Source organism: Haliotis cracherodii, unplaced genomic scaffold (genome assembly GCF_022045235.1).
Source record: "Haliotis cracherodii isolate W230 unplaced genomic scaffold, xgHalCrac1.p SCAF_18, whole genome shotgun sequence".
Taxonomy (NCBI): Eukaryota; Metazoa; Mollusca; class Gastropoda; order Lepetellida; family Haliotidae; genus Haliotis; species Haliotis cracherodii.
In genome coordinates this window covers 26,884,243-27,028,421 of record NW_027266273.1, presented here as the reverse complement: position 1 = coordinate 27,028,421, position 144,179 = coordinate 26,884,243, and the positions used below count along the sequence as shown (strand labels likewise).

Below are 144,179 nucleotides of genomic sequence, written 5' to 3'. Positions count from 1 at the left end.
GATTCAGGAAAAACATGGCAAATATGCGGACCTCGCATTCGAAATGTCACGCTTGCGCCCCAAGTACCAAATTGTCCGACTTCCCATTGTTCTCGGTACCATGGGTTTGGTACCTACCAATCTCATTAAAATGAGATCTTGGTACTCGCTGCCGCTAAACAAAGATCTGAGGACATCCCATTACGAGTCACGTCAGAACGACCTTTCGCGAACTTTGACCGACCACTGAAATGACTAACAAGAAGTCGACATCCGCCAATAAGAAAGCAGCTTTCTCGAGCTTCACGGCACTCGTTTCAACCTTGCGATTTCAATTTCAGACTACGCTTGAAATATATGTTGACACAGTCCTCGATTAAGATTTTAAAAACTGAACAAACGAACATTCCGGAATGTCTAATATTTATTGTTGAGGTTGTATGGCAGTATTTCCCACATACTGTGCAACGGCTCCTCCGTTCAAATGTTTATCCCATAGAAGCGAGAGAAAGACGATAATGTTGACGGAATTTTCGCACAGGCCGTAACTGTCGTTATTAGCATCGACAAAGATCAAAGCAATAATTCCCAAGCACGAGGCAGATGGGTTCCTTTTGTTATCTTATTAATTTTGTGGTCCTTACATGTACATGTATATGCTCTCTGCCTCATGGCATTCATTCACCTGATGAAGGAGTAAGCACGCTGTTTTCCTCATAATAAAGAAGTTGACATCCATAATTTATCTCTCTAACGTAATATAAGCTTGTACCCAAAATGGTATTTGCCTACACAATAATGCATTAACTGTTGAAGGCTCAGTGTGTATTGTCACTACACAGTTCAAAATTCTAACCAAGGTTGACCTTCTTGGAGATTTAGATTAGTAACCGATCTAGCGATTCCTGTCCATCGGTTGAAGCCCTGTAAGCTCTATATTGACATACTCCCATAATAAAATTCAAAGGATACAAACCCACCAATCCCGTTAATACAAACACAAATTGGTTTCATCTCGCCCCAAACTGTGTTAAATACACAACGTTATTACTGGGCATGGGGCAATGTTTCCTTACTGGAGGTGAGGTGTATGTCCGATGTGAGAAATCTGTGTGCTGAATTGTCCGGACCGAGATTGTGTTAATACTACAATACACCGAACGAAAAACATCAATCTGGAAGCATCACTATTCGGAAATAACTCAATTTATCTGCAAATAGTTTGTGTGGCGATACGTTTCAAAATGCGAAAACAAAACATAATCAAACAAAGCTTTAAACGGAGACATTTCGAACATGAAACACATGGTTACGTTTTTAACCCGGACACGTAATTAAACATGTCAGGTGTAGAGAAACATGAATATTTAGTAACATTGATACAGTTAAAATCCGGCAATTAAAATAACAGTCTAATGGTTTACTGTTGTATGATTAGAATGTCAATAGGTATTTAGAAATAAATTTACATCTCATTTGAATTCTGTTCGATAAAGACAAAATTTATATATGACAGAAAATAGCTACTTTGAACATTTCTCTAAGCCTTACCCGTTTCTATGCCCATACCCTCAGGAACAGTTGTGTCAATCATCAGACACAGGAGCAGCGGGACACAGATACGACTGAGTCCCAATGGAACCATCCTGCCAGGCATATTCTGAAATATAACATGTATATTTATTCTGAATGATGATTCACACAAAGTGACTTCTTTCTGAGAAACATTTTCAAAAGACAATGTTTTAAGCTGTTTCAAGTTGAGTGAATCCGTGCTGTAAGGCATTCCTACTGTCCAACACAAGCATCATGCATTCAACTACCCTTCGATTTACCCTTCTTTTATTCACATGTGTGTGGTTTGTCATTTGCATTCGACATGGGTAAACAGGCTAAATTTCAAACACAAAACATTCTAAGGCAACCGTGTTTTCGTTTGACCAGCATTCAGGGACAGTGAATTGGGTGTCTTGGCCAATCTTTCTGAGCGTACATGTGCTCTCCATGACAAGATCTATGCTCCATACGGAGGCCCACAAACCATAGTAGCGGTATTCATATTCGTCTCATCAACAAGAGACGGAGCTATGGGAGGGATAAATTTGCGTGCGTGAGAGCGTGCGTGAGTGCGTGCGTGCGTGCGTGCGTGCGTGCGTGCGTGCGTGCGTGAGAGCGTGAGCGCCCGACTTGACGCTGGTCGTAGATGTTTTTCCGCCTCGGGTAAACATGAACATGGTTCTGACAACCTTCGATGATAAATAATAAGGGCGAATTCGAAACCACAATCAAAACAATCGTGTATGCTTTTAGCTCTGCCCCCTCTTGCCCCGATATTTCTGTTGAAATGTGTGGGCACGGGTGGCCAAGTCGTCTAAGGCGCCGCGATTCGCTGTGCAGAGTTGCGTCCCTTGGACCCGCCAGAAACCTATGATTGTGGGTTCCAATCCCGGTTCGCCCCGATTATGTTTCTAGGTTTGTCAGCACCATACTCGTGCTCGTGGGTTTCACCGAAGTGTTAAAAGTCTGAGACCTGCATCACTTCGGGCTTTCCTCCCACATTAGGCTGACACGCCGTGATATGACTGGAATAATGTTAAAAGCGGCGTTAAACCCAACTCACTCACTCACTCTGTTGAAATGTCTCATCTCAGTATGTGTTCCAGTTTTTAAAAAAATGGATTGATTGTCTTAATTTTGTGAGAATTCAGCTGTAATATGAAATACACTCTTCAAAAGAAGTTAAAAAAAACCAATCGATTTGTTCATGTTACTACAACAGATTAACAATAGTCATCTGAAGACATCGCGTGTCTTTAACGTCTTTTGAACAGTATATATGAAATGTTGCACCCACGAGTAATTGTAAGACACTAAGCACAAATGTAACTGTGTGTATGTGTGTATGCATATGTGTATGTATGTATGTATGTATGTATGTATGTATGTATGTATGTATGTATGTATGTGTGTGTGTATGTATGTATGTATGTATGTGTGTATGCATATGTGTATGTATGTATGTATGTATGTGTGTATGCATATGTGTATGTATGTATGTATGTATGTGTGTATGTATGTATGTGTGTCAATGTATAGGTACATGTAGGTGTGTTTGTGCTTGTGTGTGCATATGGGTGAATGCATAGGGTGTATGTGTGTATGTGAATGTGTATGTATCCGTGTGAATGCATAGGAATATGTGTGTATGTGTATGAATGCATAGGTGTATGTATGAGTGTCTATGCACGTGTGTGTATGTGTGAATGCATAGGTGTATGTATGTATGTGCGTGCGTGCGTGCGTGCGTGCGTGCGTGTATGTATGTATGTATGTATGTTTTTATTTACGTGAGTGTATGTATGTGTGTATGTGTGTCAATGCATAGGTGTATGTATGTGTGTATGTGTATGTGTGTAAATGCATAGGTGTGTATGAGTGTGAATGCATAAGTGTATGTATATTGTATGTCCATGTGCATGTGTGTATGTGTGTGAATACATAAATGTACGAGTATGTATGTGCATGTGTGTGTATGTGTGCATGTGTGTATGTGTGCATAGGTGTATGTATGTGTGCATGTGCATGTGTGTGAATGCATATGTGCATGTCTGTGTGTATGTGTGTGAATGCATAAGTTTATGTATGTGTGTATGGTGTGAATGCATAGGTATATGTATGTGAGTAAATGCATAGGTGTATGTATGTGTGTATGTGCATGTGCGTGTATGTGTGTATGGCTGTGAATGCGTAGGTGTATGTATGTGTGTATGGGTTTGAATGCATAGATGTATGTATGTGTGTATGTGTGCATGTGTGTGTATGTGTGCATGTGTGTGTATGTGTGCATAGGTGTATGTATGTGAGCATGTGTGTGTATGTATGTGTGTGAATGCATAGGTGTATGTATATATGTACGTGCATGTGTGTGTATGAGTTTGTGTATTAAAGAAGCTAAAAACACACCCCATTTTAATTCTGGAAGCCCATTTGACCAGGAACTCCCCACGCGGTCGCCAGTCTCAGACAAGTGTTATATAAGCTTTATAAAGGATGATTGGTATGGCGATGTTTGGGCGATAGGTGGAGGATACATATAGACTCGTCACTTGTACGGCCCCTTGGGCACGTCAGAAACCTTTGTGTGTGGGTTCGAATCCCGGTTAGGTTCGAATGCGTTTGTAGGTTTGTTAGCGCCATACGCGTGCCCGTTGGTAAAAGTGGTAAACTTCTATGACTTGCAGTCATCCTACATTAAACTGACGCGCCGTGATATTTGATAACACAAAGTGATATAAGCTGCTATCATAATTTATCATATAATGGGTAGGTTTCTCGACAGGATAAAGCCAACGGATAAAAACGATATCCGTTGGGGTCATATGCGGATAGAGATGCAAATATCAAAGGTCAAGTAGGACTACTTTCGCTGTTTATAAACAAACATGGTGTCGCCCTCGTCATTCGGCGATCGAGTCAGAATTAACCATCGGGAATCTGGATAAACTACATGGATAATTGCTATCATTATGAAAAGAACAGTCCAATTTACTGAAAATCAGTGTCTAACTGTGACGTAGCTAAGGCATTTTATAAGTTTTGACAACTTTGGAGATATAAATTTCGAAACAATTTTGCGAGGGCACGAGGCCTAGCCAAGCGGGATGAGTAGCCATATCTGTGCTTGTAGACCTCTGCGGCTTAAAACCTTCTCCACAAATTAAAGTAGTTGGATATTGCCGAAATATGTTTGAATTGTTACCTTGTTTCGTTTAGTCGCTGTGTGTACATCTGACTACACTTCTTAAGGTTATAACAGGACAGACCGACTGTCAACGACGTCTGAGCGTGGCGTCTCATAGACTAGGGTTAGAGTAGCTTCCCTTTGACAAAGGGCAGTTATTCTACCGGACAGACCGATGAATTGCCGCTAAAGGCAATTAAAAACAACTGTTGTTTTACGTATATGTTGCTTCGCCACTGTATAAGAAACAGATTTCAGTTGGAACTATATTGGCTACTGTCACTGTCCGACTGACACATCACTTACCCTGTGACGTAATAAATATTAATGCGCCCATTCCAGGAAAACTCGCAATATTTCGGTAACGTTTGTGAGAGAGGGAAAGCGATTTTAAAGCACAGAATTAAAGAATGACATTATATGATAAAGAGGTTATCACGCTTGTGTGTTTGGGGATGGTAAATATCCTGTATTAGGAATAAACACTATGTATTTTGCTCGCCAAGGCTCGCTAAATACAATGTTTATTCCTAATGCAGGATATTTAGCATCCCCAAACACACTCGCGTGATAACCTCTATGTATTATAAACACGACAGTGTACTCTAGTACTACTAGGCTCTTGTACCACCGCTGTTAGTTTATGATGAAATAAATAAAACCATTCGGTCTCGATCACCGAGGAAACAGATTCAGAAGACAAAATATTGGTGAAAATTATTTGAATGGATCACTGAAGATCAGTGATGACTCCATGTGCTTCAGGAAAGGTAAGCATGTCCTGTCCTACCGGTAGGACCCGTCATTCACACAATTGTTTTAAAAACTTTCTTACTGCGTTTGTTTGTTGCCTGGCAACAACGGCCTGTAAACAATTACCAGTAAAGCGTTATCGTGCCCACGACTTCAGCGACTAAACGTTCCAAGCGCTAAAAACTGACCATATTTTTTGGAGACGAGAGAGTTTTTAACCGAACTTCTATAGAATGTAAACTTTGAAAACTTGCTAAAAGCAAAGTCTCTCAATGACATCAATGAAAACACAGTTGACTTCTGGATTTCCACGTTTATCCTATATTTGATAAAGATCCAAGCATCTGTACCAATCTTCGCATTGAAATAATATGCAATTGAAACCCATAAGTCCACTCTGTTTCAGAGAAGTAACCAGTATTAGAGCTCGTCATTTACGTCCAGTGCTCATTAATCATTAACTTCCAGAAGTTTCAAGCTACGGATGTAATAGTCAAATGCGCATAGCTGCTCAGTTGGGAGGCATTTGGTTGCGGGCGTCTACTTACCCCTACTGCTGTTTCTCCTCTGCAGATGACATGCGCCTCCCAGAAAAACTCTCATCCTGCGCATCTTTGGGTTATATAGATGCTGCATGGATGGCTAAACACTGGGTTTCAAAACTAGGACAATCTGAAGGAACAATAATGTATGTGTGTATTGGCTTCCCTCAGTGTACGACAAGATATGCATGGGTGCCTATAGATACACGTGTTTATTAATCACTATCAAATGGTGATGACACCAGGCGTGGCAAGTAGGTGAACATACCTGCACCCAGTGACACCCATCACAATCACATTCAAAGGGAAGTCAATTGTTTTTTGTTTCTCTGAATCTGTTTGCAAAGATCTAAAAAGGAAACAGACTTAAGGCAGTTTCACTGGTCTGTTTTATTTCTAGTTCAGGTTGCTAAATATGTGGAAAGGACGTAGCTATTTGAAAGATATTTAACGCTGTCAGATCATTGACATACCTGAAGCTTAAGTTATTAAACGTCCTGGCCAAATTATCTTGTTTTGGGTTAACCAGACCAACTTTGGTTTATAGATACGGCGACAGTTAATGTCTCAAATTGCAAATAAATCTAAGGAAACTAATTGTACCTTCGCCTGGTTAAAATATTTCAGCAGTGATAAAGCTATATATACAAATTCACATCAAATATATTACCTTCGACCCTGGCAAAAGGGTTCACTGAATGACCTAATTGAATAATTTAGGGATGGAAAGGGAGCATAAAGATTATTGCTCTCTGATTAACAATGTCAGTGTAATACATTTTGTCACAGCAACACATCTGGGACGTTCAGAAACATTTAAACATGTGTAGATGAGTAAACTACTGACTCGGGTTTGCTACAAATACGCACTCGTGAATAACTCGCAATTTGGGCACGGCAGAGGTTGTCGAGCTCATGGCAGTCACCCCGAAATATATCGCGCTCTCACGTTGAAGGGGGTCGTCGTCAGTATGTCAGTTCACCATCGGAATCAGTGCATAGCGAGTTCTATATGTAGACGTCACTAACTCATGCCAGGTCAGGGACATTGCCACTAATCCGGAAAAGTATGCGACCTTGTGTCCATGTGTGACATGATTTTGTCACATGTGTATATTCCAAACCCGTGCAAAATGTTTTCTTCAAAATATAACTGGATAAGGAGTTGCGTTTGAGGGATGGGTTGTGAAAGGACGTCGCTATATAAATACCTGGTCACTTGACTTGTCTTCTGAATAACTGACAATTGGCCATGGCAAAGGTTAGGAGTTTAGGGCAATCACCGCGAAATATGTCGCGCTCTCACGTTGAAAGGGGTCGTCGTCAGTATGTCAGTATACCGTCGAAAGCAGTGCATAGCGAGCTCTTTATGTGGCTGTCACCCACCAATAAAGCTATATAATTATACAAATTCACATCAAATGTATTACTTTCAACCCTGGCAAAAGGGTTCACTTAAGGATGGAAAGGGAGCATAACGATTATTGCTCTCTGATTAACAATGTCAGTGTAATACATTTTGTCACAGCAACACATCTGGGACGTTCAAAAACATTTAAACATGTGTAGATGAGTGAACTACTGACTCGGGTTTGCTACACATACGCAGTCGTGAATAACTCGCAATTTGGGCACGGCAGAGGTTGTCGAGCTCAGGGCAGTCACTCGGAAATATATCGCGCTCTCACGTTGAAGGGGGTCGTTGTCAGTATGTCAATGTACCATCGGCTGCAGTGCATAAAGAGCTCTTTATGAGGCTGTCACCCACCCATGGCCCTGGGAAGACCGGAGACATCCCCTAGGAATGTATTGAATGTGTTTGCGTTTTGTAAGCATAAGAGTAAGGGTTTGTTTATAAAGATGAAAAAACCAAGCGACAACAATAGACAACACATTACTTATGTTATATAGAAATAGTCCATCTCCCAGTCACAGAATGCCGACAACAGCGCCGTCAAAGTCTATTCATTCATTAAAGGATCATCTCTTTGAGTTGTATTCGACATTGATCTACAGATATGAACTTGTTGAATCCTAACAAAAACCTAATTCATAACGTTGACGCCCTTACTCAGCAATATTCCAGCTATATGACGGCGGTCTGTAAATAATCGAGTCTGGACCAGACAAATCAAGTGATTGACATCATGAGCATCGATCCACGCAATTGGGATATGATAACATGCATCAACCAAGTTAGCGTGCCTGACCACCCGATCCCGTTAGTCGCCTTTTACGACAAGGATAGTCGCCTTTTACGGAAAGCGTGGGTTGCTGAAGACCTATTCTACCCCGGATCTTCACGGGGGACAAGCGTGGGTTGCTGAAGACCTATTCTACCCCGGATCTTACCGGGGGACAAGCGTGGGTTGCTGAAGACCTATTCTACCCCGGATCTTACCGGGGGACAAGCGTGGGTTGCTGAAGACCTATTCTACCCCGGATATTCACGAGGGACAAGCGTGGGTTGCTGAAGACCTATTCTACCCCGGATCTTCACGAGGGACAAGCATGGGTTGCTGAAGACCTATTCTACCCCGGATCTTACCGGGGGACAAGCATGGGTTGCTGAAGACCTATTCTACCCCGGATCTTCACGAGGGACAAGCATGGGTTGCTGAAGACCTATTCTACCCCAGATCTTACCGGGGGACAAGCATGGGTTGCTGAAGGCCTATTCCATCCCGGATCTTCACGAGGGACAAGCATGGGTTGCTGAAGACTTATTCTATCCCGGATCTTCACGAGGGAAAAGCGTGGGTTGCTGAAGACTTATTCTATCCCGGATCTTACCGGGGGACAAGCGTGGGTTGCTGAAGACCTATTCTATCCCGGATCTTACCGGGTACCACACACATGTAGCTATATGACTGCAAAATATTTATCTGGACGTTAAGCCCGCTTTGTCTACCGTATTATCGTTCACGCACGCATGTACGCACACACACATACACGCACGCACGCATGCACGCACGCACGCACGCACACACAAATGATAGATAATAGTGAGTGGGTAAATGTTATTCCGGCCTCGTTGTGGCACCCTGTACATTGTCAAGCCTGGGTTCCATGCATGGTTGATATGATACCAACTTCCCACATCGTCGGGGCCAAGTCACCAAGCCTGACCACCCGATGTAGATAGGTCAGGTCTTGCAACAATGCCAGGACCTTTTGAAACATGAAATGATCTGAGAAGACAACAAACCTTTAGGAGCATATTTCCTCAAATGTACTCGCAGAAGTGAATGCTTTGTCACAAGGACGGGAAACTAAACCACCTCACTTAATGAATTATACTTCACATTGCAAACTTTCAAAAGTTTATCTAACCCATCAAATTATATGGTTAATGGCGAACTTGGACGATCTTTTGTACTAAATGTAGTTAAGGTCGGAATGTTGTTTTAATGTTGGTGTTTGTTGGTGTTGTTGGTGGTGGTGGTTGTGTTGGTGTTGGTGTTTATGTTGGTGTTGGTGTTTATGTTGGTAGTTGTGTTGATGTTGATGTTGGTGTTGGTGTTGATGTTGGTGGTTGTGTTGGTGTTGGTGTTGGTGTTTGGTGTTGGTGTTGGTGTTTGGTGTTGGTGTTGGTGTTGGTTTTGGTGTTTATGTTGGTGTTGATGTTGATGTTGGTGGTTGTGTTGATGTTGGTGTTGGTGTTGGTGTTGGTGTTTATGTTGGTGGTTGTGTTGATGTTGATGTTGGTGTTGCTGTTGCTGTTGGTGGTTGTGTTGGTGTTGATGTTGGTGTTGGTGTTGGTGTTGGTGATGGTGTTGATGTTGATGTTGGTGTTGGTGGTTGTGTTGATTTTGGTGATGGTGATGGTGATGGTGATGGTGTTGATGTTGATGTTGGTGTTGATGGTTGTGTTGATGTTGATGTTGGTGGTTGTGTTGATGTTGATTCTGGTTTTGATGTTGTAGTTGGTGTTTGTGTTGATGTTGATGTTGATGTTGGTGTTGGTGTTGGTTTTTGTTATTGGTGTTGGCGGTTGTTGTTTTGATGTTGATGTTGGTTCTGTTGTTGGTGTTGGTGTTGGTGATGGTGTTAATGTTGATGTTGATGTTGGTTTTGGTGTTGGTGGTTGTGTTTGCGTTTGTGTTTGCGTTTGTGTTTGTGTTGACTCTGAGGTTGGTTTTGATGTTTATGTTGTTGGTGGTGGCGGTGTTGATGTTGGTGTTTGTGTTGGTGCTAGGTGTTGAAATGTTTTAGGAGCTCTGTGGGGTCGATCTGGTGGGCTCAGGTGGTGAATGTGTCGTCTACTTTACAGTACAATTAGAGGGGTTGGAATGGTGCTGTGGAGAGGGCTGACTCTTCGAAGGATGTCATAATACCCCCGGCCTTCGGTTAGCCCATTGTCCATATTACCAATAAATGATAATGTAAGTCCTGTCGTCCAATTGTCCATCGCTATCAACTATGAGTGCGAATTTACTATTAATTGTTGGCTTCCTATTGTCCGGTAAGAGACGTGTTTCTCGTTTACGTATCTGATACTTTTTACCTCCCCTTGTGAAAATTCGTTCCATTTCTTTTTCGAATGCACTTTGTGTGATGACTTCAGAAGACCTGATTGTCAACTATTGATAATCTTGATTGATGATCCACACATTATTTCATTTGGTGACCCAAACCTAAATGTTTTACTGAACACAAATATATTTCTGTCTGTATGTACACATATATAGAAACGATTGACAGATTCAGTAGCTAGCATAATATCATTGTTTCCAAACTGTTACTCATTAATAGTGTTGTTAAATCTATATCTAAACACTAAACTGTATAATATACTGAACCAAATTAAAAACTTCACAATCCTAAAATTTTAACATTTTGACCAGTTATCATCGTTGGCCCTTATTGTGTATTTAAACAGTAATTGCCACGTATTGTCTTCAGCTAACACTCGTTTTTGTGCAGGTGAATCAATCAAAATCATGTGCACAGCACTATAGTAACAAAAGTGGTTTTTCACGTGCAACTGGCCACGTGGCCATAATACCGCACGTGTTTTCAGCCATACTTGTTAGCAGTCATTAACAAAAAAAGAAAAATACAAGAAAACAAAAGTCTTTACGGCCATTTGTCATGCCACGCCTTTCAAATGTGCAACGTGAACGTGCCATCGGCATGTTGCAGACGGGAACGTCCGTAGCTGAAGTCGCAAGGATGATGGGTTGTAGTCGACGGACTGTTTATGATTTACAGACGCGTCTACAGCAAACAGGTACCACCGCTGATCGCCCTCGGCCAGGTCGACCACGTGTGACGTCACATGCAGAGGATCGTCAGATTGTCTTACGTCACCTCCGTAACCGATTTTTGACGGCTACATCAACCAGAAATGAACTGTTTAGGGGTAGTCTGAGTGCGCAAACTGTTCGAAACCGTCTGAGAACTGCTCACCTTCAAGCACGACGGCCATACTGCGGGCCGATTCTGACTCAATTACACAGACGTCAACGTCAATTGTGGGCACAGCGACACTTACGATGGACTCAGAGGAATTGGAATCAAGTCGTCTTCAGTGATGAATCCCGATTTAATCTTCGATTTGCTGATGGTAGGGCGAGGGTGTGGAGACGCCGTCAGGAATGTTACGCCCTGTGTTGTGTACAGGAAGTTGACAGATTTCGAGGCGGAAGTGTCATGGTGTGGGGTGCTTTCTGTTGCAATGCACGTTCCAGGCTTCTTGTCATCCGTGGCAATCTCAACGCTGCTGCGTACCGCGACCAGGTAATGGCACCAGAACTTCTGCCTTTTATGGCAGCACATGGACCCGGTTTGATCTTCCAACAGGACAATGCCAGACCCCACACAGCAATTTTGACAAGGAATTTCCTTCAGAGTGCGGGAGTTAACGTCATGGACTGGCCGTCAAGGTCTCCCGACCTCAATCCCATCGAACACGTCTGGGATGCTCTTGGCAGAAGTCTGCGCACTCTCCAGAACCAACCACAGAATTTGCAAGATCTTGGCACCATTTTGCAGCAACAATGGCGTCGTCTTCCCAATCATGTGTTCACAAGCATCAAAAGGTCCATGCGGAGGCGTTGTGTGACAGTTGTCAACGCACATTGTGGCCATACACGCTACTGAACTTGTGTGCCATCTGATTCTCGTGCTTGGGACTTATGATTTAAACTGTTGATGTTATTACCGAATACCGTAGGTGCTTATGGTTACCACCGTTAATTAAAATCCTTCTTTACACATTAATGATTAAACATTACCTTCTCTGATACATTTGTCCGTTGTTTATCATATATGGGATTACTTTTAAAAATGTGAAGTTTTTAATTTGACTCAGTATATTTCAATGTGTATGAGATGTACATCTCTTTCACGTTTAAGCACATACCCCTTACATCCACACTGTATATATATTCTGCACTATATTTCCACAAGGTCAAGGTTCGAGTGTAAATTGTTCACTTCCAATACGAGATATAATGTATAATTTTACAACGGGAGAATGTGGCAATAAGTTTAAATATATTTAAAATAATCGGTGCTAATGATGTGTGCATCACCAAGTGTACCAAGTTATGTCCTTTGTTTGGCTTAGGTGATAAAATTATTGGTCTTTTATGAATTTGACTTTGGGAAAATCAATACCATAAGCGCACTGTGATTATCTAATTGCTGTATTGAGGTCATTGATAAACACAAGCAAAACAACGACAAGCATACATGACTCTGCCTTGACGAACACCTTGTTGAACAATACAATTGTCCGATTGTTCTCCTTTGTATGAAATTATGCATTGCATATATGTAACAATGAAATAATAGTTTCCTTGTATTACCCCTAATACCCTGTTTAGGTAGTTTATGTAAAAAGATCCATCATAACATATTCTATGGAATGCTTTCTCATTGTCTAATAAAGCAGCATAGGTTTCATACTCTCTTTTGTATTCAATACTGAAAACCTTCTATCAAAGTCGGTCCTGACATAATAGCTCGTTGGTCTTTCTCAACCCAAACTGTAGCGTATGATGACATACGATAGAGGCACGATAGAGGAGTATGTTTCCAAAGCCCTCGCCGAGACGTGATTTTACCTCTTATATAGACTGAACAACAAAAGTTCCCATGGCATTGAATAAGATTTAATGCAAAGTTGTTTTTCACCAAATCTGAAATAATTTCGGTTTGCAACAGATAAAAGATTTCTGTAAGTGTTCAAATGGTTTAATTTGCCATACTGACTTCAGAAAATGCGTGATTTCATTAAAAAAAAACCTGAACATGCCAAAATTTACAATTTACAATTTACAAATCAATAGCGTGTGTGTCCACCTCTGGTTGCGATGCAAGCAACATATCTTCGTCCCATGGAATGGACCAGGCGTTGCACAATGTCCTGTGGGATATCTGTCCATATCTGCTGAAGCATGTTTCGAAGTTCCTGGAGTGTCTGTGGAACACGTGTTTGATGTCGAAGGCGCCGATCCATCTCATCCCACATGTGCTCGATTGGTGAGAGATCAGGAGAGCGAGCCGGCCAGGGGATGACATTCACGTTGTTTTGTTGAAGAAATCCTGAACAAGTCGAGCAATATAATGCCTGGGCCATGACGACGCAAAAACAGTAGAACATGTACAACAGACAGGGCCGATGATCTCGTCGCGGTAGCGCTTTCCATTGAAATTTCCCTCTACCACTATCAAACGGGTCATCTGTCTTGCTGTAATCCCACCCTATAACATAACGCTTCCGCCCCCGAACCGACCTTCTTCCATGACACATTGATTGACGTAACGTTCACCTCGACGTCGGTACACTCGAATCCGTCCATCGCTATGGCTGAGGTAAAAATGAGACTCGTCAGTGAATAGAACTTGTCCCCACTGCATGGTCGTCCAGCGTAGACGCTGTCTGCACCACTGTAGACGTGCTTAAGGGTGGTTTCCTGTCAAAATGGGACTTCTGGCGGGTCTTCTGGCAATAATCCCTGCACATCTGAGGCGACGACGTACGGTTTGTGAAGATATTCGTCAAAGGCCAGTGATGCTTCTTGCCGGCTGGAATCGATTTTGTAGGTGTGTTGTTCGAATCCAGCTGTCTTGTCGATTATTGGTTACGCGTGGCCTGCCACTCCGAGGATGGCCTCTGACGGCATTCGTCTGTTGCCAACGTTGCCATAAACACCAAATGGTGTTTCTGTGGACGTTAAATTGTCTTGCAACATCACGTTGACTCGATCCTGCTTCAAGCATACCAATGGCTCGCAGACGCTCATTTTCGGACAGCCGTGGCATTTCGTAATGTTGAATAACTGCGTAATTTTGTTGTTTTTCTGAAATGCATGGGGCTTGCATAAAAGTCAACTTTTGCATGGAATGCATACTTTTCTGTAGCAGTTGATTCCATACATGTACTACAATATTGAAAACCAAACTTTACTTGTTTAAAAAATACACTAAAATATTGGTGTCACAGGAACTTTTGTTGTTGAGTATAATTTCGAGGATCAGATTTCTCTCTCTTCCCCTGTTATATCGGTATGACCTTGACACGTCTATAGTCAAAGGGTACATACTTCAGTTTTATCACATGATTCAAAAGTATACATAATGAAGAAATGAAATATTATCCTGCATAAATAATATGTTTTCAATCTTATCCGGAACACGGGATTTAATGCTGCTGCGGGATGTGACGGGATCAACTTCCCCGCCTCGACTATCTTGTCTCTGTTGAATATCAATACTTTACTAGTTGTGTCTCTTTAAACACATTATTTCTTTTCAGAATAGTAGGGTAAATTTGAAAACTAGTTACGCCATAGTCTCCAAATATGAAGGTGATCAGGAGATTTTTGTCTGGACATACTTAGTCTTGAAACACTTGAAAGACACGTGCCAACGCATTATGTGCAACACGTATTACATTTTGTTAAGAACTGCGATGTATGTGTGTCGCTCGCAGTTTTATGGTGTTCTTTCTTGCTTGTCAAACCTGTTTTGTGTTCAGGTTTTTGCCTTGTCATGGCTTTGTACAAAATAGTTCAGTTACACACATGGCTGACCTCATTGATACTCGGTTTTTTTTATCATAATCATCTAGATTTATTATAAATGGGTTATACCTCAATTATTACACACCACTGACTCGCTTATGTATAACACCCACATATGCTTGCAGGTGTTAGAACCTTCACCGAAACGTCGGTCTTCATTGTAATAAAGAAGTGTGAGAGAGAGAGAGAGAGAGAGAGAGAGAGAGAGAGAGAGAGAGAGAGAGAGAGAGAGAGAGAGATTCTTTATTTCCTCCAGAAGTTAATCCGAAGATGATACATAATTAATCAAACGTATTCACACAAACTCATATTACCTGTACATATATACAATACAAGACAGTAGCGCCAGTGTTATGCCATTCACACAGTACAAAAGGTTAGATCAGATGACATAATCAAGGTAAGGCTTCAGTGTAAGTACATAAGCAGAAAATATCAGTATAACAGATTCCCATGTAACTATATCAACACATTGTGAGAAGTGAGTATCAGCACCAAAGAAAAATTACAACATATCTTCTTCATCTTGTCATTCCAACTGGACATAGGTTTCAACATCAAGCAGATCAATAAAGGTTGAAAACAGTTAATTTTTTCCTGCAGTAGAGCTTCACAATGTAATATGATGTGATTATCATAATCAAAGGCATGCTTGTTACACAATAAACAGTCCCTGGAAGTTTTGTTTCGTGATGAAACTCTAACACAAAATTTTAAAGTTGACCTCTGTTCTGGGTACTGATATGCTAGTTGCCATAATATATGGTGAGTAAGCTTTGTGTGTATTAGCATGAAGCGTGAAAGACCTGTATTGATAAAAACTTTTCTGCGCCACATACTTTCTTCATACTCATGAATTGATTTATTAACCAGTTGCTTCCAGTTTCTCTTTGCAGGAAATACACCACAGCTTACATATGTACAAAGGTTGTTTCGTAGGTTATACTTGTTAAGAACTGATAATAAATCTCCACATACAGATTTAGGATTGGTTGGATTTGCAATGTATGCGCAAAAAAGATGTTTAGCAAAATTGTTACAGGTTAATTTACATAAGCGGCCAAGCAGCTGAAGTTTACACTTGTCGATATAGCCGATCATTGTTCAAAGGAAAGATGAGCAATAGTGGACTCTGATGGAGATCTTGTATCAAGTCCTTGTAAAGTTCGTGCGAAATAGCGTTGAGTATTTTAAATGACATTAATGTTTTGACCCTTAATATTGAAGCGCAGTTCGCAGCCGTAAAAACTTGTTTTTAATATCATTCTTAGCCAGATGTTTACACTGGTAGCTGGATGTAGCTCAGAACTGTTGAGTCCCACAGATTTTAGCGAATTAATACTTTGTCTTGCTTTTTGACAACATTTTTCATTGTAATAAAGAAGTTGTTCATCCATAAATTCGTATCCTCACTTAGTACTCCAACTTCTAAATGCCTATCAAAGAAGTTAAACGGATATACCTTTTAAATGTTGAATCAAATGAACCATGCCTGAGGTTAAACGAAAGTCTAGCAGTCTAGTGTGTTCCCCGGCTTCAAATCTATATAACCCAGCTTTAGCCTGAAGTTAAACGAAAGTCTAGCACTCCAGTATAGTCCCAGGCTTCAAATACATACAATCCAGCTTTAGCCTGAAGTTCAACGAAAATCTAGTACTCTAGTATATTTCCCGGCTTCAAATCCATATAACCCAGCTTTAGGCTGAAGTTAAACGAAAGTCTAGCACTCCAGTATATTCCCCGGCTTCAAATCTATATAACCCAGCTTTAGCCTGAAGTTAAACGAAAGTCTAGCACTCCAGTATAGTCCCCGGCTTCAAATCTATATAACCCAGCTTTAGCCTGAAGTTAAACGAAAGTCTAGCACTCCAGTATAGTCCCCGGCTTCAAATCTATATAACCCAGCTTTAGCCTGAAGTTAAACGAAAGTCTAGCACTCCAGTATAGTCCCCGGCTTCAAATCTATATAACCCAGCTTTAGCCTGAAGTTAAACGAAAGTCTAGCACTCCAGTATAGTCCCAGGCTTCAAATCTATATAACCCAGCTTTAGCCTGAAGTTAAACGAAAGTCTAGCACTCCAGTATAGTCCCCGGCTTCAAATCTATATAACCCAGCTTTAGCCTGAAGTTAAACGAAAGTCTAGCACTCCAGTATAGTCCCAGGCTTCAAATCTATATAACCCAGCTTTAGCCTGAAGTTAAACGAAAGTCTAGCACTCCAGTATAGTCCCCGGCTTCAAATCTATATAACCCAGCTTTAGCCTGAAGTTAAACGAAAGTCTAGCACTCCAGTATAGTCCCCGGCTTCAAATACATACAATCCAGCTTTAGCCTGAAGTTAAACGAAAATCTAGTACTCTAGTATATTCCCCGGCTTCAAATCTATATAACCCAGCTTTAGCCTGAAGTTAAACGAAAGTCTAGCACTCCAGTATAGTCCCCGGCTTCAAATACATACAATCCAGCTTTAGCCTGAAGTTAAACGAAAATCTAGTACTCTAGTATATTCCCCGGCTTCAAATCTATATAACCCAGCTTTAGCCTGAAGTTAAACGAAAGTCTAGCACTCCAGTATAGTCCCAGGCTTCAAATACATACAATCCAGCTTTAGCCTGAAGTTAAACGAAAATCTAGTACTCTAGTATATTCCCCGGCTTCAAATCTATATAACACAGCTTTAGCCTGAAGTTAAACGAAAGTCTAGCACTCCAGTATAGTCCCAGGCTTCAAATACATACAATCCAGCTTTAGCCTGAAGTTAAACGAAAATCTAGTACTCTAGTATATTCCCCGGCTTCAAATCTATATAACCCAGCTTTAGCCTGAAGTTAAACGAAAGTCTAGCACTCCAGTATAGTCCCAGGCTTCAAATACATACAATCCAGCTTTAGCCTGAAGTTAAACGAAAATCTAGTACTCTAGTATATTTCCCGGCTTCAAATCCATATAACCCAGCTTTAGGCTGAAGTTAAACGAAAGTCTAGCACTCCAGTATATTCCCCGGCTTCAAATCTATATAACCCAACTTTAGCCTGAAGTTAAACGAAAATCTAGCACTCTAGTATAATCACAGGCTTCAAATCTATATAACCCACCTTTAGCCTGAAGTTAAACGAAAATCTAGCACTCCAGTATATTCCCCGGCTTCAAATCCATTTAACCCAGCTTTAGGCTGAAGATAAACGAAAATCTAGCACTCCAGTATATTCCCGGCTTCAAATCCATATAACCCAACTTTAACTGTATTTTGAAACAAGTTTATCAGAGTTTATATGATAAAATAGAATGAACTCTATTCCACCTCTTGTCAGAAATATCACCGTGACAGTCCATACAACCTGATGTTTAATGTAGAATTGACAAAACTGAAGAAGGCTGTCAGAACTACATTTTTCCACATTATATCCACCCTTTCCATATTCATAAGAAATATCTGCATAAAACGGAGTCGATTGTACGACTGCGACTGTGACATAAGCATGTGTTTATGAATCACTATCAAATAGTGATGATACTCGGTGTTCGCGAAAAAGTGAGCATATCCTGCCCCACTGGTGGCACTCGTTACAAACACATGCAAAGACAAGTCAATTGTTAACCTGATAAAACACGGGAACATATGGTACAAGCCAAAATAGGGAAATGCATCGGACATCATTTTTGTCACTGATGCGTCAAATTTGGAAATGTCCTCAACATGTCTAACATAAAACCTTGATCAAAACAGCTGCTCCTCAGCAAGAGCCGTATGACGCTCTTTGAATTATAGGTAGAAAGATCATACTCGTTTGTACCTCAAAAGTTGTGAAATGTATGCATTTTTTTTATCTACAAATGTATTAATCTTTGCATATTTGTCCTATTGATTTTTGGTTAAACTTGCTAACTAGCGACAAAAGGGTTGAAGTAAATCCTGCTTCGGTAGTCGTAGTTCCATAATGGTCCCTTGTACGGAGACTTTTCGCAAACGATCTTTAGCCAATTTGCACCTTGTGTTGTTACATTCCTTCTTTCAAATGTTCCCAAAGAAGTTTTAGAAATGAAAATGCGATATATTGCTGATTATTGCTCTGTCCATCTGACATGTTTTAATATGATATTATTAATGAAGAACACTTTCACGATGTGGTTAACATTTTGCCAATGTGACTTTACATTTTAACCCACTCATTCACTCACTTAGAACAGATTTTAAACACATGCTTTTTGCATACTTGGAAGAAATCGATCTCTGTGATAAAATAGAACTCTTAATTTATACAGTGTACCTATGCATGGGATATTTCCCTGGGTTTTTAGCATCTGTTTGCATACGGCAGGACCAAAGACATTTCTCACCGCGAATACTTGCAAGATTTCTGATGCGGGAGGTAAGCCTATCACTTGATTGTCTGGTCGCACTCGCATCGCAGAAGAGTTGGTGTGGGGCGTTAGGCAACAAACAAACACTTACTTTTTTATGCAAATTGTGTGAGCGGCGGTGGGGCAGGGTGTGCTTAACCTTTTCGCGAACACCTGGTATCATCACCGATATTCAGTATCAGTGAATCCATTCGTGTAGTTTTCACCATTATTTTGCGTGTTACGCCCATTGGAACCTGTTTCTGTGGATAATCGAGACTGATTAATCTCTGACGTTGAGGTTTTGTAGTTTGTTATGTCAATGACTTTAGTAGTGTTAATTGTATATGGCTGCAAATTGATTGAGTCGCTCGTAAAATGTGCGATTTGGTAGTTTATTTATTGTCTTGTTCACAGTCGTAGATGGAGGAAATAATTGGAAGTCTCTGGAAGACATCAACAACTTACGTAACATTAAAGCATGATGAATGTATATATGTATTCTTATTTTGTTATATACAGGGCAAATTAACATGAAATGAAATTAGTATTCAACACCAAGGTTACAGACGGGGCAAATTCTTAGTACCCTTTCAATATTCAAATAATCTTCCTTTATTCACGTTTCAATAATTAAGACTAAAGTGTATTAATGTATTGAGGAGGTGTTTGAATCTTAAATATGAAAGATACGACTCTGGTTCAACGTCATCTCATGGTCAATTGTCAGTTCCCACGTCAGTGTCGGGTTTGGCCACTTATAGCAGTGACACAAGCTTGACAACGGCACCTGACTGACGAAACAAAATGGTTGAGGAAGGCCCGTGTATGCCATCCTGATCTGAACCAAGACCTGTCGTGGATAACCGACGTCATCTGTTGGTTTGGAAGTCGGTGTAAACTACACTTGCCACACATCTTCGATGGGCGACAGATTTGGCGAAACAGCAGAACAGTGGAGTGTGGGAATGTTTTGGTGCCATCGATGACCACAAGAAGGGTTTTGTGATGCCTCGCCACACCATCAGTCGTGTAACCTGTACCCCAAACCTGTGTAACCTGTACCCCTGACCTGTGTAACCTGTACCCCAGACCTGTGTAACCTGTACCCCAGATCTGTGTAACCTGTACCCCAAACCTGTGTAACCTGTACCCAAGACCTGTGTAACCTGTACCCCTGACCTGTGTAACCTGTACCCCAGACCTGTGTAACCTGTACCCCTGACCTGTGTAACCTGTACCCCAGACCTGTGTAACCTGTACCCCAGATCTGTGTAACCTGTACCCCAGACCTGTGTAACCTGTACCCCAGACCTGTGTAACCTGTACCCCTGACCTGTGTAACCTGTACCCCAGACCTGTGTAACCTGTACCCCTGACCTGTGTAACCTGTACCCCAGACCTGTGTAACCTGTACCCCAGACCTGTGTAACCTGTACCCCTGACCTGTGTAACCTGTACCCCAGACCTGTGTAACCTGTACCCCTGACCTGTGTAACCTGTACCCCAGACCTGTGTAACCTGTACCCCAGACCTGTGTAACCTGTACCCCTGACCTGTGTAACCTGTACCCCAGACCTGTGTAACCTGTACCCCTGACCTGTGTAACCTGTACCCCAGACCTGTGTAACCTGTACCCCTGACCTGTGTAACTTGTACCCCAGACCTGTGTAACCTGTACCCCAGACCTGTGTAACCTGTACCCCAGACCTGTGTATTCTGTACCCCTGACCTGTGTAACCTGTACCCCTGTCCTGTGTAACCTGTACCCCAGACCAGTGTAACCTGTACCCCAGACCTGTGTAACCTGTACCCCTGACCTTCGTAACCTGTACCCCAGACCTGTGTAACCTGTACCCCAGACCTGTGTAACCTGTATCCCAGACCTGTGTAACCTGTACCCCTGACCTGTGTAACCTGTACCCCTGACCTGTGTAACCTGTACCCCAGACCTGTGTAACCTGTACCCCTGACCTGTGTAACTTGTACCCCAGACCTGTGTAACCTGTACCCCAGACCTGTGTAACCTGTACCCCTGACCTGTGTAATAATTGAAATAACGAGATAATAGAAGTAACAAGAAAAAAGTAGAAATTTCGAGGGTTTGAAAGAAGTTTGAAACAACGAGAAAATACTCGAAGTAACGGGGAAAATACTCGAAATGACGAGAAAGAAATCGAAATTTCGAGAAAATAATTGAAATTACGAAAATTTAATCCAAGTAACGAAAAACTAACTCGAAAATTCGGAAGAATAAACAAAAATTTAAAATAAAGAAAACTTTCTAATTAAAAAATATGATACTGTCACCAAAGATCAATCATATCATTAGCGAAAACGGCAGCGTTTGTTGAAAAAGGAACTTCGCCTAAGGCGAAAACGGCAACTATTGAGAGACGAAAACGTCTACTATTGACCGACGAAAACGGCTACTATTGACCGACGAAAACGTCACCTTATTTTTTTACCTTGGCGTTTAAAAACAAGAAATACATGAAATAAACTCACGTGTTAACTTGCAAACACAAATAATTGTGAAATGTTAATCGTATTTGTGGCGCTCAACTTTCCATAGCTCGGTTAATTATGGGATATTTGCAAAACGAAGAATACTTCCCCTTTGTTTTCTGTCATTACAAGCAGAGACCATATTATATGGTCTCTGTTACAAGTTAGCACGTACAGAGGAATTAATAACAAAGTGGGAGAGCTGACGAGATCTTCGACGTGTGAGAAACCATGGGTAAGTGTAACGCTCGTTATAACCACTCCACCCTGGGTGCTCAAGAAACCATGTGTTCATCGCGGGATACTGTTACGACCATGAGGCCCTGTATGGGTGCATGGGTGCCCTGGGTGCTCTAGAAACGATGCGTTCAACGCGAGAGTACTGGCTGTTACGGCCATGAGGCCCTGTATGGGTGCATGGGTGCCATGGGTGCTCGAGAAACGATGCGTTCAACGCGAGAGTACTGTTACGACAATGAGGCCCTGTATGGGTGCATGGGTGCCATGGGTGCTCGAGAAACGATCCGTTCAACGCGAGAGTACTGTTACGACCATGAGGCCCTGTATGGGTGCATGGGTGCCCTGGGTGCTCGAGAAACGATCCGTTCAACGCGATAGTACTGTTACGACCATGAGGCCCTGTTTGGGTGCATTTACAGAATCACCTACTACCGACCACGAGGAAGTACGGTTTGTCCCACGTGACGGATTGGACCTAGACAATCTGTACCCACGGAAATCCGTACATATATTTTGGCGGATCCGTACACAAATCTTGAAAACAACTGGGAGTAATATTTCTTGTTACTAAGAAAATCTCCCTTTCTTATTAATTATTTATTAAATACAGGCGTAGCTCTTCATTGGATCTCATGGATATTATATGATGAGCTGTATAAGATAACATATTCAATGAAATAGCATTTTTATAGGCGAGTCGTGTCCTGAAAATTATTACAGATTTTCGATACTGGTTGGCCACACTAGTTTCTCGTAGAGTTATCGTTCTTCAATAACTAGGGATTTCCCCAGTAGATGGTAAGAACTTCAGGTGTAAACTGGTTCCACTGTTGGTACGTAAGCTTAACGCTTTTAGTTTTTTGTAGACAGAAGCCCAGTCAACTAGTGACGCAAGGAGTCGAAATTCCGGTGTTGTGCAAGCCGGAATCTGTTGTAATGTACTGCCTCCATCTGTGATCCCCATCTCATACAGGTGCCACACATAGGCTTCATATATCGGTACGTATTGCAAACATCGGTAAGATTTCTTTCATCCAGGGAAGCATTTATGACAATCGTTTTTTAAGTGAACATATCTTTCAGACATCATACTCTTTCGGACGGCCATGTTCATCTCGATTACTCGCGCTATACCGAGGGATAGGGTGGCTGTATGGCGAGGGAGCCAGGGAGGGGTGGCGTCACACAAACATTGTAATATTATTTGTACTCAGATGATCATGGCTTGTTTTTAAGATAAAGTTGTCTTTGGTTGTCTAAGTGAGTGAGGTGTTTTACAGTTCTTCATTTGATTAACAAGAAAAATAGAGCCATAGAGCGGGGGAGTCAGTACCCGGACAACGGTAATACTAATAGCCGGACACTCACCAATCATTGATTTAAAGCTAATTACTAATTAAATTAGGTAAACTGCTCATACCCAAACTTAACAGGCAAGCATAATCCGTTTTCCCAACTGGTCATTTATAATTTTTTCTGCTGGAGATAACTTTCTAAACAAACCATCCACGATCACCTTTCAAACATGACTGCCACGCCCATGGTACGTTTTCTTACATTATGGCTGAGCAATGCTGTTTTCGGTCTTAAAATAGAGTTTTGAAGCAATTGAAGCAGTCCCCACTCGCAGAATGTCCATAGGAAAAGCACCCGGATCTTATGTTATTCATCAAGCTAGACTCTGTGATAAAATAAAGCTAAAAGTGCCAATGGAATATCAAAAAGATGAAGAGGATCAACTCGTCCAATGGGTTATACAAATTTCAAAGATTGGGTGTGGTCGTGCCAAAATAGACTCATTATAGTGTTGGTCATACATGTATAATGTCAGGTTCTCAAGACACACATATATACACGTATCTATCATTTATAGATAACTGTAGTATTATAAATTTGCATCTTACATTGATATAAATTACCTAACATGATTATAGTGTAGCATATGTATGTTGAGTGCAAGGTATAGCTGAAACACTATTCGCTATTGTAAATTTAAATGCTTGTATATTTTCTTTCTTTTGATAGTTATTTTTTCACATTTTCCATGAGTTTCCACTAACATTCATTGCCTTGATGGTGGTTCTTGAACCCGACAACAGGTTTGATGGGAATGCCCGGAGATATGATGTAGGTGCAGAGGTGCTACCACCATCACATAGACCAGTAGTCTATATAGGCTGTGTAACAAGACCTTTACCTTTACTGAGGTTTTTAGCTCAATATCTAGGACAACAACGTTATCAGTATAACCCTATTTAACACTGAGAGGGTGACTCATGATGCCTAAACTGTGGCGGTGGTCATAGGCAGGACTATATTGTTTTCACGTTTTGTCCGGGGCATATTGTTGAAGAAACGTATTGAACGCTATTCTATGTTATCAGTGTAGATTATGATTAACAGCTTACTGTGGGTGACATTTGATCATACATTTTTTAAATTGTTCCTATATATTGTTTGTCGCAAACTTCCATTGATGGACCAGCTATGTTAAACTAAGCGTCTGGAAAATAACCAGTCATGCATGATACGATTAATGATGAGTTGTATGTTTCAATGTCGCCATTTCATTCTAATTCCATTGCATTTTTAAAAAAAAGCAACATATGAAGTGTCCGACTTCTGCCTCTCTGCTGTCTGGGTACTGCCGACTTTGTCCGGGTACTGCCGACTGTGTCTGAGTATTACCTACTGTGTCCGGGTACTGCCGACTGTCCGAGTATTACCTACTGTGTCCGGGTACTGCCGACTGTGTCTGAGTACTACCTACTGTGTCCGAGAACTACCTACTGTGTCCGGGTACAACAGACTGTGTCCGAGTATTACCTACTGTGTCCGGGTACAGCAGACTGTGTCCGAGTATTACCTACTGTGTCCGGGTACAGCAGACTGTGTCCGAGTACTGCCGACTGTGTCCGAGTATGACCTACTGTGTCCGAATATTACCTACTGTGTCCGAGTATTACCTACTGTGTCCGGGTACAGCAGACTGTGTCCGAGTACTGCCGACTGTGTCCGAGTATTACCTACTGTGTCCGGGTACTGCCGACTGTGTCCGAGTATTACCTATTGTGTCCGGGTACAGCAGACTGTGTCCGAGTATTACCTACTGTGTCTGAGTATTACCTACTGTGTCCGGGTACAGCAGACTGTGTCCGAGTATTACCTACTGTGTCCAGGTATTACCTACTGTGTCCGAGTATTACCTACTGTGTCCGAGTATTACCTACTGTGTCCGGGTACAGCAGACTGTGTCCGAGTACTACCTACTGTGTCCGAGTATTACCTACTGTGTCCGGGTACAGCAGACTGTGTCCGAGTACTGCTGACTGTGTCCGAGTACTGCCAACTTTGTCCGAGTATTACCTACTGTGTCCGAGTATTACCTACTGTGTCCGGGTACAGCAGACTGTGTCCGAGTATTACCTACTGTGTCCGGGTACAGCAGACTGTGTCCGAGTATTACCGACTGTGTCCGGATATTACCTACTGTGTCCGGGTACAGCAGACTGTGTCCGAGTATTACCTACTGTGTCCGAGTATTACCTACTGTGTCCGGGTACAGCAGACTGTGTCCGAGTACTACCTACTGTGTCCGAGTATTACCTACTGTGTCCGGGTACAGCAGACTGTGTCCGAGTATGACCTACTGTGTCCGAGTATTACCTACTGTGTCCGAGTACTGCCGACTGTGTCCGAGTATTACCTACTGTGTCCGGGTACTGCCGACTGTGTCCGAGTATTAACTATTGTGTCCGGGTACAGCAGACTGTGTCCGAGTATTACCTACTGTGTCCGGGTACAGCAGACTGTGTCCGAGTACTGCCGACTGTGTCCGGGTATTACCTACTGTGTCCGAGTACCGAGTATTACCTACTGTGTCCGAGTATTACCTACTGTGTCCGGGTACAGCAGACTGTGTCTGAGTACTACCTACTGTGTCCGAGTATTACCTACTGTGTCCGGGTACAGCAGACTGTGTCCGAGTACTACCTACTGTGTCCGAGTATTACCTACTGTGTCCGGGTACAGCAGACTGTGTCCGAGTACTACCTACTGTGTCCGAGTACTGCCGACTTTGTCCGAGTATTACCTACTGTGTCCGGGTATTACCGACTGTGTCCGGGTACAGCAGACTGTGTCCGAGTATTACCTACTGTGTCTGGGTACAGCAGACTGTGTCCGGATATTACCTACTGTGTCCGGGTACAGCAGACTGTGTCCGAGTATTACCTACTGTGTCCGAGTATTACCTACTGTGTCCGGGTACAGCAGACTGTGTCCGAGTACTACCTACTGTGTCCGAGTATTACCTACTGTGTCCGTGTACAGCAGACTGTGTCCGAGTACCGCTGACTGTGTCCGAGTACTGCCGACTGTGTCCGAGTATTACCTACTGTGTCGGGGTATTACCTACTGTGTCCGGGTACAGCAGACTGTGTCCGAGTACTGCTGACTGTGTCCGAGTATTACCTACTGTGTCCCAGTACAGCAGACTGTGTCCGAGTATTACCTACTGTGTCCGGGTACTGCCGACTTTGTCTGGGTACTGCCAACTGTGTCCGAGTTCTATCTAAGCTATCTTCAAGCTAACAATATTCAGGTTCAGGCTGAGGAAGATGTTCTTTACCTGTTGGTCAATTTTGAAACCACCAAGAGTTGTCTCCCTTTGTATAAGCAATTTTCCATTCAAATCTGATGATAAGTTTGTGTTGTATTGCTATGATTGTTATGTGTCCGGGTACTGCCTACTCCGCTCTAGATCTAGTTCATAATTTGATAGGACTGGATCTTGTTGTAGATCTAGACCTATATATTTTTGGGTGGGTTGTAGAAAGTTTTGATTTCATATTTTAATCCATGTAATCAATATCCACAAGGCACTACTTGTAGCATAATGGGTTTTACTTACGTATACTCAACTGCAAATTCATGCAACAATACATTAATCTATTTCTTAAATTTTCAGATTCCGTCACATTCTTCAGTACACATTATTAGCACAGGAAGCGATGTGAGATGGACTTCATGTTTGCAAGGTAGAACTTGAGCCTATCTTTAAATCTAAACTTATATACGAGGGGTGTTTATTAAAGATTTCCCCTAAACCACTTAGGGTTATCATATTTGGTTGAAATTTCACATGTGTAATGATACATATATCTATGGGTTATGACTGAATTTGCAGCACCGAACTATTAATCTTAATACTTTTACAGGTGTTATGATCGAGTAGGGTGTGACAATGGAGCCAGTAGAATACCGAGCAGTGATTAGGTTTTTATGTTTGAAAGGTCGCACACCAAAAGAAACTTTCGATGAAATGAAAGCAACTTATGGGGAAGATGCCCCATCATATGACGTTGTTAAACACTGGCATCGCCAGTTCAAGTGTGGTCGGACATCTGTAGAAACAGCTGCCATTCATGGTCGCCCCCATTCAGCCATTGATGAGGACACTATCCATCAAGTGGAGAGCGCCATTTTGGCAGACTGACGTATAACTGTTCGCCAGTTAGCTCAAGATGTCAAGATTAGTGTAGGGTCTGTGGAAAAAATCATCCATGACAATTTGAACATGCATAAGGTGTCTGCACGATGGATTCCCAGGTTGCTCACACCTTTCCAAAAGCAGGAACGAGTCAAATGCTCAAAGGATCTTTTGGACATGTGCCCAAAAAAACAGGCAAACTTTTTTGACAGACTTATCACACAGGATGAAACATGGGTCCATTTCTATGATCCTGAGACTAAAGTTCAGACGATGCAATGGAAGCATGTGGAGTCACCACCCCCAAAGAAGGCAAGTGTCCAACCCTCTGCAGGCAAGGTCATGCTCACAGTGTTTTGGGACCAGCACGGAGTAGTGATGATGGATTTCTTGGCAAAGGGTACCACAATTACAGGAGATTATTATGCTTCACTGCTGCAGAAATTGCGGAACGCTATCAAGCTTAAGAGGCGTGGCATGCTGACCAAGGGTGTCCGTCTCCTGCAAGACAATGCTCAAGTACACAACTCTCATGTTGCCCAGACAGAAGTGCGGTCCTGTGGCTATGAAATCGCAAAATGAGGGCTTTTACAAGCGAGGTCTCCAGAGTTGCCTAAAACGATGGGAGAAGTGTATAACTCTTGGTGGTTCCTATGTGGAGAAAGACCAATACCTATGCCAAGTTTCATTCCACTAGGTCCATCGGAAGTGGTTTAGGGGAAATCTTTAATGAACACCCCTCGTACATTAATTAAGGTTAAAATATATAGGGGCAGTCGGGTAGCCTAGTGTTTAAAAAGTTCGCTCGTCATGCCAAAGACCTGGGTTTGATGCCCGACATGGCTACAATATGTAAAGCCCATTTCTGTTGTCCCCCACCATGATATTGCTGCAATATTGATAAAGTGGCATAAAACCATACTCACTCACTCACTCACTAAAATAAATAAACTGTTTAGACAATGTGAGTAGAGAAGCATTTCATTTTTTATATTTTTAAGGAAACTATAAAAGCACATCTGTCACTTACAGTCAAACCTCTTTGCGTCAGACTTTGAATATGTCGAATTCCTGGTTGTCTCAAACTCATTTGGGAGTCCCAAGTATCCAAATGTCCAAGGGCGTAAGTTTCGGCCCTCGGATGGTAGCTCAGGGTGATGACGGATGACACACACAACTCAGGGACGACAACAGCCATGTTTATTGATGCAGGTTGAAATGTGTCGAAAAGGTACATGTTGATAATAACGTGACAGAACGCACACCGGACTGAGTGGCCAAAGTTCCCGGGTTGGGAGAACCGTTCTGTCACTTACCTTCTGGCTGTCTCCCTGACTGACCATGTCAGTCGTGTTTTGTAGAGCGAGGTATTACGTAATGCGTGGCAAGGTCATTGTCGTCTAAACTACACCCCTGAGTTGTGTCATCTGTCATCACCCTGAGCGACCATCCGAGGGCCGAAACTTACACCATTGGACAGAAGTGTAATTCAGGCAAAATTTGGCACAACAACAACAAATTGTTTAGTAGACACAGGGGCATCCATTTGTTGTATTTCGTCTGCTTTTCTGAGCACAGTTTTTGAAAACCTTACTCTTGGAAACTCACCCTTTCCACAGGTTAAAGGTGTTGGCGGCGAATTGTTTAAAGTGTTAGGTTCAGTTGTGTTAGATTTTGTCATTGAGGATCAGGAATTTTCTCAAAGATTCCATATTCTGCCTACACTTCCAGAGGCAGTGATACTAGGTGAAAACTTCCTTGATGACAATGATGCAGTCTTAGATTATAGCTGTCATTCCTTGATACTTAACAACAGCACCTCTGATAGACAATATATCAATTTCATAGCCAGTTCAGTGCAAGAGATTTGTGGATTAGCAAAAACAATAGATCAGATTTACATCCCCCCTCAGAGTGAAATTCATTTCAAGGTTAGACTATCAGAGACCAAAGAGGATTCCCTCATCCTCATTGAACTCATTGCTTCCCTCACTACTCATTCTGAAGTAGCAGGTGGTAGAACTCTTTCCAAAGTGAAAAGCAAAACTGCTACATTTAGGCTTATGAATCCCTCCCAAGAAGAAAAGGTTCTTGACAATCGGTGTCGTAAATCAGTCGCTATGACACAAATTTGACTTCCTTTCTGACCTGTGCTATCTGTATTCTAATTGGCCCTTTGGTCATCTTCTTTACAGAGTTAGAAATTGGCACTAGTCCTATAGTCCTACCCAAACTGCCCAATAGTTAAGGTATCATAAGGACTAGTAGAAATTTGTCATTTTTAAGGGGTTTGCTATATGTTATCCTTATAAGGGCCAGTGGAATGAAACAGTTAGTTTCTACCCCTGCTTTATAAGTCTTTGAAAGGCATTTAGAAGTGATACACATAAGGAAGAAATTATTGATGTCAACTTCTTTGTTATGAGGAACACAACGTTTCGGAGGAACACAAAGTTTCCGAGTATATGCTTACTCTTGTGGATATATGTGGATCAGGTGGATATACTCCATAACGTCCTGTTCCTCATAATAAAGAAGTTGACGTCCATAAATTCTCTTCCTTATCTTCTTTCTACTTCCTATTTCACCTGCCCTCCCCCTGCATTCTCCTACTGGAGGATGACACTGATTTACAGCATCCCTCACCTCACCTCATTCAGAAATAAAATTCATCATCGTCCAAACCTGCCTCACATTTTGACCAGCAGCCTAGTAACTGGACATGTACATCTTCTACCCATGCTTGTCGTGAGAGGCGACTAACGGGATCGACAAAACAAACATCTTCTACTATCTACGCCTAGCCACATACACAATGTAATTTTATTCATCTGTTGGAACTTGGGCCAATAAAAACATAAGAGATGGGTTATTTGAGGTACAGATCAAATGGGATTATTTATTAATTATGGCCTTATATTTACAGGGATGTGGAATCTCAGCGGAAACGCGGAAAATCAGGTTTTTTAGAATAGCAGTCCTCGGGGAAAAAATCATCTTCCTCGTAAAAATATAATCAATAGATTTTTTTTTAAATACTCCACAAAATATAAGCGTGTTTCCGAGGGTTGAACTTTTGACCGATAGAAGGCGTCGCACGTGCCATAATTTCATGATTAAAAAGTAAATTGTAAGGATTATTCCTTCTTACGGTATTGATTTTTATGACCAATGAAATTAGGTGGGGTGTTTGAGGTACAGATAAAATGGGATTATTAAGTCATTATAGCCTTATATTTAAGAATTTATGTAGAAGTAAATTGTGATTAATACTAATCATCAAACGTTGAAAATATCTTGATGTGAGTGTAGTAAACTGATTTTCAATACATCATGTAGGTATATTGTGCCTGCCAAGCAAATTGAACTGGGCAACTTAGTAAAACATCCAAAATCTTCTGCTCAAAATGGACCTGTGAATAAGGGTAAAGTGAAACATTTTATGAAAATAACCATCAAAGGAAGCTGTGTGAGCAATGACGAGATGGACTTTATTTTTAAGAAATAAACTTTAGATCTGTAATGACATTTATTTTGGAAGAACAGTTGAACTTTGAACTTGAGCATGATGTGACGGCGACAATTAATGGTTGATAATGACGTGGTGCGGTTCTTTAGATTTTGTATTTCAAACTAATGCTTCTAAGAAACTGACTCTTACAGAAAAGGTTTAGTTTTGCTCAAAGTTGAGGTGGGTTAGCCCAGTGGATAAAGCTTTAGCTCGTCACGCCGAAGACCTGAGTTCCATTCCCGACATGGGTACACATACTCCATTCTTACCAAACTTTTAGGGCCAGCTCTGTTTTATGCAGTATCTATATGCACATTAGGGCATGGATGAGTCCAGATTTGCTACCCAGGTACCTGACCCCATATTAGCCGACCCTACCCAGGTACCTGACCCCCATCATCAAACCCTACCCAGGTACCTGACCCCCTATTATCAAACCCTACCCAGGTACCTGACCCCCTATTAGCTGATCCTACCCGGGAACCTGACCCCTATTAGCCAAGCCTACCCAGGTACCAGACCCCTATTATCAAACCATACCCAGGTACCTGACCCCCCTATTATCAAACCCTACCCAGGTACCTGACGCTCTATTAGCTGATCCTACCCAGGTACCTGAACCCTATTAGCCAACCCTACCCAGGTACCTGACCCCCTATTATCAAACCCTACCCAGGTACCTGACCCCCTATTATCAAACCCTACCCAGGTACCTGATCCCTATTAGCCAACCCTACCCGTGTGCCTGACACCCTATTATCAAACCCTATCCAGGTACCTGACCCCTATTAGCCAACCCTACCCAGGTACCTGACCCCCTATTATCAAACCCTACCTAGGTACCTGAACACCTATAAGCCGACCCTACCCAAGTACCTGATCCCCCTATTATCAAACCCTACCCGGGTACCTGACCCCCTATTATCAAACCCTACCCAGGTACCTGACCCCTATTAGCCAACCCTACCCAGGTACCTGACCCCCTATTAGCCAACACTACCTGGGTACCTGACCCCCTATTAGCCAACCCTACCCGGGTACCTGACCCCCTACTATCAAACCCTACCCAGGTACCTGACCCCCTATTATCAAACCCTACCTGGGTACCTGACCCCTATTAGCTGACCCTATCTGGGTACCCTACCTCCTATTTCCCAACCCTACTGCTGTAGACCTCAAGAGTTGTAAGATATAAAGTGTCAGATTGGGAACTGTTTTGGGGAGCCTTGGCAAATGCATACTCAGATGCACATATAAAAAGATCTGACCATGCATACACTGGAGACCAATTAAGTTGAAGGAATGCATGAATAGTCAGAAAGAACTGCAAACGTTAGCCACTTGTGTACTGTAACCAGGCGGTTGACAAGCCATGGTCCTGATAGTCCTGTAGGTACTACTCAGGACCAACCCTTGTACACAAGTTACCCATCCAACCCGTGAAGATCCGGGGTAGAATAGGTCTTCAGCAACCTATTCTTGCCGTAAAAGGTGGCTAGGCTTGTCGTAAGAGGCGACTAACAGGATCGGGTGGTCAGGCTTGGCAGCTTGGTTGATGCATTTCATCGTATCCGGATTGCGTGGATCGATGCTCTTAATGTCAATCAGTTGATTGTCTGGTCAGCATTAAACACCAAAACCTGTCCAAGCCCTAATGCACATGAACCTCCTGTGATATTGTTGTAGACCTTATGTGTAATCCTTAGTTGCAAGAGATTACAGTCCACGGGGTTGTGAGAAAATTCAGTTTATTCAGCAAGGCATATAGAAGACACTCCTGAAACAATTTAAAATCACAATATATCACGTGTTTCAGAATAAATGTACAATAACACATTAAATGTAAAGTATCGATCTGCTTCTTCATAACTCATTACATCGTTACAGCAGATACACAAATATATTTCTGCCTCGATAACTTATCAGTGCAGATGTACCTTCATATACAAAAGACAATATCATTACACATTATTAAACGCATAACTGAGGAAATCATTAAATCATCATCTAATCATATTATGCATAATGAATGCACAACATGAACATATTATATAGATAAACTATATACAAAACATACCCTGTGTGTGACACGAGAGTGTAACATGCCTTCTGCCAGTCGTCTCATTCGACAGTCACATGAAACTAAATACAGATACAATATTAATTATAATATTGTAAATAACATATATAATCACGGCATATACATGCATCACTGAAATACAACTTCAGTCATTCATTCATACAACTATCAATAAATACATGCATACATCTAGAGAGATATGTACAAAGTCTAGAAATACACCAGATTTACTAAATAATAGCAAATATGCATCAAATACCAAAAATACACAAAATACCAAATAACCAATGCATTGAAATATAAAATATATGTATAGATAAGCAATACTCATGAATCAGACCCTAATCTCATCACACTCACCTCATTCACTCAACCTATCGTTTGTTTATGTTTACAAGTTATTTAAAACCTATTTTATTATTTATTACTTGATTTATACTAATGATTGAAATTATAATGTTTAGATTGATACAGATTAATTATGATTACTAACCTTGATAACTTGATACTCAATCCATTGCTGTGCAGTGCAGGTGGGTGTGTGCAGCATAAGATTAGCAATGGCAGGTGAGAAAGGGATTTGAATTGAAAGGTATACTAATTGGGTAACAACAGGTAAACCTAATGACGAGCAAACAATAGAATAAAACACCCTTGGAAGTAAAATAGACTGGACCATTGACCTTTGACCCAGTAGAAAGTTATCAGTAGCAAATACTGATAAGGACACAACTAATGATAGATAGAAACCAGGAAATGACACAACCCTCTGTTGAATCAACAAGCTGAAATAGAAAAGACATGATACCTTATCTACACTAAAAATACATACATATTTACAAGCTGCAGAATTAACACCTACTACATACTTCCTCCCCTCGGCAAAATGATGTCCTCATCATTTGTCATGACCGGAAATAAGGGACAAAAGCATACTCTTGGCTGTGACGTCATTTACTACTCCTGTACCTATCAGTGAAAGCAGATAATCAGCTCGACTTCTCCAGTCCTCTGGAGCATCAGTGATAGCAGACATTACGTAATCTCCAGATTGCATCCACTGAGGCTTTCTCCGTTCCCGGGTAGAGCGTCTAGGAGCTGGTACTGGTCTAGGAGCTACCTGGGGAACTGAGTTGTCACATCCTCTAATCGGTTCTAGATCCTGGTCTTGAACTGCAGGAGTGACATCCTCTGGTACAGAAGCTGTGTCTGAGGTTGCAGATTCTGATGACTGATCCTCAGCCTGATCCACATCGGACTCTTGATCCTGTTCCTGAACAGAATCTGCAGGCTCTTCCACATCCTGATCACTTGAAGTAGAAACTCTATCTTCATCTACTCTAACCTCAGTTGGCCTATCAACTTCTCTAGAAGTTGACACTGACGGCTGTGATGTAGTGGAAACAACTATGAAGTCAATATCCTCATCTTCATCAGAATCTGGGTCTTGTCCTTGGATTCTCCTTGATCTTCTAGGAACTACCGTTTGTCTAGGAACACTAGTTCTGGGAGCAGCCTTAGGGGGTGTGACGTCTTGACGTGGAAGAGAACTCACAGGAAGTAACAAATTTCTATGCAGGGTCCTGGTGCGTCCTTGTCCATTTTCCTTCCTGACAGTGTAGACAGGTACATCAGGGTTAGGCTGATGGATCACAACATAAATGTCACCTTCCCATTTGTCCTGGATCTTATGTCGTCCTTCAAAAGCCACAACTCGTACTAACACCCTATCGCCAACATCCAGAACTGCAGCTCTCACACGTTTGTCGTAGAAATCCTTCTGCTGACTACGAGATTGATCTGCCTTTTGGGATGCTAACTTGTAGGCCTGGTCCAACCTTTCCTTCAAGGATTTTGTGTACTGTAAGGTTGTTCTTGGCTTGCTTGGCTCTATGTCAAGACCAAAAGCAACATCGACTGGAAGCCTTGGGTGTCGGCCAAACATAAGATAAAAAGGTGAGTACCCAGTAGACTCATGCCTTGTGCTGTTGTAGGCGTGCACTAATGGCCCAACACGTGTCTTCCAGTCTTTCTTTGCTTCAGGATCTAAAGTACCGAGCATGTTACACAAAGTCCTATTAAATCGTTCGCACATCCCATTACCCATAGGGTGGTATGGGGTAGTGGACGATTTCTCAATGTGCAAAAGGTGGCACAACTCAGTCATGAGGTTTCCAACAAAGTTGGCACCCTTGTCGGAATGTATTCTCTGTGGAAGACCATAATGTACAACAAAATGGTTGAAGAATAGTTCAGCTGTTGTTCTTGCTGAGGTATTCCGACATGAATAGGCCTGCGCATACCTGGTAAAGTGGTCGGTGACCACTAACACATACTGGTGACCTCCTTTGGATGCCTCGATAGTCAAAAAGTCCATGCATATCAGCTCTAGGGGCTGTGTGGTCACGATGTTAACTAGTGGTGCTTTGTCAGTGGTCGCCTTCCTCTTTAAGCATCTGTCACAAGACTCTAGGTGTTTCTGAACATCCTGTGCCATGCCTGGCCAATAGAATCTCTCTCTTAAAAGAGATAAAGTGCGGTCTCTGCCAGGATGTCCCGAGTCATCATGCAAACTACGGAGTGCAGCAAGTCTACATCTTGAAGGCAAAACTAGCTGTCCCTGAGTACCATCTGCTGTCACAGTAACTTTGAGGAGAACACCCTCAATAAGCTTGTAATGATTGTAGTTCTTGAGCAGACCAGTCATAACAGGATTATCTCTGTACATCTTGCGGTCCAATCTCTGTCCTGATTCAAGAGAATCAATAATGTCTAACAAGTCTGGGTCTCTACGCTGAGTCTTACTCCATTCCTTGGCATTGGTTCGACATTGTTCCTCAACAACAGAAACATCATCCTGGGACATGCTATCGACAGACAAACAGATGGTCTCGACCAAGCTGGACACCTGCACTTTCCCACAGATGGCGTGAACAACTTCACTTCTGACTTCTTCACAAACTGGCAATCTTGACAAGGAATCTGCATCCGCATTAGACTTTCCAGGTCTGTACTTGATGGTGAAGTTGTACATGGATAAAGCAGCCAACCACCTGTGTCCTGTGGCATCTAACTTTGCAGTAGTTAAGACATACGTAAGTGGGTTGTTGTCTGTAAAGACTAAAAACTCGTTTCCATATAAGTAGTCATGGAACTTTTCGGTCACACTCCACTTGAGGCACAAAAATTCCAATTTGTGAGCTGAATAGTTCCGTTCTGAGCGTGTGAGTCCTCTACTGGCGTAGGCTATAACTCTAGATACCTCATCTTGCTCCTGGTATATAACAGCTCCTAATCCCTGAGCACTGGCATCTGTGTGGAGCTCGAAGGGCTTAGAAAAGTCTGGATATCCTAGAACTGGAGGACTTGACAGACAGGACTTCAACTTGTCAAAAGAATCCTGCTGTGCTTCTTCCCACTGCCAGTCAATTGGAGGTACATGCTTCCGTGACTTGCTCTTCCTCTGTGGTGTGGAGGGCATCAAGACCGACAAAGGACGTGCAATCCTGGAAAAGTTCTGTACAAATTTCCTGTAATACCCTGCGAAACCCAGGAAACGACGAACATCCTCAGCGTTCTTGGGAACAGGCCAGTTCTTGATCTTGTCGATCTTGTCTGGGTCTGCTTCAATTCCCTCAGCTGACACTATATATCCCACATACCTGACCTTCCGTTTGAAAAACTTGCATTTCTTAGTAGCAAGTTTGAGGCCACACTCCTGGAGACGCTGGAAGACTAGTCTGAGGCGTTCTACATGCTCCTCATAGGTCTTGGAGAATATAATTAAGTCATCCAGGTAGATGAGACAAATACGGAGATGCAGGCCTTCCAAACACTTCTCCATGAGGCGCTGATAGGTGGCGGGAGCATTGGACAGACCGAAAGGCATTCGGTTATACTCGTAGAACCCAAGTGGGCCTACAGTAAATGCTGTGCGCTGTTTGTGTTCTTCCTCAAGCTCCACCTGGTAGTATCCACTCTTCATGTCCAGCACTGAGTAAAATTTCATCCCACCAAGGCTGTCAAGAAGCTCTTCTATACGGGGTAATGCATAACTGTCCTTTATTGTCCTCTGATTTAACTGGCGGTAATCAACACAAAGTCGTAAACGACCATCCTTGCGCTTAACCAGAACAATGTTTGATGCCCAAGGGCTGTGTGAGGGCCTTATCACTCCAGCAGACAATAGGTCATTCAAGTGTTGCTTTACATCTTCAAACATTCCAGGAGGAATACGACGATGTCGTTGTTTGAAAGGCGTGTCGTCTACGAGGTCTATCCTATGTCGGACACGTGATGAGTGACCAAGATCATCTTCACTTTTGGAGAATATATTACTGTAGCGCTGAATAACTCCAAGTCCTTGATCTATCTCATCTTCTGTAAGTCCATCACGGTCAAACTCTATCTGGGCAAGCAAAGTATCAGGATCTGAAGGCATAGTTGGTGTCATTCCTTCTATGGAGACGGGCTGAAGCTCACATAATAGATCCTTAGGACGTACAACAGCTGTTCGAGTGGTAACATTGGACACAAGTACATCAATGTCATATGGCATGGTGTGATCATAGGTCAATAGAGTAGGTGCAACATCAAGATCCCTGGGTAACACTGAGTCTTGAGTAGCTTGTATAAGGGCACATACTTGACGGTATGGTACGCTATGGCATAGTTGTCCCTTAATAGTGACATGAGAGTTGGGTGGAATCATCACTCTGCTTGTCTCTGATGACTTCAAGTAGCCAAGTACTCCTCCATTCCTCGATAGTTCCTTATCTTGAACAACCATACTCCGAAATGTCAAATACCAAGGAGTAAACAAGTCTGCACATTGAAGAAAACGAACACCATAAGCAGACTTACACTCACCCAACAAATGTGAAAGTACATTTGTGCCAAGTAAAATAGGTACCTTATGGTTGTACTTAGTATCAGGTACAACAAGAAGCAAACAAGAAGTGACACAATCACCAAGACCACAACCATCGGAACTGACTCCAACCTCAACAAAACCTATGTAAGGCAAAGAATCACCACCAGCATGTTCGATATTCAACATGCAACCCAAAGGCTCAATTGGTAAATGATTCAAGAAGGAATCATAAAAAGACTGAGACACAAGAGACACTGTCGCTCCAGTGTCAAGTAAAGCTCTGGTTGTGACACCCTCAACTTGTAGCTTGACCTCATTAGAATGACCCACAAGCTTTTCCATGACATGTCGTCCTCTGGGGCGTAGATCTTGACCTAGGAGTGCCCCCTGCCCATAGGCCTGTTGGAGTTTAAAGGTCTCCGGCGATGATCCTGTCGGACACGACAACCATATGAAAGATGACCAGGATAACCACAATTCCAACAAACAGGGAATGGTCGTTGCTGTGTACTCTCTTGAGATGGAGGAATATCTGATCCAGAAGCACTCTCAGACTGATTCACTGACGCTGATGTGTCCTGTGTGGAACCATAAGCACCTCGATATCCTGATCTACCACGACCTCTAGCCCTAACATCTGGTTGCCCTGACTGAAGCTGATTGATCTGTGTCGTCATTTGAGTTTGATGATCCTTTATGCCAGTAATCTCCGACTTCATTTGCTTCAACATATCTTTAAGTTCAGAATAGTGGTCAGGCTCTGTTGTCTTCTCAGAAGACGCTTGCTTCACTATGGCTTGCTTCCCTTTATGTTGAGGAACAGTCCCACGATGCAAGTCGAACTCCAACTCTCTTAGGCATAGACGAAGGTCATCAAAACTCTTGAGAGACTCATATTTGTAGCCTGCTAGTCCCTTAAGAGTAGGATTCAAGCCATCCCACAACCTTGACCTCAACATCTCATCTTGCTCGGCATGGGATATAGACTTCTGACAAACCAGCTGGTAGAGTAATCTCTCAAGCCGACAGCTCCAACCAGTAACATCTTCACCATCCTTTTGAGTGGCACTGTAAAACTCGGACATGAGTACAGAAATTCTCCGAAGTGTCCCAAAAGCACTCTTCAACTTGGATAGGATGTCTGTTATTGAAGCTTTGTGACCAAGCTTCATTGCTGAAAGAGCAGCTTCACCCTTGAGGGATTTCCGTATGGCTTGTAGAATCACCTCATTGCTGTGTGTTTTGGCCTCAATCAAGCAGTCGACCTCATATCGCCAAAGGTCATATTCACTATCCTTGCCTGGCTCCCCACTAAACACTGTAAGTTTAGGGAAGCTGTGATATGCGTGAGTACTGACAGTCTTCTGTTGTGTAGTACTACTAGTCGGAGCAACATCATTCACTGAAGCACTAGCTCCAAGATCAACTTCCTGTTTAATTATAACTTCCTGTTCTGAGACAGAAGTGATCCAGTCTTTGAAATCCTCCGCTGTATCAGCTTTAGGTTTCAATCCTGCCTTCTCAAAGGCAACAATCATCTTTTCCATTTCCTCTTTGCTGAGTTCCATTTTGTAGATTTACCAGTGAAATTACGAAGACAAACTCCTGTGTGAAAATGTAGCACAAAGTAGAAATGCACAAACAAACACAAAAATATGTTGAATGGTGAACAGCACAAACAACGGAGTTTGTGGTAGAAGTAAAGGGTAATAGACTAACAGCACAAACTAACTGTTTGTGTGCGAGGGAATATGTGGCAAGCTTACATGCTTGTAAGTGAGTGAAACATACACTAATACCACGTGGCAACTAATGACTAAGTACTAAACTAAGAATGAAACCTTAATTGAGTACTCAAACTAAACTAAGTAAGTACTTACATCTAAACTAAGTAAACTAAACTAAACTACCTGAAGTGCACATCACTAAACCAATTGAGATTAGGTAATAAACACAATTAAATTCAGAGAAGATTGCAAAAGAATAACACAAACACCCAAGTTTTATATGGTATTCAATGTAAAAACACGGAATGCACCATCAAATTTCGACAGCTCTGCCCGAAAATATCACGTCAAGCCGATGCAACACTGCGTGACAACAACGCGTCAACACGAGCACACAACATACGACCAGGGAAATGCGAGAAACACGACAAAAAATAAACAGAACACCTTATGACCTGATGCAAAATATAAACAAAACACAGAATACAAGAACCAAAAGCACAAAAGCCTAACTAAATGTCGACGAGGGGATTTGGGATATTATTAAATTAATTAGTATAGCGCAGCAGCAATAAAGTGCAATGTGCAATTACTGAATTGAATAATATACTAAATTAAGTAAGCTTGATACTAAGTTTTTACTAAGTTTTGATGAAGCAAAGTTTAGAAGTAAATTTAATCAAATTTATACACACTCAGACAAATCAAATTCTTCAACTGACTAAAAAACAACTAATTAGCGCATCAAAACTAAATGTAAAAAACACTATAAACAGAGCACAATTAAATATTCATAATTGCTGGTGTTTAAACAAGGATAAATGTATGCATATGAATATGTCACACAAATGTAAATATCAAAACATAAATCTTATACAGAATATAAATGCAGAAGTAATGATAGAAATGAACACAACACTGGAAGTAAACAACACAGTGTGGTTAGTCTGTGCCTTTATGGCGACATGATCTGAATGCCTTTATGGTGAAAGTCTAGTTATACAAAGTATACTATTCTTGGAGATATCTTCAATTCATCTGATGGAAGTAGATATGGACTCAGTCATAGTGGATGGAAAACCGAATCACTGTATCACAAGTCAATCACTTATCCAGTAATTGATAAATGAAAATCAAATCAATTATAGAAACTGCTATCAAATTGATATATCAGTTTGTCTCTATGAAGCACATCACAAAAATATACCTAGCAGCACATCATCAAGTCTATGTTGGTCACTGCTGAGACGCTGGAACACCGCTGAATCCTCACTGGGGGCTCCAATGTTGTAGACCTTATGTGTAATCCTTAGTTGCAAGAGATTACAGTCCACGGGGTTGTGAGAAAATTCAGTTTATTCAGCAAGGCATATAGAAGACACTCCCTGTGTGTGACACGAGAGTGTAACATGCCTTCTGCCAGTCGTCTCATTCGACAGTCACATGAAACTTGATAAAGATACAATATTAATTATAATATTGTAAATAACATATATAATCACGGCATATACATGCATCACTGAAATACAACTTCAGTCATTCATTCATACAACTATCAATAAATACATGCATACATCTAGAGAGATATGTACAAAGTCTAGAAATACACCAGATTTACTAAATAATAGCAAATATGCATCAAATACCAAAAATACACAAAATACCAAATAACCAATGCATTGAAATATAAAATATATGTATAGATAAGCAATACTCATGAATCAGACCCTAATCTCATCACACTCACATCATTCACTCAACCTATCGTTTGTTTATGTTTACAAGTTATTTAAAACCTATTTTATTATTTATTACTTGATTTATACTAATGATTGAAATTATAATGTTTAGATTGATACAGATTAATTATGATTACTAACCTTGATAACTTGATACTCAATCCATTGCTGTGCAGTGCAGGTGGGTGTGTGCAGCATAAGATTAGCAATGGCAGGTGAGAAAGGGATTTGAATTGAAAGGTATACTAATTGGGTAACAACAGGTAAACCTAATGACGAGCAAACAATAGAATAAAACACCCTTGGAAGTAAAATAGACTGGACCATTGACCTTTGACCCAGTAGAAAGTTATCAGTAGCAAATACTGATAAGGACACAACTAATGATAGATAGAAACCAGGAAATGACACAACCCTCTGTTGAATCAACAAGCTGAAATAGAAAAGACATGATACCTTATCTACACTAAAAATACATACATATTTACAAGCTGCAGAATTAACACCTACTACAATATTTATAACTGATTTCATTCTAGTCCTTGAAGAATGCTGTATTGTTTTACATATTTTCCACTTCATCACATGAAGTTCTGTGTATGTTGGTCAGTCCCGAGAAGAAGGATGTAGATGCTGAAGCACTGAAGCTCGCCACACAGTCTCTACAAAGCCTTGAACAACTTCGACTGAAGGTGAAGAGTTCGCCAGTGCAATACAGTGATGGAGGTTTGTGGAATAAGCAGGGCACTTTCAAAGCAGGTTATTAGTCTACTGAAATATTGTATGCGATGGTGAAGAGGTTGTCAAACATTGCTCAAATAACTAGTAAATTTTTAAACCTGTCCTATCTTACACTATACATTTATTCCTTCTTCTTTCGATCTTGATGTGGAAACATGCTTGAACAAAGTTTTCAGCTTCTGAGAACATTTCGCCCGAACACATCCCAGCATCACCATGGTGACCCCCAATACAAATGGAAGCTGGAAACTTTGTTCAAGCATGTTTCAACATCAAGAGGTGAAGAAGGAAGAAATGCAAAGTGTGAGATAGGATAAGTATCATAAAAGTCCAAGTTAATGTAAAACTTTCAAAATATTACTTCATTTTTGACAACCGATACTACTATCCCTCCAGATTGTCTGTATAGATAAACAAAGAATTTATGAAATAGGAACCTCCTCCATGGTCTAGTGGTTGAGCGTCCACCTGGTAGGTGGAAGGTCCAGGGATTGATACCTGGCCACGCCATACCGAAAGATGTTAAAAGATGGTGTTGTTGTTACCCTGTCTGGTGTTCGGCATTAAGGGGATAAAAAAACAAGGACTGGTCGGTTCGGAGTCAGTATACTGTGTCTCAGCGGGTTATTCTTGTTAAATTGCGTCATGGTATCTCAGTGGGCTAGCACTAAAAATTGGCATCAGTCCGGACAAGTACAAGCAGCCACATACACACACACAGACTTGCATGCACGTCACTATATAAGTGCAATAATCTTGGACGCAACGTTAAACCCCATTTCACCTCACCTCACCTCAATGAAAAAAGCATCTGTGAACTTTAATAGTTTACTGACAATAGATAAAAAGTGTATAGCTAGTTTACTTGCAGGAAGTGTTGATATAAGCTTCTTGGTTGTTATGTAAATTACAGCATAATTTGGTAATGCTTATTCAACACTTGTATTTAATCGGTGTCTAGCTCTAGCTGGTATTTTCCTGTAGATACAACAGACCCTGTTTCTATTGTAACTTATTTTAAATGAAGTTGATTACAATATCCCCATTTCTAGTGTCCGTCAAGATCCGGTCAACTCTGGATGAGCTGCGTGACATCAAATCTCAGGTTGAGGGGAGCTTTGACAACTATGTTGCAATGTCTATCAATGAGCTCCCGCTCCAGGAGCTCCGACAGCTCACCTTGATGCATGTACCGACCTCACTCACGTCAGAGGTCAAGGACAAGTTTGGTGCTTTGTTGTCTAAGGTGTTTGAAGGTAAATATCACATGCAAGACAACCCTGGAAGAAGTTGTGTTTTTGAAAAAGAATATTTGAAAGTTATTCAGCACAAAATATGATAGTTACTACAAAGGGTATTTTCAGTGTTCCTGCTGGCTTTTGAACCTGCAAGTCCTAGTGGACTGGCATCTCTAAAAATTACCATTCCCCCTAATTTTTGTGAGTCCCAACTTTCAACAGCTAAAGAAATGTATGAACATCGCCGGGTTTTAATTCTTTCAACAACATGTTAAATGCAATGACGTCATTTTTGATGTAACATAGTTAGATCTATACGTCAAATGTTATTTCCTTGCAATAAAAATAAACAAGGGTAAACCCTGATGGTAAGAGACAAGCTAACTTTGTTGGAAAATATACTTATATGAATATAGCCGATGTTTTATTCAACAACCAAGATTATAAGGTAATTTATTTGCCGGTCCACAGGGACTGGCAGTCACATGAATTACCGGTCCAAGCCTAATTTGGCCGGTACAAAACTGGTAATTACCGGTAAACGGGAACATTGATTTTGTGGCAAAACCCCGCTTCTGGTGCAGCCTGGCCTGAGTTGTAACTTGTAAACAACTTGTGATCTCTTCCAGGGCGGGCCCGGAAGGTGCTGACGGCAGTGATGTTGACATGTCCGTGGTATTCAGCATCCCAGCGAGAGCGAGGGGAGCAAGCTCGACACAACATTATTCTAGTGGTTTATGTTGGGCATGATGACCAGTTCTTCACACCCGCAAACCCACATAATCAGATAGAAGGGAAGGTCATCGACCTGGTGAGAACCATCACAATGTTATCATATCCTGGATATTCAGATTGATTTCAATACTCATGGGTCATGTGACAAGAACTTGGGGGACTTGAGATACCAGGGTGTACAAAGCGTTCTGAGCCTATACCTTTACAAAGACTTACGACAGTCGTACTGACAGGTTGTTTTGTACAACGGCGTCCTGATTCTTTAGTGTTAAAAAATCTTGTGTTATTTTATGACGCTTTTTGTTCCTGCAATATCATGGCCAGAACATGTGAACAAGTTATCTCGTCAATGTTTCTTCATGTCAAGAGGGGGCTGTTGGGTAGCCTTGAGGTTCATCGTCATGCCGAAGACCCGGGTTCGATTCCCGACATGTAATGTACAATGGTACAATGTGTGAAGCCCATTTCTGGTGTCCCCACTGTGATATTGCTGGAATATTGCTAAAAGCGGCATAAAACCATACTCACTCACTCATGTCAAGGGAAGGTCTGTCATGACTCCCACAGTTACAGGGTACATGTATTGACAACCTGTGAAATATCTAGATGCTCCAGACAAACATGTCCTATCCTTCAGACGCTGAGGTTCACAAAAGTATTGGTGTATTGTGTTGCTTTGGGTCTTATAAATTTGTTTTTTTAAGAAAATCCAGAGGAGTATTGTAATCCTATTTCACTAGTCCGAGGAGTTGGTAGCTATTCCTGCTACCATGTTTACTATGTTTATATTTTCTCTCAGTTTTATTCATTTCCAATTTGTCATGTTTTTAGCAAAATTGAGACATTGGGAACTAGTCCATAAACAAGCCCTTAAATGTGAGTAGTCCATGAGGACTACCGTCACTGGAATTTAACTTGTCCTCTGTACAATTTAGTAGTCTCGGTTTAACAGACTAGAAGTTTTTATTTCGCAACATGAGTACAATTCGTGAAGCCAATTTCTGGTGTTCCACAAAGTGATATTGCTGGAATATTGGTGAAAGCGGTGTAAAATCATACTCACTCATTCACTGCCAAATTATGGTTTCATATCAATTCATTCTCTAGGACCCTGACTGTCATCAAACTGTTCTAAGGACATAGTTTAAATCTGGTAATAGTGTAGAAGTATGTTCTATCAAAAGTTGTCCCAACGCACCAGACAGTCCTCTAATTGGTTTCAGGGCTGGCTGCAGGCGGTGGAGTTGTCTCACTTCGGACACTTTCTGGCCAAGGGTCGGACTCGCTTTGTGGAATCTTTGTTGTGTGGCCAACAGGCAGTGCTGTATGACAGCACAGAGTGGACCGCTCTCACCACGAGACTGCAGCACACACAGGTCATGGGTACGCATCATCTACATTTTACACGCACGCACTGCTTTTTCACGTCAGAGGCCTTGGTTCGATTCCCCACATGGATACAATGTGTGAAGGTCATTTCCGGCAATCCCCAGATTTTGCTTAGGTATTGCTTCAACAGGAGTAAGACCTGGCTCCCTCACTAACTCACCCATCCATGCTGTTAGAGCTGGGGCGAGTCCAAATTTAGTACCCCGGTACCCGGCACCCATTTCCTGGTCCTACCCGGATACCCGCTATAGGTCCCAATGGGAATTGTTTTACCGCAGCCCTGGCAAAAACTATTTACATACACGTATAAATGATTTCATAATGTATACTCTACATTTGATAGACGCTTTATCCTTACTTGAACATGTAAAAGTCAGAACGAATACCTGCAAAGTGAGAAAGAAATGTGAACATTAGCTATACTTGTTGTGTATTTAAACCATCCTTACTCGAACATGTAAAAGTCAGAACGAATGCCTGCAAAGTGAGAAAGAAATGTGAACATTAGCTATACTTGTTGTGTATTTAAACCATCCTTACTCGAACATGTAAAAGTCAGAACGAATGCCTGCAAAGTGAGAAAGAAATGTGAACATTAGCTATACTTGTTGTGTATTTAAACCATTGAGTTTTATTGTTAATGTCATTAAACAGTATGTCACGGGACTAACCATGGGTCCGGAGAGTCATGTGGGTACCCAGGTCTCACTCAGGATCCACTCAACCCGAGTACCCGAGTTACCCGTCCCAACCCAACATGCTATGTAGTAGTATATATTTTGTTGTTCTTGTTTTACAATGGACATGACTACATAATTGTTATAATTGAAAATGTATAATGTATGGAATCTATTCCACAAGGCCATCTTAGCACTGTGACTGTTCCAACTTTGTGAAGGTGTGTCTGAGTCCAGTATCTCACAATTTATTATATACTTAAGTGTGAAAGACTGAGATTTCTTAAGCTTTGAAAAGTAATATTTTCACAGCAGTGACAGAAAAGTAATATTTTCACGGCAGTGTCAGAAAAGTCATATGTTAACTGCAGTAAAAATACCACTTTGCTGGAACTACAGGTAATGAAGTTACCTGCCGGTGCGTCTGTCATGGGTTTCGGAACACTTACATTTCTGTGTTGACAGTGAAGATATTTTACATCCAGTAAAAGATTTACTGGATAGCAGTTCTTCTGATGTGTTATTTGTTTGAAACTCTTCCTATTTTAACAGCCGTGCTTCAAATGAATTGCTAACTCATCACAACTCCCTGATTTGTTCAGCGCCATGTTTGCTGTTCAAAATTAGATATTTTAGAGCGTCTGTGATTAGATTAAATACCTCAAACAGAATATAAGTGTTCATTAATTCAGAAAGTGTAAAATGGAATCTCAGCACTCCATAAATTAAAAAAAATAGTTAAAGTATTTTATGGAGTTTATTATTATTTTTTGTTACTTTTTATATATTTTTTATAATTAGCACTATATCTTGTTTGTGTGTAGGAAGCCATGTGTGAAAAGGCCAATGTGTATACAAGGGAGAATTTAGAATTTGCTTTTTTATTGTTTTGGGAATTTCATTGAAAATAACTGTCAACAACAAATGAAGTATAACATAGGTAGGATATTTCATGTGTCCAGTGAAATATGATGTACATCTCCTGTCGTGGAAGAGAAGATATTTCACTCATGGCTGCGGAAAAATATCCTTTTCCACATCACAAGATGAGAGGTACATCTCATTTCACTGGACACATGAAATATCCCTTATAGGTAGGTGTATGTGGATGGTTAGTGGCAGGTTCCTGGGGGCTGGTGTCAAACATGGGGTTGTTTGTGGGCTGGAGTTGAGGATTAAGTTCTTTTGTGAAAGTGGAAGTATCTCCAAGGTCTGGATGGTACACCAGATGTTGCCCTTGGTCATAGATGTTTTAGATGTACATAACTTTCTAAATATATAGGCTTGACTCGGAAAGTAAATTAGTTCGTAATTGTGTTTCGAAAATTAACTCCTTTGTACGCATTCTGAAAAAGCTTCATTGGGTATTTATTAGTGCTGTTTTAATATACATTTGAGTTTTTCATTTAATGCATGCATGTCTGTACGCAAGTTATTTGAAAGTAATTGGGTATTAGATATTTTACGCAAATATGCTGCTAATCTGTAGCTCTGTGGTAGACATTCTACATGTCTGTATATGGGTGGTTTGTGTCAGGGTCCCGGGGGTTTGTGGAGGCGTCGCGGGGGCAGGCAGTTGGAGGCATCAGCAAGAAGAGGAAGACAGGCGGCCTGAAGCTGAAGGACACGACCACCTTCTTCCAGCTGTGTGAGTCATGCAGGTGAGCACTCAGTAACCATGGCAATGTCATGCAACATGCGACCCGTGAACATCCGGGCTAAAATAGGTCTTCAGCAACCGTTGCTTGCCATAAAAGGTGAATGTGCTTGTCGTAAGAAACTAATTACAGGATCGGTGGTCAGACTCGCTGACTTGAGTGATGCATGTCATGGTATCCCAATTGTGTGGATCGATGCTTATGAAGTCAGTCACAGGATTGTCTGGTCCAGACTCAATTATTTTCAGACCACCGTCATATAGCTAGAATATTGCTGATTGTGGCATTAAACAATAAAAAAAACAAAATTTGGTACAAGGAGGGAGACTTGTCTGACACATTGTTACTGTGCTGTGTAGACTCCTGCACCACCTTGAGCGGGTCCTGGCCGGGCGGTCTGTCTGTAGTCAGGTGGAGGAGGGAGACTTGTCTGACACATTGTTACTGTGCTGTGTAGACTCCTGCACCATCTTGAGCGGGTCCTGGCCGGTCGGTCTGTCTGTAGTCAGGTGGAGGAGGGAGACTTGTCTGACACATTGTTACTGTGTTGTGTAGACTCCTGCACCACCTTGAGCGGGTCCTGGCCGGGCGGTCTGTCTGTAGTCAGGTGGAGGAGGGAGACTTGTCTGACACGTTGTTACTGTGTTGTGTAGACTCCTGCACCACCTTGAGCGGGTCCTGGCTGGTCGGTCTGTCTGTAGTCCGGTGGAGGAGGATGACTTGTCTGACACATTGTTACTGTGTTGTGTAGACTCCTGCACCACCTTGAGCGGGTCCTGGCCGGTCGGTCTGTCTGTAGTCAGGTGGTGGAGGGAGACTTGTCTGACACATTGTTACTGTGTTGTGTAGACTCCTGCACCACCTTGAGCATTTCCTGGCCGGGTGGTCTGTCTGTTGTCAGGTGGAGGAGGGAGACTTGTCTGACACGTTGTTACTGTGTTGTGTAGACTCCTGCACCACCTTGAGCAGGTCCTGGCCGGTCGGTCTGTCTGTAGTCAGGTGGAGGAGGATGACTTGTCTGACACATTGTTACTGTGCTGTGTAGACTCCTGCACCACCTTGAGCGGGTCCTGGCCGGGCGGTCTGTCTGTAGTCAGGTGGAGGAGGGAGACTTGTCTGACACATTGTTACTGTGCTGTGTAGACTCCTGCACCATCTTGAGCGGGTCCTGGCCGGTCGGTCTGTCTGTAGTCAGGTGGAGGAGGGAGACTTGTCTGACACATTGTTACTGTGTTGTGTAGACTCCTGCACCACCTTGAGCGGGTCCTGGCCGGGCGGTCTGTCTGTAGTCAGATGGAGGAGGGAGACTTGTCTGACACGTTGTTACTGTGTTGTGTAGACTCCTGCACCACCTTGAGCGGGTCCTGGCTGGTCGGTCTGTCTGTAGTCCGGTGGAGGAGGATGACTTGTCTGACACATTGTTACTGTGTTGTGTAGACTCCTGCACCACCTTGAGCGGGTCCTGGCCGGTCGGTCTGTCTGTAGTCAGGTGGTGGAGGGAGACTTGTCTGACACATTGTTACTGTGTTGTGTAGACTCCTGCACCACCTTGAGCATTTCCTGGCCGGGTGGTCTGTCTGTTGTCAGGTGGAGGAGGGAGACTTGTCTGACACGTTGTTACTGTGTTGTGTAGACTCCTGCACCACCTTGAGCAGGTCCTGGCCGGTCGGTCTGTCTGTAGTCAGGTGGAGGAGGGTGACTTTTCTGACACATTGTTACTGTGTTGTGTAGACTCCTGCACCATCTTGAGCGGGTCCTGGCCGGTCGGTCTGTCTGTAGTCAGGTGGAGGAGGGTGACTTGTCTGACACATTGTTACTGTGTTGTGTAGACTCCTGCACTACCTTGAGCGGGTCCTGGCTGGTCGGTCTGTCTGTAGTCAGGTGGAGGAGGGAGACTTGTCTAACACATTGTTACTGTGTTGTGTAGACTCCTGCACCACCTTGAGCGGGTCCTGGCCGGTCGGTCTGTCTGTAGTCAGGTGGAGGAGGGAGACTTGTCTGACACATTGTTACTGTGTTGTGTAGACTCCTGCACCACCTTGAGCGGGTCCTGGCCGGTCGGTCTGTCTGTAGTCAGGTGGAGGAGGGAGACTTGTCTGACACATTGTTACTGTGTTGTGTAGACTCCTGCACCACCTTGAGCGGGTCCTGGCCGGGTGGTCTGTCTGTAGTCAGGTGGTGGAGGGAGACTTGTCTGACACGTTGTTACTGTGTTGTGTAGACTCCTGCACCACCTTGAGCGGATCCTGGCCGGATGGTCTGTCTGTAGTCAGGTGGAGGAGGGTGACTTGTCTGACACATTGTTACTGTGTTGTGTAGACTCCTGCACCACCTTGAGCAGGTCCTGGCCGGTCGGTCTGTCTGTAGTCAGGTGGAGGAGGGTGACTTGTCTGACACATTGTTACTGTGTTGTGTAGACTCCTGCACCACCTTGAGCAGGTCCTGGCCGGTCGGTCTGTCTGTTGTCAGGTGGAGGAGGGAGACTTGTCTGACACGTTGTTACTGTGTTGTGTAGACTCCTGCACCATCTTGAGCAGGTCCTGGCCGGTCGGTCTGTCTGTAGTCAGGTGGAGGAGGATGACTTGTCTGACATAGGCAGGAAAGCACTGAACATCCTCAAGTCAATGTATCAGGTGAGTCATCTTTACCAGTGTTTGAAATAATTTTAAAACCCAACAAGACAGTCAGGCAAATGTCCCATAAGTGTTGCCTGCCCATCTTCAAAGTTACCTGCAAGCATTCAGACATTTTAAATATTAAAGAATGTCCAATAAAATAAGAGACAGATGACATTCGATTCTGTTGAAATAATGCAAACAATTATGTGAGAATCTACAAGGAGTTGTGATAAAACTGAATACGTAAGTAATCTTAAAATTATCTGCCAGACAGTCAGGCAGGTGGAAAGTTTCATTCAGCCCGACAGAAAAGTTACTAGCTATGGGCAGGCGGGTAGGCAGTTATATCCGACACTTATGTTTACTGAGTTTTAGGTATCAGAGCTACAGATAAGAAGCGTAATTGCGTAAAATACCCCCCCAAAATATTCAAAACCCAATTACTTTCAATTAACTTGCGTTCAAAATCGCATGCATTAAATGAAAAAGTCAAAGGTATAAAACCATCATGCGTAAATACCCAATAAAGCTTTTTCAGCATACGTACAAAGGGGCTAATTTCCGACACAGTTACAAGCTAATTTACTTTCAAGCCTCTATATTTTGCACAGTTATATACATGTAAAACATTATTTCATTTTTTTAAAAATCTTAAAACGTTCACTAATTTGGCGAAAAACCCAATAGAGTGCTGAATAGATGAGTGAAAAAATATTGGTTACCCAATGAAAAATGTAAAAAAAGATAGAAACCCTAGAGTAAAAACTCAACTGCTCAAAAAGTTATCTGGACCTCTGAGGTATGTCATGACAGGTGGTTTATGACGTTCAGAATATCGGATATTCTATCGCTATGAAGGTGATCCTGTGACTCCATGAAACTAGTTGATCCAGCGATATATTTAGAATAGTGATGGCTTGGGATACTGTATATAACTATCTGAAACAGCTAGTAAATTCATGTAAGATTTAAAATTTTATACTATCCATTTTTACACCGTAGGTATCCAGGTACTAGTGTCTGCTCAAATGCGGTTTTATTTGATCCACGACCGGTGGATCTGTTTGCATTCCAGTTATCATTCTCAACTCCCTGAGGAGTATACAACCGAAGCTGCTGAGGGTTACTAGAGGGTTTTACATCAACCTCACATATTGCGTAACCATTCCCAGCTGCGTGTCCAGGCACATTTGAACTAAGTCACTTGCCCAGGGTGACACCACACACTTGTGTTCCGGGTATATGTATGTAATCGTGTTTCCACCATCTGGTCATCTACCATTGGACAAGTGGGTTCTTTTGAGTGCACAGGGTGGATGTACTGTCACTAGGGGTAGTGACAACACTATAAAGACCTGTCAACATTGTTGGTTCCAAGGCTGAATAACAACCTGGACACTAGCAGGATATGATCTCAGCACCTGGAACCCGTTCCACAAAGCGATCTTAGTGCTAAGTTGGTCGTAACTCCCATACTTCAGCATAGGCTTACGATCAACGTAGCACTAAGATCGCTTTGTGGAACGGGGCCCTGGTGCTTGCTAACATGGGGCTTTTGACCGCTTGCCTACTCCGCCCCCACTCTTCTACCCCACTGCAAGATACTAAAATCTTGTATTGTCGATGGCCATGAGCAGTAATTGCGAGAACAGCATGAATAGAGTGGCTGGTCACTGTAATCCAAGTAATCTGGGGCACAGCGTGGAGTTGCATTCTTTTGGCATTCCAGAAACCTGTGATTATAGGTTTGAATCCAACATTTGTCATGATTATGTTTCTTGGTTTGTCAGTACCATACTCATTCTCGTGGGTTTCACTGAAGTGGTTAACATGTGGGACCTACATTGCTTAGAGCTTTTCTCGCTCACCAAGCTAACATGATATAACTGAAGTACTATTCAAAACGGTGTTAAACCTCACTCACTCATTCACCCCAGAACCATACATTTACATCATGAAGTGATGCTGTGGTTAAGGTCTTAGCCTCATGTTGTATTCACATAATATATATACATATTACAACCGCTGTAGAGATAAACTTGCTTAACAATACACAATTAATGCTTAGATTACCTCAATCTCATTAAAATCAGATACAAGTTCTCGCTATCGCCAAGGACATCCCATTACAGGTCACGTCAGAACAACCTTTGGGGAACTGTGACCACCCAATGAAATGACAAACAATGAAATGACAAACAATGAAATGACAAACAATGAAATGACTTTAATCCGCTGACCAGAAATAAGTAAAATGTTTCAGCCAAACTCATTTACTTTATACATTATTTAAAAAACTACAATTAAACCTGTTGAAAATTTATCTTTAAAACTTCTAACGTATTGTGAGAGGAAATAAAAAATATTTTTTGCTGTGTGCTTTTCAACTTAGTGCATAGTTTTCTCAGAAACTATTGAAATTATATGACTGAAAGCGAGTTGTAGGTATGTCAAAAATATTCTTAAATAAGAAATACTTGTCAAGACTGAGTTCGAAAATTGATGCAGTAACTTATTTTTTGTACAGAGTTATGTCCCTTGCTCCATGCTTTTCAACTTTGTTTCTACACAACCCATGCTTGCTGTAAAAGGTGACTATGCTTGTCGTAAAAGGCGACTAACGGGATCGGTTGGTCAGGCTCGCTGTGGATCCATGCTCATGTTGTCAATCACTGGATTGTCTGGTCCAAACTCGATTATTTACAGACTGCCGTCATATAGCTGGAATATTGCTGACTGCGGCGTAAAACAACAAACCAACCAATCAATCTACACAACCCTTGTGCCTATCTCTTCTTTAAACTTTTTCAGACTCTTTGTTTATAGTTTATATTCACTTCTATATGAACAAATAAAATTCTCAGTTGCCCCATGGCAGGGGATAGTGATAATATGCTGTTTTCTTGTAATTAATTTATGGCCTGTTACAATTACCAATGGAACACAGGGTAAAATTTATGTATCATACATGTTAAAATTGGCCAATATATTTGGTAAACATGGGCCAAAGACGCATGAAAAATATTTCATTCCCAATCAAAGATGATATTTGTAAGAGGATTGTTTACATCTGCCTAGTTTCCTAGTGCTGATGATTGGATCATGTTTGTTGGATGTTTGTGTTTTACAGGAAGGTGGGGGTACCAAACACGAGTTCTTCCCCATCCTCGTCGAATGGAAAGAGGAACTTGATGCTAAGCTCAAGTCATTTCAGTTTTCAAAGCCAGCAGAATTAGAGCAAGTCATTGGTGGCTGGATGGCGTCGACGAGGCTACAGGGGAGACAACTCCATCCTCTCACATGTATGTACACAGTTCCCGGACACAGTTCCCGGATGTGCCTGCTAGGCTGGTGTTGAGACTGTCGACCGGTGATTCAGATGTAGTTTGTTTAACAGTCGTAGATCAAAGTCTCCTTAGTTAAACATAACATGTGAAATGCAAGATCAGGGATACATAGCTTTCTTTGTCCCATGTTTGTTTTAGGAAATGCCTCACACACAACTGTTCTGACACTTTAAGGTTATGTACTCTGTGTCTTGTTTTTCTTGTGTCTCTGACAAGACATGTTCCCATGTATTACACCCAGAATGTTTGCACAGGAACCCTGTCATAAATACCATAAAGAATAAGTGCCTATCTCTGAAACCATCCACCTCAGCCAAGTCTTGGGGTGGTCGGGTAGCCTAGTGATTAAAGTGTTCGCTCGTCACGCTGAAGACCCGGGTTCGATTCCCAACATGGGTACAATGTGTGAAGCCCATTTCTGGTGTCCCCCACCCTGATATTGCTGGAATATTGCTAAAAGCGGCGTAAAACAATACTGACTCACTCATCCAAGTCTTAACTGCATTGTTAAACCCCAATACCATCACTGTTCATATGGCATGCTTGTGGATGAAAGGGTCACACTATATTGTCTAGTCTGATCATCTAGCACTGATGCCCTGAATTGGGGGGTCGCAATGTGTCACCTGTCTAATCATCTAGCCTTGATTGGGGGTCGCTATGTGCCACCTGTCTTATCATCTAGCATTGATTGGGGTTGCTCTGTGCCACCTGTCTTATCATCTAGCCCTGATTGGGGGTCACGATGTGCCACCTGTCTTATCATCTAGCCCTGATTAGGTGTCGTGATGTGCCACCAGTCTGACCATCTAGCCCTGATTGGGGGTCACAGTGTGTCACCTGTCTTATCATCTAGCCCTGATTAGGTGTCGTGATGTGCCACCAGTCTGACCATCTAGCCCTGATTGGGGGTCACAGTGTGTCACCTGTCTTATCATCTAGCCCTGATTAGGTGTCGCGATGTGCCACCAGTCTGACCATCTAGGCCTGATTGGGGGTCACAGTGTGCCACCAGTCTGACCATCTAGCCGTGATTAGGGGTCGCGATGTGCCACCAGTCTGACCATCTAGCCCTGATTGGGGGTGACAGTGTGTCACCAGTCTGACCATCTAGCCCTGATTGGGGGTCACAGTGTGTCACCAGTCTGACCATCTAGCCCTGATTAGGGGTCCCGATGTGTCACCAGTCTGATCATCTAGCCCTGATGCTGTGCATGTGTGGAAGAGGAAGTTAGTAAAAGGAGGGGTTCATTTTGTGACCAGTGTTAAATGGATCCAAACAATCTGCTAAGCGTATCAGCTCTACAAGTCCACCTTAAGTACAGTGATCACTATGTCCAGCCCTCATGTGTAATGTTGTTGTGAGGGAGTCGTTCTCTGTGCAGGTATTGAGGATGAGCGCTCGAGTCTGGTGAAGCTGATGGAGATGATCGGAGGACCAGTCAAGAAGATGGAGCCCAGCCAAATACTCCTGGTGGCCCGGGCAGGGAGCTACATGTATGGGTTATCTACCCCTGACAGTGATGTCGATTACATGGTGGTGTATGCTGAACCAAACATGGTAGGTGGGAGATGTTATGTTGCTTTCCTCAAGTGTTGTCCTTTCTATGATTAGTTCACACGGACAACCCAGACATTTAAAGTGTCCCAGAATTCTATGATTAGGTCACACGGACAACCCAGACATTTAAAGTGTCCCAGAATTCTATGATTAGGGCACACGGACAACCCAGACATTTAAAGTGTCCCAGAATTCTATGATTGGGTCACACGGACAACCCAGACATTTAAAGTGTCCCAGAATTCTATGATTAGGTCACATGGACAACCCAGATATTTAAAGTGTCCCAGAATTCTATGATTAGGTCACACGGACAACCCAGACATTTAAAGTGTCCCAGAATTCTATGATTAGGTCACAAGGACAACCCATACATTTAAAGTGTCCCAGAATTCTATGATTAGGTCACACGGACAACCCATACATTTAAAGTGTCCCAGAATTCTATGATCAGGTCACAAGGACAACCCAGACATTTAAAGTGTCCCAGAATTCTATGATCAGGTCACACGGACAACCCAGACATTTAAAGTGTCCCAGAATTCTATGATTGGGTCACACGGACAACCCAGACATTTAAAGTGTCCCAGAATTCTATGATCAGGTCACACGGACAACCCAGACATTTAAAGTGTCCCAGAATTCTATGATTGGGTCACACGGACAACCCAGACATTTAAAGTGTCCCAGAATACTATGATTAGGTCACACGGACAACCCATACATTTAAAGTGTCCCAGAATTCTATGATTGGGTCACACGGACAACCCAGACATTTAAAGTGTCCCAGAATTCTATGATTAGGTCACAAGGACAACCCATACATTTAAAGTGTCCCAGAATTCTATGATCAGGTCACACGGACAACCCAGACATTTAAAGTGTCCCAGAATTCTATGATTAGGTCACAAGGACAACCCATACATTTAAAGTGTCCCAGAATTCTATGATTATGGATGCGAAACCCGATTCGCCTGATTATGTTTCGAGGTTTGTCAGCTCCGTACTGGTGCTCATTGGTTTCACCGAAGTTGTAAACGTCTTAGTTCTGCATCACATTGGGCTTTCCTCCCACAATAACCTGACATGCTGTGATATAAGTGGAATACTGTTCAAAGCAGTGTTAAGACCAAGTTAGCCACTCACTCACTCTCTCTCTATGATTACATGTGTTTTTAGTTGTTGTTGTTTGTTGTTTGTTGTTTGTTGTTTAACGCCGAACTCAGCAATATTCCAGCTATATGACGGCGGTCTGTAAACAATTGAGTCTGGACCAGACAATCCATTGATTGACATCATGAGCATTGATCCACGCAACTGGGATACGATGACATGCATCAACCAAGTCAGCGAGCCTGACCACCCGATCCCTTTAGTCGCCTCTTACGACAAGCATAGTTGCCTTTTAATTGCAAGCATGGGTTGCTGGAGACCTATTCTTCCCCGCATCTTCACGGCTCACATGTGTTTTGTATGTTTTTGTGTAAATAAATGTAAAACATTTGACATAAAGTTTGTGATAAATTGTTTTTTGATCAGTAAGGTAGAAATATTCAGCCATTGTTTGTTTATTTATTTTGATTGTCCACAATGACTCCATCTACTTTAAAATTTATTTGTTTTCCTAGACGGTGCTGTCAGCATGTCGCCAGCTGACTGAGAGTGTGGAAAACAGAGGGCCCCAGAAGCAGTTTGAGTACGGAGCATACGAGGCCCGGCTGTTCTGTGAGATGGTGATGAAAGCCAGTGTGGTTATTCTAGAGGTCAGTAGATAGGAGCCAGTGTTGTTATTCTGGAGGTCAGTAGATAGGAGCCAGTGTTGTTATTCTGGTGGTCTGTAGATGGGAGCCAGTGTTGTTATTCTTGTGGTCCGTAGATGGAAGCCAGTGTTGTTTTTCTGGTGGTCCGTAGATGAAAGATAGTTTGGTTATTCAGGAGGTCAGTAGATGTGAGCCAGCGTGGTTATTCAGGAGGTCAGTAGATGGGAGCCAGTGTGGTTATCTGGAGGTCTGTAGATGGAAGCAAGTGTGGTTATTTTTGTGGTCAGTAGATGGAAGCTAGTGTGGTTATTTTTGTGGTCAGTAGATGGAAGCTAGTGTAGTTATTTTTGTGGTCAGTAGATGGGAGCCAGTATGGTTATCCAGGAGGTCAGTAGATGGGAGCCAGTGTTGTTATTCTGGAGGTCAGTAGATGGAAGCAAGTGTGGTTATTTTTGTGGTCAGTAGATGGAAGCAAGTGTGGTTATTTTTGTGGTCAGTAGATGGAAGCTAGTGGGAATGAATATTCTGGGGGTGAGCATGGTGAGTAGATGGAAGTTAGTGTGGTTATTCTGGAGGTCAGTAGATGGAAGTTAGTGTGGTTATTCCGGAGGTCAGTTGACGGAAGCTAGTGTAGTTATTTTGAAGCCATGTCAAGTCCTTCTTGCTTACTTGCTGGTTGACACGTTTGGTGAAGCCTCAGATCAGATACAGGAAGGAATATCATTATGAAAGAAATCAGTTTCACCTCCTTTTCAAAGAAATAAGAATAATTTACTCATTTCCAATGTCAAAAAATAAATAAATGTTTCTTGACCTACTAGTGTTTGCAATGTTTATTTTTCAGCTGATCTTCACAGATAGCCATGAATACATGAGTCCAGCATGGAAGGTAGGTTCTTTCTTGTGTGCTGGAGTTTTACGAAAATCATATTTTTTACTTAACCTGTATTACTCCTTAACGCATTCACTGCTTACCTTACGACCACAAGAAGGACAGCGCAACAACGATGCTTCTGGGTGAAGAAATAAAGTTGTTGTTCTGAAGTCCCACTTTTACTGACCACCGCCGCTGTCCTGTGACCTTGATGACACCTAAGGTCACCTTCTTCACATCACTGCTTGTCTCGCTACAGCAAGTGTCCCAGCAGACTGGCAGGTCATCAAAGCCTTCTGATAGAGGAAACACTAGACTCCAGAGCAGATCATCGTCTAAGCGAGTGTGTCAACATTGTTCTGAATGATCAGACTCTGTGGAACTGAATACGCATCTCAGCTTAGCGCAAGTACCCAATTGGGAAGCAGATTGTGTTGTGTCAGTGGTGGTCATTGGATGAAAACTTCTCCAAGCTCCGTCATTTAAGCCACCAACAACCTCAATGCATGCGGTGGAAATGGATCTGTCAGAGGATAACCCTATCCGATTAGATCATTTCCAAAATATGGTGATTTTCCTACAGTGTCAGATTGACAACATGAAAATTCATCTTAAGGCCGCTATGGCGGAGATTACCGTCACAAGCAGACTTGTTTGTTTAGCGCTTTCCAACTGGGACTCAAGCACAGGCTGCTACGTCTATCTTGGTCATCTACTTCCCTGTTCAATGAACAGATCGCAGACCTGCACGCCAAAGTTCCCAAAGACACTTGGAATGACACCGCGCTCAAGACTCTAGAGCACGTCTCTTTTAGTTTAGCCCAGCGGGCTGGCAGGTCAGGCACTTATAAGCCTTGACGCGCATCTCTCAAGGAAGACCAGTATTACCTTCATGGGAAGGGGCGTGGCAGAGGCACCATTGACCACAGCTCCTCCAACTTTGAAAATCCAACATAGACATGCTGTTGGTAAAAAGGGCTGTAGAGATAGCTCACACCCCAGACTTAACACTGGGGTTTTACCCTCACATGGTACCCATAAGGGACTCAGATAAGATGAGAATGATCCACAATCTCTCTGTGTTCAACATACGTTATCTGAAGCATGAACCTTATTGCCGCCTCACCATGGTGAGACTGCTCAGAACCAACATCAATGCATTCGAAGTGTTCCCCATTTGGCATTTCAGTGACCCTATGGCTATTTACAGGAGTAATGAAGCCAATAACTATGTATCTAACCTGACAAACACTTGGTTCGAGTCGTAGATAGAGGACGGTCTACTGTGTCATCAACACACGCCAACGTTAGTACGCCACCGGGAATTCACCATGCAGACGGCTACAGTATCAACTGGGATGAACAATCAATGAGTTCATAGTTTATAGGAGGCCTGTTCCAGACAGACCAGGATCTCCTAATATTACCGAGGGACAAATGGCACAAGATTCTACGCTTCTTGTCACCTGCGCTACACCAACCACGCACCCTTTCCCAAGGGCAAGTGTTGCTGGGGTTACTCACCTAGGCACAGGACTTAACTAGCATAGGCCGCTGACAACTGCACCCAATTCTACAATTCCTGAACCCTTTCATCGTGGGTCAGGATCTACTCAAGGCCATCCCTCTACCGGCTCAACTAAGGCCTTACCTCCATTGGCAGATGGTAGAGTCAAATGTCTTAGGAGGAGTCTCTTTATCCGGGATATCCTGATTGTACACCTGCTGGTAGATGCCTCACTTCAGGGTTAGGGTGCTCACCTGCAAGGCCTGTCAGCCTCAGGGCTATGGTCCCGCGCCCATCAAAAGTGGCACATAAACAACATGGAGTTGGAAGCGTTAATTCTGGCCATATCCCTTTGGCAGTATCAGTTACAGTCCGCCCAACTCGCTATCTCCACTGACAAAAGCACTGTGGTGTGGTGCCAGTGCAGTCAGGGAACAACGCACTCCCACTCCCTGCTTCAACAGACATTCAGGTGTTTACATCTAGTGGATCGTCTGGAACTAAGTTATACAGTTCATAGTTGAGCACATCCTCGGGTGTCGGAACTTACTGGCCGATGCCTTACAGACACAGCTGGCTCCCACCGAGTGGAAACTTCGCACAGAAGCATTCCCGTTACTGCTTCAGAAGTTCAGGCAACCAAACACTGGCTTGTTTGCTACTTGCCTAAACCACCAACGCATGACATATGCCCCTCTCCCAGAGGACTATACGATGACAAGTGGGGATCATTGAGACTTTGTGCAAGGCAAAAGAATCAAGACCATACAATTGCGTCACATCAATTCCTAGCGGAATACCGCAATAATCTTGTTTGTCAATGCCAGCTCTATGACGTAGTAAGTAAAGAATTAGCTGATTAGCTATTATTTTCTTTATCACTAAATGTGTATAGGGAATTTCTCTTCAATCAGTTGTGTTGATATTTGATCAAACCTACCGTAGTGATGTTTTTCTGAACCTTTCCGCTTCACGGTTTATCGACCAAATGGTGTCGTATTCAGGTTTCTGTATTCTGAAGGTTGACCCATGTCCAAACTGTCCGATTCTGATGCATTAAGGAGTAATGCAGGATAAGTAAAGAATATAGTAAAATCTAAATATTTTTTACATGTGTATACATATCCTGCATTAATACGTTTAATACCCACCCATCGCAGACTTGCCTCCCCACTTTAGCTTCAGAAATTTCAAAAGTATGTTTTTCTAAGAGCTCGGGCAACAGGACAGCGGCGGTGGTCAGTAAAAGTGGGACTTCAGAACAACAACTTTATTTCTTCACCCAGGACCATTGCTGTTGCATTGTCCTTTTTGTTGTGGTAACGTAAGCAGTGAATGCATTGGAGTAATGCAGGATAAGTACACAAATGTAAAAAATATTTAGATTTTACTAAGTCTGTACATGTTTGAAAACTGATGTTGTTTAACATCAGACTCAGCAATATATCAGCTATATAATGACGGTTTGAAATAATAAGTCCAGACCACACAACCAGTGATTGATATCATGAGCATCGATCTACGCAATTGGATTATGCTGACATGCATCCACCAAGTCAGCGAGCTTGACCACCCGATCCCGTTAGTCACCTCTTACGACAAGCATGGGTTGCTGAAGACAAATTCTAATCCTGGATCTTCACTGGTCGAAAATTGATTTATCTTTGCATATATACTCACACTCAAAAGAAATGCAAAAACCATACATGTTGGTTAATATATGAAGAGTTATTCATATTCAGGAGATGTTAGTTTGGTTTGATGCACGAACGACCATACTGTTATGTTGCATGAACTGACGCACATGAACGCATCACGATTGTAAATCCATTACTCGAAATGCACCATTTGTCTCATGCAGGATTAGTGTGTAAAGTTTGGACATCGCGTGCAGTATATCGTGATAAGAATAAAGACATGCTGTGGTAACACTTGACTGATTGTTAGTTTTGACTTTAATTGGTAGACATTGGAAACATCTTAACTTACATACTTCTTCGTATGTTTCTATGGTTTGCGTTTCTATTGGCGGTTAGTATATTTGTTAGTAAACATGACACATGTGTGGTTTCTGTCCTGATATGTAGGCTCTGTCAGAAAGGAAATCAAGCTTTGTGACAGAGAGAGGCATTCAGCAGTACCTTGGCCTCATCAAGAACAACTTCAACATCATTGACAGCCAGAAACACATTGGGTCAGGCAGGGACAGGAAACTCTTCTACCAGGTGAGTTCAGCTGTATCAGAATGATATGTGCGATTACTTGTCAGCAAAGGATAGACAGTATGTTTGTTTGTTTGTTGTTTAACCCAGCACTAAGCAATATTCCAGCTATATGACGTTAATCTGTAAATAATCGAGTCTGGACCAGACAATCCAGTGATTGACATCATGAGCATCGATCCACACAATTGGGATCGATGACATGCATCAACCAAGTCTGATCCCGTTGGTCACCTCTTAAGACAAGCAAAGTTGTCTTTTATGGCAAGCATGGGTTGCTGCAGACCTATTCTACCCTGGATCTTCACGGGGGACAAGCATGGGTTTTGCAGACCTATTCTACCCCGGATCTTCACAAGGCAAAGGATAGTGAGCTAATGTGAGACATGACATATTAAACAAATTTAAAGTTATAAACATTATATAAGTCAGACTGATACCAAAATATATAAATCAAGCTTCATAACATTGTTTTGTAATGAGAAATGGCATGTAGCTATTGCTTGTCATTGTTTGACATTGTTGTCAGTGTGGACCTGGTGTTGGGGTGACATCAAGCATTACCATCCTTGTATAACAGGCTCCTGACTGACATGTTTGTCTTCACAGATCTTCCACAAACTGGACAGTCTGAACTACATGGCTCGAGGGGACTGCCCCCCGGTCAAGTGTGAGGGGGAGGTGCGAGACTTCATCATGAGGGTCCGGACACTCCCACTGGAGGTAACAGTGATAAAATAGTATGTTAAGCTGTCTCTAATGGATGAAAAAATATATGTGACCAACCATGAGATAAAGGACCTTAAGGGTGAAAAATCACATTTTTACTTCTTACTCTATTTTAAAACTACAGTATTGTATGACTTCAAAAATACATTTGATAAGCTTCAATTTATATTTATTACAGAGTGACATGGCTTCAAACATTTGGATTCATTGTCTGCAAATTCCCTTTTTCAGGCTTATTACTGTTTTTGTGATAATTGCAGTTTTTAGATTTGTCTGAATAATTGAAAGTCTACATGTTTGCTGAAATGCTTTTGAATATTGTTTTTATTACATTACGAATTAACGAGAGAAAAGTATGATACTGTTTTTACAGTCTGCACACAGTGATTTTTACAGAAGTAAGTTGATGTCAAACGTCTTTCTTCATAAGGTCCCAGCAGAGTTGTATCCTAGCACACTTGAGGTCCCTTTTCTCCTGGGTCACATATGCTGTCCAAAGCCTTGTTACACATAACTCACTCACTCACTTACTGTTCAGGGCGACCTGGAACGTGAAACGCTGCATCAACTGGCCAGGGCCAAGTTCAACACACTGGTGTCAAATCTGTCCAGGAGGGAGAACCGATTGGCTGAAAACACAGACTACAGACTGATGCTGAACTGGCTGAAGGCTGTCCGAGGTTTAGACTCGTAGAGGACAACTCAAGCAATACAGGCTATTGCTGCGCTTACTACGGGCTATTGCTGAACTGGCTTAAGGCTGTCTGAGGTTTAGCCTCCTAGAGGACAACTCAAGCAATACAGGCTATTGCTGAACTGACTACAGACTGATGCTGAACTGGCTGAAGGCTGTCGGAGGTTTGGACTCATAGAGGACAACTCAAGCAATACAGGCTATTGCTGGACTGACTACAGACTATTGCTGCACTGGCTGAGATTCTGTCGGAGGCTTATCCTCATGCTCTAGCAAACAGACAACAGGCTGAACTGGCTGAAAGTGTCCGAGGTGTGACCTCATAAAGTTGGGGAGAGGAATTGTCAACAGATCTGCCTACTGGCAGCAAGCTGACATACTAAAGTAATATTCCGTGGCTAAGGCTGGAGGACAGAAACCCAGACAGGGTGTCTAGTACAGGCTGAATTAATTTTTTATAGAGAATGCAAGTTTATCGTTTGTAAAATAACTCAGGAACAAGAGAATCTAGAATCAGTTATTTCTGAAAATTCCTCCTCACATGACAAGTACATTCTTAGTTCACTTTGGCATCATTGTTTTATATTTGCACATTAAACCTACAAGGTTTGTATTATGTCCATATATTCAGATATCTATGTTGTACTGTAAGTATTAGTATTTCTGACTTTTGTCCCAACACAGCCGATGACGGACCATCAAGTCAAGGTCGGCTCTGTTTTCTCCATACATCCTGTTGCCATGGTTACATGATACTGTAATACCCTTGATGTGATAGTCATTATTGTTATCTGTGATGAAGTGTTGAATATATATTTACCTTGTATCATTGTCATAATCTCATATATAAAGTGTACACTCGAGGGCTGGGACGGGTCACTCGGGAACTCTGGTCGGGTGGATGTTGAGTAGGACCTGGATACCCACAGGACTACCCGGACCGTGGTTAGTCATGTGATATATTGTTTGATGACCAAAACTCACTATAGCTCAGTGGTTACACTACAAGTCGCCAATGTTTGCATTTCTCTCTGACAAAGCACATTCCTTCTGACTTGTATATGTTTGAGTGAACAAAGTTTCAGTCAACTTCAGTGTATGTATGATCTGATCATTTGATACATGTATCTAAACAGTTCTTGCCAGGGCTGCAGTTAAACTATTCCGAGTCAGACATTTTGTTCCCACATCTTGAGACCTACAGTGGGTACCCAGGTAGGGCCGGGTCGGGTGCCCGGGTAGTAAATTTGGACTCGTCCCAGCCCTAGTACCGGGTACTCTCATCTATGCATGTTATACTGTCCGGGCCACACGTTGCTGTGGGTTTCTACCCATCACTTCAGGCTTACTCCTTGTTAAGCTGACATGCTGCAATATAACTCACACACTGGTCAGTGTTGTGTGAGACCTACTCTCTCTCACTCACGTTTCTTTCTATGGGCACAAATCACTCTTTAATTTCCGGCTAGCCTAGTAGCCTAGTGGTTTAAGTGTTCCCTCGTCACATCAAAGGTTCGATTCCCAATATGGGTGCAATGTGTGGAGCCCATTTCTGGTGTCCCCCGCTGTGACATTGCTAAAAGTGGCGTAAAACAATACTCACTCACTCTTTTAATTTCTTCTTTATACTGAGGCAGTAGGGTAGCCTAGTGGTTAAACCGTTCGCTAATCACTCTGAAAACCCGGGGTTCGATTCCCCATATGGACACAATGTGTGAAGCCCATTTCTGGTGTCAACCGGTGTGATATTGCTGGAATATTGCTAAAAGCAGCGTAAAACCATACTCGCTCACTGCTTTAATTTCTTCTTTATACCTGATATTCCTCTTCACTTCAATTATGATTGTAATTAGAAGTTTGCTTTGTTATGATCTGGTTGTACCATTTCTGATCCGGTTACCATGGTGATATCCAGGAGAGGATGATGACTGGTTTATGAAAGTGACAAGTAAAATCAGGATATTCACAATTATTTATGCACACTGCCACAACATTAGATCAGATGAAATACTGGTTGTTTCTCAACCTCATCCAAATATTCTAGCTGACACTCAAATATATTTTCTTCTTCGAGGCTGAATGGTTTGTCTATCGTTTGTTTGTGTTTGTTGTTGAAAGCCGAACTCAGCAATAATCCAGCTGTATGACAGCGGTCTGTCTGTAAATAATCGAGTCTGGACCAGATAATCCAGTGATCCCGTTAGTCGCCTCTTTCGACAAGCATAGTCGCTTTTTACGGCAAGCATGGGTTGCTGAAGGATTTGTGTGAGTATAGTTAAAACTTCAGCCAACTTCAGTGTATGCATGACCAGATCGTTTTACACGAGTATCTAATACATTATGCCAAGGCGACGGTCAAACTATTCCCAATCGGACATATCTCTTGAGACCTACAACGGGTACCTGTGTAGGGTCGGGTAATAGGGGCTGGGTCCCCGGGTAGTAAATTTGGACTCGCCCCAGCCCTATAAGCCATTACAGCTGGAGTTCATTTGTCATCCAATTACTGTATGATCCAAATAAACATTTAATCATATGTTTTGCTTTATTATCTTTAACCTGTGTGTGTTTAGTTGTTTAGCAACAGAACCGATATCACCAGAATGTTGGACTACAATGGCTACAATGCAAAGCGTTGGTAATTTGTCAAACTGGAACATAAATATTATTTGAACCATATTCCAGTCACAGGAACTCGTTATTGGTCAGTAAATAAAAATATATACCCCCTATACTCTACTTACATATAGGGGGTATTTATTTTTATTTACTGACCAATAACGAGTTCTTGTGATTCCAGTACATAGATTTATGAGTGAAGTTACATGTCACGTGTCTCCCATCCACCGCTAACGCCATGACACGCAACACATCTGTACAATATTCACAAGTTTACACGTCTGGCATTGTAACCCACGACACTGAATGACCTGGCCAACCGTAAACACTCGTCCGTTTCCGGAATGACACGAGTACCAGCGGTTGTCACCAGCCATGTCACAGCATCTCAGAGTCTCGTGCTGAACGAACCAGACAATGACTTCGACGCCAGGGCAAATAGGTCACAACAGATAGTAACACAAATCCTTGACTAGTTCACAAGCGGGGGTAAATGGACTGTTTCTGTGTCAAGTCCATCCCCGTCTGTGGGTACTCAGCTTCATCTTCAAAATGTACTGAGCGGACGGGGTCTGGGACACCCAGCGAGGCTCGCGTTGCCATGCCCATGCTGTGAAGTCGTGGCAAGCCTGTTGGGGAGCCGTCCTCAAATACAGAGTCGTTACCGTCGTCAACATCAAACCCCCAGTTTTCATCTCTCCATCGTACACTGTTGTTTGCCGGTGCATCTTTTACGGACTGGAGTCGGACTCGCTTCTCGGTGTCTCCCCACATGGAGTTCCGCTTCTGGTGGACCAGATTCTCTCTTGAGGGACTTTTGTTGCTGCTGCTCGACAGGTGGCGCTTTGTCAGATTCCGCACGCGATATACCTGGGACTGACCGCTGTAAACACGAAACGAGTTTGAACTGTGCTTACAATTAGAGAAGCGCTCAGGGACAACTTAACACTTCATCTCGCACATCACCATGTGGTTAAAGTGTTCGCTCGTCACGTCGAAGACCCGTGTTCGATTCCCCACATGGGTACGGTGTGTGAAGCCCATTTCTGGTGTCCCCCGCAGTGATATTGATGGAATATTGCTAAAAGCGGCGTAAAACAATGCTGACTCACTCAAACTGATAAAGTATTCATGTTTAGGGTAAATAATTGATATTAATATCTCAAACACTCATAGGACACCATACTGCATAGCCATAATTACTTGGGTATGTGTTATAATGCCACGGACTTCCAAACAGTGACGCGGGTATTACCAGTACTCGCAAACATACAAGAAATTATTGACTTCAGGTAATGCCCGTTCCAGGGATCCTATGACGTTTTGTTTGTTGTTGAACGCCGCACCCAGCAATATTCCAGCTATACGGCGGTCTGTAAACAATCGAGTCTGGACCAGACAATACAATGATTGACATCATTAGCATCGATCCACGTTATAAGGATACGAAGACATGCATCAATCAAATCAGCGAGCCTGACCACCGATCGTCGCTTACGACAAGCATAGTCGCCTTTAACGGCAAACATGGGTTGCTGAAGACCTATTTTCACCCGAATTGTCACGGGTCGATTCTAGGGCGTGCCCTATGTAGCTGAGTATGACACATCCCCTGAACCACAATATGACGTACCCTCTGTGTTTCTTCCAGAACAGCTGCACCAGCACCAACACACCCAGACCCACCAACAGGAGACCGGCGACCACACCCAAGCCAATGTACAGACCTGTCCAATGTAACGACCAGGCCACTAATTGTCAATAAATTAATTGCAAGTGATTACAAAGCATTTGATTGGTTAAACAAGCAATGTTTTTTTTTGGCGTTTGTTACCATAAACCGGACACAATCTAGGCCGCACCCACTAACGAACTGCTGCTTCCTTATTGGTTGGTAAGAGAATGGGCGGGGCTTGTGTTTCATTATTGCTCTGAGCGACGTCTGTGATTTGGTATTGTCTACAGTCAATGCGCCCCAATTATGTTACTAGGTTTGTCAGCACCATACCCGCATCACTTCGGGCTTTCTTCCTACATTAAGCTGACACGCCGCGATATAACTGGAATACTGTTAAAAGCGGCGTTAAACCCAACTCTCTCACTCACTCACTCACTCACTCACTGTCAATGCATTTATTTGTAAGAATTGACTTCAATATCTTTTTGCGTTTATGGAGTTAGGGGATGTACATAGTGTTTACACAGCTATTGCGTTCATATGTCCATGAACGCCAAAAAATATTATCTTAATCGTTCTTATCAAAATTAGAATTATTTATGTACCGTGAAATCTAGACTGGAGTGAATATAATCCAATCCAATGATCTCTACAGTATACAAGGATACAGGTCTTGAAGGCAATTATTGGTGTCCCTCGCCGCGATATGGCTGGAATATTGCTAAAACTTAAATCACCCACGGAGATCCGTCTCCACGCTTAACAGCAGTGATCGTAAGTATACATTCAAAATAATTTGATCACAGCCACTGAACTATTTCAGAGTGGAAATATATTAAGAAACCTTACCCCGCAGGTCAGTAGCATCTTCATGGGGCTTGTTGGTAACGTGGCTAGCTCCGACCGTAGTTTTGCTTCCTTCCATTGTTGTTGATTGTGGAGGTGTTCTGGCACTAGGAGAGCCTTCTGCAGTAGTTACAGCAGCTCCATTGCTCTGGCTACTGGAGTATCCAGACACACGCGTCCCAGTAGTGACCGACGTACGGGTCGACTGAATGGAGAGCCTTGAGGTCACTGTTCCCGTCGTTGGGGCACTTGTAATCTCTGCAGTGTCGGTTTGTCCGTGTGTTGTAGTTGCAGCTGCAGCTGTTCCCGTCGATGTGTCTCCATGTATCGCCCCAGTCTCAGAGTTCTGACCAGAGGTCCATGCGGGGTTGGAAGTTGCTGCTTCAGAAGACGTCGTCGTCCTCATTGTTGCTGACCAAGAAGAAGTCCTCGTGGTCGAGGGAGACGAAGGAGTCGTTATCGATGTGGTACTCGTGGATGCTACCACCGTAGTCGATGAAGATGTTGGAATAGTTGTGGAAGGTGTTGTTGAAGGTGGTGACGAAAATCGTGTGGATGAAGGTTCTGGAGGCAGTGTATGGGTTGTTGGTAGTATATCTGGTGTCAGAGAACAGATCGGAGTGTTAAATGCTATCAATGCATGTATAGGTTTCATATCACAGCAAAACAGAAGTGAATATTTCCAATATCATTTTTCGATGTCAAATGCACATTATTTTTAAGACAACACGGTGATGGTCCCATGCGATCCTGGCACGCACAGCGAACTGCAGGACCTTATACGATTCGACACCTGAGCACATGCTCAGGTCCATTTGCTGAGCACTACCATTTAAAAACCATCTGATGTACGGAACGAAACGTATCAATATAGAAGGATGTCGGTTACCATGAAGGTGAGTTGGACATCTCTTCAGCTACAGTGCACAGTGTTGAATAACGTTACGGTACATCGGATAGTGAAATTGTTTTGATACGGGACAAAGGATAGTGTTACCGTACTGATACGGGACATACGATAGTGATACCGCACTGATACATGACATAGGATAGTGTTACCGTACTGATACGAGACATAGGATCGTGATACCGTACTGATACGGGACAAAGGATAGTGATACCGTACTGATACGGGACAAAGGATAGTGATACCGTACTGATACGAGACATAGGATCGTGATACCGTACTGATACGCGACATAGGATAGTGATACCGCACTGATACGGGACAAAGAATAGTGATACCGTACTGATACTGGACATAGGATAGTGATACCGCACTGATACGGAGCAAAAGATAGTGATACCGCACTGATACAGGACAAAGGATAGTGATACCGTACAGATACGGGACATAGGATAGTGATACCGCACTGATACGGGACATGGGATAGTGATGTCATACTGATACGTGACAAAGGATAGTGATACCGTACTGATACGGGACATAGGATTGTTATACCGTACTGATACAGGACAAAGGATAGTGAAACTGTACTGATACGGGACAAAGGATAGTGATACCGTACAGATACGGGACAAAGGATACTGATACCGTACTGATACGGGACAAGGGATAGTGATACCGTACAGATACGGGACAAAGGATAGTGATACCGTACTGATACGGGACAAAGGATAGTGATACTGTACTGATACTGGACATAGGATCATGATACCGTACTGATACGGGACATAGGATAGTGATACCGTACAGATACGGGACAAAGGATAGTGATACCGTACTGATAAGGGACAAAGGATAGTGATACTGTACTGATAAGGGACAAAGGATAGTGATACTGCACTGATACGGGACAAAGGGTAGTGATACCGTACTGATACGGGACAAAGGATAGTGATACCGTACTGATACGTGACAAAGGATAATGATACTGTACTGATACGGGACAAAGGATAGTGATACTGCACTGATACGGGACAAAGGGTAGTGATACCGTACTGATACGGGACAAAGGATAGTGACACCGTACTGATACGGGACATAGGATCGTGATACCGCACTGATGCGGGACAAAGGATAGTGGTACGGGACATAGGATAATGACACCGTACTGATATGGGACATAGGATATTGATACCGCACTGATACGGGACATAGGATAGATATACCGCACTGATACGGGACAAGGAATAGTGATACCGTACAGATACGGGACAAAGGATAGTGATACCGTACTGATACGGGACATAGGATAGTGATATCGTAAAGATACGGGACAAAGGATAGTGATACCGTACTGATACGGGACATAGGATAGTGATACCGCACTAATACGGGACAAAGGATAGTGATATCGTAAAGATACGGGACAAAGGATAGTGATATCGTAAAGATACAGGACATAGGATAGTGATACGGGACATGGTATAGTGATACCGTACTGTTACGGGACAAAGGGTAGATTACTTCAAGACGGTTATCTCCACGTCAGCCCATGGTCCTGCATGGTCACATTTATCCCAAGATTTAACATCTTGAAGGTCGGGGGTAGACCAGGTCTTCAGCTGCCTATGCTTGTCGTAAAAGCCGACTATGCTTGTCGTAAGAGGCGACTAACGGGATCGGGTGATCAGGCTTGCTGCCTTGGTTGATGCATGTCATCGTATCCCAATTGCGTGGATCGATGTTCATGTCAATTACTGGTTTGTCTGGTCCAGACACGATTGTTTACAGACCGCCGTCATATAGCTGGAGTATTGCTGAGTGCGGCGTTAAACAACAAACAAACAAACAAACAAACAAAAGACGTCAACAAGTGCGTTGTGACGTATGACATCTTTGACCTGAAGCACACATGATGATGGCCGATGCGGAACAGGGTCGCGTGCTGAGGTGTATCTTCTCTCCGACGTCTTTGTATGCAGCAAGACAGTCACCACCTTCGTCAACCGAATCAATGCCTTGCACGACGTCCTCGGCACTGCTCCCTGAATTGGGGACATCGTGACAGGATATACACCAGGTACAAGGGGACACAATTTGGAGCTTAGTTATCTATTTCTTTTTATTTTAAAAGAAAGCACCTTGACTTTAGCCGTGCAACTTTATGAATAATAACTTCTGGTTTACTGCATAAAGCGATGTGTCGATGTAGATTCTTACACCGTTATCAAACTGGAGTGACAAGAGCCACGTGGTGAGAGGTATATATGCACAACATGTTGTGATGAGCAGCAGATTAACATTGACAACAACAGGTATTAGATAACAAACAGATAATTGGATGAAGCCAACTGTACAGTACGATGTGGAGAGATGAGGTGAAATGGGGTTTAACGTCGCGTCCAAGGTCATTGCACTTATATAGCGACGCGCATGCACGTGTGTGTGTGGCTGCTTGTACTAGCCCGGACAGATGCCGATGTATAGTGCTAGCCCACTGAGATACCATGCCGCAGTTTCACATGAACACCCCATTCAGACACAGTATACTGACTCCGAGCCGACCAGTTCTTGTTTTATCCCCTTAATGCCGAGCGCCAGACAGGGTAACAACAAGTACCATCTTTTAACGTTTTTTGGTATGACGCGACCGGGAAACGAACCCCGACCTTCCACTAGACAACGGAGGCGGTCGATTGAATGCGAATGTCCATGAGATCCTTAAAGGCTAATCAAGAAACTGCTTAAGGTGTAAAACTAAGTCAATATCATATCACTCATGACCTTGAAATGTAGATTAACTTGGAAATTATGTTATCATTGATTGTTATCATTAATTTATTACCTTAGACTCAAGATGTGACCTTGGTATACTGTGCTGTAGACCGTTAGGTTTGTTATTATCATTTTTAGTTCAATATGGACTAACGCGTTATCTTACAAATGACATTTAGAGGTCTCGTTATCACATTAACCGCAAATACCTTAAATGCAAAACACAGCAATTAGCTATCCTAATCGCCTAGCATTGCCATCTTGCCACGTACCATTAACCCACCGCCATTCTGTGTTTCTCCTGACACCGATCCAGTAGTACTCCTGTGTGCCTTGAGAGTTCCTAAACGGTGGGTTGTCCTTCCTCGTCACGTCGGCCTTCTTCAGTCCACGACAAGCCTGCTCCCAAGTATTGTAAGTCTCGTCCACCGTCAGGTTGCCTCCTGTGCAGACAAGTGCACATATTCCAATCATGTGTGCATGGAACTAAAGTACATACGGAAATGAAAAAAACCTGTTTTTTCGACCTCAGATCTTAAATAAATGCAGTTAATATACAAAATATGTAAATATTCAAACAACTAAATTAGTACTAATTGGGCCGTGGCACAAATACAGCGTATCGAATGTTTTTATGCCTTTTTACACGTAAAAGTGTGTAAAAATGTGAATAAAACAGACTATTGTGAAACAGGGCATAACCAGGTGTAAGTAGATCAAGGTGACCTATGACACCTTGACGACAGGTGAGAACAGGTGCATAATGCCTATAGTCTGTTTCTGTTATGTCAATTTGGACTTAGTTTTATTTTTGAATGTTGAAAGTACCGACAAATTACCTCCTGTAAAGTACATTTTGTATTGTTCACTGAGATCAAACTAGCAAATCCAGACTAGTACTTTTCGAGTTGTTTTGTCATTTCGTATTTACAGCTACGTAACACTTTGTGTCGATTTTTAAATTGAGAAAAACAGTTTTTTTTTCATTTCCGTGAGTACTTTTTTTTTTTACCTGCCAAGTTTTGCGCAGATCTGTTTCGGAAATCAAAGTTCGGATACCTGGCGCACCAGTCACAGAACCCCACAGCTCCACCAGCACAGGTTAATATAACGGGGCGGTCGGGTAGCCTAGCGGTTAAAGCGTTCGCCCTTCACGCCGAAGACCCGGGTTCGATTCCCGACACGGCTACAATGCGTGAAGCCCATTTCTAGTGTCCCCCGCCATGAATTGCTGGAATATTGTTCAAAGCGGCTTAAAACCATACTCACTCACTATTAATAAAACTGGTGGAACTTGAATGCAGAGTAGGTGAATTTACAAAGTCACATCGGTAATGAAATCACAGGTCGGAACACATGTCAAAGTGTACATATTCAGAGTAAATATATTCAGAGCAGTATGAAACCTGTCTTGATTTCGCGTTAACATAGATTCGAACGTTAGGATTCAACTCCAGAAAACAGTTACCCTCCTGACAGAACGCTTGTTTGTTGGTCGAGACTTGGGATCCACACCTGTCGGCCTTCATGACGACATTGTGTGATGGTAGATTGTACAGGTACCCACACAGGCTGCTGTCTGTGTTCGCGGTGGACCAGGGATAGATGTCCTCGGCTGGCAACAGAACATTATTACATAGATTATATTTCACATTGACGCTACAACGAACATAACTCCACTTACATATGCATACGATTTTGTTCGTACTTAAAAGGGAAAAGAATATGTATTGGCGGTGTTCTTACCAGGGATGAAGGGAGGTGAAATCGAACTTAACACCCCGTTGTCAGATTACAGCATGCACGTGTGTGTGTGTGTGTGTGTGTGAGTGCGTGCGTGCGTGCGTGCGTGCGTGCGTGTGTGTGTGTGTGTTTATACTAGTCCGAACTTAAGCAGGGTTTATACTGCTAGCCCACTGAGATACCATGCAGCATTTTACGGTGGATACCTCACTCCGACACAGTATACGCACTCTGACTTGCCCGATCATTGTCGTATCCCTTTAGTGCCCAGCACCAGGTATCAGTAAGTATAATCGTTTCACGTCAACGAAGACACATTTTATGGATAACATAACATTATTTTACCCGTGTATTCGTCCACTTCTAGGTAATGCCAATCATACAATTCCATCATTTAACGTCTGTTGAATGGCGCGTCCACGGGATCGACCTTCCCCCCCCCCCCCCCGACTCTCGATTGTCTGAGGGCACGCTTCTTAAAAGATGTCGCTGGGCTTTAGAGTGGTACACAAGGAGGCGTGTAGGCGTACAAACGGTCACTTGTGAGTTATCTATGGAACACTTCTGGTGAGACATAATAATGCCCATGGTAGAGGAAGTAAAGCCTACGTTGGCGGTAGATGCTGCCGTAGCCTGAACCTCCACAACGCTCCCCGACGTTGTGGGAACATCTCTGGTCACACTTCCCAATGTCCGCTTTGGACAGGTTCCCTATGTAGTCCACGCAGGCGCAGCTGGTCTCCTAACAAGACAACATAGTTTTGTTAGAATCTGCAAAAACACATTTCCGTCCAGAATTGCACATAGTCTGAATCTGTTATATCACATAGTCTGAATCTGTTATATCACATAGTCTGAGGGGCAGTTGGGTAGCCTTGTGGTGAAAGCATTCGCTCCTCACGCAGAAGACCCAGGTTCGATTCCCCACATGGGTACAATGTGTGAAACCCATTTCTGCTGTTCCGCCGGGATATTGTTGGAATATTGCTGAAAGCGGAGTTAAACCCAAATCAATCACTCACTAACTGAATCCATTCTTATTATCACAAAGTCTAAATCAGTTATATTCCATCGTCTGAATATATTATATTACAGTCTGAAACTGTTATATCTCTGAGTCTGGATCAGTCATGTCCCTTAGTCTGAATCTGTTATACCAGTCTGAATATGTCCATCTCACCACCTGTACTTGTATACAGTCCATATCGTCCGAGATGAAGATCAGGCATTTACTGTTATGACATCAATTTTATCATGTAGATTCTTCTAAATCTAAATAGAAATCTGAAAGATATTTGCAGGGCTTAGAGCTAAAAGGGGCCGAGACGCACTTTGGTCCTCTTTACATATTATTGCATAAATAATATCTATGAGTTCTTGTCTACAAACAGAAAAACTATTGTATATTTGCATTTACAAGTTTTTTAAATATAGCTACTAAAAAATCTATAAAAAGGGCCAACGTCAAGTTCCAAAAGGGCCAAAGTCACTTTTCTAGCTTTTGACCCTTTCAGCTCTCATTGTCATGTCTGGTTGAGACTGGTTGTTCAAGAGAGTTTGAAAGTTTGGACACAATATTATTATGTTCCAAATATTTCAGGAAAGTTGGCAGTTGTTTAAACCATTTAAAAGAGCTTCAATAGTATTTGTTTATACTTTCAGTAGTAGTTTATCAATCGCACCTGTTAAATCCCATGCAAATGCCTGAGGGCAAAAAGGGCCAAAATACAGACATTGGCCCATATACAAATTAAAAACAGCAGTTTATTTCCTTTTTGGGGATTTTATTTTTTATAGCAACATTTATATGTCTGCTGTCAGAATGTGTTAAAGTTTAGGAATTTATAGGTAAATAAAAAATGTACATTAGCATGCACAATTATGTTTCCATTACTTTTCTCCAAAATGGACTCCACGTGACATTGGCCCTTATGGTTCTAAGCTGTTCAATTGCAGATGTCAGCGCATTCCGAGTACTCGCGTCTATCGGCACATTCAATGTCATCGTACGACCATTGCCACAAGACATGCGTACGTTATACGTGCAGTACGACGCTAGTCCAGCATAGGGACAGGGACATACTTATTGTAACAGCGTTAATAATGTTATTAGTCTTTGTAATATGCTATGTGGCACTTCGAATATTTGCTCACACTCAGGACAGCGAATTTGTAGGCTTGGGGGCACCGGAGGTAGCAGTCGAACACCTCTGTCACCCCACCATGGCTCAGCGTGAGGTTCGGGGGCAGAACGTAGCACCCCACGTGCGTGTATAGTGGGGTCCCATCTGAAACAGAGAAGCAGGCCGTTGGAAGCGTGTAGGAAGCACCAGTTTATTTCCATGGATAGAGTAAATAAGGTGGGTCAGGACACACCGTTTATTTGCTTGGTTTTTTGTTTTGTTTAACGCCGAACTCAGCAATATTCCAGATATGTGACGGCGGTCTGTAAATAATCGAGTCTGCACCAGACAATTCAGTGATGGACATCATGAGCATCGATCCACGCAATTGGGATACGATGACATGCATCAAACAAGTCAGCAAGCCTGACCACCCGATCCCTTTAGTCGCCTCTTACGACAAGCATAGTCGCCATTTACGGGAAGCATGGGTAGATAAAGACCTTTTCTACCCCAGATCTTCACGGGTCACACCGTTTATCTCCACACTATTTCTCATAACGCGACGGGTGTGAAAATATGTAACGGTATCATTCACAGATGTAGTCAAAAGGTAAGCCCTCCTCCAACTGAGGAACAGCTACCAATGCTTTTGTGTATTCTAATTGTTAAAAAATATTGTAATTAGGGTGTTGCCGGTCACTGTCACCCTCGATGACAGTGGAATAAATATATTGTTTCACAAGACATTTTCCGAGGACATCCAACGAGGTGAAGTGAACAAATATTTTGTATGTGGCAAACATGAGGTCATACGTCTGTCCCAGCATTTTCTTGAAGAGACAATTCTTTTCAAAATAAACCCACGGTCACTTTGAAACAACACAAACGCCCAATACTGAATGTGTCAATGAACCCTACTACCTTGCCACGCCCACGAGGAGTGCATCTTCCTTCCTCCCAACCACACAGGGGGGATGCCAGCAACCACTCCCCGGAGGTCCTCCAGCGTCCTCTCACGCGGAACAATCATCCCCGCTCTGTCCGCGCAGAGATCATGTCCCTGATCCCACGTCCGGGTAGGAAGCAGAGAACACCCTGGAACATATTGAACGGGTAACGAACATGGATAGCGACTCGGGTGCCTTAGGTTTATGTGACATTCACAACATGCATACAATACTCATATCCCCCGCCAATATGACATGTCCGGTACTGCGCAAGGCAAGAAATATTGTACGGTTTTCAACATCTGCTCCGGACACGAATACAACCGCCATTTCAGTCTAAGTTAAAGCCATTGCTATGGAAACTAGAAAAATATTTTTTTTTTAAATCCCAAACTATCAAAAGGAATCAGTATACCACTAGACCTATCGATATGCCAAGTTTGGTGAAGAAATGTACGGTTTTCAAGATCTGCTCCGGAAACTAGCACTACCACCATTTTCAGTTTACGTCAAAATCGTTGACATGGAAACTCGAAAAATACATCTGTCCAAACTCCAAAACTATCAAAATAATAATAATATAAATAATGCGACAAAACCCTTTCCAATTCCAATAGAAATCTCTGCATAAAGCAGAGTCGTTGTATAATTAGGACTTTATCATGAACATGTGTTAATTGATCACTATCAAATATACTCACACGCAAAAGAAACGCAAGTTGTTTTAAGCAAATAGGTAACAAACACGGAACCATAAATTGATACGAGTTTTAGCATGTAGTTAAGACTGATGGTGTTATCAATATTTTTGGTAGCATTTAGGAAGCCCCGAGTAAAAACGCAACATAAAAAACGCATCGCCAAAACGCACAATTTCAATGAATTTGTGGGTATCATGCACCCATTTCTCGCGAAAACGATAGTGGGTATAAAACTGTGGACGATTCTTGGACCTACCACTCCTTGGTCAACAATGCCACGCCTAACTCAAATTCAGAGAAACCAGGCTATCGGACGTTTGGAAGCTGGAGAGTCTGTCCAAGATGTTGCTCGTCATTTCAACGTTAACATAACCACAATTTACCGTCTCCTGCATCGATACAATGCTACACAGACCACAGATGACTTCCTCGGAGCTGTCGTCCTAGGGTCACCACACCTCGACATGTTCGGTAGAGTACCCGTCAACACCAGCGACATCCTTTCCTAACTGCAAGTGAAAGTGCTCGACAGACCATAGGAACACATAATCGACACATTAGCCGGGACACTGTGATCCGGTGTCTTCGTTCCATCAACCTCAGATGTCGCCGACCAGCACGTCGTCCTGTTCTCCAACCACGGCATCGACAAGCACGACTTCAGTGGGCACAGGGTCATCACAATTGGCGTCATCGTGAGTGGGGGCATGTCATCTTCTCTGATGAAAGTCGCCTTTGTGTCTTCCATGCTGACGGAAGAGTCAGAAATTGGCGGCGTCGAGGTGATCGTTTCGCTGACAGGAACGTTGTGGAAAGGGATCCATGGGGTGGACCTAGCGTGATGATATGGACAGGGATCGGACTTAATGCGAGACTTGGACCCATGTGCTTTCTGAATCTTGGTCAGGGTCGGGGACACGGCGTCACTGCTCAGCGGTATATCGACCAAGTGATCAGACCCCACGTTGTTCCATTTTTTGCACAACATCAACAACACATTTTCCAGCTGGACAACACTCGTGCCCATGTTGCCAGAGCTACCATGGCCTTTCTGCAACAATACAACATCCGTGTTTTACCGTGGCCAGCCCTCAGTCCTGATCTGAGCCCCATCGATCACTTGTGGGATGAGGTTCAAAGGCGCCTGCACAATGTGCGCCCAGTCCCTACAACTGCCGATGAACTACGCACAGCTGCTCTGGATGTGTGCGGGAGAATCCCCAGGGCCTTCACAAATCGTCTGATCCACTCAATATACAGGAGACGTGTGGCAGTTATCAATGCTAATGGTGGTCACACCAGGTATTGACTGACATTTTGGGTATTGACCCGAAAATGTGTAAGCCCTTAACATTTAAAAAAACCCGATTATGTCATCTGCCTTTTAATCCATTAAACTGTCTTCAGTCAAATATTTGTCAATATTGTATCTATATATATAAGTATTTCTTGTCTTTACTGTTGAAAATAAATAACATGTATACTGCATACTCGATTTACGTTTCTTTTGCGTGTGAGTATAGTAATGATACCAGGTGTTCGCGAAAAGGTGAGCGTATCCTGCCCCTCCGGTGGCACCCGTCACAAACACATGCAAAGGCAAGTCAATTGTTCAGCCTAAAACATATGGGAACATATGGTACAAGTCAAAATAGGGAATTGCATCGGACATCATTTTTGTCACTGATGCGTCAAATTTGGAAATGTCCTCCACATGTCTACCATAAAACCTTTTGAAAGCTTTACTGAGGCCTTGAATGTTGTAACCTTGATCAAACAACTTCAGAGCAAGACGCGTATGACGCTTTTGAAATCTTGGTAGAAAGACCATGTTCGATTGTATCTCTAAAGTTGAGAAATGTAAACAGTAAGCGACTAAACCTGTCAATGGCCAAGTCCGGAAACGAAACGTGACGGACGGGCGGAGGGACGGATGGACAGAACCCATTCCTATATTCCCCTTCAACTTCCTGGCGGGGTATAATAACCAACGATGGTTTCTAACGTCATGAAGACGTGGTCCATATCATTAAAGCATGTCCTCCCCACTGGTACAGATACATGTAATGACATGCTAGGCCAGACGCGACCTGCTCTTCCCTATTCGTATAATAGGGACCATGCCAACCTTCCTTCAATATTAACTGTAATAGTAGTTAGAAGAAAAACAACAATCAAACCGAATCCTACTGCCTGCCACTCGAAGTGCAATTATGTCAAAAGTACCATTTCATCAAATAATGTCCACAAATACAATATGACATAAAAGCTACTTACGGACTGTGATAGAAAGAAAAATCCAGCCGAACGCTGTCTGTATCGTTACAGGTGATAACATCTGAAATAAAACGCTGCCATTTGTAATTTAAACGAATATGACACGATTGAAACATGATAAATATTATAAGCTCAAATGCCTAAAAAACTAAAAATCATAGTCACCGGTTTCAGGTGTATTGTAGAAAGTGTATCCATGTATCCATTATTACTTACTGTTGGCTGTGTGTTCCAGCAATACTGAAGGTTGTGTAAGTATCAGGGGACTGAAGGTGCGGCGCGCCAGACAAACAGTAACCCCTCTCTGGTCAACAGTAGGTCAATGCTCAACCCCAGAATGGACATTCTAATCCGCATTCCATGTGAGCAGAAACAAGAATTGATAAAATATCCAAACAAAAGAACTGTCCTTGTTGACACACCAGCAAGGGGGAAGTATGTGAAGGAAGCTGGGGGTTGCGAATGATACAGGTAGAATCATAAGCAAGTAGTACTTACCACACAGACAAGAATCAGTCCGGTGATATAAACACCGGCTAGATCACAACAAATGAACTACTTCAATCTTTATTTCACATACTTAACGACCACAGGCCTACAGCACATTACAATTTGTCCAGTAGTGTGTGTGTCTTGCGTTACAAACAAACTTTTATCCAGCAGATTTTCTAAAATTCATAGCATGGAATATATATACATCGATAGGTTTCGCAAATGTATAACATTTTCCGTTGACACGGGTACACTTATGTTTACCAGCTAAAGGGAATTGCAAAACTTATTAATATTCTTACGTTGTAGGTCCGAATATGTAGGGCAAACAAAGATAGAATGGTATTCGTCTTCTACTTTTTTGTAAGTTGCAGTTCTGACAAAATCTGTTTTCACGTGGGATACCTGTATATTTTATACTTATATATATGTATATTTTTGAAGTTACTAACGTTTACATTTAATAAATATTTGTCAGTAATAAAACGCTTCTTGAACAAAGAATGGCACGTTCATTTACTAGACAATGAAAGAGACGCGTGCCAATTCTGAATATACATGTCCTTCAAGGTTTGCGAAAAACAATGAATAAAGTTTGGTGATATGCCAATATGCTGATTTAACCATATGTTTCCACAGCCACACGAGTTAAGAAGGCTTCTAACGTAAGTTACCCAATTACAACAACCCTTCGTGTCAAAAGGTAGCATCATATTATAACATTTCTTCAAGTACCTTTCAAATGGCATATGTACTAATTTTAAGCAATACTTAATTACTCTAATCTTTGCAAAAATATGTCACGGATATTGTCCACTGTCTCCATACACCATTAAACTTGGGGTACTTGGTTTAACACCAAGGAATCGCTTACATGTATAAAGATGTAGTTTCTCCACTGAATCATATAGTTCCATACCCCAAATCGCGGCTCTATATAGTAAAATTGTACCGATTTTTGTGTCGAATATTTAAAGTACGTGGTGTACGAAACATCCCCAAATGTTTTTAAATAATATTATATAAGAATTCAAATTAAAATCCGGTTTGCTTGCGTTGCAGCAGTATTTGCATGGAAAGTCCATGAAAGCCTGTAAAATAAACACCTAGATACTGATATGATGATACACATTCATCTTGGTGATGCCATGTTCCTCTCTTAGATGAAGTGCCACCTTTCTTGAAAACTAAAGGCTAGGTTCAATTTAGGTTTACCGACAAACCCCATTTTAGCAATAATTTTCCAATTCATTAATATGTTTCTGTAGACCAGGAACTGTGGTTGAAAACATTACTATTCATCGGCAAACAAAAGGAGAAATAACATTACTGCTTCGGGATGAAGCTAGATGCCATCAAAACAATTTATTTGGATTTGTTGAGCTAATTCATTAAAAAAGAATGAAAATAGAAGAGGAGTCAATATGCATCCTTGCTTCACGCCAACATCACTTACAAAGGTAGCAGATATAGTACCATTATTTCGCACACAAACCTTTCCACTTCGATACATGTAACACAACAAATTACCAATTGTACAACTAAAACCATGTAATTTGACAAGATGCCATAATTGTTTTCTGTGGACAGAGTCACAAACCTTTGAGAAGTATGTAATCCAAACCTACCATTAAGATTATAATCTGAGTTTTAAACTTAACGGAAATCATTCATCCGGATTTTCAAAATATGATCGATGATTCGGTTACAAGAAACCTCTTCTGGAATTTGTATTATTCATAAAATTAATCAGCCTTTGTGAACATGCAGTTTGGCATTGTAAGGAACAGGCGAAGCTGTATTGATTCCAAGTTACAAGGAGATAAAGTAGCAATTTTGGCATTCTTGGGTTAAAAAGTATTGCGACGTTGGGAGTAGGCTAGACAGGTCCTCGTGATGCAAACGGAACCTATCTGATACGTGTGACATACCCAAGACATTTGCTACTGGTTTTTGTCCGATACTGTACCCGCTTCCACTCACCACCTGCCACAGAAACATCCACAAACACACTGGAGGTATGCAGGGCTGTCGTATCCCCCCATATCTCTCTCTATAACACTGTCCCCGATCAATCAACAGACGCTTGCTCGGACACACCTTCGTAATGTGGGGCAGTTGTGACGACAACAGTCTCTGGCGTTGCCACTGCGGATAAAGGCGTGTCTATGTAGTGAGGGAGGACATAGTTATGACCTGATGATTTTATCACTTTCAATGATTAATATACATATAGGATGGTAACAATGTCTTATCCAGAACTTGTTATCACCAGAGTCCTGACAAACACACTCAAGGTGCAAAATGTCCCAAACCTGAACATAAGAACAAACAACAGGCAACCACTGTCCCTACAAACATCCTTTTAAGATATGAATGCGCTGAAGATTTTCTTGATTATTGTTGCCATACTAACGCGTGTGACTGGACAGAAACACGTACTGAAACAAAACATGATTTTCGTAACTTTTTGACAAATAAAAACTGTCAGACGACGTTTACTTCAAACAAAGAGTAATTAAACGTAAAAAAGGAAACATATATGCTTGTTCCTTGTTTGTGTCTGAATGCATAGCCCCCATCTACCAAGGAAATAACATGACCGACCCCTTACTTCAGTTTCAAAAGATAAAGTCAACTTCAAAGTTTGTTATTCTCACCCGCGGTACTGACTATATGGAAGAGGGCCGTGAGATGCAGTAGTGATGTCTGCTACTGATAAGCGCAGTTATCCCGTTTCATCACTATGAAACTCATGCCGATTGACCTTACAACCTGGGTTATCTCTAGCATCGTGCAGTCGTGAGGTGTTTCATGTTAAGAAGTAAGTACTTTAGTACGAACCTTAATTTGTATCGGGGGGCACGGGTGGCCCAGTCTTCTCAGGCGCAGCGATTCGCTGTGCAGAGTTGCGTCCCTTGGGCACGCCAAAAGCCAATGATTGTGGGTTCGAATCCTAGGTTTGTCAGCACCATACCCGTGCTCGTGGGTTTCACCGAAGTGGTAAACGTCTGACACCTGAATCACATCGGGCTTTCCTCCAACATTAAGCTGACACGCCGCGATATAACTGGAATACTGTTAAATCCAACTCACTCACTAATTCATATCGACGTTATTGTTGGCTGATTAGTTGATTTGGGTTGGTTATCGCGACTTATGTGAACACGAAGTCTTCCTAGACAGTATAATTGAGAAATAATATGTACTTTTATGGGATACAAAATACAATATTTATGGTGGTGATTTAAAAATTCAAAGTTACATGTTGGGCAGATAATTGGATAGAACTCGACGGAAGGAGTGTATTTCAGATTTTAGGGACGACACATTCGGTGTATTTCTACGACGTAAGAATTACTTTCGCAATGGCCGATCTTTCACCATTATAGAAGCCACTTCATGTTGGCTTACGAAGCGGTCGTGGCATACATAGTCTGTTGTATTTAATAATAATGTGAGAGTTGTTGGAGCATATATGCAACGCCATATGCAGCCATGTCCTTCGGTTCTAATTTCAATATAGAGCGGTTCACTTCACAGGAAATCTAGCTCTACAATGAAAACATAATTTGTTTATTTCTTTTTTGGACTAGTATCCACCGGATTGGTACAATGGTTTATTTACGACAGATGGAACTTTTACATGATTTAAATATCATTCAGACGTTTGAGGCATGCCGTGCAGGATGTACACGTCATGACAGAAGTCAGATCAGTTACATTCTCTAGTGTCTGACTCCCCGTCTGTAACTCTCTGTATAGCAGTATGTGTCATTCTAATATAATACTGGGGGGCACGGGTGGCCCAGTCGTCTGAGGCGACGCGATTCGCTGTGCAGAGTTGCGTCCCTTGGGCACGCCAGAAACCTATGATTGTGGGTTCTAATCCCGGTTCGCCCCGATTATGTTTCTAGGTTTGTCAGTACTATACCCGTGCTCGTGGGTTTCATCGAAGTGGTAAACGTCTGAGACCTGCATCACTTCGGGCTTTCCTCACACATTAAGCTGACACGCCGTGATATAACTGGAATACTTTTAAAAGCGGCGTTAAACCCAACTCACTCACTCACTCACTAATATAATACCGAGACTTGTACGCGATGCCTTATTAACAAAGGAATGTCACAAAAAGTGGAGAAGGCCTGTGTCAAAAATATAAAATGAAGGTTTTAAAGCCATTTTGGGGAATAATTATTTTGTGTGGATTACCAAAGCAAACTAGGTTTTCTCGACCTTCCCGAGACTGTGCTTCCTACTCTGTGAGCTGTATTTGTGTCTTATCTATGCTTGTGTTGACCTGACCCACATTGCTACAGCAGCAGGATAGACGATACATTTCTTCCTGCTAAACACCATCACCCCATCTACAACGACACAATCAACCTGAAGCCACATCTTCCATAACTACTCGCCTCTGTGTCAATATAACCGACATATCTGTGTATCCGAGTATGGTGCAATGTTAGCTATGGTTTTTCATAGATCACATGTCCTCATACGTTATGGGAAGAATTGACTTGATAAAACAACTTTAATTACTGATTATAGGCTATTTCGCCAAACAATTGGTCAAAACATTCACGTCATACGAACACCACTATCTGAGTACTGAATTCACACGGTTTGTGTTTGGACCAGTGCTTGATAGCGTAAAGATTGATCCACATTTTATCGATCGCGGAGAGTTGGTCTTCAAATATGATGAAACATTCAATCACATGCACCATGTCTACTCTGCATAGATTGTAGAACTCGGGTGATCTGGCAGTGACATGGCCCCGTTCCACAAAGCCAACTTAGTGCTATAATTGTCGTAATCCTGTGTTAAAGTATGGGAGTTACGATCATCTTAGTGCTAAGATCGCTTTGGGAACGGGGCCATATCTGCCCGTTATATATTTAACTGGTTACTTCAATCTGAGCACAGCCAACGCTACCATTATAGTGAGTGAGTGAGTTGGGTTTAACGCCGCTTTTAACACTATTCCAGTTATATCGCGGCGTGTCAGCTTAATGTGGGAGGAAAGCCCCAAGTGATGCAGCTCTCAGACGTTTACCACTTCGGTGAAACCCACGAGCACGGGTATGGTGCTGACAAAACTAGAAACATAATCGGGGCGAACCGGGATTCGAACCTACAATTATAGATTTCTGACAGCTCTGCACAGCGATATCGCGGCGCCTTAAACGACTGGACCACCCGTGCCCCCGCTACCATTATAATTTTATTAAACTACATTAAAACTTTAACTAAAACCATATATTAAAATACCTCTTGGAAATAACCTGGATGTGTGTCGATATTGAAGCAGTATGTGCAGGGATGTGTCCCGCCTTGCCCATTCCTTCAGTGTATCTGTATCGGGAAACAATAACAGCTCCATTGAGACCGTTTAGAGGCGTGTTTGTGACGAGTCGGGTCATGTGTACTCTTCACATACCAGAACATGATCTGCCTCAGACTTGAGTGAGTTAGTGAGTATAGTTTAACGCCGCTTTTAGCAATATTCCAGCAATATCACCGGAAATGGGCTTCACACATTGTACCCATGTCGGGAATCGAAGCCTCAGACTTGAAGCAATGTCAGTTAAACAAAATGAGATGTTGTTGTTTTTCACTTAATTGGTGTGACCGAATGATTTTTTTAAACCTCTTAAAAAACTATTTAGTCTTTGCAATTTGTTATATTTTCCTGTTAAATGTATAGTAACTTCATTTATTACACTTAACACCACAGCAGAGACTGGTCCTGCATAACCCTGCATTAAAAATGTTTTTCTGATAGTCAATAGTGTGTTCACCCGATCCCATTTAGTACTCGGGGCGGTCGGGTAGCCAAGTGGTTAAAGCGTTCGCTCGTCACGCCGAAGACCCAGGTTCGATTCCAGACATGGGTACTATGCGTGAAGCCCATTTCTGGTGTACCCCGCCGTGATATTGCTGGAATATTGCTAAAAGCGGCGTTACACCATACTCACTCACTCATTAAGTATTCAGTGTATGACAACACCGTAGATTACGAAGTCAAGAGTGAGTGAGTGAGTTGGGTTTAACCCCGCTTTGAACTGTGTTCTAGTTGTATCAAGGCGTGTTAGCTTGATGTGGGAGGAACACCAAGGTGATGCAGGTGTTAGATGTTTGCCACTTTGGTGAAACCCACGAGCACGGGTATGGTGCTGACAAACCTAGAAACATAGTTCGAACCCGCGACCACAGGTTTCCGATGTGCCCAAGGGACGCGACGCTGTTCAGCGAATTGCGTCGCCTTAGTCGACTAGGCCACCCATGTCCTCTACAAGATAGGCCGGAGCGTTGACTGCCATGTGGTACCATGTTTACCATGTATTACACTCTTATTTTATCAACCCATCGACCTACGAGTTGATTCACAGGATCGGTCGGTCAAGCTCGCTGACTTGGTTGATCGATGTTATCGCATCCCAATGGCGTAGGTCGATGCTCATGATGTCAACCACTGGATTGTCTGAACCAGAATTGTTTATTTATAGATGGAATATTGCTAACAAACAGCAAAACTGTTGTACTATTTACCGTGCATTTCTCTCAGCTGGAGCAAACGATATTTTATCTTCATGTCTGATCGTGTTTTACTTGTAGAATTCGTCCATCTTATCCGTCAACTTAGTCGGTAACAATTTGTAACGTCACAGAGCATCAAGCAAAGATGCTTGACCGTTACTGTTCAAATTGACTGAGAATTTCGACATTGACTGTAACGTATCCATTGATTTTAGCAACGGCGCACAGAGGAGACGTGTCTAGTGGAATGTAAGAAGAAAATACATGGGATACATTAATTCTGATGAGAAAATTGTAAAGGAGGGTTGAACCTTGGAATGCAGATTTTGTCCGATGGAGAGTCATATTATTGTTTCTGGGCACTTAAACTAAACCTCGCACATAACTTCCTGGTACGACGCCCTTGAAGTTGATTGGTGAAGGAAACATGTCATCATGTAACCAACACGGGGAGAAACACAGAACTCTAGTTCTAACTTCAGTAACGAAACTGTGTTGTTAAACAGGCAAGCGACGAAAACAACTGTTTCCATAATCATAACAAATGAGGCGAAATGGGTTGTAACGTCGACTTCAAGATGGTTGCACTTATATAGCGACTTTCACGCGTGTGTGTGTGAGGGAGTACGTGTGTGTGTGTGTGTGTGTGTGTGTGTGTGTGTGTGTGTGTGTGTGTGTTTTATAAAGCTAGCCCACGGATATACTAGTACCATGCGGCAGTTTAACACGAATACCCCACTCACGTACAGTATTCTGACTCGAGCCGACCAGTCCTTTGTTTTTTCCAGAGCGCTAGGCAGGATAACAAAAAGTACCATCTCTTAAAGTCTTTCGGTCCTAAACATAAAACGAGTCGATTGTAAGATTCTGATTATATGATATTCATGTGTTCATGAATCACTACACAATAGTGACGATACCAGTTGCGAAACCTATGCTGGCACCCGTCACAAACACATGCAAAGACAAGTCAATTACTCACCAGTAAGAACACGGGAATGCATGGTTCAAGTCAAAATAGGGAATTGCATCGGAAACTGCATTGTGACTGATGCGTCTAATTTTGAAATGCTTTCATTTTGAAAGCGTTAGTGACGCTTTGAATATCGCAACTTTTACCAACTAACATTTGAGAAGAGTCGTACATCGCTCTTAGACATCTGCAGTGTATGTCAAATGTTGTGAAATGTAGACACCCAAGGTTGAAGCTGATGGAATATTACCCTTGTTAAGTTGGATCCGACTCTTTATGCACATAACTTATAATGAAACAGGTGAGGCGGTGTCACTGGTCTCCTTTATTCCTAGTTCAGATGCATTAATCAGTGGAAGGAAATTGGCTGTTTGACCATTATCGAACGATATCAGATCATCTGTAGTGTGTCAAACAGGCTACCCTAGTCGATAAAACGAACATATTTCTTGTAAGTTTTCTTTACATATAAACAGTAGAATCTCTGCACTTGTACACTGCACACGTAGTTCAAAATCAATACATCGTTTTTAGTTTCAGCAAAATCAGTAGATCCGCCATCGTGTCACTTGTTTTCCTGGTCCATCACTTGATTGTCTGGTCGATTGCCTACACGCGGCCGTCGTATGGTAGGTCAGGCAACAAACAAACATTTACTGTTGATGCACATTGTTTGAATGGCCGGTACTGACGGTAGGGCTGGACATGCTGACCATTTTCTCGAACACCTGGTGTCATCACTGATTTTCAGTGATCCGTTAATATAGTTCACCGTTATTCTGTATTAAATACCCAATGGAATCTGTTTCGGCGGATCGCACTGATTAGTTACTCTGGCGTTGGCGTAATATAATGTCCTATAACAATGTCCTACAGAGGATGGTCGCCCTGTGCACGTGTCAGGGAGATCACACTCCTATATCAGCTGCATGACATGAAATTGAAGTGACAAATAAACTACTATCATTAATAAGTATGAAATGTCATGAAGACACCAGGTGTTCTGCCGGGAGCACCTTTCCCTGAAGGAATGTCTCGGGTACTTCACAGCTGGCCGTATAGTAGCTTCTCGTCATATTCTGGTATCATACAGAGGGGGCGAGCCAGTCTTGGTGAATGAGTCCTGGTGATATTCTTGTGACGTTGCAAGGTCAGACTGTAAATGAAAGTGAGGAAGGTGAAACAGGAGATGAAGGTAAAGTGTTTTCAGGTTTGAAGGTCTTGCTGAATATTCAGTACACAAGGACTGCAGCCCATCTTCTTTGGATGTGACACATGACAAATGGAAGTTGTAACCAATGAGAATGCACCTAAGTGTTCGTTCCAGCCCAGACCTAACTCTGTGTAATATGTACTATGTAAGTATAGTAACGATTGCTTTCAGAGATTCAGAATAACGGAAAATAAAGATATTTCTCATGAATGTGGAACGTTTTTTGTGGCTTTTATTTGCATATTTTTTGACGTTTCCAATGTAATTTAAATCAAATTTACTCCATAACGATACATCTGGGTGTGAAGACCCGAGGGCAGCTCCTGAAAAGATCGCGTCAGGTGAACCCTTCTTGACGACAACGATTCATTCTTAACAATACAACAACTGCACAAAACACAAACACACCCTCTATAGTACACCTGATGGGGGTTGATTGAAACCTTATGTTTTGTCCTTTTTGTAAATGTATTATAGCAGAGTTACATTTCATGTTAGTTGGTTGGTTGGTTGGTTTGTTGTTTAACGCCGAACTCAGCAATATTCCAGCTATATGACGGCGGTCTGTAAATAATCGAGTCTGGACCAGACAATCCAGTGATTAATATCATGATCATCAATCCACGCAATTGGGATCCATGACAAGCATCAACCAAGTCAGCGAGCCTGACCACCGATCCGGGTTAGTCGCCTTTTACGACAAGCATAGTCACCTTTTACGACAAGCATGGGTTGCTGAAGACCTATTCTACCCCGGAATCCTCACGGGTCTTTTATATTAGTATGCCAGTTGTATGATATTTGCAGACAAATATATTTTTGCAGCACTAATGCAACACTGAAATCTTGTCAAGATGCGCTAAATACATTAACGATACTTTGTGATTACCTTCTTCGTTATCAATATTCTAATTGTTCTATTCTGAAAGGTTTGTATCTTCTTTTTGTATCACATTATATCTATGTACGTGGGCATGTGGCCTTTATACAGAAAACCTCACCCGAGTGTCTTTTGATATCAAATATATCAACGAGTGATCTCACCCGAGTGTCTTTTGATATCAAATATATCAACGAGTGATCTCACCCGAGTGTCTTTTGATATCAAATATATCAACGAGTGGTCTCACCCAAGCGATATCTCCTGTGGGAGCCAGTTTGGGACGATAAACTGAAATAAACTAATTCCACTCGAGATAGAAATAGGTTACTTTACCAATGTTATTTAATGTTAAAATCTCTTGATGATGCTATCAGAGTCACATGGGCTACACACATCAAACACATTCTAATTTGGGTTTTGTTTTGTTTGGATAAGCCAGGATGTTTGGAAAATTAACATTTTTATAAAATTATTTAAAATAAAACTTCCTGATATCTTATTCAAAACCTGAATTCTACACTACAAACTCATAAATGTCCCAACTGCCTGTTAATCAATACACTCTTGCATGTGGAAAACTGTCTACGCATTGATATTCCTTTACATTTGAGAATGTGTTTCCCAAGATTTAGATGTGGTGATGTCAGACTTATGACAGACAGGAATATACACTATTGTACCGTACCATTCAAAACTATGTCCTCACTGGAGGCAAATTGTACATAGAAGATGAAATTCATGTTTAACGTGTATGTGAAGCATATACCTTTATTAGAGGAAAAGTATAATTAGTGAATACATCAGAAATGAAAGTGCAGTAAACATATTTATAAATATAATGAACACTCGAGATACACAAACAATACATGATCTCTGTTTATATATATTTAAAGTGCAAAAAAAAAGAAATATGTTTAATACCACTTTATATACTTATCGATCTACGCAGTTGGGATACAATGGCATGCATCAACCACTCGATCCCGTTTGTCGCCTCTTACGACAAGAATTGTCGTCTTTAACGGCAAGCATGGGTTTCTGAATATTCTTGAAAGCTGGTTATAATGAGCTTAGACCATGCAGCACTGTCCGGTTGTGAGGAAAGCTCTGATGTGTGATATACAAGAACAAAGTAATAAGGCATATAGACGCGAGAGTGATCAGGAGGAACTCGTTCATGACTGCTGCTCTATGTCAAGGGTCGAACGTTTGCAATTATTTAAGTTTGTGTTCAAAATATACTTGTCTATATATGAAATACATATCTAAACTTCATCTTCACCATTATCTTCATCATCAACCATTGTCAAAAATCAGGTGTTCCCCTTTTTTTCTTATGATAGAAATTGAGAATATGATTTTGCATTCGGAACTGCCCGGTTATGTTTGTTATCGGGATACAGAAATGAGGTATGCTTGTGTGAATACTTCGCTCAATGGCATTGACATTTCCCCCGACCTTCTCGGGCTGAAGCCCATTCCCAGTGTCCCCCGCCGTAATATTGCTGGACTATTGCTAAAAGCGGCTTAAAACCATTTTCATTCATACAAATCTTCATGCAGATGATCGTATCTGAGTAAAATGTCCGATTTTAATTAAATTGGACAGATTTAAATGTGATTTTCTGATACGAGAGTTGTATATTCTGTTTGACCTTTTCTGTGACCTCTACGGCGTCGGGGTGTATCGTTGCTGGTTTGTCCGGTCCGCCATGTTTGCGGCAGCACGTGAGTCGGTACGTTGCCAGGAGAGTGGGGTCAACAGGGTCATTCGTATTGCTACCTGCAAATATATGGTCAGTAGTTCTGTTTGTTTATTTGTTGTTTTACGCCGTATTCAGCAATATTTAAGCTATATGACGGCGGTCTGTACAAATAAGCGAGTCTGGACCAGACGATCCAGTGATTGCCATCATGAGCATCGATCCACGAAATTAGGATACGATGACGTGCATCAACCAAGTCAGCGAGCCTGACCACACGATCCCGAAAGTTGCCTCTTACGACAAGCAAAGTCGCCTCTTACGGCAAGTATGGGTTGCTAACACGGATCTTCACAGGTCAAATATGTCGTCAAACAGTGCAGAGGAAGCATATGAGAGCTTGCCGCTGCACCCGTGGTGTGAAGGATACTGATGCACCCAGATTACCGAGAACACTACAAACGCATAATACTATTGATAGAATTGATAGCAATGACACGAATGACGATTTGCCAAGAGATACGTCACAGCCATGTTGTTAAGGACATGCGTACCTGTAATCAAGCTGACAATGGAGCCCACGAGCATCACCGTTGCTATAGCAACAACACCATACCATGTGTATGACAAAAGGTACACTCTCTCGATACCCGTCCTAGAAGAAATACAAAAAGAAACACGTAAATGTTAATTCACGTGAAAGGCATATGTGTTCTATATGTGTAATTCGTATTTCTCAAAGAGAACCAGCCGTGTGTTCATCGACCAAACATAGCGTGACTCGAGACAATACGAAGAAAATAATATTTTATGAATTAGGAATCACAATCGCTTCTCGTGTGAACAAGAAAGTACATACATATTTTACAGTCTTAACAAAATGTTTTGCTAATCAGTAGATCTTTTCTTAGCCTGAAAACATCGAAAGCACACTCGACAGAGGTACTGGTCCGGGTAGACGATCGTCCGCTTACTGGCAGTGCAGGTTCCAGCTGTGCGGTTCGAATCCCGGTTCGCCCCGATTATGTTTCTAGGTTTTGTCAGCACCATACCCGTGCTCGTGGGTTTCACCGAAGTGGTAAACGTCTGAGACCTGCATCACTTAGGGCTTTCCTCCCACATTAAGCTGACACGCCGTGATATAACTGGAATACTGTTAAAAGCGGCGTAAAACTCACTCACTCACTCACTTCAGCTGTGCGAGTCCCCCTGCAATGCGCCCCTCACAATCTGTCTCGATGAAGGGGAAGCACGCTTATATGTTCACTACGTCTTACACGTTATCTTTCCACGCCATGGCCGACTCTGGTGTAGTTGCAGATGTCGTAACGTAGTCTCCCAACACCGTCATGTTGTCTGCACTTGTGTTGAACATGTTGGTGGAGTTGGAGCAGGCAGCAGTGGAGACAGCGGGCAACCAGGGCGTCGCCTTGATTGCCTTGGAGAAGGTGGCGCCTATGAAGATCCACCCGGTGACGACAATGCCGCTGCCACACCCTGCCACCGCCCCCTGTAACACGTTTACACTTTATATACGTAGAGAGAGAGAACGAGAGAAAGAGAGAGACAGAGAGACAGAGAGGGGGAGGGGAGAGACAGCGAGAGAGGGGAGAGAGACAGATATACACACAGAGACAGACGGAGAGAGAGAGAGAGAGAGAGAGAGAGAGAGAGAGAGAGAGAGAGAGAGAGAGAGAGAGAGAGAGAGATCAAATCTTAAATGTAATAATAAAGTAACTTTTGATATAAAGACACTTTTTACGAGTTGTTAAAAATAGCAATTCCATGAAGATACATGAAACTTACAGTCGTGAGAACAAGGATCATGTGTACAGACAATGGGATGGACATTAATTTGCCCCTTGTTTAAGTTGGATAGCCAAGAGCATTTAGCACAGTGTTGAGTTTTGTTTACACCCCGACATTACTGCATGGTTTTCTTTCAGTCTGAAAGACCCTCAAGGAAATTTAATAATAATATCATAGTGCTAAAATAAGTGTATATATATATATATATATATATATATATATATATATATATATATATATATATGAGCACTATGATGTATATATCCGACAATTCCTGAGCACCATGGTATCTACACCTACACGTAATCAGTGCATTTCAGTATAAAGGCCCCAGACCCAAGTACAGTATAGATACACAGATTACATACAAAGTGGTGGTACACTAGCAAGATGTATTTAGGATTATAATAATGAAGAATGGTATTGATGACACCCACGGGTATGCTATTGATGACACCCACGGGTATGGTATTGATGAAACTCACGGGTATGCTATTGATGAATGGTATTGATGAAAGCCACGTGTATGGTATTGATGAAACTCACGGGTATGCTATCGATGAATGGTATTGGTGAAAGCCACGTGTATGGTATTGGTGAAAGCCACGTGTATGGTATTGATGAAACCCTCGAGTATGTTATTGATGAATGGTTTGGATGAAACCCATGGGTATGGTATTGATGAAAGCCACGGGTATGATATTGATGGAACCCACGGGTATGGTATTGATGAAACCCACGTGAATGGTATTGATGAACGCCACGGGTATGGTATTGATGTAAGCCACGTGTATAGTATTGGTGAAAGCCACGTGTATGGTATTGATGATATCCACTGGTATGGAATTGATGAAAGCCACGTGTATGGAATTGATGAAAGCCACGTGTATGGTATTGATGATATCCACTTGTATGGTATTGATGATATCCACTTGTATGGTATTGATGATATCCACTTGTATGGAATTGATGAAAGCCACTTGTGTGGTGTTGATGATATCCACTGGTATGGTGTTGATGATATCCACTGGTATGGTATTGATGATATCCACTAGTATGGTATTGATGAAAGCCACGGGCATGGCATGGGTATGGCATTGGCACAGTGAGGATCATAATCAGAACCAGTCTGGGATTCGAACCTGACAGGGTTAAGATCCTGACAGGCCACGGGTATGTAGCTGACTCTCACCTTGAAGTTGGCCCAAGGACACAGCGTTGCCAGGAGGAACAGCCCACTGAGAGGTCCGTACGTCAACGTGCTTACAGTGAAGATTATCTGTCAACCAGCAACGTCATCTCCATGTCATATTATGTTGTATGATTATACAATGTTATGTGAATAATGAATGTTATATTACTGCATATAGCACAACAAATTACATTGTAGCTCACTGATGGTTTACCATTGGGCATATGTCATGATGTAAGTCCTACCAATAATTTGTCTTTCACTTTTTCGTAAGGTTATCTGATATCTGATGTCATCAGAACGAGGCGGAACTGTAATGGGTGTCATCAGGTATACTATGATAGGAAAACTATAACATGTTTCTAAAATGTTAAATTCGCAAATATCAGACACACTGTTTTCATAAGAAATATGTACATTATTTATGACTAACCTGTGGTAATGTTGTGACTTTCAACGACATGGTGGCATAGGAGACACCACAGGACAGTACACCGCACAACACCACTGAAATATAATAATAATAATAATAATAATAATAATAATAATAATAATAATAATAATAATAATAATAATAATAATAATTGCACACATTTATTTGTCTGATGATCCTCTTGTGAAGCTTGTCAAGTTTCATGGTAAAAACAAGGCATTCCACAGTTTTCTTAAACGAGCCAAGGATGTGGGACATAATCTCAATGTCGGCTTGTGGTTTTGACACAGAGGTCCATCCATGGTACGACCCGGAATATGTAGAGGGAAAATGATAAATACAAAATCCTTTGGAATAGGCCCGTATACAGCCTCAGACGTATTCAGGCCAAAAAACCTGATCTTGTCCTTTTTGATAAATCCAATCAAATCATTTATATCATTGAATTTTCTGTCCGTTTGACACTAATGTGATTGACAAGATTTAGGAAAAACATGGCAAATATGCAGACCTCGCTTTCGAAATGTCACGCTTGCATCCCAAGTACCAAGTTGTCCGACTCCTCATTGTTCTCGGTGCCTTAGGCTTGGTACCTCCCAATCTGTTGACTGACATTGTGAGAGTACCCGGGTTTGATACCAGGAATACATCCCTTCTGACAATCTGGGTAATGCAGAAGGCTGCAGTGTTGGGGAATCTTCACATTTTCCGAAACATTCTCGGTGGGCTTGACTAGGCAGCGCTTCCAGGGAGAAGTCCCATTTGCTGTCTGTGCTGCGTGTAGAGGGGGCAAAGGCCCTGAGCTGATGATGAGCCTAACCAGCCTGACTGTGCCAGGGCCGCCCAAACCCTCTTTGCTGCCCTTTTTATTTTAATCTGATACTACTACTACTACTACTGCTACTACTACTACTACTACTACTACTACTACTACTACTACTACTACTGCTACTACTACTACTACTACTACTACTACTACTACTACTACTACTAGGCTATTTATATCGCACATATTTTCACACCATAAATGGTCATCATCAAAGCGCGATTATACACCCAGGTCACTGGATCAGTGTGCGCTCATCAAACATTCTCAGCTCCCTGGGTAGTAAACAACCTAGACTGCCTGTTAGGCGGTAGAAGGTTAACAACCACTCTCATTCTACCGGGTACATATTGACTGCTTGGTGAACAGAGGCACATTTCGAACAAAGCCACAGCATATACTTCTACATAGCATCCTTGAGGGAATATATTCAACAGTAGTGTAAAACTGCATTTATTTGGTACACAACTTTATTTATTGCTTATGTAACAATGGAGAGTAGGTACATAGTAGGTGCTACATTCGTAAGTCTTGAAGAAGTGAGAACATAAAACGGCGGCATTTACGTGTGTTGGGGCGCCAGGTGTTTCAGGATTCGTTTACGTTGTCGCGAACACCTGGTATCATCTCTGTTTGATAGTGATCCATAAACACATGCTTGTGGTATAGTCGGAATCGTACAATGGACTCTGATTTCAACATTTAAGTTTTATGAATATGGAAAAGGTCTGGTCGCGTTCACTTTCACATTAGATCTTTTTAAATTTCATTGTTAACTGATATTTCCTACGACCGAATGGTTGGAGTGTAAGAATAAAGTCTAATATATCAAAGTATAAAACTTGTTTACATGTAAATTTTAATAACTTTTATTAATTGTCGGTCAAGTGAAATAAAGGAAAATGACAAAAACATTTTGTGAAAGTACGAGTGAGTGAATGAAAATTTAACGTCGCATCGACATTATTTCAGTGACTGTGAAAGTCAGTCAAATGGTTACTTGGATTTCTGTCACCCTTTCTAAGGCGTTTTAATTACTCCACTGAATTAATGTCTTCTGTGGGCATTTTTTTGTATTCCAACTGTGTTGAAATTAAATGCTAAAAAAAATCATAATGTATTTTGTTGTATAAATACAAATAGATACAAACATGCTGCCCCATGACTGTGATCAAACATGTCATGCAAAAATGGGAAACCGACGTCATTAATGGAGCATTATACATTTTCCATTAGCGGAGTGATCCCATTTACCTTGGCCTATATGGATGTTGTTATGGGGAGAGTCCGACTGGTATGTAAACAGATAGGCGCAAACCAGGATTCATATAAAACTGCTGACAGTTAGTATTTTGACAAGTGAGTGACCGTTATGGTGCGTGAATGAGTGGAACTGTATTTGATATGTTATAAAGTTGAGAACAAAGTTGAAAGATAAACAAGATTTATGCTTTCACCTCAACATAAATTTATCATTGACAGGTATTTATACAATGTTGCCAATTTGCCAGCCTATTATCGTATCTAGTGAACGTCGCTTCCAGCAGTAATTCACTCATATCACAGCACATATTTCTAGACGACTACTCTTGTCTTTATATACACAAACGAACCTTCTGTCATAAACGTAATTCCTTAATACGGGACCCGTGAAGATCCGGTCTTCAGCAATCCATGCTTGCCGTAAAAGTCGACTATGCTATGCCGGATCGGGGGGTCAGGCTCGCTGACTTGGTTTATGTTTGTCATCATGTCGCAATTTCGTAGATCGATGCACATATCAATCACTGGATTGTCTTGTCTAGATTCTATTATTTACAGACCGCCGTCATTTAGATGGAGTATTGCTGAGTGAGGCGTAAAACAACAAACAAACATTAATACAGACATTTTTAACAGGCATACTTAGTTTTTGGAGCGCTTTCCAGGACCCACTTGCACAACGCGATCTTAGCTCTAAGATGATCATAACTCCCATACTTTAACATAGGCTTACGATAGTCTTAGCGCTAAGATCGCTTTGTGCAAGTGGACCCAGAGCGGATAAACAGTTAGATAGACCAAGAATCATAAAACGGGATTCGACCTCGTGACTAACAGACCATGGTAGTAAAGGTACGTAACTGCAGTACCATGATATGTCAATCAGACACATATTGTTTATCATACCGGGATATGTGAACCAATTCCTGTACACAGTAACTGTTCAAGCATGCGGGCAAGGATTGTACAATACATACACCTCTAACAATGCACCAATGTTGCTGGTAACGTTTAGTGTTTTGGCTAAGCTTGACTAAACGTCCACAAGTGACTGTGGATGTCATTCAGATGTTATAGTGCCAACAAAAAGGGTAAAATACTATTTTAGCCCAGACTGTCATGTATCGCAGGCTAGATTGCTCACCTGCTAATTTGGCAACGATGACAGCTCTTCTCTCTGACATCGGCGGCAGGTAGGGTTGGAGAAAGTCCCGCCACATGTTAGCAGAGAAACTACTCATGGCGGAACTGATGGTACTGGAATACAACATGCGCCATGATGAGTACCGTGTCGGATCTGTAGTAACCATGACATATATGAGGCAGGGTAGGCTCCCTCACGCTGCAATGTCGTGATCGTCAGCATTCTAATTATTTACGCAAACATCTAATTTGTTTGGGGGCTGATCATCGCATGCATCGCCGCAACCCTTTCATGAAATATCAGGGATTACAACTCATACGATTTTCGGGTATTCCAGACATTCCAGGACGACACGTACCTGAGAGCAGCACTGAACAGAGCTGCAAGGAACAGCCCCGACATTCCAGGAAGACACGTACCTGAGAGCAGCACTGAACAGAGATGCAAGGAACAGCCCCGACATTCCAGGAAGACACGTACCTGAGAGCAGCACTAAACAGAGATGCAAGGAACAGCCCTGACATTCCAGGAAGACACGTACCTGAGAGCAGCACTGGACAGAGATGCAAGGAACAGCCCTGACATTCCAGGAAGACACGTACCTGAGAGCAGCACTGGACAGAGATGCAAGGAACAGCCCTGACATTCCAGGAAGACACGTACCTGAGAGCAGCACTGAACAGAGATGCAAGGAACAGCCCTGACATTCCAGGAAGACACGTACCTGAGAGCAGCACTGAACAGAGATGCAAGGAACAGCCCTGACATTCCAGGAAGACACGTACCTGAGAGCAGCACTGGACAGAGATGCAAGGAACAGCCCTGACATTCCAGGAAGACACGTACCTGAGAGCAGCACTGAACAGAGATGCAAGGAACAGCCCTGACATTCCAAGAAGACACGTACCTGAGAGCAGCACTGGACAGAGATGCAAGGAACAGCCCTGACATTCCAGGAAGACACGTACCTGAGAGCAGCACTGAACAGAGATGCAAGGAACAGCCCAGACATTCCAGGAAGACACGTACCTGAGAGCAGCACTAAACAGAGATGCAAGGAACAGCCCTGACATTCCAGGAAGACACGTACCTGAGAGCAGCACTGGACGGAGATGCAAGGAACAGCCCTGACATTCCAGGAAGACACGTACCTGAGGGCAGCACTGAACAGAGATGCAAGGAACAGCCCTGACATTCCAGGTATATCCCAGAACAAATCCTTCACCAGCAGGAGAATAATCTACAAGACGACAGATAGTAAAATGCACTGGTATATTTGATATTTCTCAGTTGCGTCACGAGATATCTATGTGTTTGATTCAGGTAAGAGTAGACAGAGAGAGGTGTACTCGTGAAACGTTACCATTGTGTAATAGTTTCCACTAGAACATGGCGTGGCTCTCAAAGGATTGAGTAAGGAATGCCTCATCTACGGTAAGTTCATGAAATTATTGTCAAGGGAAATGATAAATATTGGTAAGTGGGTTACAGAGTTGGTTACCGTCTGCCCGTTTTAAACAAACTTAAGTTTCTATAAAACAGACGATTAAGTCAGTGATTGAGTGCGTTGAGTGTTATGCCACCTTAACAAATCATCCCAACCCCGCCACACATACACACACACCACTTACTAATGACTTAATGATAGCCTATAGTTAAAGCGTTCGCTCTTCACACCGAAGACCTGTGCTCGATTCCCGATATGGTGTCCCCCGCCGTGATATTGCTTAATATTGCTAAGAGCGGCTAAAAAACATACTCACTCACTCATTCTTATCACCTGATTAGGACTAGACAGCTGTCCCGACTGTAATGGGTCGCATTGTATTTTGTCATAGTAAGCATATGCCACCAATCCCATCAGCAAAGCCAGTCCCGTCATCAAGGGAAATGCCGGCGCAGACACAAGCATCATTCTAGGATAGAAGAAGGGTTGCATATAATATTGATGATGGATCTGGAAGCCCGTGTCAGTTGTCAGCCATGACCATGGGGGAGTTTATATAGACTTTACAATACCCTGTCCATACACAGAAGCAATCTCTACAGAGTCCATTGCACGATTCCGACTATATCATCAGCATGTGTTTATGGCGCACTATCAAATAGTGATGGTACCAGGTGTTCGCGAAAAGGCGAGCGTATCCTGCCTCTCCGGTGGCACCCGTCACAAACACAAACCGATTGATATACTTAAACTGTTCATCATTTCAGATGAAACCTACTGGTATGTACCGACTTGATGTTTTACACCAAGGGAAGCGTAAGACGATGTTTTGGCTGCCCTTCATTACCTCCTGTATGAATAGCACTGTATATTGTTATTTTTCCGTGGTGCTTTGCGGTTCGCGTTGGTGTTCGCGAAAAGGTGAGCGTATTTGTCAATCCTACGTTTTCTATGACTGTGACTGTTGTCCACTAACATAAATGCGACGAGATAGGTAATTGTACGCTGATCCATCACGATAGAATATGATCATTCCATTAACACTAAACAACATCATTGCAAAATGGATATTTAAATCAATTGTGAGTGTCTATCTTTGGTTTTGAGTAGCATATATCCAATGTATACAGTGCAAGTGTTTGTCCCTGTCCATGTGATCATACGTACTTCTTGGCTTGTGTTTCTGAAGATGTGGAGCTGACTCTCTGCGCTGAAGACTGACTGAACACAAAGGCGGACTCCCTCAAGATTGTCCCCACAAACAGTCCCCAGAAGGTGTGTCGAACTGTGGGGTCGGGGTCAAAGCTGAAACAAAAGATCACGAACTAATAAACACAGTATGTCAATAACGACCCCCCCACCTCTCTCTCTCTCCCTCTCTTACATCCATATCGAATCATGATTATATAAGAATGTTATTTCAATGTTTTAGATATTTCCATTTTACAAGCGCTTCCAGCACAGCTGATTTCTCACTCTTTGTATTACAGTGAATGATTTAGGTTTGACACCGAATTAAACGTTATTCCAATTATATCACGGCCTGTCAACACCAAGGGGACGTAATGCAAGTATTTGACGTTTTATCAATTTTACATCTTTACACGAGCGATTTGAGGCTACAAAGAATCAGGGATTCGAACCTTCGATAATAGCACTTACGACGACTGAGCCACACGTGGCACCCTTGGTATTTTATGCTGCACAGCTTCAACGTTAACGTTATTACAATAGCATCTGTCATGGTTGACGTAGAATTACAACCCGGGAAGATCCGCGAAGATCAGGGGTAGAATAGGTCTTCAGCAACCCATGCTTGCCGTAAAAGGCGTCTATGCTTGTCGTAAGAGGCGACTAACGGGATCGGGTGGTCAGGCTCGCTGACTTGGTTGATGCATGTCATCGTATACCAAATTCGTGGACAGTTTCTCATGCTGTCAATCGCCGGATTGTCTAAACTCGATTGTGTACAGACTGCTGTCACATAGCTGGAATTTTGGTGAATATGGCGTTAAACAACAAACAAACAAACATAGAGTTACGTACTTGAAGAAGTTCACTCTGCCACCTGCGACTGACCGTGCCATGACCTCGTGGCCGCCACCAACAACCACACATCCCTGCAACATGGCATGTGCATGACATTCATTGAACGTGACACAACACAATCACGACACAACGATATGTGTGTGCATGCGTGCGTGCGTGCGTGCGTGCGTGCGTGCGTGCGTGCTCGTACTCTTCCGGATATATGCCGGTTTTATGGAGCCAGCCACCTGAGCTACCGTGGCTAGTTTAACGTAGATACAGCACTGAGGACACAGTACACTGACTACGAGCCGACCAGTCCTTTTTTTATCTACTTAATGCCAAGCTCCAGGCAGGGTAACAACAGGGCCCCTCTTTTAACGTCTTTTGGTATGACTCCGTCAGGGGATCGAACCACCGACTTTCAGATCTCAGGGCAGACACTCTACCGTCTGAACAACGGAGGCGGTCTTAAAGAAACAATGCCACATCACTAAATTGACATTCTTTGACATGTAAACAAAGCGACCAAATCCTTTCAGATATTCATTGTACGATTCCAACTATGCCATGAGCAGGTATTATAAATCACTATCAAATAGTGGTGACACCGGGAGCTTTCAAAAAGGTGAGCGTATCCTGCCCCACCGATGGTACCCGTCACAAACACATGCAAAGGCAAATCAAATGTTCGCCTGAAAAAGCACGGGAACATATAGTATAAGTCAAAATAGGGAACATTATTTTTGTCACTGGTGCATCATATTTGGAAGTGTATACCATAAAACCTTTTGAAAGATTTATTGAGGCCTTGGATGTTGTAACCTTGATCTAACAACTTCTGGGCAACAGAACGCTCTTTGAAATCTTGGTAGAAAGAGCCTGCTCGATCGTATCTCAAAAGTTGTGAAATGTGAACACCAAAGGCTGGGCTGCTGGATTACTGCTCGACATGAAGATGACTATTGGAAAGTTGAAGTCATCCCTATTGTCACACAGTCTTGTTACTCTGAATCCTTATGCACAGATCTAAAGCTGAAACAGAGCATGTACAACAACAGGGGAGTGTGATCCATATGTCAGCATCAGCCACTCACCCTGATGATGATGGCGATCATGCCAATGAACATGAGCGCACACTGGAACGCGTCGGTCCAGATGACAGCTTTCATTCCTCCCTGAAAGAAAACATTATGGAAATATGGAGCAGCAACAACAACAACAACAGTGATAATAATAACGTTACATTAATGCAATGCTGCAGTGTCACAGGTCCAGCAAGGAAGGACTTTAACAGTGATTACCAATTGAGGCGTTACGTGACTGCGCGGGGGAATATAATCTTTTAGCAATATTTAAACAAAATCCCAACATGAGGCACCAAATGTTAGCTTCATATATCGTACTCATGTGAAGAATCAAACCCGTGTCTTCTCCGTGGGGAGCTAATTGAACGATTTAAACACTTGGCTATCTCTCCGCCCTCGAGCAAAATAGTGTGTGTAGGTTGTGTTTAACGCCGCTTTTAACAGTATTCCAGTTATATCATGGCGTGTCAGCTTAATGTGGGAGGAAAGCCCGAAGTGATGCAGGTCTTACACGTTTTCCACTTGGGTGAAATCCACGAGCACGAGTATGGTGCTGACAAACCTAGAAACATACTTGGGGGGAACTATGCTCAGCATATTAACCGCCTTAATCGACATCAAAATAGATGCATTACGGGACAATAAATCTTGGCCTCCACAATCTCAATGTAGAAATCGCATATTTGCACAGAACAACAATGGGTAGAAATAACGGCAAGGATCTCATAACAAGATAAATCTACGACTCACCAGGGAGGTGTAAACTACGGCGAGGACAGTCGACACCAGCATAGACGTCTCCACGTGCATCCCGATGGCTGAAACAAACGCAAAGATCAACAGCGTAAGTGCTATTGGTAAAGTGACCTGCTTGAAAGTTCTCGGATGGCATACGTGGTCAATGATAACGTAAAGACATACCTTTTGATGTATTTAAAAGAATAATAATTATAGAAAATCATAGTTAACGTTGATTCCTAATGGGAAGATTTCGAGGTGTGTGATTAGTGTAGCTCATTTCACAGCGTCCTGTCATTTGACCAAGCCTAGTTTAAAAAAAAACAATTTTATTATTCATTCCGTCTGAGTACGACATCTGCATTTAAGGAAATTGATATCTTGCATCAGTGAGGTTTTAAAAATGAACATTTTGTGAACGAGACAAAGCATCATTGATAAATATATACAGATTTGCCAGTAAACTGTTTCTTAACGAAACCGAAATCGTATATCTAAGTTTCGCGCTGCCCTTACCAGCCTCCAGTGTCAGCGACTGACCAAAGATGACGATGGCGATATAGGTTATCTGCAAATAAGAAACCTCCATTTATATCCACTTTGACACCATAGCTACAGAACGTGTGAGTGAAGGAGTGAGTGTTTTTTCAAGTGAGTGAGTGAGTTTGTGGGTGGGTGAGTTCAGTAAGTGAAGGAGTGGGTGCGTGGGTGAGTGAGTGAGTGAGTTGGAATATGGGTAGGTGAGTGAGTGATCTGAATGAGTGAGTGAATGATCTGAGTGAATAATATGAGTGAGTGAGTGAGTGTTTAGCAATATTCCAACCACATAGCGGCAGCCCATACCAAGAAGGGTTTCCCAAATTGCATCCAACTAAGGAATCAAACTGGTAGCTTCACAGTCATGAGCGCCTTCAATACACAACAAAGTAACTGAATTATCCGGGTGTTATTCAAGTGTTACCTGTTGCATGGTTCCGAGTGCAGCTCCAATCATCCTGACCAGCCTCGATTTGAACCTTACTTCCAGGTACTGGGAATAAAGACATGGGAGAGTTATAGCAATCGAAATGAAGGTTCAAGGGGAAATACTGTGCTGTCATACGCTTTACTACACATAAGTCTTTCCGGGAATAATCCACGGGACCTTAAACAACATCCCCTACTTCTAAAGTAGCACATTCACGCTGCGTTATCGCCAGTTCTAGTACAATACCGTATTACATAATACTGTGGATGCGCCATATCCACACCGTAATGCATGCTGAAAACACTAAATCATCACAATAATGTAAATATGTATCACCCTCTCATTATATCATTCTACCATTCACCACTTGCAATTTCAGAGTCCGTGAGAGAGAGAGAGAGAGAGAGAGAGAGAGAGAGAGACAGACAGAGACAGACAGAGAGAGAGACAGAGAGAGAGAGAGAGACACACAGAGAGAGAAGGGGGGGGGGGTGTCTGAAAATAATCGAATCTGGACCAGACAATCCAGTGATTGGCATCATCAGCATCGATCCACGCAATTGGGATATGATGACGTTCATCAACCAAGTCAGCAAGTCTGACCACCCGATCCCCTTAGTTGCCTCTTGCGACCTGTTCTAACCGGGATCCTCACGGGTGAGCAATTTCAGCAGACACAAAGCAGAACTAATTGATATATTTGTCAGGATCATGTAACAAAATCACCGTCTCGTGTATTACCTCGTAAATACTTGTGATATTGAGTCGGTAGATCATGGGGACGAACATGAAAGTGGCACAGATTTGAGCGACAACAAACCCGGCTGAGGACAGGAACCATTGCGAACCATACACATAAGTCTCAGATGGCTTGCCCAGCATCATGATGGACGACTCGAACGTTGCGAGGTACGACATCGCTACAGGGAGATACGGGGCTTTCCGGCCGGCGAGGAGAAAGTCCGACGTGGTTTGACGACGGCGTGATCGAACAGCAAAGAAGACACCTATAGCTAGTGAGAGCAGCAGCAACAAGGAGAACACCACGTAGTCGACTGTGCCGTAGCCGGGTTGGGACGACGCCATCATTCTGGACCAGATCTGTCGGCAGAAGGTAGAGTATGGACAACGTGACGGGCAGCAATATTGGTAGTACGTAATGCTACATTGAGCGTTCAGGCGGCATGCCAATTGCTGCGAAGAAATTGTGTGTTTAATAAAATAACTATCTAAGAAACGTTTTAACTAAATATATAAAAAAGTCAACTACCGAGAATAATCATCCTCGATTATCTGCCGAGACATATTCCACTGGGCGCAAAAGTAGTTGTAACAAGCATGAAATACTCATATCCCCCGCCAATATAACATAGGGAAGAAGCACTACCGCCATTTTTAGTCTAAGTCAAACTCGTTGCCAGGGAAACTCGAAAAGTCATTTTTCATAAAAATTCCAAACTATCAAAAGGCACCAGTACACCACTAGACCTATCTATGTGCCAAGTTTGGTTAAGCTCATCTCCTATGGTTTTTGAGTTCTGTGTCCTTTTTGTTAAGAGACCAAGTACGTTTTAAATCTAATAAAACACGACTAAATTGGTCACATATGGTTGAAGTCACATTTTATTATCCGTTCAGTGTGTGATTATCCATAACCCTATGAAGCAATAATAATGAGTTATATTTATGTATTTTTTATAATAATTAGATTTAGTGTAATAACGTGACTCGAAACATTCCACAAGTGCTTTGTGGGGCCGAGCTGACAATCATGTAAAACATGGCCGAAGTTCGGAGTCGCTTGTTTTTGTGAGTTTTCTGGCGTAAAAGTTGCAACTTTGTTTCCCCTACTAATGTTAGCAGACTGCAGGAACTGAAAGACGTGAAATTCTGTGTTTAACCAGTTGAATTGGTTGCACAACGGGATACCGTAACCGACGTCCTGGGGCGTGATGTGGAGTCACCGTGGTACGAACATGGCGGAGGAAGAGCAACAGCGTTCGCTTTGTTCAACTGCAGCGTGTTGCTAAATGACCCACACCAAGCTACTGGTGCACATCACAGATTGCTTATGGCGCTCGTCAAGGTACGGATGTGACAATCCAGTGGATTGAATATGTTGGAAAACCCTTCGGTATCAAACATGATTGACATCATCTTGCCATATTTATTCTCAGGGAATAACATTCAAATATTCGACAAGTTTAAAGAAACTATTTCACCGGTCTATAATTGATGTGGTTACGCTATTTTGCTTGACAGTAATAAAAGAACGATGTCACCAAGGATATGTCAGGCCATAGTGGCGTAACTAGAAAAAGTGTACGCAGGATAAAAAAGATTCGGCGCCTTTGATTTTTTAGCGAAACATGTAAGAATTCTACTTATCACCATCATATAGATAATCGATACTGCCGCTTTTAAGAGTCACCTGAAGATAAAATCTGCGTGTGATATTTGTGGAATCTGATCAGGCAACAATGCTTTAGTCTTTGTGGTATATTCATTGTCAAACACTAACAGAGAAATACATTTCCCGTCCTCGAATCAATACATCGATCAACATATGTATATTTTGAAGACGATGACGGGTTGCAATCCTCATCTGAACACACTTCCACATATGGTGCAACGTAGTGCGTGTAAGTTAAGTGTGTAGTTTACAGTTACTAGATAATGTCACTACTCTCATGTAATTGGTATAGTGATTCATACCTTGTCCGATTAAATACAGCATTGTGTTGCTGTACTGTTTCACATGTCATAACATCTACAATGACATGTGTTATGTTCTTGTGAACAATTGGCCTGCCTGGTCGCGAACACATGGTATCATCGCTATTTGACAGTGATTCATTTACACCTGTTTATGATATCGTCCGAATCATGCAATGGAGATGCTACTTGCAGTAGATATTTCTTATGATTATGAAAACGTTTTTGTCGTTTTTTAACCAAAATAGCACCATGGGGGTGATTGTAATGAGTAATGAATTCAGGGAAACTGCTTTTTTGCTATTTTTACAAACATACGTCATTTATATACGAGAAGATTATAACTGTTACTTAAATATGTTTATCAATGTCAGTGATAGTTAAATACTGGATAAAGTTACTAAGAATGGAATAAAGTACATATCCCCTTCAATGTTATAAATTGTCAAAGCAAATAGATGATAAAGGTAAACATAACTGGGTATCTGAAGTAAGAAATTTATTATTCACATGTGTTTTTTCTTTTGTTTGGATTGCACAGGAAATTGGTAACATTCAAGTGTTTATGGGGATATTCAAGCAGAGAGTGAAAGGTAAATTTTCACAAAACTGGTGCAAAACTGTTTCATCTTCGCATTATCTTAGCAATTATAGTAAACTAAAGACACATCTTCAACAGTAAATGTATTTATCTGTCTTACCAGGCAAGTCATTAATAAGATCGTTTTATAAATTTAGAATCTCATTTCATAATTTTAATGTAAATATGTGTCGTAAATCGACAGATATTGATGTTGTTAACAGTGTTTGTACCGATTGAGAGAAAGGTGAAATTCCATGTCTCATTTAAGTGTAACAAGTATTCCAAGTTAAGATCAACATATATCCCTTTCTTGAATATTGACAATAAATCTGAAATGTTAATGATAAATGTTATCAACTCACAAAATAAACATCTTATGTTTTCAGTGGCTACTTCTATAAAGTATGTTTTTACTATCAGTATTTTAAAGAACGTAAGGCAGAATATTGTTTCGAATCAGACCGGCATTAAATATGTTCATGGGCTTTATGTCACAGAGATGTTGGTCATGATTTAACCCCGAATTGGAGCAATCAGTTTGATAAACTTTCAGAAATATGGTGACACTGACTCACATACCTTGATCAGCAGCCGTGGTACTCCCGCAATGTTTCGTTGCAAATGGTTCCCATTGAACACTGAGCTGGAAGATCTAGTTTAAGTTGACCCAATCCATCAGTCCATCTATTCCGACACCTTATCTCACAACAACGGCCATTCTACGTGCATGGATAGGTTTGATATGAACAGTGACATCAATATTCATGGCGTCATGTTGAGGCTGGTGTGCCTATTGTTATGGCTGCAGGTTTCAGCTGGACTGTTTCATGCACTAGATGTTAACGGGGAAGATTGTCAGATAGGAAGGGGTTAATTTAACAGATATGGAGAAAACAGGTGGTTCGTGTTTTGAATAATTTGTGCATGTGCATAGCATATACATGAATATGTGAATTCGGATTTCAATTCACATAGCGTATAGGTATCATGTTTGACTTTATAGGATATACAAACCTGTACCCACCCATTAAAATATTGCAGAATACATTTAAAACAGGTTGGAGGAGGCTTACAATACTGTAAAACGTGAAATTAATGCGTCACCAAAAGAATGCGACCGCTGGCCCCTAGTCAAGAATGCGACTCAATATGAATGCGACACCCCCTCCTCTCAAGCATCAGTAGATTTATATCTAAACAAAACGTCCTCTGTCAGGTTTACAGGAGAATCCTCACCTTAATCCAACCTTACATTAATCCAATCACACACCAAATAGCACCGCTTATTAGCGCCGAGTAGAGCTAAAACAATACGTGCGCGCTGGCTCGTGCTGGCTTAGTACTTCACTATCATACAAGGACGCCCATTTGGTCTATTAATCGCCAGCTACGAAAGTTAGATCACCTACTATAACATCGTCGCACATCTTCTTTTGCATGACATCTCAGATGTAGCATCTACCGTCAATTGCAGTTTTTAGTCTTATTCGAAGAGGGTGAATAAGAGAAAGTTTTCAACTGCCCAGTTTTGAATTTTGTTAGGACATAACTGTTACTGCCCTTCTATTGACTGTATAGTTCTACGACGACAAGATATGCTAAAATCGTCAACGAAAAGCGACCCGTCTATATAATGATAAACAAAGTAACATACGACAGATTGTAAGTAGTGCTATGTAGGACACCCCGAACCTGCGTATAATGATCCGACGCCATTCAAACCAAACGAGCATGAAACAAAAATAACTACGACTTACATTGAGACTTTTTAAGGTCATGTAAATTATTACCAGTGTTTCCGTGTTGTGTCGTACGCTATTTCTAGATTGAACAAGATCACACTGTAAATTGACTACATTTTTATAAACCTGACAAACTATATGGTCATCCGTACTTCGATCTTTCGTAAACCACACTGCATATTTGAAATTAGATTATTTGATTCCAGACACCACGTTACTCTATTGTTGAACGTGCTTTCCATGATTTTGCAAACGCAGCTTCACAACATTTGAACTTTATGTAATTGATATGCTGGTCATCATAATCATCTTCATACTCACATCATCGCATTGTTAGGTAAAGATGGAAATCACCAAAAGGCAACCAAGTGATGAAAATGATCTGAGTAGATCACTGAAAAAACAGTGGCGACACCAAGTACTCGCGAAAAGAGCGAGCATTGCCTGCCACACCCGTATCACCTGCTAATCCCACAATTTATGAGCATATTTGTTGCCTAACGCCGCAACCAACAATGCTCCTGCCACACGACGACGGCCTGTAAACGATCTGGTTCGGGACAGACATTTCAGTGATAGCGAGTGTGGATGACATAATCCAGTGCCACGACACCACGTTTCCAGACTTTTCCCCAATATCTCCCCCTCCCCACACAAGCGCAGAGAAACCCTTAAGAATAACGCGAGACGCACGAAGGGGCCACGCGTCTCTGTAATTACATGTGTCAAGCTACGACACTCTTAGCTCTTAGGAACACCTCCCTTTTAATGATCCCTTTTTACGATCCAAGGATTGCTAGAATCATAGTGATTATGGGTCTCCGCCCTGTTTACGATCCAAGGATTGCTAGAACCATAGTGAGTATGGGTCTCCGCCCTGTTTACGATCTAAGGATTGCTAGAACCATAGTGATTATGGGTCTCCGCCCTGTTTACGATCCAAGGATTGCTAGAACCATAGTGAGTATGGGTCTCCGCCCTGTTTACGATCCAAGGATTGCTAGAACCATAGTGATTATGGGTCTCCGCCCTGTTTACGATCCAAGAATTGCTAGAACCATAGTGAGTATGGGTCTCCGCCCTGTTTACGATCCAAGGATTGCTGGAACCATAGTGATTATGGGTCTCCGCCCTGTTTACGATCTAAGGATTGCTAGAACCATAGTGATTATGGGTCTCCGCCCTGTTTACGATCCAAGGATTGCTAGAACCATAGTGATTATGGGTCTCCGCCCTGTTTGCGATCCAAGAATTGCTAGAACCATAGTGATTATGGGTCTCCGCCCTGTTTACGATTCAAGGATTGCTAGAACCATAGTGATTATGGGTCTCCGCCCTGTTTACGATCCAAGGATTGCTAGAACCATAGTGATTATGTGTCTCCGCCATGTTTACGATCCAAGGATTGCTAGAACCATAGTGATTATGGGTCTCCGCCCTGTTTACGATCCAAGGATTGCTAGAACCATAGTGATTATGTGTCTCCGCCCTGTTTACGATCCAAGGATTGCTTGAACCATAGTGATTATGGGTCTCCGCCATGTTTACGATCCAAGGATTGCTAGAACCATAGTTATTATGGGTCTCCGCACTGTATCACATTCCGGTGACACAACAGTGTAAACCTGATGTATTCAAATTGAGTGATATTCTACTCACTTATGTATACGTGGTTGTTTTCCCTTTAAACATAAATTAAACATTGTAGAAGAAACTAGCAGCACAAGGGCTTCGTATGGTATGGGCTTGCTTGTAATATACATATGATTGGCAAGATGCATAATCGGTTGAAAGGGTAAGGTGTCGTGATTGATGCTGATTGGCAGAGGGTATTTAACTCTCCTCAACAAGGACACGAAGAATTACTAGTATGTATTTGTGATTATTATCAAACACATACAACTGTCTACAAACCTCACCTCATGATCAGTTATTAAAGAAATCCATTTCTAATTCCATCAATGTGACACAAGCAACATTTCCTTTGGCGGATTCACACAAAGTTTCAAATAAAATTTACATTACGTCATTAACGAACCCTTTATGAGAATGTGAAAGAGCATACCTGTTGTCCTGATGTGTGTTGGACCTGTGTATTATAGAGTATTAGCCTGATCAACGCAGAAACTCGCAATCCTTATCACATAGATTAGGCTAGAGTTACGTCGATGTTCCATAAGAAGACGGATAAGAATTGCGTAGACACTATTGTTTATGTTGCCACATAATTTGTATCGTGTCTAACGGTAACCTTGCCCTTGTACCACGTCTCGACACAGTTCTATAGTGGACGCCGGCAATGACTTCGTGTCTCCACATAGTGATGTTTGATGACAGTTTATCCGTTAGATGAGAATGGTGCACAAAGTCACAAATAAATGAAAGCCTTTTACAAAGCGGTGTCGCCAATGATATGTCGACAGTTCATATACTCCTAAAAAAGAAACGCAATACGGATATGTTTGGCCATAAAGCAAAACGAGCGGACCAAGAGGTGCAAAATGAAGTTTAATGTGTTATAGTGTCAGTGACAAATTTTCCGGATCAAAATGATCACAACAAGGACATGCAAACCATTAGTCGGAAAACACGTACGATTCGGAAAAACGCACCCAGTGCATAAAAAAGGGCCATGGAGCTTGACGTACTGCGCGTGCATCAGCGCTATGAACGGTGTTAAAGAGCAAGATTTTTGATTGCCTGGCATTTTCGCCAATCGAACAGTGACAGTTCAACAACATGCCAATATTAATAAAAGTGCAAACAAACAACGTCAAAGGTCGCGTGCAGGCAGGGGAATCCAGTTCAGCTGTAGCCAGGGTTTTCAATGTAACGCCCAGCACATCACAAGGCTGTGGGATCGGTTTCAACAGCATGGGTCAACACGCGATCGGCCAAGGTAACAACCCCCGCCCAAGATCGCTACATCCGACTGCGTCACCTACGTGAAAGGACGACCACAGCAACCTCAACCGCCTCCCAAATACCTGGACTGCGCAGAATCTCCGACAAGACCGTACGCAACCGTTTAAGAGCAGCAGGTCTACGAGCAAGACTTCCTGTTTGTCAGTCAGTTTGAGTAGACAACATCGTCAACAACAACTGCATTGGTGTCGTCAACACAGGGTATGGCCTCAATCTCAATCACATGACCGCCTCCGTTGTCTAGCGGTCGAGCGTCCGCCCGGAGAGCGGATTGTCCGGGGTTCGATCCCCGGACGCGTCATACCAAAATACGTTAATAGAATGTACTTGTTGTTACCATGCCTGAAGCTCGGCATAAAAGGCCTAGAACAAGATACTGTATCAGTACACTGTGTCTGAGTGGGGTTTTCAAGTAAAACTGCCTCATAGTATCCAACGGACTAGCGCTATTAAATCGGCATCAGTCCGGACTAGTACAAGCAGCCACACAAACACACACACACACACATGCATGCATGTACGTCGCCATATAAGTGCAATAATCTTGGACGAGACGTTAAATCCCATTTCACCTCACCTCAGCTCAATCACATGTCATGCGCTGGTTCAGTTTGTGAACCTTGACATAGAGATGAAATTGCATTCATTACGATAAGTGATAACAAGCTCGCCTTTACCACATCGACTACAAGCAACCTGGTTGATATACACTGTTGAGTGTGTGGAAAACACTCCGTTACGTAGTGTTGAATTACGTTAACGATTAAGGACAAAGGCACAGCTGGAAGCCAACTGTTGGAAGCCGAAGAGTCACAGGGCGCAAGCCTAGCATATTATGGTACTCCCACAGGAAACTGGTGAACGTTTCATGACTTTATAATGAATCCGTCATCATAAGACACTATAATCTGGCCGAATGGCAGGTTCAGAAGAAAGGAGTTTGGTGTCACCATTGAGTGACCCGCAAGGATATACAGACTGCAGTCCAATACAGTCGGTCATTGATGAAGCTTCCCCTCTGCTTGGTTCCTCCGGGGACATCAAGTCCTACAAGAGGCGGTGGTATGTGGTCCTGGTCTTTTCCTATGCCGCACTGCTCCAGGCCGCGGTGTGGAACTGTTTCGGACCTATAGCTCAGTCAGCCGAGGCTGTGTTCGGGTGGACGGACGCTGAAATAGGCATGTTGAACAACTGGGGGAATATTGTGTACATTGTGTTTATGGTCCCTGTTGCCTGGCTGATGGATGTCAAAGGTAAGCTTGACGAGAAGACAGATATCACCCGTGGAAGATTCACTGTTTATCTTATCTCGATGACAACCTTATCCGCCCCTTTTGTCAGTGGTGCAGCGTTATCGTGGCGGGAGATTCAAAGAATGAGTTTAGTACATCGTACCCATGTGGGAATTTCTAAGGATGCCAATCTCGGAGTTGCCCTGAATCCGAATACCAACTAATGGTTCATTGATCATACCTGACTCCCGAATACTACTTCACTCAAATTTCAAAAGCATTGAGAAGAGTGTGCAATTTAAAGTTAAAGTAATACTAATAAAAAGGCTTCAAAGAAACCTTTACGAACACCATTTTTTTCCAATTGTGAATCTGTGTACCTAATACGATTATATGTGCGTCCCGCGTACCGCACTTCTGAGTCCCGAATACCCTCTAAATAGACCTCTGAATCCCGCGTACCAAAAGGGTGTTTGCATCCTCATTCCTACCCAGGAGCTCTCCACTCTGAGTCACTGAATATATGCATTCTAACGTCAGACACAATTCGTTAAATATAACGTGGACAGATCTAAAACACGGCGTGTTCGTGAAGACGGGGAATATTGACAATGTAAACAACGTTTTTTTAGGCATGCGGACGTCGATGCTGCTATGTGCCGTGTTGATAGTGCTGGCGACGGCGATGAGATGCATCACGAGTGAGCCTGTCCCCGCAACATGGTCAGTGCATTAGTACTCAGGTTTGGGCTGTATCACTGGTACAACATCCCTTTCTCGCCTTCAATTACGACCACGAGAAAGTCAGCTAGCCGCAACACGAGCCGAGAAAGCGATAGCACGAGAGGAGAAAGCGATTTGTATTGTCTTCTCGTCTCGTGTTATCGCTTTATCGCTTTTTGCTTTCTTGCGGTAAAGCAATATCCCCTCTTGGCCACTGTAGGTGTCGCATGTGTTATTAGTTTCTGTAAAAAGTATACACGAAAAACAGTAACGAATTGTTAAAACTGACCTTAGTATCATTATTGGGCTGACCGTTTGATTATGGATCTAAGGGTGGGTGGAGTGGGAGTCATGTTGTTGTTTTTGTTGTTTTCATCATTTTTTGGGGGGTGGGGTGGGGGTGGGGGGGGGGTGGGGGGGGGGGGGGGTGGGGACAAGGTGTGTTTCTTTAAGAAAAGAGAACTGAATATGTTGCAAGTCACATTTGATTTTTGCTGATATTCACTGATCTATTCCTATAATTCTCACCGCTATTTTGCTTCTTATTCCTATAATATTTCAACATTTTTTGTAGATAAATATTTAGTGTGTATGCACGCATGTGTTTATCTTTATTGTAGTAAATTAGCAAAATTCACATACACTACAACAGGAAAAAACCTTTATTTTTTCCTATATTTCGTAAAAAATCCACAGAAAGGGTTTAACGACCATTTTCTCGTTGTCAAGGTAAAGAACATGCACAATAATAAGATTATGTTTTGCAGTACAAACGGCCCCGCGGCCATGACTGATTAACCTTAGTCGTATGAAAGATTCGGGTGTTCTATAACTTCTTTTTAAAGGTATGCATTTAGATTTTAACCTGATTAGTTTAGAGCATATTGTCATGAACCGCAATGCGCTGACGGGCGTGATGGTCACATAAAACTCCTAAATAGAAGCATAAATCAAACAATTACTTTTTACACAAACATTTCACCTACTTCTGCACTTAAATTACATTCATGTAAATAGTGATACAATTATAACAGTTATAATTAGTTGGCTTTTAAGCAGAATGAAGAAACAACGACATTCTATCGCTTCCTCGTCTCGTGTTATCGCGTTCTCGTCTCGTGTTATCGCTGTATCGATTTCTCGGGGCCACAACTGATGGCATGTCGAGGTGAATTTCAGATATCAAAACGTTTTATCAAAATATCAATGCCACAGTGCAACAAAACGCACGCCTGTCATAAAATACTGAGATCATCGCGCGATATTTGTTTGATTGAACAAGCATCTTGTAAATTATTATTGCGATAACCCACGCTACCCTGCCACCGTTGTAGATATGTAAAGGTAATCTCCGTGGATCCTGCATAAACCAGTGATAGCCTAATCGTCTATAGAGATACATGTAAAGGCGTTCATTGTTCGACCTCGGACATACTTATGATAAGGGAATGCATATTACATGAAGGGCATCTGATCTTATCTCATGGACAGCTGTGTGGAGTGATGGTGCTACTTTTATTGATATGATTATGAATGCCTTGATTGTGGCATCAGGTCCCAGGAGTCTGTGAGATACAATTTGGGACGTGGTCTCGACTGTACCCTGTCTGTGTACACTGATGTGACAGATTCAGGCAAACGTACCGCTATGTTTGGTGTAACAATCAACCACGTGACCCTGGATGCACTAACAAAATAACCCCAAGCTCCGTTAACACCACAAACAGTGTCCATAACAGAAAATATTATAAAGGTAACGCTATTTTTCAGGGCATTATCATTTGCAGAAGCCCGAGGTCTTCCATTAACTGCCCGACGAAGGAGGGCAGTTCAAAAGACCGAGGGCTTCTGCAAATGATAATGCCCTGAAAAATAGCGTTACCGTTATTATAGCTAAAATGGATAGAATTTGTTATCAAATGAAACGAAACAACAATATCGGTTTTGAAACATTTACTGCAATCAAGACGAATGTCACTGACCCACTTTTACAAATATGGAAACGTCATAGAACAAACCAGATGACGTCACTACTGAACGTGACGTCACCTATCCCTATCTTTTGACGTCACCTAACAACGGGCGTGATAATGGCCCGTCGTCAAGCAATATGAAGGCATCACAAGCTAAGTGGCCCGCACATTTATGGTAACATGGGGGCGGTTTATGATAATTCTGTCCATTTTTGCTATAAAACAATTTAACTTTTTTACTTTATTGAATAATACACGACTACAAAAACATTGACCTTTCCCAATCATTGTGTTATTGTATAAATTGTAATTAAGCTGAAATGCGTCTATTTTACACTCTGTATTTTTCGGAGCAGGTTGATGAATATCGCAGCCATATTGAATGGTGTTGCTGGGACAGTATCATTCGCTGGCCCGTCCCTCCTGTCTGCCACGTGGTTTCCGCCACACCAGAGGGCCACTGCGACGGCCGTCTCCACCGTGCTGGGCTACATGGGGATCTCGGGAGGTTTCATAATAGGTTAGAGGAACTTCAGTTCAAAGTTAATACAAATGATACAATGACTTCATCATCAACAACTTGTACGCCTGTGTCAAAATATTAGGACACAAACTGGGGAACGTGTCCGCACATGTGGTTTTACATTCGGTCCATTTGTTTCCGGTGCAACGCTCGCTATGCAGAGTTGTTTCCATAGCTACTGTTAGTGTGTTGTTTAAACTCGCACTTGGCAATATTCAAGTCATATGACGTCGGTCTGCAAATTATCAAATCTGTACCAGACAATCTAGCGATCGATAGGGTGGGCAACAATCCACGCGTTAGGGTAACGATGACAAACAGTCAACAAAGTCACCAAACCTTACCACCCGATTCACTAGTCACTTCGTACGACCAACATAAGTCCCTCGTGACACAGACACAGACACAGGCATAGACACAGACATATATTACACATGAATAGACATAGACATATACACAGGCATAAGCACACACATATCCACATGAATAGACACAGATATATACACATGAATAGATAGAGACATATACACATGAATAGACACAGACATATAAACATGAATAGACACATACATATACACATGAATAGACACAGATATCAGCACATACATATACACATGAATAGACACATACATAAGCACAGACATATGCACATGAATAGACACAGACATAAGCACACACATATCCACATGAATAGACACAGACATAAGCATAGACATAGACACATGAATAGACACAGAGATAAACACATGAATAGATACAGACATAGACACATGAATAGAGACAGACATATACACATGAATAGACACAGACATAGACACATGAATAGACACAGACATATACACATGAATAGACACAGACATAAGCATAGACATAGACACATGAATAGACACAGAGATAAACACATGAATAGATACAGACATAGACACATGAATAGACACAGACATATACACATGAATAGACACAGACATAGACACATGAATAGAGACAGACATATACACATGAATAGACACAGACATATACACATGAATAGACACAGACATATACACATGAATAGACACAGACATCAGCACATACATATACACATGAATAGACACATACATAAGCACAGACATATACACATGAATAGACACAGACATATGCACATGAATAGACACAGACATCAGCACGTACATATACACATGAATAGACACAGACATAAGCATAGACATAGACACATGAATAGACACAGATATATACACATGAATAGACACAGACATAGACACATGAATAGACACAGACATATACACATGAATAGACACAGACATAGACACATGAATAGACACAGACATATACACATGAATAGACACAGACATATACACATGAATAGACACAGACATATACACATGAATAGACACAGACATATACACGTGAATAGACACATACATAAGCACAGACATATACACATGAATAGACACAGACATATACACATGAATAGACACAGACATCAGCACAGACATATACACATGAATAGACACAGACATAAGCACAGACATATGCACATAAATAGACACAGACATATGCACATGAATAGACACAGACATAAGCACAGACATATACACATGAATAGACACAGACATATACACATGAATATACACAGACATAAGCATAGACATATACACATGAATAGACACAGACATAAGCACAGACATATACACATGAATAGACACAGACATAAGCACATACATATACACATGGATAGACACAGACATATACACATGAATAGACACAGAGATATACACATGAATAGACACAGACATATACACATGAATAGACACAGATATATACACATGAATAGACACAGACATATACACATGAATAGACACAGAGATATACACATGAATAGACACAGATATATACACATGAATAGACACAGATATATACACATGAATAGACACAGACATATACACATGAATAGACACATACATATGCACATGAATAGACACATACATAAGCACAGACATATACACATGAATAGACACAGACATATGCACATGAATAGACACAGACATATGCACAGACATATACACATGAATAGACACATACATCAGCACATACATATACACATGAATAGACACATACATAAGCACAGACATATACACATGAATAGACACATACATCAGCACATACATATACACATGAATAGACACAGACATAGACACATGAATAGACACAGATATATACACATGCATAGACACAGACATATACACATGAATAGACACAGACATATACATATGAATAGACACAGATATATACACAGACATAAGCACAAACATATACACATGAATAGACACAGACATATACACAGACAAAAGCACAGACATATACACATGAATAGACACAGACATAGACACAGACAGAGACGTATGTATTTGCAAGGACCAGTTGTTTAGGAAGGTTGGAAATATGTAGGCTCAGAATGTTGTGTACTATATGTACTGAACAGATTCTGTTTAGAAGGTTCATCTGTATGTATGTGAGGGCACGTAATGGGGTACAACTGTGCCCGTGACTCGAAAGTACGTTATTAACATTTGCATATTGCAGGGCTAGGGTAATTCAAAAGGCCAGGGAAGGCGTCATCACGTTAGTCACCACCATAACGTGATGATGCTGTAGGTATGGCCAGGGAAGCCGTCATCACGTTAGTCACCACCATAACGTGATGATGCGGTAGGTATGGCCAGGAACTCTCTTTTTGCTGTTTCCTTTACGTGTACCTGGGTAAATCAGTGCAATATGGACTGGACATGCTTTAAATGTTCTCTTTTTTTTAGTTGATTTTTTTTTAAAATGGTGAAATATGCCCTTATTTCCATTCTCCACGAGAGATGAACAGCTGTGTGAAAGGGGAAAGTATTTGGGTGTGTATATGGAAGCAAGCTTCCAAAGCTGTCGTGACAATCATTTTGATGTTGCCACTGTGAAATGAGCAATATCTGACGTCATATATTAGTATTTTTATTATACAAATAAAAATGCAGCAACGAGGGTTTGTGTGATCCTGGCACAGTCAGGCTTGTTAGGCTCATTATCTTCTCAAGGCCCTTGCCCCCTCTACACGCAGCCCAATGGGACTTCTCCCAGGAAGCGCTGCCTTGTCAGACCCATTCAGAACTTTTCGGAGAATGTGAAGACTCCCAAACACTGCAGCCTTCTGCATTACCCATGTTGTCAGAAGGGCTGTATTCCTGGCAACAAACCCAGGTACTCTCCCAATGTCAGTCAACAGATCACCTCCCAATGTCAGTCAACAGATTGGGAGGTACCAAACCAAAGGCACCGAGAACCATGGGGAGTCGGTACTTGGGATGCAAGCGTGACATTTCGAAAGCGAGGTGGGCATATTTGCCATGTCTAAAGGAACAGCAAATTCAATGAGATATCATTATTATCATTATCATTATTATTACTATCATTATTATTATAGTTAGCAATAAAATGATATAAGTGTGTTCAAATATGGTTTTACGACGTTTTAAGTAATGAAGTAATATAAGGGTGACAGACACCAACAATTGACATCATAAATGATGTCATCAGATACTTTTGTCGTTGAGTATTCATGAGTGTCTCTTCACCTGAAGGTCCCCTGTTGGTGCCTGAACCAGATCAAGACACGAATACAACGGATACACGACTACACAAGTAAGATTATTTATTAATATTTGTTTGTTGTTTAACGTTGCACTCAGTAATATTCAAGCTATATGACGGTGGTCTGTAAATAGTCGAGCCTGGACCAGACAATCCAGTGATTAATATCATGAGCATCGATCCACGCAATTGGGATTCGATGACAAGCATCAACCAAGTCAGCGAGCCTGACCACCCGATCTCGATCCCTCTTACGACAAGCATAGACGCCTCTTACGACAAGCATAGACGCCTCTTACGACAAGCATAGACGCCTTTTACGGCAAGCATGGGTTGCTGAAGACCTATTCACCCCGGATCTTCGCGGGTCTATTTATCAATAAATGCATATTTTATTAAATGCATGTTTTGTTTTGTGTGCTCATTATTATACCGATGATTAAAAAAATTGTGTTATTCTCTGGTGGTAGTAGAATACAGCTCCATTGTACTTTGTCGCACATTTGGTTGCAGCTGCTCCAGAGATGACGCCGATCAAAGTTGGAACATCACCAACGCCATTGACGTCTCTGCAGAGAGGGACGGTTTGATGCTTCTCATGTATGTAGGTGCGGATTAAAATGTGTTCTATATGATCTGGGTAATACATACAGTATTTGATCACTGACCTGTCAGCTTCCAACGTTCAGAACAATCGTTATGTCTCTGCACCAGAATGTGCTGCGAGTGTCCTGCTGCTGCTGCTGGTGGTGGTGTACTTCCCCGCCAGGCCCCCAACACCCCCCAGCATCACCGCGTCCATTGAGAGAACCGGCTACCTCCATGGAGTGAAGGGATTGCTCACGTAAGTCAGCTCTGACCAACAATCCTGACAGCATACGTTGTAAGAACCAGCTACCTCCATGTCCTAACGCGATTGCTCACGTAAGTCACCTGTCACCTCCCACCCTCACAGCGTTCATTGAGAGAGCCGGCAACCTCTAAAACCTGAAAGGATTGTTCACGTAAGCCACAGCTCACCTCCCAGCCTAACAGCACCCATTGAGAGAACCGGCTACCTCTAAGGCCTAAACAGTGATATTGCTGGAATATTGCTGAAAGCGGCGTAAAACCGTACCCACTCACTCACTCTAAGGCCTAAAGGGATTGTTCACGTAAGTCACCTCTCACCTCCAAGCCGCACAGCGTCCATTGCGAGAACCGGTTGCCTCTAAGGCCTAAAGGGACTGTTCACGTAAGTCACCTTTCCCCTCCCACCCGCGCAGCGTCCATTGAGAGAACCGGCTGCCTCTAAGGCCTAAATGGATTGTTCACGTAAGTCACCTCTCACCTCCTAGCCTAACAGCATCCACTGAGAGAACAAACAACCTATCGAATCCGAAGGAACAGTTTAAGATTCAGACGGATGCAACTTCCTATCGCATGCCAAACATTATTCCCAATCCTCCCTACAAAACATCATTACGTCTTTGCAATAACCAATCTACCCAAGGGAACATCAGAAGAACCTGCGATTTCCACAAACTGTGCAACTAATTTCACCCTGGCATTATTTACCCTCATCCATCTGTCGGCGTCTCACGCAGTGTCATTTGCATGACAGCGCTGACTTTTGTCAACAGAATGAAATGACAAAGGAAACGGTATCATATCTAAATGACGTTACTGTTCCAGACACAAGCGTTTCCTGCTGATCTTGATGGCATACGGCACACCCACTGGGGTATTCGCTGCGTTTGGTGCGGTGCTAGACGTCAATCTGGAGGACGTCAATATATCGCAGGCGAGTTATGAATACAGCCTCAGTCACATGTGCAGGAAACCTTTGACATACAGTGTTCACAGGATCGGATAATAATTTCCCAATGACGAAAAAAACCACAAGGCTTATGTATGTTTTAAAGATGTATGTTGGACTATAAGAAGTTATCAACAGATACTGTTATTATGAAGATTATTAGAGATTTCGTTTTTGAAATGTATCACTTACATTTTAATTTCCTCCTAAAACGTTTGTTAAGTGTCATTTCCTGCCTGTTGTCATTGATTGTAAATGAGATATCACTCGAATGGTGAATTAAATCCTGATAGTTATTATAGTGTTCAGCGAAGCTATAGGTTAGAGACATGAATATATCTAATTACATACTTTATTGGAACAAAGACATGATTCCCAAATAACAGCTGCAGTGACGATCAGGTTTGGCACAATGCAACTCCTACTTTCTTTGCGGCCAAATGACCATCTTTCAACCCCTTTTGTTGTACAGAACCAGGCGGGCTGGATGGGGTTTTACGCCACGATGGGAGGCAGTATAGCAGCCCTCCTCATGTCCAGGTACACTGTTCTGTCCGGAATAATTATCGTGTCTTCTAATGTTGGGTGAACCGGTCAGTACAATAGCTGCCGGTGTGGACTGGATTGTTGACCATCCAGAGCAATTGTTCAGATGTTCATCACTTGGGGCACGGCATTTTTGTCACTGATGCGTCATAAAATTTTGAAATGTCGTCCACACGTCTTCCTTAAAACGTTTTGAAAGGTTTACTGAGGCCTTGAATGTTGTCACCCTGATCTGAGCAAGAGTCAAATGACACTGTTTGAAATCTTGGAAGAAGGGGCATGCTCAATTTTACCTCAAAAGTTGTGAAATGTAGACACGAAAAGTTAAACCTGTAAGATTACCGCTCGACATAAAGGGAGTTGTGAGCATTGAATGTTGGTCATCCCTCTTGCCTTGTGGGGAGAGTTCATTTGTATCTTAATGCATAGATCTAAATTTGGAACAGATGAGGCGGTTTCTGGGGTGTCCCTTACTTCCGGTTCGGGTGGGTAAATTAGTGGAAGGAAACTGGCTATTTGATTGTTATTGAACGATGTCAGATCATCGAATACCTGAAGCTAAGTTAAACTCTTTAGCCAAATTACCTTGTTTTGATTTGCCAATCCGAGCAGACATTCCGATTCATTTTCATAAAGAAACAGACCCGAAAGGAGATGAGCGCAATTGGTGCCCATGGCGAGGCCTGCTTTTTGTCTAAATGTCTTACCCCCAAGTTTGACATACGTAGGTGTTATCAATAATGGATTCGAGCATTTCACAAGTGCGTTCACAAAGATCCATCATTTGCCTAAATATTGTTATCATTCGTTCTTTTAAACGCCCTTGCTGTATCCACTTAAAACCAATGTGAGTGAATGTGCTACTTTTAAAGGCTCGCCGATATGTTCATGCGTCGCATGAAGGTGATGTTGTTGTTGCTCTTCGTCCTGGCTACATCGGCAACCATCTGGTTCGTGCTGCTGCGTCTCGCCTTCATTCCCTTCAGTATGGGTGAGTTTCATTAGTCGGTGTATACTTTAAAAAGTCTCAGTAAGTTTATAGAAGACTTGACAACTTGACTTGTAACAAATAATGCTTGATTGAGATTTGTAATTTCTTAATTCCAATAATGCGCATTCGGTTCCAAATTCAATTTAGCGGGGTTAAATCTACAGGTAACCTAGCTCTACATTGAAAACACAGTATGTTTATCTCCTAATTAAGGTAATTGAACCGACGCCCAGATCTTGTGTGGCTAAACTATTCGTGTTCTTCCCGCCCCAGAGTCCCTGTACATATCCTACACCCTGGAGATCTTGTGTGGCTAAACTATTCATGCTCTTCCCGCCCCAGTGTCCCTGTACATATCCTACACCCTGGAGATCTTGTGTGGCTAAACTATTCATGCTCTTCCCGCCTCAGTGTCCCGGTACATATCCTACACCCTGGAGATCTTGTGTGGCTAAACTATTCATGCTCTTCCCGCCCCAGTGTCCCTGTACATATCCTACACCTTGGAGATCTTGTGTGGCTAAACTATTCATGCTCTTCCCGCCTCAGTGTCCCGGTACATATCCTACACCCTGGAGATCTTGTGTGGCTAAACTATTCGTGTTCTTCCCGCCCCAGAGTCCCTGTACATATCCTACACCCTGGAGATCTTGTGTGGCTAAACTGTTCGTGTTCTGCCCGCCCCAGTGTCCCTGTACATATCCTACATCCTGATCGGAGTGTTCATCAATGGCTCTGTACCTCTGTTCTATGAGCTGGGCTGCGAGGCGTCCTACCCTATAGCTGAGGGGGTGACGACCGGGATGCTCACCCTCGTTAATTCTCTGACCGGCACCGTTTTCCTCTCTATCCTACAGATACCTGATATAGGTAAGAAACGCCCTATTTTACTTTCAAGTATTTTTACTTGAATACCAAAAATATGATAAGTTACATATCATCGTGTGTTTATACAAAGGCATGCAAAATATCTGATAAATCAACATTCATGATAAATATGGTACTATGGAATATACGGCTGTATGTGGAAAATACGGCTATATATGGAATTAATACATACGGTACTGTGGGAAATTTATTTATCTATTTTCCCCTTGATATGGCCCCTAGATATGACCCCTGGATATGACCCCTTGATAAAGGCTTGGATATAAAGCCACGTAAAACTTCCTGTTTTACAAACAGTCCACATAGACAAGGCTATGGACACCTAATACAAGACGCGATCTCATTTATAGTTCCTCGTCACTCACGTGCACCTCATACAGGACGCGATCTCACTCATGACTCCTCGTCGCTCACGTGCACCTAACACAGGACGCGATCTTATTCACGACTCCTCGTCTCTCACGTGCACCTCACACAGGTAACGATCTCATTGATGGCGCCTCAGTCACGTGCACCTCATACAGGACGCGATCTCACTCATGACTCCTCGTCGCTCACGTGCACCTAACACAGGACGCGATCTTATTCATGACTCCTCGTCTCTCACGTGCACCTCACACAGGTAACGATCTCACTCATGACTCCTCGTCACTCACGTGGACGTCACACAGGACGCGATCTCATTCATGACTCCTCGTCACTCACGTGCACCTAACACAGGACGCGATCTCACTCATGACTCCTCGTCGCTCACGTGCACCTAACACAGGACGCGATCTTATTCACGACTCCTCGTCTCTCACGTGCACCTCACACAGGTAACGATCTCACTCATGACTCCTCGTCACTCACGTGGACGTCACACAGGACGCGATCTCATTCATGACTCCTCGTCACTCACGTGCACCTAACACAGGACGCGATCTCACTCATGACTCCTCGTCACTCACATGCACCTCATACAGGTAACGATCTCATTGATGGCACCTCGCTCACGTGCACCTCATAAAGGTAACGATCTCATTCAAAGCTCCTGTATCGCAGACGAAGGCGTTCCCATACAACAGGTACTTCTTCCATTCTGAGGATAGTTCATATGGGTACCAACATGTGCATTCTACAGGAATATTATTATGATAGGACCTGTCCGCTCTTCGTGTACCCATTGCACCCACATTTAGTCAGCCCGTTACCAGGTACACACTGTACATGTGACCTATATGCCAGGAACACGTCTACACAGAAACTCTGACAGCACGCATCTAGATGGGCGACTCTTGTTGCACGGAGATCGGAGTCTAGAAGTTTACGTTGCTTAGTGCCATGCCTACCTCTGTCAACACTAGATATGGAAGGGCTAACTCTCTGTACACCATGCAGTTCACCAGCCACTATGGGCACGCCTGACTGTGACCTGGCATGCATAACCTATGACTGCATAATGCATCTACACTTCACCGCCATTATAAATGAACATTAATTGTCAGGGGTCCATGATAAAATGAGCACGGTGATGTCGGGAAAGGATAGAAATAGAAATAGAAGCGTGACCTTTTCAAATGTTTCTAAATCAACAATTCCTGTCTCCAACGGCAACGGGTTTCTCGTATAGGAGTAAGTTACGTAACGTTGCACCGTAGGAGAGGAACAATTTGTATAGTTGGCAATAAGTGGCGTTGACGCTGCTTTAAACAGTACTTATATCACGTGTCAGCTTGATGTGGGATGAAAGCCAGAAGTAATGAAGGTCTCCAGTTTCCGGTTTGGCGAAACTCACGAGCAGGGCGTTGTATTGACAACTCGGAGACATAATCTGGGCGAATCTGACTGGGTTCTGCCCAGAATTATAGATATCTGTCGGCCTATTTAAAGGACGAAACACTCACTGCACAGCGAATCGCGGCGGGGTCCTCGTACCCCCGAATGTTTACTTCGGCCACCTAAGTCATTCAGCTTCAAATGTCAGCAGAGCTACACTCATCTGACTCTCCTTCCAGGTGTCACGTGGATGAACTGTTGTCTCCTCGGAACGGTGATAACTGCCATACCTCTACTGGTGCTGTTCAAGGAAGGCTACACCAGGACGAACATCGACATGCAGAAAGAGTTTCCTTCCAGATAACGTTCCCCTGGGTCTCTCCCGAACAGCGTCAGGGGATATCGGAGCACGACCTCCATGTGGACATGCTCTTGGAATACAAATGTATATTTTATTATAAAAACAATATATGTTTTATATGTTTGTTGCATCAAACTATCAGCAGGTGTATTTGGTTTGTAAATGTTCATAACAGACAATATCATCATTAAAGCATTAAGATAAATTATATTTAACCTTTTGAATCACAAAATGTGGTATAAGTTTGTTCCCTTGTTCAATGTATTATGGAAAGGCGATGAAGTAAAATGATTGAAGACCTATTCATTAATCTACCCAAACTCGAGTCGGGGAATACATAAAACGTTTTTACGCCTATTCTGTTCAACAACACTCTCAGTAACTTCTTCCAGTGGCATTTAGAAGTTGGTGTGATGAAGAAAGACAAGTTCTATGGATGAACAACTTCTTTATTTCAATTAGTGCGACGTTTCGGTGTAGATCCTAACACCTTTACAGTGACTGATGGACACAGAGAGCTGATTAAGATCTTAATCAGCTCTCTGTATCCATCAATCAATTTACTGTATAAACATTGATGTTAATAAGTATATATACCTATGTTGTCCAGCACTATCCATCACTTGCTTGATAAAGGTGTTAGGATCTACACCAAAACCTCGCGCTAATTGTAATAAAGAAGTTGTTCATCCATAGTCTTTCTTCATCACACCAACTTCTAAATGCCACTGGAAGAAGTTACTGAGAGTGTTGTTGAACAGAATAGGCGTAAAAACGTTTTATGTATTTCCCGACTCGAGTGTGGGTAGATTAATGAATAGGTCTTCAATCATTTTACTTCCTTGTAAGTAACCACATGGTATACACTACACTGTAAGGAAACGTCCCGTGAAGAATCCGGGTTAGAACTGGTCTTCATCAAACCATGCTTGTCGTAAGAGGCGACTAACGGGATCGGGTGGTCAGGCTCGCTGACTTGGTTGATGCAATAATCGTATCCCAAGTGCGTACATCGATGCTGATGATGTCAATCCCTGGATTGTCTGGTTCAGATTCGATTATTTACAGACCGCCGCCATATAGATGGAATGAGATGTCTGTTGAATAAACGCTCCCCCGACGGTCCAAATAATATCTGTAAATAATAATGATGGAGAGAATAACTAAAAGTATGTATACACTGTCTCTAAAGGCATGTAGGGAGTTGACATTACTTACCATATCAATGTCACCACTGTTTTGCCTTTCGCAGTCCGACCGCCTCCGTGGTCTAGTGGTAGAGCCTCTGCCCGGAGAGCAGCAGGTCGGGTGTTTAACGACGTTACTTGTTGTTACCCTGCCTGTCGCACGGCATTAAGGGTCTAAAACAAAGACTGGTCGGCTCGGAGTCATGTTAAAATGCGGTATGGCATCTCAGTGTGCTAGCAATATAAGATCGGCATTAGTCGGGACTAGCACAAGCAGCCACAACCACACGTACACGTGCATGCACGTCGCTACATATTTGCAATAAACTTGAACGCGACGTTTAACCCAATGTCACCTTACCTTTCGAGTTCAATGGAATATCTGTTTCGGCAGATAATGGAAACTAATTTCTGGCGTTGACATTTTATATAATTCATCAAACTGCTACTGGAAAACCGGCATATGTCCGAACGTGTACAAGCAGCTACACATACACACGCGTGCAAGTACATTACTATACATGTGGAATAATCTTGAACGCGACGTTAAACCCCATTTTAATTCATTTATCAAAGTGAAATTGTTCATCCGCTTCCTCTGAGAACGGAATCGTTTTTCAACTTGATTTGATTTATGTAGATATTCTATATATATATTAGACGTTTTCTAAACACAAACAATTTTCACCTATAGTGGTGTGCATCTGTGGTCCACAGTTAGATGTTTGGTTATATATGTCATCCATGTTTGTAACCATCACGTTTTGTTTCTTTTGTTTGTTTGTTGTTTAATGCCGCACTCAGCAATATTCCAGCTATGTGACGTCGGTCTGTAAATAATCGTGTCTGGACCAGACAATCCAGTGATTCGTTTTGTTCCCATAATATGTTCATGTTTTATTAATATGTTGCATATGACGTGTCATGTTAGGTTACCTCGTGGAGATATCTAGATAGACTTGGTCCTCAGGAACCCCATGATCGTCGTAATTCATCAGGTAGTGATATGCTAACTCACGCAGACACACACACACACACACACACACACACACACTCGCAGATACACACACACACGCAGATACATACACACACACACGCAGATACACACACACACACGCAGATACACACACACACGCACGCACGCACGCATACGTTTCCGTTCATCTGATTAGTACGTTATTTGTAGATTGCAGACAGACAGACAGACAGACAGACAGACAAATATATTCGGTACTCCAGGCCACCGGCCCATAATACAATGGAAATATACTGTATATATATTTGCATGCTGAATAGATTAAATAATGATTTACAGTTCAACACTGTGTTTCCGTTCGAATGGTCATGACTTGGAGGAGAAATTTACCTAAGCTTTTTATAATTTGTTCGTTTTCAGCTGACATAAGTCTTATAAAATTCTCAAAAGAGGGAGGGGTAACGAGACGTTTGGGAAAAGAGTTTCTTCTTGCTCTAGAATGATGGTCACAAATCATAAGAACATGGAATTCATCTTAATTGCAGTTACACCATGTTAATACGATTTAATCTTTTTTACCAAACATCGGCCAATGTTTAAACGCAGGAGGTGTAACACGAGGTGTATGCAAAGCCACCACTGTAAGTCCCTCAATATAGCGCTTGTGAAGGAGGGACATACACGAGTTACCCCCCTTCCTCAGTTTCCAATGTCTGCCATCATGAGTGGATGTCCTCGTCCCGTTGTCTTCATTGCTAGAGGAGTACCCCCCTCGGGCGCAGCCCGCCTGAGGGAGGTGTGTGACGTCATAGAGTGGGAGGGACCGGGGCGTATCCCACAGGACACGTTTGTTGAGAGGGTGGGACAATGTAAGCCTAACGCCGTGTTGATTCACCCCCCAGATCGTGTTGATCGTCAGTTGTTGGACTCTGCAGGTAGGTCACACAAAACAGCACAGGTGATAATATCACATCATAATTTAAGCATCGTCTTCAGTTAAATAGCTTACCCCCACCCAGGCCATTTGGACTGCAAGAACAGTCTCCGCGGTTAATAATAATGTTAGGGAAATATAATTTGTTGCTTGCGTCGATTTTAACAAGTGTAATCAGTTTTCTTCAGATGCAGGTCGAGAAGGGATTATGTTGTACCAGACGAGTTCTTGTACACGCTGTTCTGTCTGTACACGTATCAGCTGACGGACAGTAAACCCCGTAACTAGGTTAGTTGCAGAGATATCCTGATATTCAAACCCACACACGACCTTCTCCCGCCTTCGTGATCGAAGAATGTTGTTAGACGTTCTCCGCCGATGCTGTCTTACAACAAAGCATGTATTTTATATCGCGAACGTCCCGACATTTGCTTGAACCTGAGGCCATTCTCTTACCAGATATTGTGCATACAGATTCCCTTGTCGTGATGTGACTTGAAAGTAGAAAGTGAGTTAAATCACAAGGCCTCATTGTTACGTCAGTGAATGCTACTTAACTCCGTTATCATTCATGCAATCAGCAACGGTCAAACTGTAATAGAGACTTGACCAGACAAACCAGTGATGGACCCAAACCCCCCAAGACGGCGGGGTGCAACGATGCATTATCAGCCAGGTCACGCATTGTTGTCGGCTGATTATCAGTCGTCTGCTCTCACGACAAACAGGGGATAATGAAGACACAGTCAGTAGCGCAACGAGGTTTTGTTTGTTTGTTAGCTGTTTGACGCCGCATTCAGCAATATTCTGGCTTTATGACGGCGGTTTGTAAATAATACAGTCTGGACCAGACAATCCAGTCATGGATATCATGAGCATCGATCCACGCAATTGGCGAGCCTGACCACCCGATCCCATTAGTCGCCTTTTACGACAAGAATAGTCGCCTTTTACGGCAACCATAGGTTGCTGAAGAACTATTCTATCCCGGGTTTCACTCTAGGTTAATTCTAAATGTAAGCAAAATTAATTTTACGAGTGCGCGAAGCGCCTAAGCCTGCTAGAGGAATTTGAGGACATGCCCCTCAACCCCAACCCCCAGAAATGTTTCAAAATGAGATGCTGTTAAATTGTGCTACTTCCTACAATGAGGGACCGTTTATGTAAGATTCTGTTACAAATATTGGTAATTTATAATATATTTTTCATTGGTAATATATACACACCCACACACACACACACACATATGTGTGTGTTCTGTGTGTGTGTGTGTGTTCTGTGTGTGTGTGTGTGTGTGTGTGTGTGTGTGTGTGTGTGTGTGTGTGTGTGTGTGTGTGTGTGTTTCACCAATACATTTTCGACTTTCATTCAGGAAACAGCTATGATGACATATAACATTTAAATTTAAATATTAAAACGAATCGATAATATTCCTTTGAAGTGTTTTTACATGTTCATTCGTAGTATGTGGTGGTTATATTTTTTTCATATTTTTAACGCGAGCCTACCTATCCTTATAAAGAAAATAATAGTGAACACTTCCGTCCTTGAAAAAGGAATCGATTTTCTATAATGCACCCTGATGTCAATTTCAGGATATTACAGTTCAGAATATCATATTATGATACAAAAGTAACTAGTAGTCTACTTATCGGCTATTAGTTTGTCATACATCCGCATGGGGAGTCATGATAATCTAAAAAGCCTTTCCTTCTTCGTTGACCGTCTACCTCAACACGGGCCGCGGGTCAACAAAGGGACATAATTCTCACAACTTGATAAACCATCTACCACTAAGATCCTAAAGTGCGCAAAAATTCCGATTTTCAAGTCAGACAATAAATATCATGTTCAACCGTGTACAGTTTGAGTTAATACCTTACTTCCTAGATGGTAAATTGGGCTTTACTTATTTTATAACAAATTGCGCTTTTGTTCAGGTGTAAGCAATTCCTTTTCTGCTACCATGGTAGAAACTATACAATTATAGTACTGTCGGAAATGCTAGACAAAATGTTTTTTGCCCGTTAAAACAAGATAGAATGTTTCACAGACAGTTGATTGTGTAATATCGAGTAACTACCGATCTATGTAGTGTTTCAGTCACAAGGAGTCGAATCGACAATTTTACAGGAGATACTGTCACGCCAACCATGATTAGTTTGAAGGCGACCATGCAGGAATATCTGACATCTTGCAAAGTCGACTTTAGACCATCTGAATCGAATGTTCAATTCATGGAGAAACTTCGCATTAAGAGAGACACCAGTAAAGTACAAGAAAGATGTCCTGGCGGCACCACACGGTCACGTTGTCAGTTAGCCGTTGTAAGCCCAGTCACGTACGCCAGACATTGTAAACCCAAGCCTATGTGACTTAACTGGGCTGACAAGGTTTTGTGGCAAGACATGACCAAAACATTAAACTCATACATGTCAAATTAAAGAGTTGATCAACGCGGTCTTTGCTGGAATCACACCAAAGGTGTGGCGAATGACTGAAGATCATGTTCTTAAACTAGAACGTCAGTACCATCAACGTGACGTCGTGAACAGCCTTGTTGCACCAGTTATAATTCGCGTTGGTGACAGAACAAATTCAGAAATCATTACAAACAACAAAATGATTACGTCTTGATTAAAAAAAAACAATCTTCCAATACTCATCCCGTTTTATAGCTTTTAATTGTTCCATCATGATCATTTTCCAAGCAATTATAAAGCAGTACATATCTTATTTGTTACCCCGGTCAGAGCACATCTCAATAAAGTCCAATAACCGCAATATTTGAGACCACCCCCAACTCAGGTGAATTTGCACCTGTGAGAATGCACAGCCGGTGTGAGGTTATCACCTCGGAACAGGTGTCAGGTAATTAATGCAGGCAGTAGGCAGTTTACATGCATGACAACACACGAATATTTTCTCATTTAATCATCATTTCACCAGTAAAAGAACCTTTTCAGGCTAATCACAATGTCAGATAGAGTAGGCTAGATTAGCTAGATTTGCGTTATTTAGATATATGCTACTTTCACAGTCCTCTGATTCCTGTTTGTAAAAAGAAGCCAGAAAATCACTTTTCTAGCATTTCCGACAATACACTTGTTATGCTAATGGCATGATTAACAATAGACCTGTTGCACGGATCACTAATTACACAGTTGTGCTATCATTACAGACTGCATACAAATCAAACGACGCCGGGACCCGTGGAGATCCGGGGTAGAATAGGTCTTCAGCAACCCAATCGGCATGCTTGTCGTAAAAGGCGACAATGCTTGTCGTAAGAGGCGACTAACGGGATCGGGTGGTCAGGCTGGCTTACTTGGTTGATGCATGTCATCGTATCCCAACTGCATGGATCGATGCTCATCGTGTCAATCACTGGTTTGTCTGGTCCAGACTCGATTATTTACAGACCACTGTCATATAGCTGGAATATTGCTGAGTGTGGCGTTAACCAATAAACAAAAAAAATCTTAGGCATGTGACTTTGTTCGATATATGCCTCTGTTAACGCAGCAGTACAATTGGCATCAGGGCAGGTTGAGTGGATGTTGTGACTGTTAACCTTCTAGCGCCGGACAAGGAAGCTTGGCTTGTATATTACCAGGGAGCTGAGAAGGAAATTCGATATTATTATTATCATTATTCTGTACATGGTGTATATACTATCAATATCACGGGCTTCAGCACAGTTGTCATGGAGACGACACATGGCGTATGTATCACGGGGCGCTGTACAGTGTTACTGTGTGTGTTTCAGGTCCGCAGCTGAAGGTGGTAGGCACGATGTCCGTGGGTCTTGATCACGTTGATCTGGAAGAGTGCCGGCGTCGTGGCGTGGCTGTTGGCTACACCCCCAACGTCCTTACGTCGGCGGTGGCGGAACACGCAGTCGGCCTCATCCTGGGTGCTGCCAGAAAATACAAACCAGGTTTGTCATAGTCCCATCACATTTCATTTCCTTGCAAGATTGTGAGAAAAGTCCGACATGAAACGATTTGCATTATGGTGTATATTATCACACCAATCAAATCAGACAAAGGACTTATTCCAAGGAGTCTAGGTAGGTATACAATTTAAAGGTATATTTAAGAAAAAGAAGATACATTCAGTTTGTCTCTTCTCTTGACTATTTAACTCCACATCATGCAAGACCAATGACGATGGGGTAGAATAGGTCTTCAGCAACCCAAGCACGCAGTAAAAGGCGACAATGCTTGTCGTAAAGTGCGACTAACGGGATCGGGTGGTCAGGCTCGCTGACTTGGTTGATGCATGTCATCTTCTCCCATTTGCGATGCTCATGGTGTCAATCACTGGATTGTCCGACTCGATTATTTACAGACCGCCGTCATATAGCTGGAATATTGCTTAGTGCGGCGTAAAACACCAAACAAACACATCATGCAAGTACGTTTCTGTAGGATTTGGTGGTTAACTTATTTCAAGGCCTCGTTTGATCTGAGTTGAGTTACGACATGACTGACGATTGTTGTTATAACAACTCTTGCAGGAATGAGGGCTATACATAGCAGCGTGTGGGGGACGCGCTGGGACAACGCCCTCTGGATGGCTGGGAAGGAGATCGGAGGTTCTGTCGTGGGAATAGTTGGGCTTGGCAGAATTGGAATCGCTGTGGCAAAGCGGCTGAAGTCATTTGACCCTGCCCGTATCATCTACTGTGGAAGCGGTCCAAAGGATGATGCCAAGCAGGTTGGTGCCGAGTTCGTCCCATTTGAAGAGCTCCTCAAACACGCAGATTTCGTTATTGCAACTTGCTCTATCAACGAGGGAAATAAAGGTCTTTTCAACAAGGGCGTTTTTGACAAGATGAAGACATCGTCCATCTTTGTGAACGTTTCTCGCGGGGTCTTAGTAAACCAGGAAGACCTCCACAAGGCGCTGACCACTGGGGTCATTGGTGGTGCTGCCCTTGACGTCACTTCCCCCGAGCCACTTCCGGCGGACCACCCCCTGCTGAGTCTTGACAACTGCCTTGTGATTCCCCATCTGGGCAGCGCTACAGACACCACAAGAAACCGGATGTGTAATCTCACTGTCAGCAATATCCTAGCTGGTTTGAAAGGAGAAACACTTCCGTCATCGGCGTTATAAGAAGAGTTGTGTACCGCAGTCTTATCACCACATGGAGCCCTCTATATTCAGTGGTCAATAAATTTAATAAACACCGACGAATCATATGACCTTATTGGTGACACCAAAGATCAGTGACTATCGTAAACGTACCGGCATATTGTAAATACAGATAGAATGGACGTGTTGAGAACAAGCCTAAAGAAACGCCTTAACTGTAATTTGGAATAAAACGACAACAGTAAAATGGAATGGCCTTTGTTGTATTTCCCAATACTCTGATCATCGTTCCATATAGTGCTATCATTCACGTATGCAATGGTACAGTATCTGGGTGGTTCGTTACTAGGATACCACCTCCGTGATCGAATGGTAGAGCGTCCAACCGGAGAGCGGAAGGTCCGGGGTTCGATCCCCGACCGCGACATACCAAAGGACGTTAAAAGATGGTACTTGTTGTTACCTTGTCTGGCGCTCGGCATTAAGGGGCTACAACAAGGACTGGTATACTGTGTCTCAGTGGGGTATTCATGTTAAACTGCGACATGGTATACGTATCTCAGTGAGCTAGCACTATAAATCGGCATCAGTCCGGTCCAGCACACAGACACACAGACACACAGACACAGACACAGACACACACACAGACACACACACACACACACACACACACACACACCGGTTTAATTGCTTCACGATAGGTAAATTCAGAGTGGCATTACACAGTTTCAGTGTAAATTTTAGACGTAGATGTGAAAAAAGGGCCGTTGAAATGGGGATCTTTAAAAACTGCCAATTAGGAGAAATTGAGGATGAATATCATGTTTTATTAGTATGTGGTAAGTATGAACATCTTAGAGAAGATGATTAACAATAGGCACAAAAACAAGATGTTAATTATCAGTCTTATAAAATCCAAGAACTCTGCTGTTAACGTTTATTAGCCATATTGTTGAAACATATATATTCTGTCAGATGGTTTTTTATATATCATGTATATCACGTGACTAAACAGACTGAAAATGTCAAGTGTACAATGGGCCATGTGGCCTTAAATACCGAACAGAATATCTATAGAAAAACACATGTCTAATAAAAGTGAGAGTGAGTATGGTTTTACGCCGCTTTAAGCAATATTCCAGCAATATCACGGCGGGGACACCAATTGGGCTTCACACATTGTACCCATGTCGGGAATCGAACCCGGGTGTTCGGTGTGACGAGCGAACGCTTTAACCACTAGACTACCCGACCGCCCCGTCTAATGAAGGACAACTTTAAACAGAACATTACTCATTACACGGTACTTATGTGCAATTCCAGTTTAATGACCATGATCCTCCATTTCACATGAGTAATGAGTCAATGGTTATGTCTGGTTGAAAACACGAGTAGAGTATCTGCCCGGGAAGCTGAAGGTGGGTGATTCGATCGTCTTGCGCGTTACACCAAAAGACGTCAAAAGATTGTACTTGTTACACAGCCTGGCGCTTGGCATTAGGGGATAAAACATGGACTGGTCGGCTCGGAGTCAGGATATTGTGTCTGAATTTGGTATCCGTGATAAACTGTGTCATGGTGCCTCGGTGGCTAGCACCATAACATTGGCAATAATCTGGACTCGCACACGCGCGCACACACACCTCTAGCCCCTTTCGTACAGTATAGGGGAGCTTAGCGTCTCATGTTTACATGCAACATGTTATTGACGAGTAGAAAATCAAAACAGTTCTCCTTGTGATATGATACAGCTTCCATCATTTCACCTCAGCACACATTAACGCATCAGTGACCAAAATGGTGTCCGATGCAAGTCCCTATTTACGCGCGTACTATAGCTTCCCGCGATGTTTGCAGGTGAACAACTGACCTGCCGCTGCCCGTGGGGCACGAAACACTCACCGTATATGGAAATGGTTTTGTCACTTTCAATTAAGATATTGTGACTGTAATGTTATTGTAAGTAACATTCACATTCTTGCACCTGCACAAAGTTAGCCACACAGCAGCATTTTTGCATTTACAAGACTGATTATTCTGTTTATTATCCTAAGCATAATGCTCATAATATTGCGATTCCAGTATTACTTTGAAAATGTCCACGACGCATGTTATGTCTGCATATCGCATAACTAATCTGTAACGAAATGTGTAGAATCTTAAGCTGCGGTCTATGACACTGAAGGTCAAACTGAATGCCCATGTCAAATGTGATTTTAATTTTATAATATAAAAGTGTGGGATATGACATTGTGCCCATATATTTGAAAGTGAATTTGAATAGGAACGTTATTATTTATATTACTGTTGCATCTGGATATGTATTTCTGAAATATACAAATTGGAATGTTGTAATACGTGTGTGTGTTTCGTGTCCTCAAGATCACTGTGTGTTATATGGAATGTGACCACATAAAACTGGAATGAGCTGGAGAATATAGATGTGTTGATTACAATAGATTTCTCATTTGGATGGGACTTCCGTCACCTTAAGTACCTACAACTACAACTATAAAGCTATTTCTTCGTTGAATACCACATTTTAAGCCAAGATCTTTTCAGTTTGACTTATTGATAATATACATGTTGCTAGGTGTTCCCAAAGTCTGAACACAGTCTATATCATCTGGTATCAAGCTTTCCATAAGGTTTGAAATGTAATCACTGTAAGTCAATTGAGGTGTGTCATTGTTTGCAGAGGCACAGGAACGTTATTATGACCATTGTTGATTCTACACTTCCCTGCCCCGCACGTATGACACCTGATATATTGCATGGAGTGGGATGGTGTCTGTGACGTATACATGTATGTGATCGTGTGCCACCACAGCAAAGTTGCCGAGAGATAAGTTCGTCTGTAGTTTATAACCAAACGAAACTAATAAAACAAATTCAGAATTGATGGTTGTTTCCTTCGTCACAACAATCGAGGAAACAACCGATCTTATCTGTTCGGTCCATGTTCCAGATTCCACCTATCACCAAATCACCTATCAATGAATTATATATTTCATATTTTTATTACTTTAGTGATTATTTAATTCATTGTGAGTCCCGTGACCTTATCATGGTTTACTTAGCTTTGCCGTTGACTAGGTTTGTGTGACTGTTCACCAAATGGAGCATGAAAGTGTAGTTGTATCATCAGTAATTGTTTTGTTGTTTCCAACTCAAATCCTATCTTACAAATCACAACGCATATATTTACCAAAAACATATATTATCCATGTTGTTTTACATAAGCATATTTACAAGACGTTTTCAAATAATTCATAGAAGGCACACGTGCAACAAAATTTCACATAACCTAACTTTCACATTTAACGAAATGCAGATATAATTGTAGGCGAAGTGCCAACATGATAACCGCTAACGCCCTAACTAGGGTCTAAACGTATTGATACCTTCCTTATAATAGGCAGTATCTTGTATAAAAAAGTTTATAAACAGATAACAAAAGGTTATTAAATATGATCGAGCGTGTGTGTGTGTGTGTGTGCGTGTGTGTGTGTGCGTGTGTATGCGTGTTTGTGTGTATGCGTGCGTCCTACCGATCTCGTGGTACAGATCTACCATTTTCGGGCAATTGGAAAACATGAATTATTAAAAGCGAAAGGCAACCTGCATTATAATTGTTTACGACTGGAAAGGGTTTTGTGTTATTCTGGTGATTTTCAATTACAGTTATATTTTCATGTATACAATCAGCTATAAACACGTCGACATCGTCAACTACAACTACTACATGGTACCACCTGTACGAACACCACGTACAGCTGCCCACTCCCATAATATCAGATTTTATAGATGCACGTGGTACAAGTGCAGAGTAAATAGAAAAGACACAGAACCACTCTCCTGACATTTACATACCGTGACAGCGTGATAATGACAAATGTTGAGTTTTGTTATTTCCATTATGAAGCATATTTACAAGACCTTTCATCGTTTCGCAATTCTTTAAATTCAAACCATTTTGGTACATCGTTATCCTGAACGAAATGGTACAAAAAAACGTTTGTTTGCTAAAATATTAAGAAATATTTATAAACTAAATGGGAGCGACAAACTCTTTTCACAATCAAAATACATACTTGTAACAGGAGACGTAATTCAAAGTTAACATGTAAATTTTATCAGTTTCAACGAAATCAGTAATTTCACTGGATTTTCTGGTCCATTGATCACTCGGTTGTCTGGTGTGTTTACAGACCCCGTCGCATGGCAGGAGTACTTACTTAACTATGCAAATTGTGTAAATGGCAGGTGTTATCAGTAGGCCAGGACAGGACATTGCTACCATCTTCGTGATTATTCCCTTGCATTGGCGTTTTATATTGTTTAACACGCACTTATAAGTATTCCAGCTATATAGCGGTGATCTGTAAATAATCAGGTTTGGACCTGACAATCAAAAATGATTGACAGAAAGATTATCGATTTACCCATTTGGGATACAATGACTGCATCAACGACGTCAGCGAGTCTGACCTCCCGTTCCTGTTAGTTGCCACTTACGACAATCCTGGGTCCATTTCTAAAATTGATGTCCACGGATGTTTTATGAAATGAACATGGACAAGTAGATAAGAATGAAATACACATAATGTACTATCAAGCTCAGAAAGTCAGAAAGCCCTGGGATGAAACTTGTAATAAAGAGAAAACAAACTGTTTAGTAAATGATTTATGAATGTTCACAGCAAAGATCGCCATATATGGGTTCAGTGTGCGATCTGGCCGATTGGGTTTAACGCCGAATTGTACAGTATTTCAGGTTTGTGTGGGAGGACATCACAGAGTGCAACATGTCTTGGGAGAGTGCAGGAGGAGTGCTGAGTGCACTACGTCATCGCTTGCCTCAGCTCGCTGTCAGCCTGCTCCTCCGCACCACCATGTCGGAGTGGGTCAAAATATAACACAAACACAAAGTCCTTTTGCCAGTAGTAACTCGATAACGCTCGATATCGCATATTCATTAAGCAGAAAAAAGTCTCCCACTGCAGGTGAAATACCGAATTCAGTAACTAAAACTGAGGTATATCTTTTCATGCTGGACGACTCATTCTCCTGTAGAGGAGCAACGAACGTTTTGATGGAATATAAGCCGCAAGTATAATCACACTATTCATTATTTTATTTAAAGGATGTACCTTACCCATCGTCTTTAAATTTGGTAGACCAATGGTGATATTTAGTTGCCAGTCAAATGTTTCCAGCACAAGGACTTTCACATTGAATTTATTTGCTGTACTAATCTGATCAGGATGCATGGACGCACAGCTCTTAATAGGGAACTGTATTCAGTTATTTCACTCCATGCACTGTTGCTTTTGGTATCGCTTCTTTTCGTGCAAATCCAAGGGTATTTGATAAGTCCCCAACACGCTTTATACAATGTTTTCCACAGTTTAAAGCCAATGTTCAATATTACTCATTAAGTGTAATACTACCTTTTGCATCATTGAGTGTGCATACATCTCTCCGGTGTGGCATGACGTTCATCATCTATTGATAACTTATCATTACCTCGCACAGTACTTATATTGGTCCACTGTGGGTAACATGTTTCATCACAGAGAACAACTTCAAGTTGTCGCTTTGAATTATCAGTAGAACGAAGCAGTTGACAAGACTGTGCATTCGTTATTCCCCGGGATGTGACAGTCATCAGGACAGTATAATAGAAATGCCAAATACAACACTGGAATGTTTTGTCCTGTGAATAGTATAGACGCCATTGACCTCACACACCCAATGGTTTTTGGCTGATGTCTCTGGTGCTCAGTTTCAAAGACAATTCCTTGATATCTCACAGCAACTGACAAACGTAGTAAGTCTGTTTTCGCGTTTCATGCATACTATCAGATTAGACGTATCCTTGCAGAAATAAGTGCACCAGTACCACAGGATCAAGCATGCAATGCATCAAATAATCCTTATAATCAGCGGGCATATGAACGTATTTATGGTGAATTCGCTATTTCTACAAATACAGATTGGCGTCAGCAGGGAGTTAACCATGGCCTAGGTATTCCATACAGTGGCACACGCTCTGTAAAAGAAGTCAGCCATTATATACTGAAAAGGGACACACTTCGACAGGACTTTGCGCTCTGGATTAAAGCGTGGATATATGACGTTAAGAACTTTAAGGGTGGTGTTGCGTTCACTGTCCGAAAGATTGAGCAACCACAAGAACATCGTATATAAATTAGAGGTATTTACTCATCCTGGTATTGATTGACTTAATGACTCAATCAGAAGTTATGTATAGACTCCTGTTGGAGTGAAACACATACAAATATCATTGGCGTAGGTACAGCATTTGATGCACAAAGGCAGTTTGCTGTAAACGTAGAGCATGCTATTTCGTCGCCTGTTGATCTACCTCCGACTATCAAACTATATCAAGATGTACTACAGTATAGTGGTTCTAAAGTAGACAGTGTTGTTTTAAATAGGTCCGTATATGTCACCAAGTAACATGGAAAATAAGACTGGACAAGTGGCAGGTTATAATAATAAAATTGTAATTGCTACTGATAAACAAACACTTGGTATCGATTAAGATCTTATCGCCACCCTAACAACTCAGCAAAGCACATATGAAACAGGATTAGTCAAACCACAGTCCTCCACTGTAATTGAACCGCGTTCAGTAATTCAGCCAAACACAGCAGTAATATCTCAACCACGGCCTGTAACATTGAACAACCTCCACATATTGTAACCTAAAACCAACAACATTTCGATGAAAAACCTGGACTTATGGAAGGTGCAATCACAACAGGTTTTTCTCATGATTTGGACTCTATAAAGCAGCTCTATAAAACATCACTTCAATTGCTACAATCACCGCCCATAAGTTGTTTCGTAGCCAAGTAGCAGTTTTAGCTTATAAATTTAAGAGCCAGGGTACAATACGTCCTGATATACCAAGTGCAGATGCAGCATTTCCTGCAAGCTCTCCCAGAGCGTCTCCTAATGGCTTCAAATGCTCTTACATATACTTACAAAACCCTTATTACTTGATTTAGGCGTTGGAGCAGAACTACCATAACCTGTAGCACTACCAGTTAATGTAAGAACCAAAGAACAAAAGTCTACTGAAATCATCCTCTGCCAGTGTGAGTTTTCTTTTCTGATGTTTCCATCTTTGTTATCTCATTACTTTTGTTGTTTTTGCATGTACATATATATATATATATGCTCTCTGCATCCTAGCATTCATTGACTTGATGGAGTAAGCATATACTCTGAAGCCTTGTGTTCCTCATAATACAGAAGTTGACATCCATAAATTCTCTCATTTATGCCCGAAGTTGGTCTAAAACAAGATCATCGACCCGGTTACCTGTTTAATTTCATGTCGAATCTTAAGCATGCAGAAGAAGATCATTAATACAGATCACTTAGGACATAAGTATCTGTAACACGGGTCTTAAAGGCAAGGGCTATTAAAGTGTTCAGTATGGTGTCAAGATATTCCTGAAAGTGACAAGTGCTAACTGAGTTCACCCTAAGCTCACATTACGGAATAAAATATATTCAGTCATTTTATAAATGTAAGTTGTTTGCTCTTATGATTGACAGGTATATCTATGTGCGGAGTTAACAGACCAGAAAATCAAGTGACACGACAGTGCAGTTACTGATTTTGTTGAAGCTAATAAATAAATAACTCAGTGGAAATTGGATTCGTGACCATTATAAAAACAAACTCTTGTGAAGTCAGCTTGCTTTATTAAGATCTCATCATAAAAATTTCAAATTCTCATTATTGCTGATGAATCAAGGTTCCACCGTAACTTGAGTGTTGATGTCCGTAGATGGTGGTTGTGTAGCCACCGGCTTGGAACCACACTCTCTCTCCTCGCCTGACGTGTACAACGTAGAAGAAACTCGAAGGTGAAGCATCATTGGAGCCAGTGATGACTAATCGTCTTCCTTCTTTGTTTAGGATCACGTTTACATATTTTTTAATATTCGGTAGTATGCTGGCCCAGAACAGGTAGGTGCCTGACTTTGGCGCTTCAAATACACCGGTGGATTTGTGATACCCTCCTCCGTTATTTAAGGTCACTGTGTCGAACCTGTAGATTTGATTTCCATAGACAGTATAAGGCGTTGATCTGCTGCACGTTACCTCAAAAGACACATCGTTCCTCACAATTCCTGAAATAATGGAAGACAGATTTGTTATAGAAGGTATACCATTTTATTGTGTCTTTTACGCCCCGTGGAATACGTTCTTGCCAATAATCGTGTGTATTGGAACACATTTTATGTTGAAAATATCAATATTAATATGTGCCACCCAAACTCAAGCCCCAACACCACACATCTCCGTGCAGCATATACAAAAACACAGTTTGTTTGAATTGCATGGATATAACGTCCAAACTTAACATGATCTGGCAATCGGCTGACGGGAAAACTCTGCCGTAAATCAAGCTGGTATATATCAGATTATATAATCCAGCGCACATGTAGTAAACAGAGAAGAACTGTGTGCACAGTTGAGAACGACAGTTCTAAAAGGAACAATCAGACGCGTTCACAACACAAAGACCATTCAGTATCATGTATAACAAGTCTTCCAATAATGCGTAGTTACCTATTTTACCCGAAGCTGTAGTCAATCTATTGATGTCCAAATTATCATCTGGGAACCCCACAGCTTTGGGAAAGGATCAGACCGATACCTTTCATAAATTCATAAAACTGAGCAGTTTGCTTTTTCCGTAAATATTATTCGTTTTAAATCCACCAATAGCAGCCTACATTCCAAAACCATTCAGCTTAAGGTAAACTCAGGTATTCGTTTCATTGTCATTGTGTCAGCAGCTCATATGTTTTCAAATATGACGGTTTTGAGTATGGTTAATGTGTATACTTAAGAAGTAGAAAGTT

The 144,179-nt window shown here is 42.1% G+C and overlaps 7 protein-coding genes and 1 pseudogene across 7 annotated transcripts in view; 4 read left to right on the top strand and 4 right to left on the bottom strand.

Moving 5' to 3' along the window:
• The first annotated feature begins 22,914 nt into the window (after positions 1-22,914).
• LOC139465946 (uncharacterized) lies at positions 22,915-65,800 on the top strand. The gene is made up of 16 exons (XM_071247956.1): positions 22,915-22,937; positions 23,006-23,138; positions 27,109-27,178; positions 42,171-42,286; positions 43,354-43,557; positions 44,169-44,350; positions 45,498-45,657; positions 47,878-48,001; positions 50,514-50,631; positions 53,747-53,918; positions 55,349-55,524; positions 57,153-57,287; positions 58,129-58,173; positions 61,753-61,890; positions 62,497-62,610; positions 63,155-65,800. The coding sequence occupies exons 3-16, from the start codon at positions 27,159-27,161 to the stop codon at positions 63,308-63,310; spliced, it is 1,860 nt and encodes a 619-aa protein (XP_071104057.1). The 5' UTR covers positions 22,915-22,937; positions 23,006-23,138; positions 27,109-27,158; the 3' UTR covers positions 63,311-65,800.
• Positions 38,469-39,662, bottom strand: LOC139465986 (uncharacterized). The gene is made up of 2 exons (XM_071248001.1): positions 39,489-39,662; positions 38,469-39,455 (listed from the first exon to the last, which is right to left on the bottom strand). Exons 1-2 carry the CDS (start codon positions 39,660-39,662, stop codon positions 38,469-38,471), a joined length of 1,161 nt encoding a protein of 386 aa, XP_071104102.1.
• A 606-nt stretch (positions 65,801-66,406) lies between the features above and the next one.
• On the bottom strand, positions 66,407-79,990 carry LOC139465627 (uncharacterized). The gene is made up of 10 exons (XM_071247330.1): positions 79,930-79,990; positions 76,926-77,099; positions 76,033-76,166; positions 74,488-74,620; positions 73,604-73,750; positions 72,408-72,578; positions 71,262-71,405; positions 68,457-69,050; positions 67,563-67,656; positions 66,407-66,812 (listed from the first exon to the last, which is right to left on the bottom strand). The coding sequence occupies exons 1-10, from the start codon at positions 79,988-79,990 to the stop codon at positions 66,407-66,409; spliced, it is 2,058 nt and encodes a 685-aa protein (XP_071103431.1).
• A 9,020-nt stretch (positions 79,991-89,010) lies between these two features.
• LOC139465519 (sodium-dependent multivitamin transporter-like) lies at positions 89,011-108,654 on the bottom strand. Its single transcript, XM_071247238.1, is given in 17 exon segments — positions 89,011-89,094; positions 91,690-91,817; positions 92,292-92,392; positions 93,015-93,247; positions 94,739-94,825; positions 95,172-95,245; positions 98,405-98,517; positions 99,556-99,644; positions 100,185-100,320; positions 101,019-101,156; positions 101,898-101,971; positions 102,977-103,057; positions 103,718-103,785; positions 104,222-104,273; positions 104,667-104,735; positions 105,414-105,773; positions 108,550-108,654. Coding segments are annotated over 17 exon segments (1,992 nt in total).
• On the top strand, positions 93,964-94,692 carry LOC139465985 (uncharacterized; annotated as a pseudogene).
• Positions 108,655-113,351: 4,697 nt separating the features above from the next.
• On the top strand, positions 113,352-127,229 carry LOC139465484 (solute carrier family 49 member 4 homolog). Its single transcript, XM_071247204.1, has 11 exons — positions 113,352-113,890; positions 114,502-114,592; positions 116,922-117,085; positions 120,712-120,772; positions 121,235-121,329; positions 121,436-121,565; positions 122,396-122,504; positions 122,992-123,059; positions 123,938-124,056; positions 124,744-124,926; positions 126,942-127,229. Exons 1-11 carry the CDS (start codon positions 113,554-113,556, stop codon positions 127,064-127,066), a joined length of 1,482 nt encoding a protein of 493 aa, XP_071103305.1. The 5' UTR covers positions 113,352-113,553; the 3' UTR covers positions 127,067-127,229.
• A 2,688-nt stretch (positions 127,230-129,917) lies between these two features.
• On the top strand, positions 129,918-135,494 carry LOC139465483 (glyoxylate reductase/hydroxypyruvate reductase-like). The gene is made up of 3 exons (XM_071247203.1): positions 129,918-130,161; positions 133,930-134,100; positions 134,683-135,494. The coding sequence occupies exons 1-3, from the start codon at positions 129,936-129,938 to the stop codon at positions 135,282-135,284; spliced, it is 999 nt and encodes a 332-aa protein (XP_071103304.1). The 5' UTR covers positions 129,918-129,935; the 3' UTR covers positions 135,285-135,494.
• A 7,549-nt stretch (positions 135,495-143,043) lies between these two features.
• LOC139465481 (uncharacterized) overlaps positions 143,044-144,179 on the bottom strand; it is a 4,389-nt gene continuing 3,253 nt past the window's right edge. Inside the window, exon 3 of the mRNA XM_071247202.1 lies at positions 143,044-143,441. Within this exon, the coding sequence (XP_071103303.1) occupies positions 143,044-143,441 (398 nt within the window). The remainder of the gene's footprint in view (positions 143,442-144,179) is intronic.

Bases quoted from the DNA above. Each gene is read 5' to 3' on its own strand.
- LOC139465483 (XM_071247203.1), top strand. From the start codon at position 129,936: ATGTCTGCCATCATGAGTGGATGTCCTCGTCCCGTTGTCTTCATTGCT. The intron at 130,162-133,929 runs GTAGGTCACACA...TGTGTGTTTCAG, and splicing joins TCAGTTGTTGGACTCTGCAG to GTCCGCAGCTGAAGGTGGTA. The intron at 134,101-134,682 runs GTTTGTCATAGT...CAACTCTTGCAG, and splicing joins TGCCAGAAAATACAAACCAG to GAATGAGGGCTATACATAGC.
- LOC139465484 (XM_071247204.1), top strand. From the start codon at position 113,554: ATGGCAGGTTCAGAAGAAAGGAGTTTGGTGTCACCATTGAGTGACCCG. The intron at 114,593-116,921 runs GTCAGTGCATTA...TTTTCGGAGCAG, and splicing joins GAGCCTGTCCCCGCAACATG to GTTGATGAATATCGCAGCCA. The intron at 121,566-122,395 runs GTAAGTCAGCTC...TTACTGTTCCAG, and splicing joins GGAGTGAAGGGATTGCTCAC to ACACAAGCGTTTCCTGCTGA.
- LOC139465946 (XM_071247956.1), top strand. From the start codon at position 27,159: ATGGACTTCATGTTTGCAAG. The intron at 45,658-47,877 runs GTACGCATCATC...GGTTTGTGTCAG, and splicing joins GCAGCACACACAGGTCATGG to GGTCCCGGGGGTTTGTGGAG. The intron at 62,611-63,154 runs GTAACAGTGATA...CTTACTGTTCAG, and splicing joins TCCGGACACTCCCACTGGAG to GGCGACCTGGAACGTGAAAC.
- LOC139465986 (XM_071248001.1), bottom strand. From the start codon at position 39,662: ATGGAACTCAGCAAAGAGGAAATGGAAAAGATGATTGTTGCCTTTGAG. The intron at 39,456-39,488 runs GTTGCTCCGACT...ACACAACAGAAG, and splicing joins CTAGTGCTTCAGTGAATGAT to ACTGTCAGTACTCACGCATA.
- LOC139465627 (XM_071247330.1), bottom strand. From the start codon at position 79,990: ATGTTATCACCTGTAACGATACAGACAGCGTTCGGCTGGATTTTTCTT. The intron at 71,406-72,407 runs GTACGTGGCAAG...TCCCCAATTCAG, and splicing joins AGAATGGCGGTGGGTTAATG to GGAGCAGTGCCGAGGACGTC. The intron at 69,051-71,261 runs GTCAAAGATGTC...CTCTGACACCAG, and splicing joins CATCATCATGTGTGCTTCAG to ATATACTACCAACAACCCAT.